Source organism: Bos grunniens, chromosome 19 (assembly GCF_055505025.1).
Source record: "Bos grunniens cultivar Pamir isolate PY7600 chromosome 19, Bosgru_T2T1.0, whole genome shotgun sequence".
In the NCBI taxonomy this organism is placed as follows: domain Eukaryota; kingdom Metazoa; phylum Chordata; class Mammalia; order Artiodactyla; family Bovidae; genus Bos; species Bos grunniens.
Window position 1 is genome coordinate 19,909,229 of NC_141183.1, and position 121,896 is coordinate 20,031,124.

Below are 121,896 nucleotides of genomic sequence, written 5' to 3' on the forward strand. Positions count from 1 at the left end.
TGGGGCCATCAGGACTTACCCAGTTCCTAGCATAGAGCAGAAGCCAAATCAACTGCAAGCCGAGCTTCAACAAGTACAGCTAGATTGGGGTCCTTTTTAAAAAACATATTTATTTATTTATTGGAGTCCTTTTACTCCTGTGAGAGAGCAAGCAAACCAGAACTGGGCCACCCATTCACCCTGGACCTAAGAAAATACCAGACTATTTCAGGGAGGAGGAGAGGAAAAATGGTTTTCTTATTGCCTCTGTCAACAGGATACTAATTAACAGTAAGTGAGGCGAGGGATATACAGTTAAGATCTCGGGGCCTCTGGGATCTCTCTGTTTACTTCCAGTAATCATATAAACCTTTTGGGGGGCTCCTGTTGGTGCCTTTGAAAACAGAGATGCTAAGACTAAACTAAGGGCTCTCAAGCTCTAGTAATTTCTCTTACCTCCCACCCTGAGGCAAGGAATGTGATGGAACGAGCAGGATGACAAAGACATCGGGAATCCTAGATCCATTGGGAACCCAGCTCTGCCATTGACTTGCTCTGGGATCTTGGGGACAGCTCTTCCCCTCTCTAGGCCTCCATTTCCCGAGGTGTCCAATCGTGGGAGTAGGTGATCTGTAAGAACATTCCCATTCTAAAAATAATTTAAATTGGAGGTGAAATTTCTTCTGACTCGGGCCTCTCTGTGGCGCATGGGCTGTGGTGTGTTTGCCAACACTGCCACCTTGTGTTAGAAGCATGCAACTCCCGGCTGAGGCCTCCACTTGGCTCCTTTGTGGTCAAAGCCTTGGAGGCCAGTAGGGTCCTCTAACCCCACCCCACCCTTCTCTTATAACACAGATGCTTTCTTATCAATGTCAGCTCCTGTTTCCAAAAATGTCTCTCTTACAGTTTGTAACACAAGACACTCGTTGTCAATATAATCCTGTCTTAGAAAAGGAAAGGAATTACAATTTCCAAGCTCATACTATGTGCCAGTTAAGATGGTAAGTACTCTGGGAAAGATTGAAGGCAGGAGGAGAAGGGGGTGACAGAGGATGAGATGGCTGGATGGCATCACCGACTCAATGGACATGAGTTTGAGCAAACTCCAGGAGTTGGTGAAGAACTGCGAAGCCTGGCATGCTGCAGTCCACGGGGTCGCAAAGAGTCAGATACGACTGAGCGACTGAACAACTCTGTTCTACAAACATCATCTTGTTTGATCCCGAAAATGACAGTGAGGAAGATGTAATTGGCCTTCATTTTACAGATGAGACTGGGCCTCAGACAGGTGAAGTGAATTGCCCAGAGATTACTCTAAAAGGCAAAGATCACCAGACTCCAAAGCTCAGGCAATGGGTAGTTCATTTTTCTCAAGTATTTGAGACTCTGTATTCATGGGCCTCTTAAGCTGGGGAGTCACTGAGTTGAAAGGGATGAGGGAGAAAGTTCTCAAAGGAACAGACCTGCCCTGCTCCTGGAATGGGAATATGTGAAACTTCACCCAAGGCTCTCGATCCACCAGGCCAAGGGAAGCTTCCAGAATGTCCCCTTAAACACCAAAGAAAACCTCCAGGTCCTAACAAAGGCATAAACCCATGACTCAGAGGAACCAGAAACTCAAACCATGTCTCTGCAGCATGTCTGTCAGTTTATTCTGCCACCGCTACTGGAAACCTTGCTATCATCTCCTGGAAACCGTGACCAACCTGAGATGGCAGGTGAAGACAAAGCCCAAGCTGGTTCTCATATTCTCGGGAAAAGTGACTGTCTTCCTGACACATTCCTGCACCCTAGGAGCAAGACAGGCCCAGCTCCAAAAGCTATATCCTCACGGAGTGCTTATCATTTACATCCTCAGACACATTAGAACATCTTTCACAATCCCCACCAAATGTAACCTCCATAATACCTGACACCTCTCAAGCAATGTGGTGAGATCAGAAAGGCTGGAAGGAAAGAGCTGCTCAGCAATGTTCCAATAAAACTTTATTCACAAAACAACCAGCCACATTTGGCCTAAAGGTTGTTGTTTGTTGACTCCTGTTTTAATTATCTTATAAAAAAAAAAATCCTCTAGGGATTTCCCTGGTTATCTAGTGGTTAAGACTCCACCTTCCACTGCAGGAGTCAAGGGTTCAATCCCTGGTCAGGGAACTAAGATCCTGCATGCTGCATGGCATTGCCAAAAAATAATAATTATTATTATTATTATAAAAAAACCTTCAGATCCTTTTTTTTATTGCAATGTGTGCTTTATCATAGTGGTCTGGAACTAAACTTGCAATGTATCTGAGGTGTGCCCATAATCTGAATGTGGCTGTGTGTGTGCTTGGTCGTGGTGGTGGTGGTTTAGTCGTTAAGTTGTGCCCAGCTCTTTTGTGATCTCACGGACTGTAGCCCTCCAGGCTCCTCTGTTCATGGGATTTCCCAGGCAAGAATACTGGAGTGGGTTGCTATTTTCTTTTCCAGGGTATCTTCCCGACCCAGGGGTCGAAACTGCATCTCCTGTGTCTCCTGCATTGGCAGGTGGATTCTTTACCACTGAGCCACCAGGGAAGCCTGGTGTGTGTACACATACACATGCCCTAACTCTGCCCACTTAGAGATCTGGGAACAGTGACACCCAACAGGCAGTCCAAACACCCAGGTCATGGCTTCTAAACACTATATTTAATACAATAGATAACCAACAAGGATCTCCTGTATAGCACAAGGAACTATACTCAGTATCCTGTAATAATCTATAACAGAAAAGAATCTGAAAAGAATATATATGTATATATATATACACATCAGTTACAATGTAATTGTTTAAAAAAAAAAACAAAACTATATTTAGGATGATCTTTAACCCTAGTCTGGAGATATTTGTCTGTAATTGTCTCATCCAGTAATCTTATCTTATTTTTGTGGGCTTCTGGCCCCTTAGGGCGTAAACAGCTACCCATGAGCCATGGAAATGTCCCAGATAAACCAAGCCATTGCCAATATCTCCCCCTAGACCCCGCTAACACTGAGATGGCATAAATACCAAAGCTGTATGATTCTACTTCTTCCAAAATAAGACTTGGCAGTCCAGTGGTTAAGACCCCATGCTTCCCCTGTAGGGGATGAGGGTTCGATCTCTGGTGGGGGAACTAAGATCCCCATGCCTCTCAATGTGGCCAAAACAAAAGACTGTAAAACTCAAAGATTAAACAATATCAATAACAATAATAATAACCTAAAAAATGATAACCTAATAACCTAAAGTTGGATACGACTGATGCGACTTAGCATGCACACATGACCGGAAAAGATGCATGTGGTGACTTGACACAGTTAACCAACAAAATCTCAGTCTAAAGGCAAATGAAAGGAAGAAGAGCACAACCAAGGTCTTACTCCCTACAGTGCTCTGCCCTCAAGCTGGCCCCCATCTAGATTACCCCAATTCCACATCAACAAGTTCCCCATTAAACTTACTCTCACTTTCACAATTCTTCACAGTAAAGTAGCACATCTAAACGTCCTTTATCTTAGACATTGTCACTGTCTGTTGAACCTGATGCAATGGTGACTTTTCTTAACAGCAGCCCTCATTCCAAAAGACCCAAGTGGCAGCTGCACACACAGACATAATCCATGCAGCTCAGGCATAATCCACCAGCTCAGGGCTGGTGGTCATGAGGGGCATGGGACAAGGCCCTGGGGTGGACTGTCTGGCCATCCCACAACCTGTACATGCCATTTTGAGAGCTACTCTCCTGTTCATGTGTTTCCCTTTCATCTTTATTCTTTTAATTTATTTTTAATTGAAGGATAATTGCTTTACAATATTTCATTGGTTTCTGCCATACATCAACATGAATCAGTCATAGGTACACATATGTCCCCTCCCTCTTGAGCCTCCCTCCCATCTCCCACCCCTTCCTACCCCTCTAGGTTGTTACAGAGCCCCTGGTTGAGTTCCCTGAGTCAAACAGCAAATTCCCATTGACTCTCTTTTATATATGGTAGTGTATATGCTCCCATGCTACTCTCTCCATTCAGCCCACCCTCTCCTTCCTCCCCCTCTCCCATGTCCGTAAGTCTGTTCTCTATGTCTGTGTTTCCACTGTTGCCCTGCCTAAATGTTCATCAGTACCATCTTTCTAGATTCCATATATATGCATTCATATATATTTTTTTTTCTCTTTCCAACTTAACCTCACTCTGTATGATAGGCTCTAGGTTCATCCACCTCATTAGAACTGATTTAAATGTGTTCCTTTTTATGACTGAGTAATATTCCATTGTATATCCCACATCTTTCTTGATTTAACAGTTTTACCATCATCATCTGCCCTACTCAATTATGGGGACTACGAAGAGTCACTGACGCCACAGTCAGGCCAGGAAAACATTTGACTTTATTGCAGAACAGATTCTCGGGGACAGCTTTTGTCTCCTTGTAAATTCCAGAGGCAAGAGGCCTTTGTTGATTGGCAGGGTGGGGGCTGCCGGCCCAGCTCAGGTTAGGCATCTGGCTCCACATAACCAGGTCAGAGCAGCTCTTACAACTGAGGATGCAGAGACCCCCAGCTCCTTTCCCTGTGAGCTAGAGAGGTGTCATCTCTAAGGAAGCCCCCCAGACAGAGCCTCAGACCAGTCCCACCTGCCAATCATCTAGGAGGGAACACTGAATGGGCAAGCAGCCCAAAGCACTCAGCACACCATGGGCTCCTCCCTACCATTTGGGGAGACGTGTTGTTCTTTAGTCACTAAGTCGTGCCTGACTCGTTTACGACCCCATGGACTGTAGCCCACCAGGCTCCTCTGTTCATGGGATTCTCCAAGCAAGAATACTCGAGTGGGTTGCCATTTCCTTCTCCAGGGGATCTTCCTGACCCAGGCATTGAACCCACGTCTCCTACATCTCCTGTGTCTCCTCCATTGGCAGGCATATTCTTACCCCTGAGCCACCAGGGAAGCGCCTGGGGAGACGTAGGACTGAGCAAAGCACAGAAGCTGCTGAGTTGGGGCAGAAGCGACTCTGGCCTCGAGAGGGTTAAAAACCCACTCTCTGTCCATGGCTCTGTTCCAAAAGGTCTCCGTTAACACCAGAGGTCTCCTGATATCTCACTCGCTTTAATAGATTTTTTCCATTGACGTCTCAGTTTATTGACTATCATTTCCTTTTCTGCAGGGGAGCTATTTTCTGGGTCACTGATCCAACCAACTTAAAAGGGGTTGCATTGATTAGGTTTTATTGGTAGTGACTTGCACGGAGACTGAGCCGACTTGCTCCTACCTGCTAAGGGCTCCTTTGTTTCCCCCACCCCCACCCCTACCCCCACCACTTCTGTTGACTTACGGGAGGAACAAAGGTGTATCGCTTAGGTGCTGGGCTTTATGGGGTGATGGGGAACTTCTGGTCACACTGCTTTAAGCTCCCGGCAGCACTGGGATGAAGGCCCTTAAACACACACACACACAGAGGAATTAACGTTAGCCAAGCCTGAGCAAAGGTATTTATAGAAGAAAATCCAGAAACTCCTTCACTTTGTTTACTGAGAGTTTACTGAGCTCCCACTGTGTGGAATCATCATAAAGAACACCATCCTAGTAGCACTGACAGGTTACGAAACTTTTTTGAATGAATGTATTATCTCATTTCACGCTCACATCTCTAAGGGATCAGGACAACCAGGTTCTAAAAGAATCTGCCCTGGGACTTCCCTGGTGGTCCAGCAGTTAAGACTGAGCTTCCACTGCAGAGGGCTCAAGTTCAATCCCTGGTCAGGGAACTAAGACCCCACGTGCCATGCAGTGTCACCAAAAAGTAAAAAATAAAGATAAAAGAATCTGCCCTACATCACACAATTAGCTTAGTGGCAAGCTCAAACATGGACACCATCCCTTGTCTGCCTCCAGAGTCTCCATTCTTCTATGCCGAAGCCCAAGAGGATACCAAGAGGGAGAAGGCAAAATTAATATTGAATGTTGGTATGGGATTATTTATGTCCGGGCAGTGCACATGCCACTAATCAACACAGAGGGAAGCCGGGCAGGAGCAGAAGCAGAAAGGCTTCTGTACTTCCACACCCTCAACTTCCAGGTGAGAAAACATGAGTCCCAAGGATATAAAATCACGTGCCCAATTCAGACAATGGATTCTTTCATCCTTTCGCTCATGTATTTTCCATGCCAAGTGCTCGTATGTGTTCTCACTAGAGCTTCCGTGGCCAGCAAGCACTTGAGTGCAGAGGAGTAGCCAATGCCTATGGGGACATTCATCCATGGAGAGATAGCATCTCTCTGGGCAGGCTTTGATCCTTCTCCCTCCTGGATCACCAATCTAACCCTTTTCCCTACAAGCCTTCCCACCCCTGTGAAGCCTGTGACTGTGTGCAGAGCGGCCTGATTCCGGACAGCCTCCCAAATCACCAAGTCCCCTCGACCTGGTCTTGGTCGAACATCAGAATGCCCCTCCTGTCCCACCTTTCACCCTCATCTTGGGCCATCTGAGATGCAAGTTGGCCTTGTCTGAAAGGACGCTGCCACCCAGAGTCCTTCTGAAAACCAAGTGCCAAGGGGTGTAAAACAAGAATTGACTGACACAATTCAACTCAGTGAATAAGGGGCCGGGAACTTGTACTTGCCGGGGTGAATATTCTTTCTTTCTTTCTTTCTTTTTATTTCTTGACCATGCTGCCCACTGTGTGGGAGCTTGGTTCCCCAACCAGGGATGGAACCCACGTCCCCTGCAGTGGAAGTGCAGAGTCCTAGCCACTGGACCACCAGGGAAGTCCCTGCCTGGAGTGAATACTCTAGCATAAGAGGGGTGGCATGGTGAGGAGCCATGTACACATCTGTGTGTTTGCATTTGAGGCCTGTGGAGTTTGTCCCACTGTCCCCCTGCTAACCCGCCAACAGCACCCCACCCCATCCCCACTTGTGTGCTCATTCAGGAAGCTTCTATTCACCCAGCATCTCCTCTGTGGCCACCATTGCCCTAAGATCCGGTGATTCAGAGATGAACAAGACACACTGTCTCTACCCAGGAGAAACTCGTGGCCAAATGTGGGAGAAAAACACATGTGCAAAGAATTATAGCTGTGTGTGGTAAGCACCAGAATCGACATATTTGCAAGGGAGGGGAGACGGAAAAACCTCTCATAAAACACCACGTCTGAACTGAGTTAAGAACAAATCAGGGTTCACCCAGTGGGCTGAGAGTGAAGGAGGATGTTCCAGGCAGTAGAGAAACATGTGGGGGCATGGCGTGCTCTTAGAACTAGAAGAGTTAAGCTCAAGGGAGGCAGAGAGATGTAAGCAGGGGCAGAGCTCAGTGGGCGGGGTCTGCTGCTAAAGGCTGGAACTAGGGGACCTCAGTCTAAGGTCTACGAAGACCAATCTTTCAGGTCCAAGTGTGTGAACCTCCTTCCAAGGGAAGTAGGTTCTCTTCCAGCTCTAGCTGGAATCACCATGTTTCAATCTTCTCCATCCCAGCCTCTGTCCTTCAGGGTCCTGCAAGGCAAAAATCTGAGTTTGCTCTCTGTGAATAAGAGAATGTAATCATCTGAATTAAATAAGTCAAATCAATTTCTTTTCCTAAGCAGGAAGCTTGGCACACTTCAGAGAGAATTCCAGCAAACCCTCCAGAAACAAATAGAGGGCCCGAGATCCACCAAAATGAGCAGTGGCTACAAAGGGTCAGCCAGTTACCAGAAGCCATTTTCTCTGCATAAATCTGCAGCATTACCATATCTGTGCATTACAAAAACACATAAAGGCTATTTATAGGAGGAATAGCAGTGGATGTGTGCCAAGTACTCGCACCAGGGATAGGAGTCCCAGAACCTCCACGTGTGGCACACACTACACATGTGTGTGCACATGCCCTTGCTAGGTCCCACATCCAAACTCAAAAGGGAGAGGGAAGTTTCTGGGGCCTGTTTTAAAGTGATGGTCATACATATACACATACGTCTCACATACAAGCACAATCACACCCATCCACACTTGCACACACACTACACACTTTATCACATATATACTCATATATTTTCTGTGCTCCAGAGAAACATGACTAGCTTATATGTTAAGGTGCATATGGGCTGGTGAACTCCTGGTCTCATCCAAAACTGGGTCCTTCGCTGCCCGGCAGAGCAATAAGTCTTGGGTGACATCAGCAATGCCGTCCTGTTCCCACAACTAGACTCATGAAAAGTTCACTCTTTTTCCCAGGATGCTTTTGGAGCTATTTTCTGTGCAGTTTATCAGCGTAGAACATCTGCCCAGAAACATGCCCAGATCATAAGTGTAGGTTCGATGCCTTTTCACAAAGACCATTCTCAGATCAAGAGGTGGAACATTTCCTGAACCTCAGATGCCCTCACATGTCTCCTGCCCCAGGAACCACTCTCCCGGCTTCTAATAGCACAAATTAGCGTTGCCTGGTTTTGAACTTTTTGTTATACATATACCCACTCTTTTTTAGATTCTATTCCCATCTAGGTCATTACAGAGTATTGAGTAGAGTTCCCTGTGCTATACAATAGGTTCTTATTAGTTATCTATTTTATATATAGTAGTGTGTATATCAGAGAAGGCAACGGCAACCCACTCCAGTACTCTTGCCTGGAAAATCCCATGGGCGGAGGAGCCTGGTAGGCTGCAGTCCATGGGGTCCTGAAGAGTCGGACACGACTGAGCAACTTCACTTTCACTTTTCACTTTCATGCATTGGAGAAGCAAATGGCAACCCACTCTGGTGTTCTTGCCTGGAGAATCCCAAGGACGGGGGACTCTGGTGGGCTGCTGTCTATGGGGTCACACAGAGTCAGACACGACTGAAGCAACTTAGCAGCAGCAGCAGCAGCAGTGTGTATATGTCAATCCCAATCTCCCAATTTATCCCTCTCCCCAACACCACTGGTTTTTAACCTTACGTAAATGGAATCAGAAGTTCACTTTGATGCCCCTAATGGCATCCACAGAATGAAAAAATTCATCACATTGATGCCATAGGACAAAAAAAAAAAAAAAAAAGATTAGGAATCAGTAGTGTAAAGCAGCATTTGTCACTCAATTTAGATAAAGGATGGACCAAGGGCTTTGAAGGGTATAAATGCACTCCATGGATGCAAGGAGTCCTCTGACTCATCAGGTGAAACTAGCCACCCAGACTGACACCAGACTTCTTGCTGCAAGAGGTGAGCCTTGGGCTTTCCTGGTGGTCCAGTGGTTCAGAATCCACCTGCCAATGAAGAGGATACAAGCTTGATCCCTGGTCTAGAGAGATTCCACGTGTCACAGGGCAATTAAACACATGCAGCACAACTACTGAGCCTGTGCACCTAGAACCCATGCTCTGCAACCGGAAAAGCCACCACAGTAAGAAGCCCAAGCACAGTGACCAGAGAGTTGCTCGTCGGAACTAGAGGAATAGTCCTCGAGTAATATCAAAGACCCAGTACAGCCAAAAATAAACAAATACTATTTTTAAGCAAAAACAGGTGGGCCCTGGAAAAGATACCAGCAGACTCTTCCTTCCTTGAACATTTTTCAAAGTGGATTTAAGACCATCCCTTTGAATGTGAACTCAGATCTGGGTCAGAGTTTCAGCTCTGCCACTAACTCCCCAATGACTCTGGGAAGCCACTTCACTTCTCCACACCTCTGCCATCTCACTGTACAGTGGGGGTGAGAGCAGTAAGAGCTGAACTTTCTTGAGCACTTGCTATGTGCCAGGCGCTGCTCCAACTCACTCCCTCCTCTAGACAAGGGCTCAGCAAACTACAGCCTGGCCAAACCCAGCACCCACCCCCACCTGTCTGTGTACAGCTCACAAGCTAAGAACTATCCTCACATTTTTAAGTGGTTTGGGGAAAAAAAGGCAAAAAAATGATATTTTGTGGCACACGAAAATCATATGATACTTAAATTTCAGTGTTGATAAGTAAAGTTTTATTGGAACACAGCCATGCACATTCATTTAGATCTATGACTGCTTCCAGAGTAGCTGTGACACAGACCTTATGGTCCACGAAGCTTTAACTATTTACTATCTGCCTTTCTACATGGGCTTCCCTGGCGGCTCAGATGGTAAAGCATCTGCCCGCAACGTGGGAGACCCGGGTTTGATCCCTGGGTTGGGAAGATCCCCTGAAGAAGGAAATGGCAACTCACTCCAGTATTCTTGCCTAAAAAATTCCATGGACCGAGGAGCCTGGTAGGCTACAGTCCATGGGATCGCAAAGAGTCGGATGCGACTTCACTTTTCTTTTCTACATAAAACCTTTGCTAAGGGACATCCCTGGTGACCCAGTGGCTAAGACTGCACAATATAGGGGGTCCCGGGTGGGTTCAATTCCTGTTTGGGGAAGTAGATCCCACATGCTGCAACTAAAAAAAAAATTTGCTGAGGGAATTCCCTGGTAGTCCAGTGGTTAAGACTCAGTACTTTTGCTTTCAAGGCCAGGGTTCAATCCCTGATTGGGGAACGAAGATCCCCATGCTCATGCTCGTGCTCAGTCACATCTGATCCTTTGTGACCCCCATGGACTATAGTCCACCAACCTCCTCTGTCCATGGGGTTTTCCAGGCAAGAATACTAGAATGGGTTGCCACTTTCTCCTCCTGGGGATATTCCCAACCCAGGGATCGAATCCACATCTCCCCTGTCTCCTGTACTGGCAGGTGGATTCTTTACTCCTGAGCCACCTGGGAAGCCCACGAGCTGCACAGCCCAGCCATATAAAAAAGTGTTATCTTTTGATCTAGGTGTTATCTTTCATTTGATCTAACAAACAAACACCTGCTCAACACCCTCACCTAAGACACTCTTTATCATCCATGTAACAGATAAACTGAAATCCAGAGAGATTAAGAAAACTGCTAGGGGAACTCAGCTGGGAGTGCGAGGTCTGAGCTAAGTGCAGGCCCCAGTAAATTCACCCCACAGATCTGCGCATCATATGTGAGGTCCTCTAAGGCAGTGGGCATGGTGGTGTCATTCGGCGGACAGTAGAGAAGGATAGAAACATGAGATAGGTGCCTCCTTGGCCCCTTGGTAGGCATTGGTAACTGATTCTACACTCACCCCTCAGATCAAAATGTCCCAACACCCCATACAGATCACATTCAGCCCTAAGATCTCCTAATTAATTAACTAATGATTTTCTACAAACTTCTACCTCAAAGGCAGAGTTAAGTTAACTATACTCTCCATTCATAGCCTGTTATTATAATTAGTCTTTGCCGGGCCCTATTCTTGGTTTCATTCATTCATACATTCATTTCCTTTTATCACCATAAGTATGTTAGTCACTTAGTCATGTCCAACTCTTTGTGACCCATGGACTGTAACCCACCACACTCCTCTGTCTGTGGAATTCTCAAGGCAAGCATACTGGAGTAAGTTGCCATTTCCTACTCCAGGGGACCTTCCCTCAGGGATCAAACCTGGATGTCCTGAGTTGCAGGCAGCTTCTTTACTGTCTGAGCCATCCCCATAGCCTATGTCCAAATGATAGTGTCTATCTTTCCATTTGCTGAGTTCTTAGAGGATGGGCAGTGTTGTTTCACATGCCTGTGGGTTTTTATTTGCATAAATGGTGTTGTGTCATATCTCCATGTTTCCTACTTTTTCCCTTGGGCAAAATTTTTTGCTTTGTACTCCCCTATTGAAGGATAACATGCATACAGCAAAGTGTGGTCTTAAATATAAAACTCAGTTTTTCATCTATGTGTACAATCTGTGTAACCACCACCTAGCTCAAAAGATAATACATTTCCAGCAGCCTAGAAAGGTTCCACTGTGACCCATCCCAGTCAATAAACTCTTCCCTTCCCCTTTCTCCTGCCAGAAGTAACTGCTATTCCAGCTTCAGTCACCACCTGCTAGTTCAGCCTGTTCTTGAACTTCATCTAAATGGAACCACACAGTGAGGGCCTCTTTCATGTCTTGCTTTTTTTCCTCAACTTTTCTGGGAGACTCCTCCATGTGGCACAGGTAGCAGTCGTGTGCTGTTTTTCATTGCTGTGTGGCACAAAGTTTTTAAGATGTAACCACGTGGTTCTATGGGCATGCCGTCTGTAGGTTCTTGCTGCTGCTGCTGCCGTTTGGCACATCCATCTCGTTCTACCTTTACACTCTCCCAGAGAGCGTCACTCTGGATGCCTCAGGATCATCCTTGTCCATGTCCCTTTTGGAGCCATGGGAACGTTTCTCTGGGGTGAATAACTAGGAGCGGAATTGCTGGCACAGGGTCTGGGCAGGCTGAAACTGACAAGGTCTACCAGAGCAGAAGGAGCCAGGAGAAGCAAGAGTTGCTCTGGGGATCCTCCTCTGACCCCAGTCTCCCCTCCCCCATCCCCCTTCAGGAAAACCTTTCAGCTCCTCCTCTACATCTTCTTGCAGGACCCAGCTAAGCATCTCACTTCCTGAGTATCGCTGCCTCCGTGGCAGCCCGCACCATCCTGCTGCATTATAACAAGACGATAATCAATGAACTGCTAACTCTATTGCAATAAAGGAGCGAGCCCAACCTTATATAATTCTTTTTAATTGTTTTCTCACATTACAAGGGGTTTTTTTTTGCTAAACTTATTCTGCCATAAGTTATGTCGTTTAATTTCTCAAAGTGCTAATAATTTAATTGCTTCCTTCCTGCGCACAAAGTGCCTATACTGCCCTCCCTCCCCGGCGCGGAGATTATAAAACGGAGTTGGCAGGAATACCTAAGAGGGGAGTCTTTTTGGCGGCAGGATTTGATGGGAAGCAGCTTTCTCAGAAGTCAGTGTGTGGGACTGGGAACCTGGCTGCGGACTTCAAAGGGGCATGGGGCTCAGCCAAGCCTGCCCGCTAGCTCCAGGGAGTTGATGATAATCACAGGGGAGGGGAAAAGGGGAAGGAGCTGAGATTAGAGGGTCGGCATGAGGTGGCCGTGTGCGTCCCTGTCCTGGAAGGCTATCAGGGAAGCTGGGGTCCACCTATGGCCCGAGGGACTGATTCACTGATTTTTTTTAAGATTATTTTTTATATGTACCTTTTTTAAAGCCTTTATTGAATTTGTTACAATATTGCTTCTGTATCTTATGTCTTTTTGGCTGTGAGGCAGGTATGATCTTAGTTCCCACGACAGGCAGATTCTTTTGCGGGCAGATTCTTTACTGTCTGAGCCACCAGGGACGCCCCCTTTAGTTCCTGACCAGGGATCAAACCCACACCCCCCTACCTTAGAAGGCAAAGTCTTAAGCACTGGACCACCAGGGAAGTCCCAGCAAGTGGGATTTAGATCAGACTCAGCAGTGGTCCTAACAGTCGGGACCCAAGATGCTGCCTGGACCCAAGGAAGGGTCCTGAGGTGACATTAGATAATAAGAACTAGCATGTGTGGAACGCTTAAGGACAATCTGACAATGCGTTCCCCTGTAGCGTCTCATTTTATTATCACACCAGCTCTCTGAGGTCAATACTCATTACTGTTGACTTACAGATGAGAAAATCGAGGGAAAGACAATCTCACTTGCTCAAGACCCTATAGATGGGTCATTTGTGGCAGAACAAAAAGAGTCAGCCTCCTGAACCTGTGGTTTCATCTGCCATGCAGTAATGCCTCTGCCATCTGTCTGACTGAATGGTATCACATCTTATGTGGCAAGACATGGGAGGTATAAGCCTCAGGACAGGATCACAGATGAGCTACGCTTTTTTTTTTTGGCTGTGCTGAGTCTTCATTGCTTTGCACAGGTTTCCTCTAGTTGTGGCAAGTGGGGGCTACTCTTAGTTGAAGTGCATGGACTTCTCATTGCAGTGACTTCTCTTGTGGCATAGGCTCTAGGCATGAGAACTTCAGTAGTTGGAGCACGTGAACAGTTATGGCTCTCAGGCTCTAGAGCCCAGGCTCAGTAGTTATGGCTCTGGGGCCCAGCTACTCCTCGGTACATATAATCTTCCCAGACCAGGGACTGAACCTGTGTCTTCTACATTGGCAGGTGGATTCTTATCCAATGGGTCACCAAGGAAGTCAAGATGAGCTACTCCTGGGGGTCCCTCCCTCCCTCTGCCTAAGGTATGATCAGTCAGAACTGCTTTAAGACCTCTTCCCTGCCACTCAGAGTCCCCTCTAAAAAACTCTAAGGTGGGGCTTCCCTGGTGGTCCAGTGGTTTAGAATCCACCTGCCAATGCAGAAGACACAGGTTCAATTGTTGGTCTGGGAAGATCCCACTTACCTCAGAGCAACTAGGCCTATGTGTCACAACTACTGAGCCTGTGCTCTAGAGCCCACGTGCCACAACTACTGAGCCTGTACCCTAGAGCCTGGGCTCCACAACAAGAGAAACCACAGCAATGAGAAGCCCTTGAACCACAGCGAAGACCCAGCACAGCCAAAAAAAAAAATAAATTTTTTTAAAATAAAAGAAACTCTAAGGTTGTGCCCAAAACAGCTGGCACATTCCTTGGGTAATGTTTTTCTGGGGTCTGGAGAACTGGATAAAATAGAGGGAACAACCCAATCTATTGGGCCCAATTTCCATCAGAAATCTTTTTCATCCTCCGCCTCCCAATCCCAACTTCAGTTTAGTCTTAGCAAGGGACTTCCCTGGTAACTCAAACAGTAAAGAATCTGCCTGCAAAGAAGGAGACCTGGATTTGATCCCTGGGAAGGGAATAGCTACTCACTCCAGTATTCTTGCCTGGGAAATCCCATGGACAGAGGACCCTGGTGGGCTATGTCCCTGGGGTTGCAAACAGTCGGACATGACTGAGCGACTTAACACTAATACCAAAATAAACAGTGCCAAAAAACATGTTCTTGGGAGTCCAGAGGCTCAGAAATGAGACAAGCCCCTGCCCCTGCACTTGTCCTGAGGAGCCCACCACCAAAGGATGGCTTATGGGGGAGGAGAGTGGGGAGTAGTATATATGCTCAATGCTTTTATGCAGAAGTCAGAAGGCTCCCTTTCACTGGAGTGAGACTGGGGTGAAGATCAGTCCTAGAGGTCTGATTTCTTCAAGTTTGTCTCTAATGCCATTTCCTCCTTGAAATCTTTCATGCCACATTTATTCTCCCAGGAAGCCCAATACTCTCCCTCAATCCTCTCAACTCAAGTTGCAGAGAACTTTTTATTAGAGCATAGTTGGTTTACAATGTTGTGTTAGTTTCAGGTGGGCAGCAAAGTGATTCAGTTGTACATACACATATAACTATTCTTTTTCAGATTCTTTTCCCATATAGGTTATTACAGAGTATTACAGAGTATGTATATACATAGTATATACAGAGTATATAGTAGACTGTACTATACAGTAGGTCCTTATTGATGATCTATTCTATATAAAGTAGTATGTATATGTTAATCCCAACCTCTTAATTTACCCCCCCCCCACCTTTCTCCATTTGTTTTCTAAGTCTGCGAGTCTGTTTCTGTTTTGTAAATAAGTTCATTTGTATCATTTTTTAGATTCCACATATAAATGATATCATATATGTCTTTGTCTGGCTTACTTTACTTGATATGACAAATCTCTAGGTCCATCCATGTGGCTGCAAATGACATTATTTCCTTCTTTTTTATGACTGAGTAATATTCTATTGGGCTTCCCTGGTGGCTCAGCGGTAAAAAAATCTGCCTGCCAATGCAGGAGATATGTGTTTGATCCCTGGGTTGGGAAGATCCCCTGGAGGAGGAAATGGCAACCCACTCCAGTATTCTTGACTGGGAAATCTCATGGACAGAGGAATCTGGCAGGCTACAGTACACAGCATCTTGAAGAGTCAGATACAACTGAGCTACTAACACACACACACACACATACCATATCTTCTTTATCCGTTCATCTGGTGGAGATGGACACTTAGGTTGCTTCCACGTCTTGGCTATTATAAATAATGCTGCATTGAACATTGGAGTTCATGTATCTTTTAAAATTATGGTTTTCTATGAATATATGCCCAGGACTGGGATTGCTGGATTATGTGGCAAATCTATTTTTAGTTTTTAAATATTTATTTTTGGCCACATTAGGTCTTAGTTGCAGCATGTGGGCTCTTCACTGTGGCATGCCCTCAGCCTCCAGAATGCACAGGCTCCGTAGCTCCAGGCAGCATGTAAGATCTTAGTTCCCTGACCAGGGGTTGAACCTTCATCCCCCGCACAGCAAGGCAGATCAACCACTGGACCACCAGGGAAGCTCCTATTTTTAGTTTCTTAAGGAAACTCCATACTGTTCTCCATAGTGGCTACACCAATTTACATTCCACAGAGACCTTTTTTATTCAATGGACAGGACAAGGTCTCACTCACAATGCCAACCTTCCTTGATTTTATATCAGAATCTTCCTTGGACTTGTCTTGGATCCACCCTCCATTGGATGAGAAGTTCCTTGAGGGCAGGCTGGGTGCCTCACTCCTTTTCTGGGCCCCTGTGATTCTCAGTCCAGCCCCTGGAACAGTTTGCTCAGACTGAATGGAAGATAGCTGCTTTGTGCATCCCTGGAACTGAGTTTGCAGCCAGAGGATGCTCTCCTGAAAGGCAGGGAAGGACCAGAGCTTTGAAAACCATGGCCCATGGGCCAAGTTGAACCCAATGCTTGTTTTTATAAGGCCCATAAGCTCCAGAGGGTTCTTATTTTTTCAATGATTAGAAAAAATCAAAAGAAAAAACAATATTTTGTATCATATGGAAAACATAGGAAATTTAAATTTTAGTGTAAGTTTGATAAATAATTTGATTGGGACGTGTGTGTGTTTAGTCGCTAAGTCTTGTCCACCTCCTACACTGGCAGGCAGACTCCTTACCACTGAGCCACCTGGAAAGGCTTATTTGTTTAGGTGTTGTCTATGGCTGTGCTGTCTATGTTGTCTATGGTTTTCTGCTGTGGTGGCAGAGCTGTGTAGTTCCAAGTGAGATGGTGTGACTCAGAAAGCTTACAATATTTACTCTCTGATCTTTTATAGTCTGCCAAGCTTTGCTCTAAAGTGTAAATACGAGATCTAATTCACCAATAGTAGGAGTACATGTGGAAGGTTGGGTTGCCAGGGAGGGAACCAAGTAGTTCTGGGCAAGTCAGGAGAAAAGGCAAACCACAACCTGTCTTCCCAGCTGGAACCCTGCCCAGGAGACTGAGGAGGACCTTTGGGCTGTATCTTTCTGGCGTCAGGAGAGCCAGGAGGTAGAGCAGAGAGTTAGGCGACAAAGAGGCAGAGGCTTTAGGGTTTCCTTCCATGTGGCATAGCCATCTGGCTCCAGTTCCCTGCTGCCTCCCAGAGCTGGATCCACACAAGGAGAAGAGGGGCTCCAAATACGTCTTGCTCTCACCGTCCTGAAGGCTGGGTAAGAAATGACAGCTTCTCCCAGGGCAAAACTTGGCCACGGCGCCACTGAGGTTGGCCCTGGTCTGCCCTCTAGCACCTATGAAGAAAGGGTTCAACCAGCATGCTCTGTGCTCCCACCTTCCTTCTCCACCCCCATGGAGGAGGCCAGGCAGCCTGAGACACTTGGGAAACTTGCCCTGAGGAATAGCCAAGAATCAGATGGGCAGAAGACCCTGTGTCTGGGTGGCATTTCCTTGAGACCAAGGGGGAAAGGGTCACTGTTGGGATCAACGCCAGGAGACCATCTTGAACAGCATCGACAGTGACTCTTTTGAAAGCTCACACCTGCAGTGCTGGTCCAGTCCCTCCTGGTGCATTCATTCATTCATTCAACACATATTCATGGGATTCCTTCTATGGGTTGAGTTTACCCGCTAGTAGAGAAGATTCTCTGCTATGGGGAGGATGTTATAAATCAAGGGAAATCACTTACTAGGTACCAGGCACTAGTCTAAGCCTGTGTGAAAACAATTAATCCTCTCAAAAACGATGTGGGAGAGGAGAGGTACTGTCATTAGCCCCCTACGAATGAATTCTGTTCTGAGAGCATGTTCATAAGTCCGATTGGTTCCTAAGTCCAGCAAAGTTAGCCTAGGTACCCAACTAGCATAACTGGCTATCCAGTACCATATTGCAATAAGTTTATACTTTTCCCACAAATAACACATAAAAAATAAACACAAAACATAAAGAAAACATTTTAAATCTTAGAGTACAGTACCTCAAAAAGTACAGTAGTACAGTACAGCAGCTGGCATACAGGTGCTGGCATCGAGTGAACAAGCAAGAAGTTACTGACTGGAAAGGAGGTGAGGGAGTTGGTAGACCAGAAGGATCGTCAGCAATAGGAGACGGAGGGCAAGTTGCAATTTCACTCACAACTTATGTGATGGGACATGCAAATGCACATTCGCATCTTTGAAAGTTCTCAACTTGAAGCTTCGTATGTAGGGCACTTACAGTACTAGAGATGGGAACACACAGGCACAGTGAGAAGAGAGAACTTATCTGGGAAGGGACAGAGCCAGCCTATGAATCAGTCTTGTCTGATTTTGAAAGCCAAAGTCCTAACCACAGCCTGAACTTGGGTGTTCCAGTGAGAGAGAGAGAGAGATGTATTCTCCCTGGGAGGATCAAAGGAGACTTCTTGGAGGAGGTGGCATTGGATCTGGCATTGGAGGAGGTAGGATTCAGGTATGGGGTTGGGAAGAGGGTATTCCAGGCTTTAGGGATATCAGGACCAATGGCAGGAGCCTGGGAAGCAAGAGGCTAAGTTAGAAGATTCCAGGATGGTGTGAAAGGGATCATGGAAAGGTTGAAAGCAGGGACACTAAACTCCTGAGATATTTGCCCTGGAATTTTTTCTTTGGAATCTTAGCTCTGCAATCCCAGGCCAGGTGTCTAAGCTGGCTGTCCCCAGAGCTAAGTGAGAAATTCTAAGCCAATGTGAGACAAAGAGAGGCTCCCATTGGCCCTGACCCTGCCCATGCCTGCACATGCCTTTGACCTTGGACATGTTTCCCAGGGCTCAGGCCGGGTCTGGGCCACAGGGATTCTTCTGAAAGGAGCCTGAGCTTGCTTCCCCACTGACATTCCAGATACTACATGTGAATTTTCCTTGGGAGACTCTCCTGGTGGTCCAGTGGTTGAGAATCCGCCTGCCAATGCAGAGGACACGGGTTCTGTCCCTGATCCGGGAAGATCCTACATGCTGTGGAGAAACTAAGCCCATGCACCAAAACTACTGAGCCTGGGTCCCTTGAGCCAGGACTACTGAAGCAACAGGAGAAGCCACCCTATTGAGAAGCCCATGCACTGCAGTTAGAGAGGAACCACTGCTCACCACAACTAGAGAAAGCCCGAGTGCACCAGCAAAGACCCAGCACAGTCAAAAACAAACAACTAAAAGTTTTCCATGGGAGCATCGCCCCTGGTACTATGGGAAGGAAGAACGCAGAAACTGGTTTTCATTGCAAGCACACCACTCGTGGAGTCTCCATACCAGGCTGGATCCACTGTCCCCTTCTGGGATGGAGTAAGGGAATTTTTTCCTTGGGGAACCTGGGAGACCAAACTGGGAGATTTAGCAGCTGACACCCTGAAAGGATGAGCCCCAGGCATTCAAGTCGGGTGCCTGGCACCTACATCAGTGCTCAGTAAGTATCTGTGAAGGAAGGAAGCAGGTGAGTGGGTGCTGGGGGAAGGAGTTTGTTGCAGAACAGGCCTCTACCTGCCAGAGGCTTCCTGTCTAGTCGGGGAGATGGGAAGGAGGTGGCCATGAAATGTTATAATAATAACATTTTTCATAACTCAAGTTTGAGGCACCAAAGGCAATCTGGGGGAAGTATACGTTAACACAAAGGTGGGGGAGCCTTTCCCAGAGGGGGCTTCCCCAGTTCCGATCTGAAGAGGCTCCGCTCAGCAGCGGTTTTCCCTGGAAGTCCTTCTAAGTGGGATCCCTCTCACCCAGTCTGGCATCTCAGTCTTTCATTTGGTCTCTGCTGCTCTCTACCGAGGATGGAGACTCCAGAACCACACTGATATATGTGTGTGTCCTCCCTGGGGTGGAGAGAGGGGGCCTGGGTGACTTTGCAACCTTCCTACCCAGGAGCTATGAAGCTTACTTTCTCTGTTCAGACAGTGGGGAAGGACTTGAGCTTCTTTTTTTTTTTTTTTTAAGACATTATTCTAATTGCTTTCAAAGTGGTTTTTAAAAAATATATTTGTTGTTCATTTGCTGAGTTGTGTGCAAATTTTTGTGACCCCATGGACTGCAGCACGCCAGGCTTTACTATCTCCTGGAGTTTGCTCAAACTCATGTCCATTGGGTTGGTGATGCCATCTGACCATCTCATCCTCTGTCACCCCTTTCTTCTCCTGCCCTCAATCTTTCCCAGCATCAGAGTCTTTTCCAATGAATCAGGTCTTTTCCCCTGGAGAAGGGAATGGTTACTCATTCCAGTGTTCTTGCCTAGAGAATCCCACAGATCAGAGGAACCTAGTGGGCTACTGTCCATAGGGTCACAGAGTTGGACAGTACTGAGCAACTAACACTTTATGTGTGTGTGTGTGTGTGTGTGTGTGTGTGTGTGTGTATGGTTGCACTGGGTCTTAGTTGTGGCACATGGGTTCTTCAGTCTTCATTGCAACATGCAAGATCTTTAGTTGCAGCATGTGGGATCTAGTTCCCTGACCAGGGATTGAACCTAAGTCCCCTCCATTGGGAGCATGGAGTCTTAGCCACTGGACCACCAGTGAAGTCTTGGGAGTTGTGCTTTGGGCTCAAACCCAGTTGCTGCAACTGCATGTGAAGGGAGAAACATGGCAGCCCTGAGCCACAGTCATGGTGCCTTTTCCCCAAGGGCCCTCGTAGGAGGGTATCCGCCCATGCCCTCCAAGTCACCTGTTTTTCTGTGGCTAGGGTAACAGTGGTGGCTCTGGTTCACCCCTCTTTCCTGGTCCTCTCAGAATTTCAAACTCTGGAAACCCTAAGCTCTGACCCTGCCATATCAGTCTTCCAAGGCAGGGAAGGAGGACCATCAGAATAATCTCTGTGCAGCTTTATACTGCTGAGTCTCACCCACCTCTACATTTTCATGCCACAACTGGGGGATTCAGAGAGGTTAAGTAACTTGCCTAAGGTCACACAGCCAGGAACAGTAGTTGGAGCCTGAATCCCTCCAATTCTCTGTCTCATGCTATTTCACTGGACAAATGTTCACACCTTGGTTTGCTGACTGCCACTTCAGGACATCCTCTGCTACCTGATATCTGGGACGGAGTCGGGGTGGGGACAGGTGTCAATTTGTGTGGAGCCCCAGAGGCCCTTCCTTCCAGAGGAAACAGCAGACTAAAGGAAATAGCAAACAGATGCTACATTTGAGGTTCCAAATTTGGAGAAATAACAGCATCTTTGGGGTTGAGGTGGGAGGGTGTGGTGGAATGCAATTGATTAATGAATGAACCCATTTTTTTCATTTATTGAGTAACTGCTACATGCCAGGAGCTATGCTAGGAGATGGGAGTACATCGTAAATGACAGCCCAAAATAACAGCAGATCTTTATTTCAGCCCTCACCATGTCCAGGCCAACCATTTAACATGTGTTACTCAGTTATTCCGTATCACACACATGTGAGGCTCAGAGGAGCTAAGTAACTTTTCCAAAGTCATAGAGCTAGAAAGTTCCAAGGGGAGAAAGCTGAGCAAACTCATGCCAGCAATGCAGGAGACCAGGTCTCCCTCCAAGAGAGGCCTACTCTGAATGTCCTCTCCGACTCGAAAGAGGGTGCTCTGCTGGGTTAAGTGTTGTTCAGTTGCTAAGTTGTGTCCGACTCTTTGCAACTCCATGAACTGCAGCTCGCCAGGCTTCCCTGTCCTTCACTATCTCCCAGTTTGCTCGAACTCATGTCCACTGAGACAGTGATGCCACCCAACCATCTCATCATCTGTTGCCCCCTTTTCCGTCTGCCCTCAATCTTTCCCAGCATCAGGGTCTTTTCCAGTGAGCCAGCTCTTTCTATCAGGTGGCCAAAGTATTAGAGCTCCATCTTCATCATCAGTAGTCCTTCCAGTGGATATTCAGGGTTGATTTCCTTCCTTTAGTATCGACTGGTTTGACCTTTTTGCAGTCCAAGGGACTCTCAAGAGTCTTCTCCAGTACCACAATTGAAAAGCATCAATCCTTCGGTGCTCAGGCTTCTTTATGGTCCAACTCTCACACGTGTACATGACTACTGAAAAAACCATAGCTTTGACTATATGGACTTTGTCAGCAAAGTGATCTCTGCTTTTTAATATGCTGTTTAGGTTTGTCATAGCTTTCCTTCCAAGGAGCAAGCATCTTTTAACTTCATGGCTGCAGTCATCATCCACAGTGATTTTGGATCCCAAGAAAATAGTCTGTCACTGTTTCCATTGTTTTTCCATCTATTTGCCATGAAGTGATGGGACTGGCAATGCCAAAGAATGCTCAAACTATCGCACAATTGCACTCATCTCACATGCTAGTAAAGTAATGCTGAAAATTCTCCAAGCCAGGCTTCAACAATACATAAACTGTGAAATTCCAGATGTTCAAGCTGGTTTTAGAAAAGGCAGAGGAACCAGAGATCAAATTGCCAACATTCATTGGATCATCGAAAAAGCAAGAGAGTTCCAGAAAAACAACTATTTCTGCTTTATTGACTATGCCAAAGCCTTTGACTGTGTGGATCACAATAAACCGTGAAAAATTCTGAAAGAGATGGGAATACCAGACCACCTGACCTGCCTCTTAAGAAACCTGTATGCAGGTCAGGAAGCAACAGTTAGAACCGGACATGGAACAACAGACTGGTTCCAAATAGGAAAAGGAGTACGTCAAGGCTGTATATTGTCACCCTGCTTATTTAACTTATATGCAGAGTACATCATGAGAAACGCTGGGCTGGATGAAGCACAAGCTGGAATCAAGACTTCAGGGAGAAATATCAATAATCTCAGATTTGCAGATGACACCACCCTTATGGCAGAAAGTGAAGAACTAAAGAGCCTCTTGATGAAAGTGAAAGAGGAGAGTGAAAAAGTTGGCTTAAAGCTCAACATACAGAAAACTAAGATCATGACATCTGATCCCAACACTTCATGGGAAATAGATGGGGAAACAGTGGAAACCGTGTCAGACTTTATTTTGGGGGGCTCCAAAATCACTGCAGATGATGACTGCAGCCATGAAATTAAAAGACACTGACTCCTTGGAAGGAAAGTTATGACCAACCTAGACAGCATATTAAAAAGCAGAGACATTACTTTGCCAACAAAGGTCTGTCTAGTCAAGGCTATGGTTTTTCCAGTAGTCATGTATGGATGTGAGAGTTGGACTATAAAGAAAGCTGAGCGCCAAAGAATTGATGCTTTTGAACTGTGGTGTTGGAGAAGACTCTTAAGAGTCCCTTGGACAGCAAGAAGATTCGACCAGTCCATCCTAAAGGAAATCAGTTCTGAATATTCATTGGAGGGACTGATATTGAAGCTGAAACTCCAGTACTTTGGCCACCTGATGCAAAGAACTGACTCATTTGAAAAGACCCTGATGCTGGGAAAGATTGAAGGCGGGAGAAGGGGACGACAGAGGATAAGGTGGTTGGATGGCATCACCGACTCAATGGACATGAGTTTGAGTAAACTCCAGAAGTTCATGATGAACAGAGAGGCCTAGCATGCTGCAGTCCATGGGGTCACAAAGAGTTGGACACGACTGAGCGACTGAACTCAACTGATGGGACCGGATGCCATGATCTTAGTTTTTTGAATGCTGAGTTTTAAGCCAGCTTTTTCTCTGTCCTCTTTCACCTTCATCAAGAGGCTCTTTAGTTCCTCTTCGCTTTCTGCCATTAGAGTAGGATTATTCGCATATCTGAGGTTGTTGATATTTCTCCCACCTGGCAATCTTAATTCCAGCTTGTGAGTCATCCAGTCCAGCATTTCACATGATGTACTCTGCATATAAGTTAAATAAGCAGAGCGACAATATGCAGTCTTGACATACTCCTTTCCCAATTTTGAACCAGTCTCTTGTTTCATTCCCTGGTCAACTGTTGCTTCTTCTCCTGCACACAGGTTTCTCAGGAGATAGGTAAGGTAGTCTGGTATTCCCATTTCTTTAAGAATTTTCCAGTTTGTTGTGATCTATAAGTCAAAGGGTTTAGCATGGTCAATGAAGGAGAAGTAGATGTTTATTTTTTAATTCCCTTGCTTTTTCTATGACCCAGCAGATGTTGGCAATTTGTTGGGAAAACGAGGAGGAAACACTTCATCTGGGCCTTGTGAGATTTCACCTGTAGATGAACAAATTTCATCTGTCAATGAACATCTATGGAAGTATAGATGAATCTGTGCTTCTTTCAGGCTGAAGAAGTAGCACTTGAAAAAGGGCAGAAACCCAAAAGGAAACATGTGTCTTAGAATGGTGATGAGTTTGGTATTAAGTAAGGGACTGGAAGCTTCCCTGGTGGCTCAGTGGTAAAGAATCTGCCTGCCAGTGCAAGAGACACGGGTTCAATCCCTGGTCAGGGAAGATCCCACATGCTGCAGAGCACTAAGCAGGCGCACCACCATTGGTGGGCTTGTGCTCTAGAGCCTGGGAGCTTCAACTGCTGAGCCCACATGCCCTAGAGCCCATGCTCCACAATAAGAGAAGGCACCACAATGAGAAGCCCATGCACTGCAGTGAAGAATAGCCCCTGCTTGTCCCAACTAGAGAAAAGCCCATGCAGCAAGAAGACCCACAACAGCCTAAGTAAATAAACGAAGATTTTTTAAACAGCATCTTCTTAAAAAAAAAAGCCTGGGGCTGGGGAGTGTGAACACTTGGGAGACCATGTTTGAGAGCTGGGATTGTATCCTGCAGACAATGGGGAGTCATAGGGTAGGGGTGGGATGGAGGGACTCCTCATTCTGAAGAAATTACTGCCTCTTTCTGATTTCTTGGAAGTGAGAAATTAAGCAATGACTTATGTACCTACACCCACATGGACCCATAATCCCCCCTCCTGCCTTTTAATTAGATCCCCACTTTTCTGTCAAATAAGGCAGAACACCTTGTCCCCAGAAGCATGGCATCTCAACAGCCACTGCAGACTAGACCCATGCCATGCCATGCTCAGTCACATCTGACTCTATAACACTGTAGCCCACCAGGCTCCTCTGTCCAAGGGAGTCTCCAGGCAAGAATACTGGAGTGGGTTGCCACACCCTCCTCCAGGGGATCTGCCTGACCCAGGGACCAAAGTCTAGACCCTGGGGACCTCAAATCCTCTCCCCCTAGACTTGAAATGAGCCTGGCCACCAATATCAAGTAAATGAGAAAGGTCACTTTGCCTGTGAGCAGGCAAATCCAAATCCATGGCCAACCAGCTATGGAGGCTTCCCCAGGACAGCAGCCTGGAGGAGATGGAGGGAAGGTGAAGGAGTAGTCAGGAGGACTGAAAAGAGCGGCAGCCCACCCTCACCTCACCTGCTTTCTCCTTTTCACCTGGCAGTGTCCCTGCCTGATTTCCCTGAGAGGAGTTTTCAGGTTACTGGGACTCAGCCTCCTCCCCTCCATGGGGAGCCTCTGACCCCATAGCTAGCCTAGCTCTGCCCAGAAAATCTGATGCCCCCGTCCAAACATCAGCCCAGACACCAGGAGCTAGAGAGGCTTAAAGTCCGGATACACCAGGGAAAGGAGGCAGCCAGAGACACCTTGCACATACATTTACAGAGAGATTGAAATGGGGCTTGTCCCTGTTAACTTGGCATTTTCTACCCATTATCTGTAGTCCTGAGCCAAAAGTGAAAGTGTTAGTCGCTCAGTTGTGTCTGACTCTTTGCAAGTCCACAGACTGTAGCCCACCAGGTTCCTCTGTCTGTGGAATTCTCCAGACAAGAATACTGGAGTGAGTAGCCATTCCCTTCTCTAGGGGATCTTCCTGACCCAGGGATCAAACTCCGGTCTCCTACATTTCAGGCGGATTCTTTACCATTTGAACCATCAGTGAAGCCCACTCAATTTGTTCTACGGCTTGTTAAATGTATGGGAGGTGGGCGAGAGGGACACAGTCATCTTAACAGTACATATAACAACCTCTAGGAGTTCTGGTCCAGCTTACTGAATTACTTGTTCTCTGGTTAGTCCTGGCTCTGTGAGGATGAAGTTCCTTTGGCTCTTGATATTAGTCATGCCCAATTTATGTGAACAAAGGAGAGGAGATTCAGTATGTGTGCAGGCTCTGCAACTGCTGTGTATAAGTGTATTGTTTGTCTCACCAAGAATGCCCAAGAAATTGAACATCTCAGCTGCTTCTAGTAACACAAAATGGGTTGCCAGGGGAGAGATGATAAAATTTTGCTACAGCCTTATACGACTTTTGAATTTTGTACCAAATGCATGTCTTACCTATTCAGATCAATAATGGTTTGGAACATTTACCAACCTTGTTTTAAGCAAAATCAACATAAAAATTCAATTCAATAGCTTCTGCTTTCAACTCTGCAGACATAATTGGGACCGAAAAAAGAAACAACAAAGGTCTGGTTACTACCTTCAAGAAGCAGAGAGAAAATTACAGAGAACCAAACACAATTTAAAATCACACCAAATAATTCTGAGAATAAAGATCCAGCCTGGGAAGCCAGGAAAGTCAGAGATCAGAACTGGGTAGAAAAGTGATCTGTACCATCTGGGAAGGCATGGGAGGAGTTCCAGAGGCCAAGCGCCACCCAGCAGGAGTTTGCAGGGGGTGGGGTGGGAGGGGACGGGGTGAGGGGGGCGGTGCAGAGAGAAAATTTTAAAGAGAGAGAAACACAGCTAGAAGAATCCTGCCCTTGAGATACACCAGTCAGTTAAGTAGGGAAAGAAGGTGGGACCGTGAAGAACCAGCCCTTCACATATCACTGGAACTTCAGGGGTCCCTTCCCCAATCAAGACTCAGTTTCTTTGTCTATAAAATGAAAGGTTTGGCCCAGAAAGATCTCCAGGTGCCTCCCAGCTCTAATATTCTCTGATTTGATGGCTGCAGCCTTCTGCAAACGTGCATAAAATAGATTAGTTTTAGCAGTAGTAAAAACAAAACTGAAAATCAGATTTATCATTTTAATTAAATATACTTTACATTCTCAATTTCTAGGGAGCAAAATGCTTCCCCCCACCATGAGTTTTCCCTTTGTGGGAGACATTCGTGTCTGATGTGCAATTTAAGAAAATACTGAACCACCCCCTAAGAAGATACACAATTTAAAAGACCCTAACAGGTAATAACAAGAAAATGGGACTTGTAGGGGGAAAAAAAAGAACATAAGAAAGAAACGACAGGGAGGGAAGGGTCAGCTGGGTCAGGATATCAGAGGACTGGGGATCAGGCTGGTAAGAACAATATGCTTTTGTCTCTACCTGGTTCTCAGATGAGGATGCTCCTAGAGCTGAGTGGAGCGTGAACAGGGAATCAGGAGGTAGGAGTCCAGTCCATTCTCCCATCTCCCCCACCTCCATCCTCAGGTGACAGAAGGCGGATTGATGTCTCAACTTTAGAGTACTCAACTATAAAATGGAACTAAAAAGACTTACTTCGAAGAATGCTGGGGAAAAAGGAATTAGATAACCTATCTGAAAAGGCTTAGGAAAACAATACAATGTAAAGCACACGAGCACACGTGAAAACTCCACATTTTGGAAACTCAAACTGGGATCCAGAACACCTGCCCCATCCAGAATACCTGGGAGAGGTGTCCTCTCAGCATGCATTCCCCTAACATCCTTCTTTTCTGCCATCCTCTCTCCACCCAGGTGTTTGATCCCCACGGAGTGAAAAAAAAGCAGCGCCTTTGCCAGAACGAAGCATCATTTCCTGGGCTCTGGGTTCCATGGCCCCAGATCGTAAATCAACCAACCATGGCTGTAAATTACCAGATAAATCTGGGCTGGGGTCGCCAGCCAGGACAGCTGAGAATCAACAGGAGAAATAAATCTATAGAAGCAGTCCCCGGAGTTGCAGAGAAGCCCTTACGATGCCTCAGGGGGAGTCAGGGGCATGGGATAACAAAAGAGTTTCTAATTTGGGGGGGAAAAATCACTCAGAAATAAAATCACGAATTCCACCCCCCACCACCACCACCACTCTTTCCTCCAAAAAGAGTCCAGGGGAAGCCAAGCATCCAGGCTTCAGCCCGCTGTGAGTTCCCTGCCACTGCCTTAGCGAGCTGGGGCATCCACTCAGTGGTCCATTATTCGAGATGACAAGAGCAAATATAGACACTCTCAGAGAACTGAGGAGAGACTAAGTGGAATAAATGGCATTTAATCTGTAAAGAGAGAAATTGCCTCCCCTTGGCAGCGCCCCGCCCAGCAGGAGCTATGGCCCCTCATAATTCAAATCCTCACTTAATTAAAAAGGGAAAAGAATCATCATGGATTCTGCCCAACTGGCACCTACTTCTCTCTCATCCTTCAGGCTGCTGACATTTGTCCGTTTGTCTATCTTTGACAGAAAGGGAAAAATCTCAAAAGGGGAAGAAAAAAAAAGATACTGTTAGATCCTGCAGTTTTCAGAGATGGCTCCTTCCTGAGCAGGGCTGCCTTGTCTAAAGACCAAGGGTTGAAACCCAAACTAATAGGCGGGGGACTTCCCTGGCAGCCCAGTGGTTAAGACTCTGTGCTTCCACTGCAGAGGGAGCCTGAGTTTGATCCCTGGGAACTAAGGTCTCGCATGCTGCATAGTGCAGCCAATAAATAAAGAAACTAATTTTATTAGGGGAAGAGACAGAGCAAGACAAGGAAGACTTCGCTTTTGCGTAGGAGAGTCCTGAGTGGCTGTAGCAGCAAAGAGGAAAAGCTGAAGTCAACAGCACCTTCTGAAAAGAAAAATGACTTTCCTCAGGGACACCCCTTGACCTCCTAGACTCTTCCCACCACTAGGCTCAAATTTCCTCCCCAGACAATATTACAGATGAAAGGAGGACAGACTTATTTAGCCTTGTTTACAAATACTGAAATGTTCCTCATAGGGTGTCTGACCAGTCCTTACATAGCTCTCCAAAAGGTGACTTCCCGGGGTAGAGGGGGGCAGTCCTAAAAATCAACCCCTCCCAGGGACTGGCTCGGCCCCATGGAGGTCACTGTGTTCGTCCCTCTGCTCCTGAGAATCACTCTGGGTGGATTGGGGTGGGGAGCAGATGGGGGAGAAGACCCTCCCATCTCAGATTCCTGACTGTGGGCTCTAGCTGATGCACAAGATCTCACGAGTGTCAGGCTGTGGTTACCACCTCCTCCTTTTTCTCCCAAGGTTCCCAAGTACATTCCATCCCTACAACACCCAAGAGAAAGAGAGGTCTGTTTCTACCCACAGTTTCATATTTAGGACTTTTCTCCTGGGACGGCTCTCCTCTACCAGGGCGCCCTCTGGGGTTGCTCAAGAGATCCGTTTTACCCCTACCTTTCCTCTAGCCAGACCACGTGCTCCCAGCCAACTGTCTGCAGGGAGAGCCTCTCCCTCTTCTGCAGTGTCGGGGGCGGGGGGCGTGTCATGTCAAGAGAGTTCTCCAGCTAAGTGGAAGGTAGAAAGGAACAAGGGAAGCAATGGCCTCACTCCCGCCCAAGCAGAGTTTCCAAAAGTGCTGCCTTTTCAACCACTTTTAAGATCACATAAATTGACAAGATGTTTGTGAAGATAAGGGCTTCCTGGTGGCTCAGAGAGTAAAGCGTCTGCCTGAAATGTGGGAGACCTGGGTTCGATCCTTGAGTCGGGAAGATCCCCTGGAGAAGGAAATGGCAACCCCCTCAAGTATTCTTGCCTGGAGAATCCCGTGGACGGAGCAGCCTGGTAGGCTAGAGTCCAAGGGGTTGCAAAGAGTCAGACACGACTGAGCGACTTTACTTTTACTTTGTGAAGCTAGCTAGGCTAAAAGACATTAGGGCAGTGGTTCTTAACCTGGGGGAGGTGGGGGATCATACACTCATCTGTGATGGCTCTGATAAAACCTCTGGACCTCTCATCAGCAAAATACACGGATGCAGACACTTAGTTTCAGGGTGTAGCATATCCATGGACCCTGGGCTCAGAATCCCTGCAGTATAGAGGAAGTAATATGAGAAAGTCAGACTGTGAAACAAGGACAGTCCAAGAGTCCAAAGTGAAGTCTAAAAGTGGCACTTTCTTTTTTCTGACCCATCAGCCCATAGTGCTCATGCTAAGTCACTTCAGTTGTAGAGAACTCTTTGCAACCCCATGGACTATATAGCCCGCCAGGCTTCTCTATCCGTGGGATTCTCCAGGCAAGAACTGGAGTGGATAGCCATTCCCTTTTCCAGGGGAACTTCCCGATCCAGGGATCGAATCCACATCTCATGTCTCTTGCACTGGAGGCAGATTCTTTACCACTAGGGCCACCTGGAAAGCCACCAGCCCATGGGAAAGACCCCATGCTCCCCCAACTCCAGGGCCAGACCCTATTCTCTGATTCATTCCCCTTGGTGACATCTCCAGTTTGGAAGACACTAAAGGGCTTCCCTGGTGGCACAGATGATAAAGAATCCGCCTTCAATGCAGGAGACCCAGGCTCAATCTCTGGATTGGGAAGATCCCCTGGAGAAGGGAATGGCTACCCTCTCCAGTATTCTTGCCTAGAAAATTCCATGGACAGAGGAGTCTGGCCAGCTACAGTTCATGGGGTCGCAAGAGCCAGACATCACTGAGCAACTAACACATACACATACATAAAGGGACATAGGTTCCCACCTGACCCTGTTTATCTTATCCATCTGGCCTTACTGTTAAGCTGGGTTACCCTCTCAGCTCCCCGCTTTAAGCCTCTGAAACTCTCAGCTCTTTCACACAGCAAGGAAGCCAGGGCTCTGGAGACATCTCTCTCCCCTAATCAGTTAGGCTGGGTAGGTCACTCAGCATCCTATACTCTGAAAGTCCATCTGGGGGACCCTGCTTCTCTGATGGCTCCTGGGCCTCCTGGTCTAACCCAAGTGTCTCTCACTCTTCATCCCAGTGCTCCAAACTTCCAGCTCTCAGGTAAGTATCAGGTTGCCTTTGTTGAATGTCTGCATATCTAAAATCCTCATTTACATTTTATATCTTAGATTCCTGGGAAACAAATCAGAGTCCAGCCCCATTATTCTAGAGAAGGAAGCATTTACCTGCACAGCCCCCACCAAAGGTATAATGGGGGGTGTAAGGAGGCATGTTGTGTGTTGTCGTTCAGTCACTCAGTTGTGTCTCACTCTTTGCAACCCCATGAACTGTAGCATACCAGACTTCCCTGTCCTTCACTGTCTCCTGGATGTTGTGTGTGTCCTCCATGAAGCTGTGTGTCTAGGAGGGGACTGTGAGCTTCCTTTATTTGGGGTATATCCATGTATACTCTGTGGCTCAGGCGTGTCCTCCACCTGTTCCATTGTGTGTTCACTCAAAATGTAGTCTTTGGACCCTGAGTCTGTTTGGAATGTCCTCAAGTCTGTTGAGCAGATCCTTGAGGGTAGATGTGCTTCTAAGGCCTCAGTTTCCCTATTTGTAAAATGAAGGTGCCCCTTCACAGGACTGCTATGAAGGTTTCAGGAGTAAATACAGGTCAAGTCTTTGCAGCAGGTCACGGCATGTGGATGTGCTCAGTAAATGTTATTGCTGTTGTTTAGTCGCTCAGTCATGTCTGAATCTTTGTGACCCAATAGACTGCAACAAGCCAGGCTTCCCTGTTCTTCACCATCTTCCAGGGTTTGCTCAGACTTATGTCCATTGAGTCAGTGACGTCATCCTACCATCTCGGCCTCTGTCATCCCCTTCTCCTCCTGCCTTCAATCTTTCCCAGCATCAGGGTCTTTTCTAATGAGTCGGCTCTTCACAATTAGCCAAAGTATTGGAGCTTAAGCATCAGTTCTTCCAATGAATATTCAGGATTGATTTTCTTTAGGATTGACTGGTTGGTCTCCTCACTGTCCAAGGGACTCTCAAAAAAGTATCCTCCAACACCATAGTTCAAAAGCATCAATTCTTCTGTGTTCAGTCTTCTTTATGGCCAACTCTCACATCCATACATAACTACTGCAAAAACCAAATACGTACAGCTTTGACTATATGGACCTTTGTCAGCAAACTGATGTCTCTACTTTTTAATACATTGTCTAGGTTTGTCATAGCTTTTCTTCCAAGGAGCAAGCATCTTTTATGGCTACAGTCACCATCTGCAGTGATTTTGGAGCCCAAGAAAATAAAGTCTGTCACTGTTTCCATTGTTTACCTATCTATTTGCCATGAAGTGATGGGACCAGATGCTATGATCTTCATTTTTTGAATGCTGAGTTTTAAGCCAGCTTTTTCACCCTCTTCTTTCACCTTAAGAAGCTCTTTAGTTCCTCTTCGCTTTCTGCCATCAGGGTGGTATCACCTGCATATCTGAGGTTATTGATATTTCTCCCAGCAATCTTGATTCCTGCCTACGGTTCATCCAGGCCAGCATTTCGCATGATGTACTCTGCATGTAAGTTAAATAAGCAGGGTGACAATAAACAGCCTTGATGTATTCCTTTCCCAATTTTGAACCAGTCCATTGTTCCATGTTCTGTTCTAAATGTTGCTTCTTGACCTGCAAACAGGTTTCTCAGGAGGCAGGTAAGGTGGTCTGGTATTCCCATCTCTTTAAGAATTTTCCACAGTGTATTGTAGAAATGTTAATAAAAATATTGTTATTATTATTATTTGGCTGAACCTCATGGCACGTGGGATCTTATTTCCCTGATCAGAGATCAAACCTATGTGCCCTACTTTGAAAGCAGGGTCTTAACCACTGGATTGCCAGGGAAGTCCTTAAATGTTGGTTATTGTGATAAGATTTCCAACAGAAACTTCCAGCCCCTTTATTCCTTCCTTTCCCCAATTGTCTCAAGCCCTGGAAGAGGCTCAAATGTTTCCCCTGGAGGTGTCACTGCTCTGAGCTTGGATGTTGAATCAGAGGCCAATGGCAACAGCAGCAGTATCCTCTTCCATTCAGCCAGCACTCTGAGCCAGAGCCAGAGTGGGAGGGCCCCTCAGCCATAACCCTGGATGAGGAATGGAGAGGAAGCACTTACTGTCCAGGGAGCCAGGGGCCCTCCAGAGAAATGGAAAAACTCAGAAACATTGGGTATCCTTAAGAGATCCCGGGACTGGAGAGCTCTGTCCAGGATCTGACAGAATCTTCTTCATTGTCATGGAAACTACATCACAGCTGCCTTCCTGGAAGAACCCTCCGTCCTCCTCCCCCACTTCTCTTGACTCAGAGGCATAAGTTCCTCCCTAAACTGGTCCCATCTAGCTTAAAGTTGGGATTTGCTTGGGCTTGTCTCTCCTTTCTTGGGCAGGGTTTCTGCTAAGCTCGATTAGTTTGGTCTTTATTGTATTAATATTACCTACTCACTGAACAAGTATTTCCTGGGACCCTTATAAGCATGAAGTAGGCTGGGGAAAGATTTAAAGAGGCAAATCAAATGAGATCTTCTCCAGGCCCTGGAGAACTCTCCAATCGATGACCATGTAGCAGAAAAAGATACCAACAATAGAGATATAGGCAAGAATGTTGTAGTGTCTTTAAGGAACTGATTAGGGCTCTCTGGAAGGCTTCCTGGAGAAGAGAGGCAGTAGGCATGAGTCTTAAACATTTCAGCTGAAAAGAGAGGGAAGTGAGGACTTCGCCAGTGGTCCAGTGGCTAAGACTCCATGCTTCCAATGCAGGGCACCTTGGTTGGATCCCTGGTCAGGGAACTAGATCTGCAACTAAAAGTCCCACATGCCTGCAACTAAGATCCGAGACGGCCAAATAAAGGAATATTTGTTAAAAAAAAAAAAAAAAGAGAGAGGAGGAAGTTTATTTTCATTTGCCCGGGACCATCTCCTGAAACCAGCCCCAAACAGGTGCTAGAGGTTTGGTGTTCTAGTTCCAGTTCTGACCCTGACAACAGATTTCATGTATCATTTCCTTCTTTGAAGTTCCACAGCCACATCTGGAAAGTGGGGGGTGTTAGATTAGATGAATTTTGAAAGCAAGCCTGAGGTTTGGTCAGTCTCTAGTGTTTATCACAAACAGGTAGGAAACAAAATCAGTATTGTCACAGAAAAAAAAAAAAGACCTGGGGGACTTCAAATTCTATGTGCCCCCGTGGCTCCAGCCTAAGCAGCCCAGCTCCCATCAAGTGTTTGTCTTGGTCACAGCTTCCTGTGTGGCACCCAGCACTGTGTCTGGCACAATAAATGTTTATCAAATGAATTACTAAATGAATGAGGTGACAAAGACTATGAGAAGCTTGTTGGCTAGAACTGAACGCAGTCCTGCTCTCAGATCATCAGCTCTCTGGGTTTTTGCTCCCTAATACCCTGTGTATGCTCTCAGGATAAGAGGAAAGATAGCAGAGAGAACTGCACTTTCAGAGGTCCAAGCCGGGCTTCTAGTTTCTGCTTCAATCAATAGAAAGTGGGTCACAGAACAGCTCTGCAAAGAACAGACCCTTGAGGAAAAGCCTGGATTCTGTGCCAGCTTACATTTATTGAGCGCCTACTGTGTATCAGTTGTTGTCATATACCTTTAATTCACTTAATTGTGGCCTCAAAGGGCTATACCGGAAAATGTAGAGGGTGGGGGCTGCAAACTCCAGACGCCCCGAGTGGCCAAGCCACCGCCCCTCTCTGAGTTTTCATTTTCAGTCTCTGTAAAATGGAAACAATAGAACCCCTTCGCCAGCTTATGGGAATGAAATGAGCACGTGGAAGCAGAGAGCTTCATAAATGCTCGTTATTATTGTTCCTCTGGGCATGCAAGTCCGCTCGCCTCCCCCCAGGGCGCACACACAGATACATTCACACTCCCACGTACACGCGGATGCACAGAGACGTGTGCAGACGCCAGCCGGAGGAGTTAGCAGAGCATCACGGTCACCACCGAGTCCCACAGAGAAGCCGTCGGGTCCTTGGCTTCCCTCGTTTTCTCTCAGCTCTTTATGAATGAACTCCGGCCGCAAGGAGTTTATTTTTTTATGAATGGGAGCCCAAGCAGTGAATGAAACCGGGAGCCAACCCCTGAGTTCTCATTGGCCCCCGCTGCTGGGAAACTCCGCCCCCCCGGCTCTGCAGGGCGAGTCTCGGGATTGGCGGGCGTGCCGGGCCCTGGGGTTTCATTCACAAAAGTCAATGAAACAAAGGGAGCGGGGTGGGGGGTAGATAGAGCCAAGGCTGAGGCGAAGGAAATGCACCAATCAGAGGCTCCCCCGGGCTCACAACTGTCGGCGGCGCCCGGAAAACAAGCCGGTGCGCTAGGGACCCGGGGCCGGGGTCGCCTAGCTCCGGCCTAGCCCCGCGGCCCTCGGTGCAACCCAGGGGGGATGCTCGGGATCCCTCGCGGCTCCAGTACAGACGCCCGGGCCTCAGGTGAGGCTACGGGAGGGAGAGGGAGGGAGAGTGTGATTCCCAGCGTCGCATCCAACACTCACCACACTCTCACCGCCGCCTCCGCAGATTCCAGGGCAGGGGGTGGGAGGCGCTGGGATTCAGGGTTGGAGGGGGCGCCTGAGTTGTGGGCGTGCGAAATGGTGCGCGCCTCGCCTGCTCCTCCGCGCGCGAGCGCACACTCGCGCGCGCGCATACAGACACACACACACACACACACACACACACACACACGTCTTATGTAACCAAGTCTGGGCAAAGCAGGGCTGCAGAAAGCAGCCGAAACGGCGACCCTGGTTCCCAGGAGCAGGTGGGACCTCCTTTGGCGGGAGGGCAGTGTGGCGGCGCTAAGCTCTGCAGGCGGAAACCTCCCCATCGCCTGAGTGAGTCGGAGAAGTTTTGCCGTCGGACCCGGAGCCTCGGGACTGCCCCTCCCTGCCGCCCTTACCCACCCCCACCTCGCTGCCTTCCCCAGACGGTGTGCGAACGCAGCCCCCCCGCCCCCAGGTCTCTGCCCCCGCGCGGGGCCCGGGCCGTGTGGCCGGAGGGAGCGGCCGGATGGAGCGGAGGATGAAAGGCGGATACTTGGACCAGCAAGTGCCCTACACCTTCTGCAGCGTGAGCGCCGCGCCGGCCTCCACGCCCGCCCCCTCCCTGCACCCGCCCCAACCCACCCCGCGGCCCTAGCGGGGTCCAGGGCTGCCCGCCCCTGAGTCACCCCGGGACCCCAGCCCCGCCCCCCAGACCAGGCGGCCTCAGGGTGACTCGGGGGCATTCTTCCCCTTCCCCGCAGAAATCGCCCGGAAATGGGAGCTTGCGCGAAGCTCTGACCGTCCCACAGGGGAAGCTCATGGACCCGGGCTCCCTGCCGCCCCCCGACTCCGAAGGTAAAGAGACAGCGAGACAAAACGCGACCCTGCCCACCTCACACATCCTGAGGGCTGAACCTGGAGCCTTCGCCCTTCCCCCCGCCAAAAAAAATTGCCCTCCAAGGGACTCTGTTCATTCTCCCCCAACCCCCAAGGGGGAGGTCACTGGGCTCCTTAGGGTTCCCCACTCTCTCCCCGCCACCTCCACCTCACCTTCTCCATTCCATTATTCACCCCCTCAGATCTCTTCCAGGATCTAAGTCACTTCCAGGAGACGTGGCTCGCTGAAGGTGAGTAGTTTTGTGACCTTTTCTATTATTGGGATGGGCGATGCTGTCTACCCCTAGTATTCCAGCCTAGCTCACTTCCTCTCTTGCTGGCCTCCAGGGCCTCTGCAAGGCCCCTTCCCCAAGTATCCTGCCTTTCCACTCTTTCCAGCGCCCTGTGTGGATACTTATATTGATATTTATTTTCTCTGCCCAGAGCCAGGCTTGTGTAACTAGGCCTGGGGATGAATCAGACCATTGTGTGGGGTATTTGCTTATTTGAATGGAACTTGGCCCCAGGCCCGTTTTCCTGGTTGAAATTTTCATTTGCAAAGTTTGTTTGGCACCAGCCCCCAGGCTGAGGTGTGTGTTAGGGTTTTGGGGCGGGGGAGTGAGTGTAAGAAAAGGGTGAAAGAGAAGGAGCAATTCATTTGTTACCTATCTTCTGGAATTGCCGAAACATTCATTTTTACCCCCTTGGTTTCTCTTCTTCCCAACCCCCAGCACCAAACGATTTACTGTCTGAGCCAAAGGACAAGTTTAAATAATTCTTTTTTTTTTTTCTTTTTTTGCATTACTTTGGCAAAGCAGCCCAGGGCTTCTCCCCCAAATTGCCTTGATTGTAATTCTAATGGCAGCCGATCCTCCCTCCTCCTTCCGTAGGCAAATTGCTCCTCCAGTTTGCTGGGGGCGGGAGTCAGGGGTGATGGTGGAGGGGGTGAGCTGCGAGCTGGCTGGAGTGGGGTCAGTAGCTGGGCCTCTGAGTAGGGAGGTGTGTTCTAGAAGGTCTCCTAGTGGGATCCCTTGGTGTATTTGGGTAGAGCCCAAGGGTGTCACTAGCAGGTCTGCAGGTAGGTGGCTTTTGGTGTTGAGACAGTCTCTGAGAGGGAAGGGTTAATACCCCCATCTGAGGGTCCCTTCACTGTAACACTGAAACCCAAGAAACCACAGCACTAGGAACCCCTTCTTAAGGGCTTTTCTCTTTTTTGAGCTCTCCCCATCCCTCCACCTGTGTCTCTTGAATGACTTCTTAAAACTCAAACCCAGCTCCTCTAGAACCATCTTTGAAAGCCTGGAGTAAAAGGGAAAGACCCCTGACTAGACAGACTAGATCTATTGTGACCGCTGTGGTATCCCCCTAAATATATACGTTAGCAAAATGACTAGCATGGAGCAAGCACTCAAGACATTTTGGAATTCAAGGCTCAACGTCCTCATGGGTGCTGGAGAGATCTAGGGGCTCTAGGGAGATTGTGGCCGTCTTTCCTGATTCTGCAAGCCCTGTGTGCCCAACTGTGAATTACAAGCAGAGTTATGCCCAGTCTGCCCATCCTGCCCATCCTCCGCTCAAGGTTCCGGAGCTGAGCTGGAGCTAAAAGAACGCAGTGGTGTCAGTTTCCAGGGTCTCTCAAAGACTTCCTTTCCTAACGCCTGATTTCTGTCTGGCTTGCCAGGCTCCTGTCTGTCCAGCTGAGGGTCCCTAGGCTCCCCTAAGTGGGCAGCTCCTGGGGCTTGTGATCTAGGGGTAGGCTCAGACGTTGGCGTTTCGGAAGCAGCAGGGTTTGGAATGGGAAGGGGAGGAAAACATTCTCATCTTCTGTCAACCTTGGAAGCCCCACCCCTTGGCTGTGGGGGTCTAGAAATTGTACTTGTGTCTATCTGCATGTGTCAGCGTGACAGCCAGTGTGTGTTTCACGCTGCTGCCCTGGAAGTCCCTGTACATTTAAATCCAGTGGGTGGGGAGGTGGGGGTGGGGATTGCAAGACGCAGGTTGGGTGGGGGGGAGGCGCTGGGATCTCCTTGGTTCCCTCTCCTTCCTTCTGAGGGAGCAGCTCAGGTTCCCAGCTGGCGATGGATGGCCAGGCCTGAGGGGGGGATGCTGTGGCCGATTGCTCCTTCTCGCTCTCTCTGCGGAGACAGATGCAGCTGCCGGGGCCCTGTCCCCCTGCACCGTCCCAGCACCACCCCAGCCTCCTCTCCTGCCTCTTCCCACCAGGTCAGTGACCCCTGCAGCCCAGAGGGAGCTTTGGGGTGGCAGGGAGGGACTAGTTCCTTTGGAAACTTGCCAGCGGTGGGGTGCGTAGGACTGGGGGCTGGAGCTTGATTTCTCCCTAAAGCCCCAATTTGGATTGAAGCCGTGGGTCCTTGAAGTGTGGGTGGGGCTGTGAAGAATTAGGGGGACACCAGGTTGGATTCTGGCGGAGGTGGTTTTGGGTTCAGTATCTGGTGTCCAGGCAACATAGAGGGTGAGGGTGAGCGGGGGTCTGTGGAGGCAGCTCAGACATCTTTGGATTGGGGGTTTTCTAGATGGAGAGAGGGGTGGGGTGATGTGAGGCTAAGAAGGTGTGTCTATTTTTGGGGTGCCTGGGAATCTGCTGAATTGCTGGAGAAAGAACCGGGCTGCTGCAGGGAAACCCCAGGCTCAGACCGGCTGAGCCCAAGCTGCGTCTGGTTATTGTCAAAGATGTGCTTCTGGTCGAGGGTTCCTTTCCGGGTTTGTGGGGAGCCCTCTGGAACCCTCAGAGGCAATGACTTTGGTTTCTTGGTGATAAGGAACATTGACTCTGGGTCATGTATGTTCTTTGTATGAGGCAGGAGTCCATACGGGGTCTATGGATTCCCACAAGCTCTGTGGAGAGGTTGTAGGGGTCCTTGAGCCCTCCGATATGTGTATAAAATCGATGAGGATGCAACATACACAAAGGAATGTGAATATTTCTAAGAGAAGGATCCATAGCTCCTATGAGATTCTAAAAGGGGTGGGTCTGCGCTCCCCCTTGCATAAGAACCATCGGTCCCAAGTCTTCCTCTGAGATCTGCAGCCCCCTCGTCCTTTGGTTTTCCCTGTTCGCATTTGTAAATCCAAAAAGAGATCCCATGTGGATGTGTTTCACCCGTGTAAAGCCGTGAAGTAAAAGGCAGTTGGGTGTGTGTGAATCCATGTGTGTGCACGCTGGGGCTCAGCCTGTCTGTGAGAAGAGATGGGGTTAATTCCCTCCTCTGGTCTTCCCTAGCTACAATGCCTCCTTCTATATCTTTCTGTCTCCTCCCCTTCCAGAAGGCTCTTGGGGACAAATGTCCCCTCCATAGATAGAGAACTGGTTCCTTCCAGGATGCTGCCAGGGTCGGGGCGGGGTAAGGGGGAGAGGCCAGTGGTGACAAAATGGAGGAGAAGCTCCGGGGGATGCCTCCCCCCATTTCCACTGGGGCTCCTTAAGAGGCCCCTCTGCCCTGTAATTGGACCTTCGGAGAGGGAGAAGGTGATGGAGTATATATTGTATAGGTGGGTGGTTTACTTGGGATGGGCTTCGCTACTTGGCTATTTGCACCTACCTGTTCTCCTGGAGCCTAGGTGGGAAGCCCCTAAGCCCCTTTTCTACTGACTCCCCTCCCATTGGAGGGATGTTCCCTAAAATTCTCTTTGTGGGCATTATGCTGGCTTGGCACCTTTCCTGTCTCCTCCTTAATCCTCTGCCATGTCCCCAGGCAGATAAACTCCACCTTGGTGCCAGGATGGAGTTGGGGGCAGACCCTGGCACACTGGCTTGGCAGCCTAAGCTCAGCCAAGTCAACAAATAAATAAAGAGTGGCTGACACTCGAGACCAAACATGGTCATTAGAAATTCTCCTGCTCTCCAGGAACACGAGGCTCTGTGTTCCTGTTTCCATCCTTGACAGTCTCTGAGCGATGGAGGGCAGCCCTGTCCTGCCCTTCTGGGAGGAGCTGGCGCTCTGGGGAGGGGCCAGGCAGGCATTAGGGTTCACACCACAGCCCATTCTTGCCTTGGCTGATCTCTCCTGGCCTGGGATGAGGACAGCACCACCTCTTTTGAGGTATTACCAGGGTGCTGGGGGTGGCCTCCTGGACTCCTTGGGGATTGGGGGTTCTGGTCAAACCTTCAGGCCTGAGCCAACAGGAAAGTCAAGATGACCCCAGGGTTCTCTACCATCATGTGACCTGGCTTGTGACGCCAGCAGGAGATGCCCCCAGCCCATTACCTCAATGGAAACTGGCAGTTAATGAAGCCCCAGAGGGGGCCCAGAGTGCGTCAGCCTCCCCCATGTGCTGACCTCTCCCACCCTGGGGACCCTTCTTGCCCAGGTAGCAGGGAGGGAAATAGTGTTCATTTTGCTCCTGTCACCCCCATTCTGCCCGTCTGGGGGGCTCTCACCTATGGTTGTGCCAAAGGGCACAGCAAAGATGGGCTTGGGTCTTACCCCCCTGGGCAGTTGAGGTTTTGCATCCTTCCTTTTATCCAGTTTTCCAAACCTGCCTGTTCTTAGGGGCTACCAGGGGCGTGTGTTAAAATACAGGTGCCTGGGACTTCCCTGGTGGCCCAGTGGTTGACTGAGCTTCTAATACAGGAGGTGAGGGTTCGATCCCTGGTTGGGAAACTAAGATTCCATATGCCTGCCACACAGTGTGGCCAAAAAAAAATATAGATAGATAGACAGATACATACCCCCACCCTGGGCCTTTGGAATGACTTTCCAAGGGTGGGGCCTGGGAATCTGTTTCTAAGAATGTCCCAGGCTTCTTGATTGGGGCCAGTTTGGGAACGGTTGCCTTTGTACCCTAGTTGCGCTCCTAAAAAGATGTACTGTGTTGGTTTTTTGTTTGTTTGTTTTTGCCAAGGGATTTCATGCCCTACTGATCTATTTGATCACTTCAGAATTGTTCTGTGCTGATTTTTCTTCCATAAGTTCTTTAGGGGCTGGGGGTCTCCTGATTCTTAAACCCTTCAGCCGTTGGGTTCCCTCTGTCAAGAAGTCACCCATCTATAAATGTGTATTTTCTTTTATTGTTTCTTATTGAAGTATAGTTGCTTTACAATATTGTGTTAGGTTTCAGGTGTACAGCAAAATGATTTGATTATACATATATACATGTGTGTCTATACCTATATTCTTTTTTTTTTCCTTATAGATTATTACAAGATATTGAATAGACTTCCCTGTGGTACACAGTAAATCCTTGCTGTTTATTTTATGAATGATAGTGTGCATCTGTTAATCTTATATTCACAATTTATCCCTCCCCTTGATAAATGTGTATTTTAAAGCACTTGACACCTCTGATGTCTTAAAGCAAGTTGATAAAGAATCCACCTGCCAAGCAATTGATCACAGCCTTAAGCATCCTTTGTGAGATGTGTTTTCCCTGGAGGACCTGCCTCTAATATTACCTGGTGGTGGAGAGGGGGCCCTCAAGGGGAAGGAAGGGCTGGTTGATTAGGATCTCCTTAATTCTTGCTCCCAGGCCCCTGTTGCTCCCACTGGCCTGAGGACAGGGGTCATTGTATGTTTATTCATATAGTCTACAAATAATGTATTGAGTGTCTATTCTGAATGGGACTCTGTTTCAGGGGTGCTTGGGAGTCAGACAAACAAGACAGATAAATCCCCTGTCCTCAGCAAGCTTAACTTCTTTGTAGAATAGATGGATGATAAATTACACATAAATTACATATGCATAAATTAAATTAATGCTTTCAAGAAGTGAAAGCATTTCTTATGTGCTTGGGAAAAAATAAAATAGGGATGTGATCAAGAGCCAGGAGGGACCAGTTCAGTTTGGGTGGTCAGAGAAGGCCTCTAAAGGGCAAAGTGAGCTAAGACTTCAGAGGCCAGAAAACAACAGGCCAGGATGTGGGGAAGAGGGGTCAAGCTGATCAGGACCCAAAAGGAGACCAGAGCTCTGGAGGGTAACAGGCAAGGAGAGGCAGGTCAGAGAAACAAGCAAGGGCCAGAACTTTCGGGGCCACAGAGGCCAAGGGCAACGAGTTTGGGGTTCATGCTTTAAGCAAGGGAGAGAAGTGATTGGATTTCTGTTATAAAAGATCCCTCTGACAGCCATGTGGAGAGTAGAAGTAGGGAGTTCTGATCTGAGGTCATGGCTGAAATCCAAGGAAGACAGTGGAGCCTTGGCCCAGGAGGGAAGCCATAGAGATTAGGGTGTGTTCTGTATAGACTGGGACGAGTGAAAGTGTTCTCCAGCCATCTCCTTGTATCCCTCACCTTTACCAGCCATTTCCAACTCTCCCGTCATTTTATCCATGAGCTTTCCCATTGCCCACTGAGAGCAGCCTACAGGGGACGAAAGACCTGTTTCTGTGGGTTCCATTGCCTTACTTTCAAGCCACTCTCTTCCCAGACTATCAGGAAGTCCTTCTTGGTGTCTACCCTTTCCCTTCCTGCTGTGATCTATTTATTTCTGAGAAAGGGGCAAAAAGTGGGCAAAGATTCTCAGGTCAGCAGAGGTACTCAGCTGTATCCCACCTGAAGGAGTTGGCGAGGCCAGAATAAGAACTAGAAATCAGAGCCCGGATATCCAGTCTGGGGGCCACGGATGAGCTGTTGTGCTATTTTAGTTTTCCTGCCTAATCCCCAAACCCAGCTCCACCCACACTGGCACCCTGGGAGTGCTCCTCAGAGTTCCAGTTTAGGAAGCCCTTCTCTCTCCTAGTTGCACATCAAAGGGATAAAGCACCATGACCGCCTGTGACCCCAGCCTCCTCCTCTCCCATTGTCATACTCTTATCACCTCCTTGAACCAGTCTTTTCCTTCTATTCCATCTCCTTTCCCAGGCTCTAGATTTCTACCTTTCACCTGGGAAGTTCTGGGCCCTGCCCAGATTAAGAATCTTCCCATGTGATTCTAAGTCCACAGACTCTCATTCCTTGTCATGCCTGCCCATCCCAGATGTGACTCTGCTTTGAGGGAACTCTGTAAACTCTGAGGGGCTGGGTTATCTTCACTTGAGAAAAATGGAGGGCAAAAAGACAAAGCACCTAAGACACAACTCTGGAATCTGCTCAGACGGGTTCTGAGAACTGCAGCCTTCCCTCCAGGGTGTTAAGGGAGCCCCGAGAGGGAGGGTGCTAGGACCTGGGTGGAGTTACTTTCAGTCCTGGGAAAGCTGTTTGCCCCTTCTGGCTGGTGCTAATCTGCAGGGTTGCAATAATGGAATCTGCCAGGGCTGCCATCGAGGGCCCCCAGCCCAGACTCACCTCTGACCTCTCTCTGCAGCTCAGGTACCGGACAGTGATGAGCAATTTGTTCCTGATTTCCATTCGGAAAACTGTGAGTAGAGGGCCCTGGGTAGAGGGGATGGGGAGTAGGGGAGGGCAGGAAATGAGTCATAGGGATAGAGGATCACAAAAGATCAACTTGTTCTGTTCTCTGAAAAAAGGGTGAAGGGCAGAGCTCCCCATTCTTGGGTTTGGACTCAAAAGGCCCAGCAGTAACTGGGAGATGAAAACTTTAGTGCATGTCGGGGCTTGCCCATTCTAGCTGTGTGACCTTGGAGCAGACGCTTCACCTCTCTGATCCTTTCCTTATTTCTGAAACGAGGGGCTTGGACCAGTGCAGTGGGGGCCAGTTCTGCCATTCTAAGTTACTTGTGCACAAGTAGGGATGACTTGGCACCTCAGGAGACCAATGTCTGTTGACATTTGGGGTTGTTAACAGCTGAGGGTGCAGTGCTGTTGGCATCTAATGGATAGAACCAGGGAGGCTGCTAACATCCTGCGATGCTCAGGACAGCCCCCATGACAAAGAATTATGTGGCCCAAATGTCACTGGTGCTACTGTTGAGAAACCCTGCTTTAATGTCTGATACTTAGCTTTCAACGGTCTTAACCAATGAAATGAAGCAGAGCACAAATAATCCACAACAGAGCAGTAGATTGTGGGTTTTGACTCACACTTGCAGTCTTGAAACCAACTCTTTAATGCTCGGCTTGGTGGCTGGAGTTGGCGGACCCAGCAGGGGCCACAGGAAAGGCCAGTGTTCTTCACGGATAATTAGGAGTGTGTGTATGATGCTAGTCAGCTGACACGCAAGTGGGCTAATATCCAACCTTAACCAGAAAAAGAAAGATGCTTTATAGCCCCAAATAAGAAAACATTCTCTCCCTTGGAATTTTCCAGGATGGTCAGGAAAACCACAGGCCTTTGGTTGGATGTGCTTGCTCCTACAAAGGTGTTTTGGGCAGGGTGGGGGTGGGTTGGGGTTGCACTAAATGTTGAACTTTAGAGTTTCTTTGGTTCATACTGGACATGAGCCAAAAGTATAAAACGAGACATAATATAAATAGCCGGACTGTTCTTAGAAGTGTCTATGATTCTTCTGACAATTGTGACCCAGAGAAGGGGGATGAGGCTATACCAGCATCCAACTGATGGTTAACGAGCAGATGTCAGAAGGCAGCAGAAGCTCTTCCTGCCTCTCCTGTGACATTCTCTGGCCTCACTCTGCCTCCCCCAACCCCCACAGTAGCTTTCCACAGCCCCACCACCAGGATCAAGAAGGAGCCCCAGAGTCCTCGCACAGACCCGGCCCTGTCCTGCAGCAGGAAGCCCCCACTCCCCTATCACCATGGCGAGCAGTGCCTTTATTCCAGGTGAGCCCTAGCCCCGCCCTGGGGAAGGAAGGGTTGGATGGAGGGTTGGGGATGGGCACCTGGTGAGCAGTGGCAGCATTTAAGATGCGTATTAGACAATAGAAAGGATTTCTGAGCTCCGGTAATAGGGTAATATAGCTCAGGATTTCCTGAGTAGTTAGGATGAAAAATCAACGGGTTCAAGGGATGTATATTAAGACCAGGGCAGGGGCTTCCCTGGTGGTCCAGTGGTTCAGGCTGCACTTCCGTGGTGCAGATTCCATCCCTGGTTGGAGAACTAAGACCCCCCACCCACATGCCTCGCGTTGTGGCCAAAATATTAAAAAGAGCAGAGTATTTCCACTGGAGAAGCCACTGTCTGACCCTGCCCAGTTGCTGTGGGCTGGGGAGGGTTGTTTTCAAAATTACACCTGGCTTTAGGATTAAGAAAGAAAAAAAAGTTGATTTGGGGCAGAGTCTGGCACCCTGGCACCCTGTCTTCTCCCATAATCCCTGTGACCTGACTTCCCAGGGAATGAAGGGTTCAAAGATGCTTGCCCAGCTTCCCTGCCCCCTCACCCCTGTCTCCCTCCCCCTCACCTCCAGTGCCTATGACCCCCCTAGACAAATCGCCATCAAGTCCCCTGCCCCTGGTGCCCCCGGACAGTCGCCCCTGCAGGCCTTTCCCCGGGCAGAACAACGGAATTTCCTGAGATCCTCCAGCACCTCCCAGCCCCACCCTGGCCACGGGTACCTCGGGGAGCACAGGTAAGGAGACAAGGAGAGCCGCATCTCACCAGTTTTGCTCTTGAGTGTTCTTCACTGGCCCTTAAGAGACCTGGCATCGGGAAAGGTGAGGGTATTGACCTCTCCCTGCCCCTTCCTTCACCCCCGCCCCCCACACTCTGTAAGCTCTGAGAGCAGCAGGCACAAGGAGGCCTTCTTTTATTTTTTAATTATTTTAATTGGAGGCTAATTACTTTACAATATGGTAGTGGTTTTTGCCATACATTGGCATGAATCAGCGATGAGTGTACATGTGTCCCCCATCTTGAACCCCCCTCCCACCTCCCTCCCCATCCTATCCCTCAAGGTTGGAGGACTACTTTTAATATTCTCTTCTCTTCTTTCTTCATCCAACCACATGCAGCTCCATCTTCCAGCAGCCCCTGGATGTCTGCCACTCCTTCACACCCTCTCAGGGAGCGGGCCGTGAACCCCTCCCTGCCCCCTACCAACACCAGCTGTCGGAGCCCTGCCCACCCTACCCTCAGCAGAGCTTCAAGCAGGAATACCTTGACCCCCTGTATGAACAGGCCGGCCAGCCAGCAGTGGGCCAGGGTGGAGTCAGTGGGCACAGGTACCCAGGGGCGGGGGTGGTGATCAAACAGGAGCAGACGGACTTCTCCTACGACTCAGGTAAGAGACGCTCCCGGGAAGGGGATAGAGGAGTTTCAAGGGGATTGTCGGGTGGGGTGGCATGTGATCGAGTGGACAGTGCCGTTAAACACATGTCTCCCCTTCCTATCCTTTTACTAGTTGATATATTCAACCCATGCACCTACAACTTCTTTTCATAGATTCAAAAAGAGCTGTCCCTTTTCAATCAGCAGATTTATATTTAGATAAGAGATAAGTGAGATGTGCAGGTCCTTGCCTTCAGATAGCTCGTGACTTGATAGGAAAGTTAAGGCATTTCTTCCCATTTCTATTTAACGGGTGTTTGGGGGCTTCCATACCTACTGGGATGGAAGTACTATGCCAGGAGCATGAGTGTGTGCAGTTGGTAGACACAGATGAATAGGACGTGTCATTGGTCCCTGCCCCACAGAAGCTTAAGAAATACAAAGGGATTTGAACGAAGAGAACATGAACTTGAACTAGCCAGGCTCACACTTCCCAATTGGAAGGCAGGGTTCAGGTGTGGTTTCCACATCCTGTTTGAGCCTCCTAGTTGAAACAACCCACCATCCTGGCCAGAGCTGGGGACTGGAAGTAGGGACTACTTTAAATTCTAGTTCCACCTGGTTGTTGATGGAAATGAGATGCACTCAGCCACGGTGTTCATAAACAACAGCTACTGCTCAAAAGCCCAAGCAGCCAGGGAAAGGCCCAAGAAATCTTGTCTCCTGTTAACATTGTCATTCGTGTGTGTTAGTCACTCAGTAGTGTCCAACTCTTTGTGATCCCATGGATTGTAGCCCACCAGGCTCCTCTGTCCATGGGATTTCCCAAGGCAAGAATACTGGAGTGGGTTGCCATGTCCTCCTTCAGGGGATCTTCGGACCCAGGTGTGGGTTTGAACCCAGGTCTCCTGCATTGCGGGCATTTTCTTTAAAATCTGAGCCACCAGGGAAGCCCCAAGTTAATTAACATTGTTAGCAGCTCCAAATTTGAGTTTATCTGCCAACTTGCATTCGAGAAAAAAAATTTCAGGGTCTAGATTAGGCTCAGAGCTGCCTAGAGTGTTTGAATTTCCCTTTTCCGGGTGTCAGTCTTTTAGAGGTAGAGGCATGAGCCCCAAATCCCCCAGGCTGCCTGAATCAGAACCTGAAGGGAGCCCCTCTCCTCCAGCCCAGAGCCCTACGCCTGAGCCCTGTCCCCGCAGTGAGGAGGAAGTAGCAGGGAGACGCTCTTGTTCGCTGACCTTCAAAGGAGGCAGACCGGAGGAGCTCCAGTTACATGCCCTTGAACTCCTGCCCCTCCCCCTTCAGCTTCCTCTGAATGGAGTCAGGAATTCCATTCACAAAATGGAGGCTCGAATGAGCCCACCCTCCCGCCTCCTCCCGGAGGTGTCAGGTTTCACCATCTCATTCATAAGTGGGAGTGAAGGGGGTAGGGCAGGAAGGGGCTGGCATTTGACAGGCTGGCTGCACCACACTGTCCTCCAGGTGGGGTGTCAATCCTGTGGAATGGAATGAAATAGAGTGGACTGTTTTACTGTCAGAGCTAGAAACAGAGGGCCCGGCCGGGTGTGCCCACTGCCTTTTCCACAAATAGATACATATGTGTTTCTTCTCCCTGCCCCCACACCCCTTTCCTCCCTCCCCCACACCCGCACTGGGCTGGAACCTGCTCTGCTGACCGGACGTCAGCCCATTCCAGGGGAATCTTAGCCTGGGACACCGAACCCTTTCCCCGGAGGTTCATCTCTACCCTCCTCCTCCCCTCTAAACTCACAGGAAACAGCTGCTCCTGGAATCCGGGGCCTTGTGGAGCAGCTTTGCCGGGCCTCAGCTGCTGCCATCCAGGCCGTCTGGCCCAGCCCTCAAGCTGAGGGCTTCGAGCCTGACAGTCCCTCTGGGTGAACTCCTCCCCCCCCCCCCCCCCCCCGGGACCTGGGGGTAGGCGGGCCTCTGGGGAAAGAACTGGAAGGCAGGCTGGCATGTTCTTGAATGTGTGGGGACTGCCGCCCCAACCCCAGCTACCTCCAACATCTCCCTTCTTTCTCCTCCCCCCAGATGTCCCTGGGTATGCCTCAATGTACCTTCACACAGAGGGTTTCTCTGGGCCCTCTCCAGGTGACAGAACCGTGGGTAAGGCAGCCCCCTCTTCCTCCCCTGCCAACACCTCCAAGTTGGAGGACAGAGTCCTGCTGTGGGGGAGGGGTTCCTGGCCAGGAGTCCCTCTGGACTCTCTGGGGTCTCGTATCAGCGAGCCCTCAGATCTGAATGACCCCCACACTTCCTCCTCAAGGCTATGGCTATGAGAAACCTCTGCGACCATTCCCAGATGATGTCTGTGTCGTCCCTGAGAAGTTTGAAGGTCAGAGAAGTGACTGCTCGAGCCCTCTGTGTCCCCCCAGGAATCACATTTCATGGGAAAGGGGCTGGAGAGACCCCTGGGGAGAGGGGACGGGGTTGCTTGGGCCACCAGAGGCACAGGCCCTCCACCTCTTTGTCTATGTTCCTCAGGAGACATCAAGCAGGAAGGGATGGGAGCCTTCCGAGAGGGACCACCCTACCAGCGCCGGGGTGCCTTGCAGCTGTGGCAGTTTCTGGTGGCCCTGCTCGATGACCCGACGAATGCCCACTTCATTGCCTGGACCGGCCGGGGGATGGAGTTCAAACTAATTGAGCCTGAGGAGGTGGGCCTCTCAGATGTCTCCACCCCTCCTCCCAACAGCGCTGGGGGCTGGAGATAAACCCTGGGAACTGGTGACATGTGCCTTCACCAGCACTGCTGCTTTATTTAACCTGAATTCCTGCCAAACTGGGGTCTGCAGGCTGGTGCTTAGCTGCAGGGCCAGCTGAGCATGTGCTCCAAGAATCTCAAGTACTCTTTCTGACCTGCCCCCCATATTTCCTCTGCTGAGCTGCCCTGGCCATCCCCCAACTATCCCCTGTCCCCAGGTTGCCAGGCTCTGGGGTATCCAGAAGAACCGGCCAGCTATGAATTACGACAAACTGAGTCGCTCACTCCGATACTACTACGAGAAAGGCATCATGCAGAAGGTCAGGGGTTAAGGGTCCAAGGACAGGGTGGGTGTGGGCTTCCCTGGTGGCCCAGTGGCTAAGACTCTGCACTTCCACTGTAGTGGGGGTGGGTTTGATCCCTGGTTGGGGAAGTTCTGTATCCTGTGAGGTGCAGCCAAAAAGAAAAAAAAAGACACAGGAGTTGGGGGCAGTGGCTGTGGGAAGGTGCTGCGGGTAGGAGAGCATCTCTCAGCAAGTTTGAAGGAGCAGATAATGAACCAGTCAGAAGTCCAGAAATTATGGACAACCCTAAGATTTTCCTCTCTCAAAAAAGTGATGAGCAGTAATGGAAAAGAACTGTGAAGGGAGGCATCTTCTTAAACAAAGCAGCAGGAGGAACCCACACATCTGCCTGGGCCTGCAGGGGGGCTGCTTTTCCACCCCTACATTGACCCAGCCCTCTCCCCCTACAGGTGGCTGGCGAGCGTTACGTGTACAAGTTTGTGTGTGAGCCCGAGGCCCTCTTCTCTCTGGCCTTCCCAGATAATCAGCGTCCAGCTCTCAAGGCTGAGTTTGACCGGCCGGTCAGTGAGGAGGACACAGTCCCTTTGTCCCACTTGGACGAGAGCCCCGCCTACCTCCCAGAGCTGGCTGGCCCTGCCCAGCCCTTTGGCCCCAAGGGTGGCTACTCTTACTAGCCCTTCGCAGCTGCTCCCCTGCCGCTGGGGCTGCTGCCTGTGTACATAGTTGAATTTGGTGTCGGGGAAACCCCCACTCCAAAACCCACAGATGTCTTTGGAGTAGATCTCCTCTGCCCATCAGTCACTCCGGCCCAGACTCTCAGCTGCTCCCCAGAACCGATGGGAAGGGAAAGGGGAGACTTCAAGCGTGAAGGTGTAGCGTCTGGGAAATTCCAATGGGGGCCTCACCTCTGGCCTTTCTAGGTAGGTCCTGCTTAGAGGCCAAGCCCAACTCCCTCTCCCCACTACAGAGAACATGTTCGTTCTCTTCTGGGGGACAGAGGAGCTTCCCCACTTCATCCCGTTGGAGGGGGGGGAGGGACATTGAACTTTCCTGCTCTCTCGTGTTAGGGAGACAGCCACCTGGATCCTGTGCTTCCCTCCAAGCTGTGGCCCTAGAGGGTCCTTCTTGGCAGTTCTTGGTGCTCTGTGTTCCCAGGGGCAGGGGCAGGCTGGAGTGAGGAACCTGGGGTAGGGGAGGGCTTGCCAGGTAGAGGTGTTGGGGGGGCTAGCCTCTGCTCTAGGGGCCTCTGCCTCTCCTCTGCCTTTTCCTAGGCCCAGGCCTGGGGTTTCACCTCCACTACATCTGCCAGACCCTAATAAAGGCCCCTGCTTCTCCTGTGAGTTCTCCTGTGTCCTCTTTGCTGCCATGGGAGAAGGATCTGGGGTTTCAGAGACACATAACCAGAGTTTGGGCCCTGGCCCTGACACTTAGCCTCCCATATGGGTTTAGGAAAAACAAATGACCTCATTTTTCTCTGGAAAACGGGCTCAGTGATAGCTGCTCAGACTTCTCCCTCCCAGGATTATCAAGAGGATTGTCTGAAATATCTCATGTATTGATGGGCAGCCATCTCCCCGTCCAGGTTAGGGGAAGGGGGACTGATGAGAGCCTTGAAGCCCTCCTGGGGCTTCCTTAGGCAGGGTTTGGTCTGTGATTTCTGTGATCACAGATAAATTCCCATGACCGTGCTACCCATGTATACAAACCCCAATTGTGTGTCCCCTCTCCTGCTGTGGCTCCAGGTCACTGTTTTGCTGAAGGTGGGGACACAGTTTGTATGGAGGGGAGCGGGAAAAGTCAGCACCCAGGCAAGAGGGTACAGGGAGGCTGGAGCAGCCCCGAGCCCTGGGTCCCGGCCAGTGAGGAAGAGCATGCCAGACTTCCGCAGGAAATGGGAAGGGAAACAGCATGGATTCTCCTTGCTCAAATCTGGGGGGAGAACAGAACCCTGGGCCACGTTTCAGGTTGGGAGGTGGGAGCCCAGGCTGAAAAAGTGGTGACATCTAGAAAGGAAGTGTGATAAGAAATATGACAGGGCCTGTGGAGGAGGGAGGGGCAGGATGGGCAGTCCCTGTGTAAACAGCATCCTAGGAGCCAGATTCAGGTGAAAACAGGTGCTCTCCATCCAATTACATCAGAACCGCAGCGAACATCTGCACTGAGGCGGGGCCAGCCTAACCACAGCTGACACTTCACCCACAGCCCCTGTCCAGTACTCAGGCCAAGACTGCAGGAAGAGATGCCTCTTGACCACTGCTGCTGCTGCTGCTAAGTCGCTTCAGTTGTGTCCAACTCTGTGCGACCCCAGAGACGGCAGCCCATCAGGCTGCCCCGTCCCTGGGATTCTCCAGGCAAGAACACAGGAACGGGTTGCCATTTCCTTCTCCAATGCGTGAAAGTGAAGTCGCTCAGTTGCGTCTGATTCCTAGCGACCCCACGGACTACAGCCCACCAGGCTCCTCCAACCCACAGATAAAAAGCAGTTATTTTTTCCCCCCCAGAAACAGAAAACAATGTGCTAACTTTACAGCAATAGACAGAAAATTTAAAAAAAACAAGTTTTAAAAAATACATAATTGTACATGAGTGTTCGTCACTCAGTCACATCCAATTCTTTGTGACTCCGTGGACTATAGCCCACCAGGCTCCTCTGTCCATGGGATATCCCAAGGCAAGAATGCTGGAATGGGTTGCCATTTCCTCCTCCAGGGGATCTTCCTGACCCAGGATGAAACCTGGGTCTCCTGCATTGCTGGCAGATTCTTTACTGTCTGAGCCACCAGGGAAGCCTGTAATTGTACATGAAACCTAGGCTGTCACGGTGAGAAGAGGTGTAAAGGTCAAGTGTAAACCCTGAGGTCCCAGTAGGTACATTATGAGGAGAGACAGGGTCCTGGGAAGGTCTCCACGGGCCGAGACATGTGACCTCTGTCCTCTGGAATGCTAACAAGCCTCTCCTCACAACTCTGTTCAAATCCTTATACATGGAGGGCACTGCTCTGAGGAGATGGCTACCAGACCACAACCACGACCACAAGAGAGAATTCTCTGGCTGAAGGAATGACAGCCAAAACCGAACCACGCTCTAGACTGGATGAAGGGAAACCCTGGACCAAGGCACCTGACCCAACAGGAGAGCTGACACGGCCCATAGGATGGTCCCCTGACACACAGACAGGCACAGACTCAGCACAAGTGCAGGGGCAGGAAACTCTGGAGCTAGCTCCCGCAGGGGTGGGATAAACAGCAAGAAGATTGCAGCTCCTTGCACGAGACCCACATCCTCTTCTGGGTTGTCACTCAATCTCGGGAAACATTGCTTCAGGGAAGAGAAACAAGGGCCCCATTGTGTAGGAGCAGCAGGCGGGTCCTCCTGCCCAATCTGGCCAGGAGCCCTGTTCCCTCGAGGAAGGCTCAGCAATGCTGCCTACACGCTGTTTCCTCATGGACAGTAAAAGGTCAGACCCCTGCCTTGTTGTCAGAGCAGAGACGGTAACCCCAGCTCTTTGGGGAGATGTTCAAGAACACCCACAGAGTTTGGGTCCTTTTTGCTCACCTTACCCAGAAAGATGACCAGCCCGCTGTCTGTCAGCCTTGGCCTGCTAAACATCCCCTTTTCAAATTCAGCTTAAAATCCAAACCTCCTTTCTTGGTGGTGATGACTTCAGAGGTGCCAATGCCGTCAGTGTTGGTCACCCTGCTGGGACAGGTGGGCTGCCAAGCCCAGAGTTTGTTCCTAAACCAGACAGACCTGGCCTGGAATTAAGACTGGGTAGCCAGCCTCTGCTTCTGCTTCAGTTTCCTCCTTCTCCCCACAAGGCCTTAAAGGATCTTTAGATCCTCTGACTTCAGCTGCTGGCCTAGGTTTCCTGAGAGGCACACTGAGACTCACCAGAGCTCACTCAGCTAAATGAAGGGGCAAGGATCTACTGTCAGCAGACTCTGCTGGGTTGTTTCTGAATTGCGTCCTTAGGCTGGTCTGCTTCCCAACAGCAGCCTATATTCCTTCACATCCTAGTAGGGTGTATAGTCTCCTTTAGTGTCTAACGTACCACTGTAGAGTAGTTCTAGTATTTACGTCATTTCAGAACTCTCAAGTGTAGAGAGAATGGAGGCAGCTCAGGCCATAACACAGGATGTGCCCAACCTGCCAGGGGTTTCTCCACCAGACCAACTTCCACAGCCTGGCCTGGCAGCATCTGCCTGATGGTCTTCCAAGTCCAGAGGCTTCTCAGGAAATGTGAGCAGGGCCCTGGGAGGTGGCCATTCCCCAACCAAACGCTAGGAGAAAACCACCAAGCACGCGGCCAGGAGCACAGGTCCTGGGCAGCACTAACAGGCTCTGAGAGGTGCGACATTGATTTTCACTTTGGGGTGGAAGGAGAGAGGCTTTGACCAGAGAAAACTCTGTTAAAAAGATCAGGGGGATAAAAATAAAACCAAAAATAAGCTGAAAGTTGTGTCATTACTTGTGTGTTTCAAGAGGAAATAGGGCGCACTGCATGCTGTGAGTTTGGCAGGCGGGAGAGGGAGCCAGGGAGAGCCTTCTGTATTCAATACGCGGCATCCGTAATCACTCAGGCTCCCAGAGCAGAATGCCTGTACAGTGGATGTGGTTAATCACGGTGCTGTCCTCGAAGCTCTGGACCAGTGCTGATGCTGAGAGATAAGACTGGAGGTCTGGGTGTGCATCACCCTTCAGCCCAAAGAGCCTCAGGCTCTGGTTTCAGGGGACTCTCCACTGAAGCCTCAGATAATAAATCTCCCCACCTTCAGCCCAGGCCAATAGCCTAAACTTTCAGCTAAAAGCAACAGCTACAGAGAACCATTTTTGTTTCTTTATGAAAATAAATATTTGCAGGAGGTTAAACAAAAGGACAGGGGCGGGACAGGAGTATGAAGGAGGGGGAGGCCAACACTTTGGGTGAGCTTCATGGCTCCCTCTTCTACAGAGTACCAGCCAGGGCCTCAGGGCCCTCACTGAGTCCACGAAGCAGACGCTTGTGGCTCCCCTTTCCCATCCGAGAGCTGCAGAAGTTTCCCCTTACTTGGGGATGATGCAGTGTGTACCCCATGTCGGGTGTGAGCCCTGATGGCCCCACCTTGGGGCGGTGGGACCTGGAGGCTCTGATCACACCAGGCGTAAATCCCTGTTTCTGTTACCACCAGGGAAGGAAGGAGAGTCAAGTTTAAGAAATGCCCAGTTGAGATATTCAGCCACCAGACAGCTGTATCCTCAGGACCAGCTTCTCATCAGTAAGAGCAAGGCTGACCCCTGGCCCAGGGCTGCAGGTCAGGCCAACAGATTCTTGCCTTTCAGCGCCGCCGGAAGGCTCGGGATATTCTCCAGGCATTGGGCTCCTCATAGCGGTTGTACAAGGGTTCCAGCCGTTGCTGCTTCTTCTGCTTGCTTAGCTTGGTCGGGTCAGACACCTTGAAGAAGGCCGGCGCAAACTCCACAAGCCACCGGGGGTCGATGGTGGTGACCTCACGCATGTACTCCTTCGTGGTCAGCACCAGCTCATGATACACCACCCTAAGCGGGGCAGAGAGAGAGCTCAAACCTCCAATATAGGACCTGCTCCATGGGCAAGTCACCCTGGTCCCTAGCGGGCCTCAGCTGAGCTTGCACTTGACCCTCTTCCCTCTCCGACCTGACCCCTGAGGAGACCGGAATCTGTTTATGACAGCCACACCCCAATACTGAGGCGTCTGCACACCTCTCACCACAAGAAAGCTGCCGGTTCCAATGAGTTAAGTGACACAGAGCCAATCACATTCCTTCTCTGGACCTGTTTCCTGCTCTGTGAAGTGTGAGGGTGGTTTTCTGGGCTGTCTCCACAGAACTCCAGGACCCTGAAGAGGACTTGCGAAGCTGCCTCATGGGAATGGGGAAAGCCAAGCAGGCCAGGCTCTATGTCTCCAGCTCTCTTCTGTGGCACAGTGGTTTTAAATCAGTTTTATGTTAAGGTGGGTAAGATTTCAATTTTTTTAAAATACTATTTGAAAAAACAAAAATTTAAGCACCTTACTAGATCTCTGAGATCCTTCCTAGCTCTCACCCCTGTGATTTTATTTCTCTCAACAGGGCCTGATATTGTGTCTAATTCAGGCTTCTGCTGCTCTAGAAACATAAGCGACGTTAGGAAGTGCTGGTTGTGAGTGGGGACACAAACACAAAGGGCCAGCTGATTCCCAAGTTCACTCTGTCCACCTACCATTCGGGCTGTCTGTTGAAGAGAGCACTGGACGGATGGATGTAGACCACTTGCTGGTCGATCAGTGTCCGGTAACCCTCCTGTGGGTCTTTTTTAGCAGCATTCCGGAAGAATCCACTGCAGATGGCCTTCTGCACTCGGACTGTGGACTTACCACAGGACACCACATCCAGCTTGTGTCTTGCAAGAGAATAAGTCAAGAGAGGACAAAGATGGGAGACCACCCTGCTTTCTGAGGGTCTACGTTCCAGAATAACAGTACCCAACACCCGCCTCGTGGAGCCCCTGGAGTCGGCACTAGGACCCTCCTTCCAGCCCTAAGTGCACTATAGGGGCAGCTCGACACAGTGGGCAAGATGGATGCCACAAGAGCCAGACGTTTTGCCTGGGTTATAATTCAACCCAACTAATAATGTCACAGATGCTGTAAACAAAGAGCATTTTCTACAACTAATATATCATCTTCCTCTTAGGAACTTCCTAAAGTGACTCTCAGCCCCATCCTCACCTGGGAAGGAGTACAACAGAGATGCAAAAGCTGGAGGAAAAGAGTTTTATGTGAGGAGCAAGAGTACAGGTGCCTGCAGCTTCACAGACACATGCAGAGACACATGCACACGGCACGGCATTCAGGAGACTCAACTTGAGCAGAAGCCACCACGTGTTACCTGTCCATTATGCCCAGCATCTGCTTGCGAATGTCCTGGGCCCGGCGCAGAGAACGAGCCTGGATAAAGTTCTCATAGCACCATGGGTTGGAGAACTTGTTGTTCTTCCAGGAGTTGTACACAGCCAGCAGGGTGAGGTGGTCCCCTTCGGTCTGGTGGAATTTGGCCTTCTTCTGATCTGCAAGGGCTTGTTTATCCTGCAAGCAGTGGGGAGAAGCTCATTTCCCACCCAAGCTACTGACTGAACACCCAGCAGTGCCGGGACACCCTCCATGGCCCACACTTGATTGTGTGCACATTAAGCACTCGGGTGGCAACAGGCTGATTTTACCCAACTTCGCCTGACCCCTACACGAACACAGGCCTGCACTCCTTACTTTGGGCCTGTAGAAGACGTTCTGCACAGACAGCATGGACACAATGGTCAGCATTTCCTCACTGCAGCCCAGATGCACAGACATGATCAGCATTTTGCACAGCATTGGCTCCAGAGGGAACTCTGCCATCTAGAGGGAGAAGAAGAAACTACAACTGTGACCCTGGGAAAGACCCAGCTGGAGTCGTAGATCAGAGTGGGTAACAGACAGCAGGAAGTTTTTACCCAAGCATGATGATGGGGGGTTGGGGGGAGGCGGGGGATGCCTCGCTCTATTGGAAGAATTTTTTTTTTTAATTTCCCAAATAAATTTCAACAAAATGTATATGACCAAGATTATAACTACTGTTGGGTAGGTGGGAATTTTATAGACATCTTTTCAAAGGCTAAACTCAATTACATATCATGAGGTAAGATTAGTTGGATAGAATTTCTTTTTCTGTAAAGAAGAAATAGTTTCAACTTAATAGTGGAAAATCCAGGTTAAACACAGGCATGCAGAATTCTAGTCAAAGCTTATCCAGGGCCTCAGAGCTTAATTTTTTATACAGAACAGAAAGAATGGAAGGCTACCCAGGGAATCTTCCCCAAAGCACCAGAGGCTTAGGGCTGTCCCCTACCCTGCGGCCCAGGCGAGTAAGCAGGCCCTCGTCGTCCAGGGCCCCCAGCGTGTACAGCTGCTCCATGGCTGTGATCAAGGTTTCCATTGGCGGGGCATCCATGAAGTCAAAGGACAGCAGGTCATTGATGCCCATGGCCTAGAATAGAAGGGAACAATGTGTAGATGGCAGGGTCAGCCTCACCAGTGCTCACATGGAGGGAGACTACTTGTCACCTTCTTATTTCTTCAACTGCAATTAGGAAGCTACCAGAGAAGCTACCAGAGCGATTAGCAGGAGGGCTGGGTCACACAAACCTCAAGACTGTTAGAAAACACATACTTTCTTGGGAAATATTAAAAAAAATACTCTCAGAATATACAACTCAAGAACCAAAAGACAAAAATTTTAAAATGGGCAAAGGAAGACATGTCTCCAAAGATATATAAAAATGGGAACAAACACAAGAAAAGATGCTCAATATAACTAGTAATTAGGGAAATGCAAATCAAAACCACCATGAAATACCACTTCATACCCACTAGGATGGCGACAGCCATAATTTAAGAAAGAAAATAAGTGTTGGCCAGATATGGAGAAACAGGAATCCTCATACATTGCTGATGGGAATAAAACGGTGTGGCTGCTTGGTGATTCACCAATAAGTTAAACACAGAGTTACCAGGTGATCTAAGAATTCCACTTCTAGGTATACACTCAAAAGAAATGAAAGAAGGGACTCAGGACAAATACTTGTACATTAATGTTCATAGAAACATTACTCACAATAGCTAAAAGGTAGAAACCACCCAAAAGTCCATCAATAGATGAATGGATAAACAAAACACTGTATATACATACAATGGAATATTACTCACCCTTAAAAACAAATGAAATTCTAATACATGCTACAGCATGATGAACCTTGAAAACAACAAGTAAAATAAGCCAGACCAAAAGGACAAATATGTGTGATTCCTTTATCTGAGGTACCTAGGCTAAGCAGATTCATAGAGACAGAAAATAATTTGGTTACCAGGGGCTGGAGAAGGCAATGGCAACCCACTCCAGTACTCTTGCCTGGAGAATCCCAGGGACGGAGGAGCCTGGTAGGCTGCCATCTATGGGGTCGCACAGAGTCGGACACGACTGAAGCGACTTAGCAGCAGCAGCAGGGGCAGGAGGGAGGGGGAAGGGGATAGTTCAGCTAAATGAGTACAGAGTTTCAATTTGGGATGATCAAAAAGTTCTGGAAACGGATAGTAGTGACAGCTGCTCAACACTGTGAATGTACTAGTGCATGTAGGTAGTGCCACTGAAATAGACGTTTTAAAAGATTACAATGATAACGTGTTATATATTTTATAATTAAAAAGAAAAGAACAGCTTGCCCTGTCTCCTGCATACATAGTATCTCTTGTGTATCTAGAAAGAGCCCTGTGTGCCATGTTAGGTGGGAGGGATATAAAGAGGACTAAGACAGGGTCTCTGCTCTCAGAGTTCACCATGGTGACACACAAAACCACATGCAATCACCAGCCTGCCACAGAGCAGGCATTTGATACATCTGTTAGCTAGTTTTATGAATAAAAGAGACAAATGATACACTATCCAAATGTGTATAAAGGCAGGACCTAAGCTTTCTGTTTCTTTCCCACAGAAGTGATGGTGACCATAAACCCAGCAGGTGTTCAATAACTGCTTACTGTATGAATAAGAACAACAAGGAATTATGTTAGCAATCAGTAAGTGTTGTGCCAAGTGCCTTTACCTGCACTATCTCATTTATCTTCACAGGAGAGACTATTAACAGCTCCCCACTTTGAGAGGAGAATACAGAGCAGAGAGCCGAGCAGGTAAATTTACCAAAGACACACAGCTCAGAGCAGAACTTTGAACCACAGATGCCTCTCTGTTCTCACTTCAGAGACTGGAGCAGGCTTTTTTTTTTTTTCTCTGAAGCTCTGTTTTAGCCTTTCGTACAGGGAATGAATAATAAATTACAACAGAACACTGTGCATTAGTAAAGTGCCAGGGCTCCAGGGCAGCACTGGAGTCGGGGGGGCGGCGCTGGGTAGGGGTGCCATCATCTGGGAAATTACTCATGCGGCTCCCCCTGCCAAGAGAGACTGAAGGTTCTCACTGGGGACTGAGAGAGGAAGAGCAGTGATTTAGAATGAAACCCAGCCCCAGGGGGCCAGTCTCAAACCTGTAATAACAGTTGTTCCCTTGCAAAGCTTTTGGATTGGGGGTTTTGCTTCCATTTTAAAAGAATAGAATTGGATGTGAAAGTTAAAGGGTTGAGGGAAGTGAGTTTGTCCACAGTTTGGCACTGGCTCGATTTTTCTAATATCCTGTTAGAAAGATAATGCTCCTAACTAAAATCTTTTATAACCAAATATCCTGCTGGTTATGATGGCAAGAAAAAAAAACATCACAGCACACACGCCAATTTAGCCCCAGACCCGCGGTGGAGAGGCTGTTATCACAGCCATTTGCCTTGTACCCAAAGGGACGGGTTCCATAAGGTTACTGAAGTATTTAACAAGATTCATAAAACCGAGATCCATTCACTAAGGCCATAGAATTGGACTGCTCCACCAGCCCATTCTAACAAGACAGTGATTTCTACCTTGAGCGAGAGCACTGTGCTTGCTAAGTTGGTTCTCTGAATTTCTGGCACGTTGGTGGTCAGCATTTCATCTCGGTAGGCACGTTCTGTGTACAGCCTATAACACTTCCCTGGGCCTGTTCTCCCAGCTCTGCCAGCTCGTTGCTTTGCCTGAGCCTAGAGGGGTGGGAATAAAAGCCACATATCTGTTAAACATTCCTTAATGGCTTCACCCAGCAAATCTGTAGAAAGGGGGGCACTTTGCAATGGGGCAAAACCTAAAATGGGGTTTATTTCACTTCCTCTAGGACTATTTCCAAGAGTTCCTACCACCGCTCTTAATCATCCCCACTCAGGGAACTTTGTTCAAGTGAGGCCAAATATTAATACAAGCAAGTGAATAGAAGAAACACTGTAAAGATCACAGAAATATACCTTCAAACTAGTGTGGCACAACATAAATAAGAAAGCATAAAACCAAATGACAAAACCCACCCTCCACCATAACCAAAAATGTAAGTGAACTGAGTAAATATAATGTAATCACACCAGTGAATGACTCTGCAGCTGTTTTAAAAATCAAGTTTTTGAGATGCTCAATGACAGATGAACAGGTTCACTCATAAAGGTGGAAAAGCAAGTTGCCAAACAATACTAATTTTATTTTTTTAATCCTAATGAAAACATACAAACTATCAGAAATAAAAAACTAGGAAAAAAATACCCTAAAATGTTAACTTTGGCTAACTCTGATGCTAGGCTTGTAGATGAGTTCTATTTTCTTTAATAAATATCCAATAATGAACATATATTACCTTAATTATCAGGAAAATTAAATATGAATCAAAACCCACATACTTACTACACTATTAAAATTGCAATCTAAAATAAACATGAAAAAGGATGGACAAGAAAAAACATCATAAAGAAGACAGTGGTTGGTGGCAATAGGACTATGGGCAATTTTCAAAATAATGTTATATTACTTCTGTACTCAGGGGAGAGGGGCGCTAATTTTTAAAATTAAAAACAATATGTAGGTTAGCCCTAGGTTGCTAGGAAACCAGTGAATAGGAATCTGGAGAGGGCCATTTTCTGACAAAACCATCTGTCTTATAAATAGTATCAGGGTTTACGAATTTCTATGCCAGCTCCAAACCAAAAGATGAGTATGAGAGGTCACTACCCACTCAGAGGGAGGCAGCAATCAGATTCCACAACATTCTACAGATGTTTCTCAAATTACGGAGGGCAGATATAATTTCTCCATCACTGCGAGTTGCATGTATCACCCCCAGAAGAACTGGTACAGAACACACATGCTGGGACCACTACTGCTGCTGCTGCTGCTGCGTCGCTTCAGTCGTGTCCGACTCTGTGCGACCCCATAGACAGCAGCCCACCAGGCTCCTCCGTCCCTGGGATTCTCCAGGCAAGGACACTGGAGTGGGTTGCCATTTGCTTCTCCAATGCATGAAAAGTGAAAAGTGAAAGGGAAGTCGCTCAGTCGTGTCTGACTCTTTGCAACCCCCTGGAATGCAGCCTACCAGGCTCCTCCATCCATGGGATTTTCCAGGCAAGAGTACTGGAGTGGGGTGCCACTGTCTTCTGCCCAAGTTTAATTTCTTTTTCTTTTCTTTTAGGGCCACATCCCACAGCAGGCATGGCTTCCCAGGTGGCTCAGTGGGTAATCTGTCTGCAATGCAGGAGACTCAGGAGACATGGGTTCAGGTTGGGAAGATCCCCTTGAGGAGGGCATGGCAACCCACTCTAGTATTCCTGCCTGGAGAATCCCTTGAACAAAGGAGCCTGGTGGGCTACAGTCCATGGGGTCACAAAGAGTCAGACACGACTGAAGTGACTGAGCACATACACATACATGCACGCACGCACTGCAGAAATATGGGATCTCAGTTTCCCAAGCAGGGATTGAACCCGTGCCCCCTGCATTAAAAATGCAGTCTTAACCACGACCACCAGGGAACTCCCTGGCCCAGGTTTAAATCCTGGCTCTACCAGCTATGTGACCTTAGGCAAGTGACTTAACCCCTCTGGCCCTCAGTCTCACTTGTGAGATAAGGATAATAACATCTACCACAAAAGATCAACTGAGAATGTAATGAGTTCATGTGCGTGAAAGCACCTGGGACGGTGCCTGGCACGCAGGAAGTACCCTGCAAGTATTAGCTATTATTACTTAAGTTTCAAAATGAAAATAGCCTGATGGAATTATAGATTATGAGAGTGATACATGCCTCTTATATAATATTAAGACAATATATAAAAGTACAGGGAAGAAAATGTGCTCTACCCATCAGCATAGAAACCACAGCAGCACCACTGAGAAAGAACCTTGCCTAACATTTGCCTATACTACGCTTTCAATTGCAGGTACGTTCACATACGCTGTGCACAGGCACATACCATCTATTTTTAAACCAAAACTGGATTATACTACTCATGCTATTTTGTAGCTCATTTTTTTCAAATAATATATCACAGTTATGTGCTTATGTCATTAAATATAGATACACACCACTATGCTAATGTCATATAACATTCTATGGCATGAATTTACCATACTTTATTAAACTACTTCCCTTTCGGAGCTAATTTAGAATTTTCCCAGGTTCCCTCTAATACAAATAATGCTTCATGAACATCCTTTTCCATTACCTTTGGATATGAGTTCAATCATTTCTAACTTTCAGACTTACTTCCAGAAGCAGAACTGTTAGGTTCAAGAAATGAACTTTTAAATTTCAGATACACTGGGGCCAAACTGCCTTCAAAAAGGATGATCAGGATATTCATTTTAAAATATAATTTAGGCAGGAAACTGTTCCATAATTACCAAACAGACACTATCATTTCTTGAATTATTACTATCTCAGATATTTGTGGGTAAGTACAATATTTTTAAAAATAATATTCTTAAGATAATCAAGGGTGCTAATATTAAATTTCTTTTTTTTTAAGTTCCAGTTTTATGGGGTTTTTTAATGTTGAAACACTATTCTGAAGATTAAAAACAAACAACACAAAATCTCCTGTATCTCAACAAAGAAGCCAGTATTTTAAAACAATAAAGTTCAAAATACAAAACCATAAAAAATGTCAGAAAAGTCCTAACCAGGATTTTCAGAAAAGCTGCCAGAAGAAGTTGCCCTACCTGAGAAATAGGAGTCACCACGAGCTGGTCAATCCCTGTCTTAGAATTGTACACCTTCTGCTTCACGAATCCAGGGTCCACCACATAGTAAATGCCATCAATAGTCAGCGATGTCTCCGCAATGTTGGTGGCAATCACGACCTGCAGCCAAGAGGGACATAGTTGGATTGAACTGCCCAGTCTCAGTCCTGAGGTATGAAATGAGACTTCTGAACTCGGACATCTTTCCAAAGAGATTGTGCAGCTCTCTCCCTCCCTCTAGATGGTTAGAGAGCACTTAATCTCTGTTTGGCCCCAAATGGGTGGAAGGAGAGGTGCCTTCATCTTAAGTGTTAGGCTGGGGAGGGAGCAGTACCTGAGAGCAGTGGAATAGGAAAAAGCAATGGCCAATCAAAGCCAATTTCATTTGTGCAAGTGGCTACATCCCTCATTTTCTAGATCCAATGCTGATTACTACAATTTTAATTTTCTAGCACCCTGGGAAAGCAGAGATTTCCTGGTATCACATGTGCCAGTGCAAAATGAGATTTTCCTTCCCCCACAGGGACATCTGTACTACAAAATGAGCTGTTTGTGTATGTGGAACAAGGGGGAGACTTTTTTTTTCTGATCATAAAATGAACCACGAGGCAGCAGAGGAATTTCACGATCTGTGTGTAAAAAGCAGCACATGTGATCTGGATTATTGGTCTCAGCCTGGTACTGCCACTCTTCTTCCACCCAGAGGTTCAGACAATAAACCACAACTGCTTGGAAAAATCATTGCCAGGAGGCACCAGAACATCTCACCTCATGCCAGCATTTTACTGGCCCTGAAAGGCTTCTACCTGCCAGAGAACTCCCCCGTGGAGAGCAGCACAATCACCAGGAACAGAGAAGGAGTCACCGTTTTCCTCTCAAATCTGCTCCTCTTCATTTACCTCCTCAGCACCATCTTCCATCTAGCAGTCCAAGCCAGAAACCTGGTAGTCATTCCTGACTTCTCCCCACTGCCCTTCCCTAAATCTCCAGGCGCCCACTATGTCTTGACCGTTCTAACTCTTCAATGTTATTCAGATCCATCTGTCTTCCAGATGGTTACTAGATTCATTCTGGTGATCATCTTATAATGTATGCAAATGTCAAATCACTTTGTAGTGCCCCTGAAACTAACATAATGTTGTACATCAACTGTATTTCAATTAAAAAAGAAAATCCATCTGTCTTCCATTCCTAGGTATGTACTCAAGAGAAAAGAAAACATATGTCCACACAAAAACTTGTAAACAAATGTTCGCAGCAGCGTTATTCATAATAGCTAAAAGGTGGAAACAATCCAAATGTCCATCAACTGATGAATGGATAAACAAAATGTGGTACATTCTGTTCTACAACAGAGTATTCTTTAACAGCAAAAAGAAATGAAGTGCTTATACATGGTACAACATGGATGAATCTTGAAAACACACTAAGTGAAAGAAGCTAGCCCCCAAGGACCACAAATTATAATGATTCCATTTATATGACATGTCCAGAACAGGTGAATCCAGAGACAGAAAGTGGTTCCCAGGGGCTGAGCAGAGGGGTGAATGGGGGATGATTTCTAAACAGTCTCTTTTGGGGATGATAAGATTGTTCTAAAAATTAAGTTGTAGTGATTAATGGTTAGTGATGAATGATTAATAACGGTAATTCACGGCTGCACAATTCTGTGAATATACTAAAAAAATTCTGTGACTATACTAACATGTACTGAATGTTACGCTTTAAAGGGGTAATTGTTCGGTATGTAAATTATATATCTCAATAAAGCTATTACTGTAAAATCCATCTGTCTCCTTTCCCACTGTCTCACACATACTCACAGTCAATTCCAGCTGCTAGAACTACACATCTCCCTGAAAACCCTCACAGCTCTTGGCTAGGAGGGCCTGTTCTGCCGACTTGGAATGCATGTTGTCCTGCCCGTCTCGTCTAGGTCAACACCCACGTGTTCTTCAGGACTAGCTTAGATCCTAACTTCCAGTAAGAACACTGGGTTGGGTGCTCCCCCTCTGGGGACCCAGCACACCAGTAGCACTGTCACCCTCTATGGTAAAAGCCTGTCTACTGGTGGATGTTACACAGCAGACAGAAGCCTGTCCTCAGATGGGAGCCCTGTGTCTACCCCAAAGTCTGGGAAATGCTCAAAAAACGACCTGTCAAATGAAAGCATAGGGAGGAAGAGCAGGGATCACATACAAGACCCCATTCCTTAACAAACTGGCTGGACTACTTCCTAAAATATAATACACAACACTCACATACACCATAAGCAATCCCCATCAGCAACAGTTGCATACACCACGTGGTTTCAGAACACAAGCGCCTGTGTTACCTTTCTGCTGCCAGGTGGAGCTGGGTCAAAGATTCGGGTCTGCATCTCACTGGGGAGAGCAGAGTACACTGGGAGGATAATCAGCTCTGGAACATCAGGTCCCAGGGATTTCATTCTTTCATACAGGATCTCGCAAGCAGTATCGATCTCTTCCTGACCAGTCAGGAAGACCAGGATATCACCTAAGAGGAGAACAGGAGCATGAATTGACTTCCTCGGTGTGTGTTCTATACAAAGGCCACACTGACATTCACAGAACTCCAAAAGGTGGAAAACACTCTCATATTCTGATCTCTAACAAATTAAGAGGTTTTCCTCTATCCATGTTTATTATGTTTGTTGTTTGCTTTTTTAAATTTTTAAAAAATTTGTGTCTATGTTTAAACAGATGCATTTATACCCTGCATACTATTATTTATATTTTCATCACCACCACTTCAAACATGCAAACCTGAGACCTATAGACCAACCACTATTTAAAAGGCATTTTTTAAAAAAATGAGCAAAAATACCCACATCAGGACTTTTGGCCTAAGAGGAAAAATGCTCTTTTCCCCCTACCTGGTGGTTCTGTTAAGTGGATCTGCATGACCGTGATCAAGCTAGCATCTAGATAATCGGTTTCAGGTTCCTTTGTGTACAATATTTCCACTGGGTATGTTCGACCTGGGATGGTAAAGATGGGAGCTTCATAGAAGTACTGAGAAAACTTCACAGCATCCAACGTGGCTGAGGTGACAATCAGTTTCATGTCCTGCCGTTTCTGAACCGTCTAAAGGGAAATGCAATGCAGCTTACTAAAAATGACTGCCCAAAAAAGGCACAGGTACTCAAATCCAATTCCCAGGCTTTCCTGGTGGTCTAATGGTTAGGAATCCTCCTGCCAATGCAGGAGAAATGGGTTCAATCCCTGGTCCGGGAAGATCCCACGTGCCGTGGAGCAACTAAGCCCATGCGCCACAACCCCTGAGCCCATGTGCACAAGGACTAGAGCCCGTGCTCCACCAAGAGGGGCCACTGCAGTGAGAAGCCCCGCACCACAACTAGAGAGCAGCCCCTGCTCTCTGCAATTTGAGAAAGCCCGCATGCAGCAACAAAGACCCTGCACAGCTAAAAATAAATGACAAAGTAAGCAAATCTTAAAAAATAACATTCCCAGAATTCAGTTCCCAACAGGCAGAAGAGTCACTGAAGAGCACCTAGTTACCTTTTTCAGCAATCCAAAGAGCACATCAGTGTGAATTGTTCTCTCGTGCGCCTCGTCCAACATGATGATTGCATACTGAGTGAGGTCGGGGTCGATCAGGCATTCTCGGAGCAACATCCCGTCTGTCATGTACTTGATGACTGTTTCGGGGCTGGTGCAGTCCTCAAATCGAATGGTGTAGCCCACCTAAAGCAGAACAGAAGTGGAAAACCTTAGACACAAACCTCTCCTTTTTGCCATCTTCACTGATGATTTCAGCCCAGACTATTACCCGTAATCTTAGTAAATAGAATTTGACCAAGATGTACAGTGATTCCCTCAAAGTAAAATCTGATCCTGAACAGATCTGATGAACATGAGAAACTCTCTCTCTCAGAAGAAACCTGTAAAAAGGTAGTATTATTCCCAGAACAGCATCATCACCCACTCACCTCTTGGCCTAAGCAACAACCGAACTCCTCTGACACTCTTTTGGCCACAGACATGGCCGCTACTCTTCTAGGCTGGGTACATCCAATCTTGCCCCTGGAAGTGTAGCCCGCCTCCGCCAGGTACTGGGTGATCTGCGTGGTCTTCCCAGACCCGGTCTCTCCAATAACAATCAGGATCTGGTTGTCATGGACAGCCTGAAAGCAACCAAATGTAAGGTCATTAAAATCTGCCACACATTACTCAGGAGTAAAATAATTAAGTTCTAACATTAAAGGAGAAAAGGGGGAAACAGTGGTGCACATATGTAAGATGACAACCAGGGTTTAAATTTTTAAGTACGCATAGAAAAAAATATTAATGGTGATTTTCTACGGGTGATGCTCTTTTTCAACTTAGTAGGTAAAAGAATCTGCCTGCAATGCAGGAGATGTGGGTCAGGAAGATCCCCTGGAGAAGGGAATGGCTACCCACTCCAGTATTCTTGCCTGGAAAATTCCATGGACAGAGGAGCCTGGTAGGCTACAGTCCATGGGGTCACAAAGTGTCGGACACGACTGAGTAACTAACACTTTCACTTTCAACACTTCCCCAGATGGCTCAGTGGTATAGAATCTGCCTGCCAATGCAGGAGATGCGGTTTGATCCCTGGGTCAGGAAGATCCCCTGCAGAAAGGAATGGCACCCACTTCAGTATTCTTGCCTGGGAAATCTGACAGACCGTGGAGCCTAGAAGGCTGCACTCCATGAGGTCACAAAAAGAGTCAGACATGACTTAGCAACCGAGCATACATGCACGCATAACAAACTAAAACTTTAAACTTTTAAATTTATTTACATTTTTGGATGCTCCAAGAAGCATGCAGGATCTCAGTTCCCCAACCAGGGATAATAAGACTTGGGCCCCCTGCAGTGAAAGCATGGAGTCCTAACCACTGAATCACCAGAGAATTTCATGAGTATTCTTTTTTTCTTTAAACTGACTCAATTATTTAAAAACGTATTGTTTTCCTTAAACTCATAAAAATACAAAGATGCTAAAAGCATAAACTATCCAGCTCACCCTGATATTTTATATACATATATGTATGTTTTTTCAAGCATTATATGCACATGATTAAAGAATTCAGTAGCAAATAAACACAGTTCCTTTCTACTGTCATTCTCAAATCTCCAGTACCTTACCCCCTAAAGTCACTTGATTTCTACACTGTTTATAATAGCAAAGGATTGCCATCAACCTACATGTCTATTAACACAGGACTAGTTAAATAAGCCACAGTACACCCACATAACAAAGCCCTAAAAAAAAGATAGGGAACAATGCTGAGCTGTGTCACTGAGGGGAAAAAGCAAAATACAGAACAGTATATATAATATGCTGCCATCTAGAAACACACATGGTTCATATAAAACGTATGACACCTGTGTGTGTATGTACATATGTATATTTGTACTTGTATGTATAAGAGATCATTGAAAGGATTTGCTGGAAACTAATAAAGTATGTTGCCTCAGGAAGGTTTCATGACCTTAAATCAGATAGCAAGAAAATAGAAATAAGTACCTGAAGTAAAGACTTGCCTCAATGGGAAGTCAAGCATCCTCATTTTTCTTACTCAACACAATACTCTGCCCACTTGTGATTGCTCCAGGGGTCCCTAGTTCAAATAGATTTATTTCCTCATAGAAAAAAATATGTAGACTAATATATATGTGTTTTTTTTAAGTAGTTGGAAATTTTTTTTTCCTATTCCCTTCAGAAAAGCCACTTCAAATGCACTGATTTCAATTAAGACATGTCATTTTTAGAAAACACCCTGATTTCTGCACCAACATGTCATCAAGAGTTTCTCACCTGGACCAGCTGCTCCTTCAGCTTGTAGATGGGGAGGCTCTCCCTTTGTTCAATGATTGACATCTGGGTCTTTTTTCCATATGAAGCTTTGTTGCCCCCAAAGGCATGCTTCTTCCACTCGGGAATGTCATTGGGCATCATCCCAATACCCCTCATGTTGGCAGCAATCTGTCTGCCTTCCGCTGCGAAGGAAAACAGGCGACTTCTTATCAACCTCACTGTCCTTTCCCAACCCTCAACAGATCACATTTCTCCAGTACATTCCTCTTCTCTGCATCCTGTCTTTAAGCCATCATCTTTCCTCTGAACTATTACAAAAGCCTCCTAATTCACCACATGTGTTTACTCTTTACCCAGCCAATCCATTCTGCAGGGTAACCTCAATAATCCTTTGGAAATTCCATTCTGATCTTGCCACTCCCCCACTTAGAACTTTGCACCATTTCCCAGTGAACACCAGGACTGAGCCCCAATTCCTAATGCCATCTACAAAATCCTGGCGGCCACATCTCACCCCTGCCCCCGTGAACTTCACCCATCACTCTGTTACAGCCACACAGGTTTTCTTTCCGACATCACAGCCTCAGCACAGGCTATTCCTCAGCCTGGAACATACTCCCCAACCCCCATGTCATCCCCATGGACAGACTAAATCCTATTTACCCTTCAGGCCTTTGTCTTCCCAGGAAAGTGACCCACAATAGCCAACCACACCTCTACTTCTTATCTAGCATTGGTTTGTGATTTAACTAATTAGTTATTTGGTAATTATCCGGTTAATATCCATCTTCCCCACCAAACTATAAACCTCGTAAGAGCAGGGACCATGTCTCTCTTCTTCACAGCTGTATCCCCACCTACTTAACATAAACAGTATTTGTTATGACTGTATCCAACAGTCAGTTAATATTTACTACACAAAGAATTATATGAAAAGAGAAGTTTCAGAGCTATATTATCTTTAGAATAAAAATTTTTAAGTTATTCAAAAGAAAACAGCCATCTAATGATTTGACCACAGTTACAAAAACATTAAAAAAAAAAAACATGCTCTAACTGAAGGGAAAAACTGAATCACCCAAGTCAAGGCTAAATCTTCAGTTACGTGATGGCAGTGTCCTCTCCCTATATATTTGAAGGTTCAGATTATTTTTTAAGTCCACATACCCACCCACCCCCAGAGTCCTACCATCAGGCAGAGGATCAACCCAATGTTTGTTGAGTCCCATGGGAATAGAATCCATCTCGGCTTCCCGCTGTGCTTGCTTAAGTTCCCGCCTTTCTTTGGCCAAGGCACTCTGCATCATTGCTGCTTGGGAGAGGGAGCCATCTGGATTCTAGTGCAACAGAGGACAATGCAACAGGAGAATGGGATCTCAGCATGCACTGAATATCCAGGAAATAAAATGTAGTTGTTAAGCCACTCAAATCTAAAAAAGAGACTCACCCAGAAGAAACTTCATATTAACATATTAGACTTCATGAAAGAAGTGGATCAACTGTACCATATTCAAAGAACATGAACAAGAACAGTGATAAATCACTGAAAGAATTGGGGATTTTTGGCTTGAAGATGAGAACCCCAAGAGAAAAGCCATATTCTTGTGTATGATCCTGAGAACTAAAATTAAGACTAATGTAGATGCCTCAATAAGACATATTTAGTTCTATCTAAAGAAGTCTACCGATCAGATCTATCTGGGGATGCAATGGGTCTCCTCAAGAGCTGGTGAGTTCCCTGTCACCAACACTGTCAAGCAGACATGAGAAGACCATGCGAGATGAACTGCAGAGGATATATGGTTGGATTATAAGCAACAGTTGGGCCTTTAAGATACCTTCTTCCAAACCCCAAATTTTATCATAACAATTCCATGAATTCTCTTCACAGCTCTACCCTATACAACATCTAGTGCTATAGCTTTCTACTAGGAACCCCAATTGGTCAAGTGATCCATTAACAATTGCCCTTGAACCGGTAAGGTGATGACTCAAGCCCTAAAGCCTGGACAAAGGCAGTGATGATAGATCCAGCACTTGTATTTATCTCTGCTTCCTCCCAAAACACATTAAAATGAGACTGTAAGAATTTAAAAGGCAAAAACAACAAAGTCAAGTCAATCTTCCTCTATATAAAAAACATTCTGGACCCCAACCAACAGTCACTACTGCCTCCTGTGGCCTGAGTTCTGCTTACTCAGATCTAGTAACCTGCTCTGAAAAACTGAACCGTTACTTTAGGAAAAGCAGTTCACTTGCCACATCCAGGTTAGAGTCCCAGTGTTTCTCACCTTAACGATTTTGATAGGGCTCATGTCCATGCTTTGTTTGGTGTGCCCTCTCAGGAATGGAGGCTCTTCCTCAACCAGCTCAATCTCAAGGTCCTCATCTGGAAATCCCCCAAAAGAAGAATTAGCCAGAAACAAAAGACATAAACGACGAATCGTTCTCACATAAACCATTAATTTCCACAGGCATCAGCAATCTTTATCAAAGATAGCTCCCAAGGTCAAAACTCTAATGTGGGTGACTGTCTACCCTGCCCACCTGCCATTTCGAAGGCATTTGTGCTCCTGCCTAAGAACGGATCAGAGCTTCTTTCAAAAGAAGTTAAGCCTGTGGAAAAGTGTTGTCTGATATTCTAAATGGTACTAAAGCATTTGCCATTCACTTCATGTGGAATAACAGCTCTTAGCCCAGAACAGATGGGGGGTTGGGGGGAGTTTAGTTGGATAACATCAAATGTTGGCAAGGATGTAGAGCAACAGAAACTCACTCACACTTATAGTAGTAGTGTAAATTAGTACAAAAACTTTAGGAAACAATGGGGACTGCCTGGTAAAGTTGAACACACACATGTCCTGCTATCTAGTAATTCTCCTCCTACATATTCAGGAAAAAGAGACAGTCTTGCACACGTGCATTAAAAGACAAGTACAGGAATTTCATAATAGAACTTTTCATAAAGGCAAACAAAAAAACCCCAGAAAACAACCCATATGCCCATCAAAAGTAAAATGGATAAATTATGACAAATTTATATACAGAAAATCTCTACAGCAGTGAAAACGAATGAAATTTAACTATAAAAATCAACATAGATATTATACTGAAAGAATAATGGTGACTCAAGAAAAAAAAAGGAAGTTCAAAAACAAACTAAACAATACAGTGTTTAGGGACAGACAAGTGGTAAGATGCTAAAAAACCAGGAAATAAGGTAAAATTCAGGATGGTGATTACCCAGAAGAGGAAGGAGAAAGGTCTAATTAGAGCGAGCATGTAAGGGCTTCAAAGGTGCTGATAAAGTTCTACTCTTATGGCAGAAAGTGAAGAACTGAAGAACCTCTTGATCAAAGTGAAAGAGGAGAGTGAAAAAGTTGGCTTAAAGCTCAACACTCAGAAAACTAAGATCATGGCATCCGGTCCCATCACTTCATGGCAAATAGATGGGGAAACAGTGGAAACAGTGTCAGACTTTATTTTTGGGGGCTCCAAAATCACTGCAAATGGTGTTTGCAGCCATGAAATTAAAACACACTTACTCCTTGGAAGGAAAGTTATGACCAACCTAGATAGCATATTGAAAAGCAGAGACATTACTTTGCCAACAAAGGTCCATCTAGGCAAGGCTATGGTTTTTCCAATAGTCACATAAGGATGTGAGAGTTGGACTATAGAGAAAGCTGAGTGCAAAAGAATTGATGCTTTTGAACTGTGGTGCTGGAGAAGACTCTTGAGAGTCCCTCGGAGTCTCAAGGAGATCCAACCAATCCATCCTAAAGGAGATCAGTCCTGGGTGTTCATTGGAAGGACTGATGCTGAAGCTGAAACTCCAATACTTTGGCCACCTGAAGCGAAGAGCTGACTCATTTGAAAAGACCGTGATGCTGGGAAAGACTGAAGGCGGGAGGAAGAAGGGGACGACAGAGGATGAGATGGTTGGATGGCATCACTGACTCAATGAACATGAGTTTCAGTAAACTCCAGGAGTTGGTGATGGACAGGGAGGCCTGGCGTGCTGCAGTTCATGGGGTCGCAAAGAGTCGGACACGACTGAGCGACTGAACTGAACTGAATTGGGTGGTGGGTACACAGGTTTTCATTTGTTATTGTTATATAAACCATATACACTTTATTAAGGAATTTATTTCACAATTTAAAAAAAACCTGCCAATGGGCTAAGCTTAAAATTTGTTTCCATGGCAACTCAGAGGTAATCTAGGTGGATCCAAGGTTTAGAGAACAATTACTAAAAATATGAGATCAAATTCACTCCCCAAAACACTAGAACTTCTTGTATCTTAAAAACTGATTGTAAGCACCTTATATCCTAAAAACAAACATTTATCAGAAAAATAAGGTTTTTTTGCCTCTATCATGAAAGGACCCTTGTTCTTTGAGAGAAGAGCTGTGAGACCCATGAAACAGATGAGTTTAACCACTGGTTTGTATAAACTACAAATAAACCCTATCCACGGCTGAACTTGCCAACTGTCCTCCCAATCCATCATCCTGGCCCATCCGAGTGCCCGGTTACCTTCTTCATCATCCACTTTAGGGAGAATGCCAGTCTCTTCATCGAAGTCTGGGAACTCTTCCTTGGAAAGGACATTGGCAGCAATCATCTAGCCAAAGGATAAAAGGAAACATTTGTCGCCTACTAGATCAACACTCTTCTTTTGACTTTATACAAAGACTTCATGTAGGAAACCAAGGTTTTTTCCTCTGCTGACCCAAGACTGCAGGGCCTCAAACACCATATATCCTACCCGTGGGGGCACAACATCATGCCCAAAAGCACAGCTCAAGAGTCGCATTCCCAGGACATGTTATCTGCTGACTCCATAGTACTCTGCACATTCCATATTATGTAGAAGGTAAACCTTCCCAGTTATTTGCTTCAATTTGTCTCCTCCACTGGACTTGGAGGTCCTGAAGGGTAGGAACCATGATACATTTATCCTCATAGCCCTAATTTTCGCACAGTGGCCTGCCACACTGGGGTTTTGATGTTTACCGACAAATAATGAAAACGGGAACGATCACTCAAACAGCACTTACCACATGCAGGCACTAATCTAAGAACGTCACTTCTACTAACTCATTTAATCCCCACAATACCAACACTGGCCCTGTTTTACAGATGGGGGCTCTGAGGCACAAAGAGGTAGTATAACTTGGCTCAGGATGATAAGCTGAGTGGTCTGAAGTCCAGGGTCCACACTCATAACCATCATGCTACCCCCTGAATGACTGTGGCCATAAAAGCAAAGGGCCCCAACCTGCTTGATCTCCCACTTCTCTGGGTCAGAGATGCGGGTAAGGCGCTTGCGCTCTAGTGAGTCATCCTCTACTTCAGGGGCACTGACGAGGGACAGGTGGGTGGGCCTGTCCGGATTCCTCATAGAGGTCTCCTCGTTGGTCTCCCCGACAAGATTCCGCCGTCGATTTGGGTTTAGATCTTCTCCAGTCTCTTGATCCACATCCTAAGGCACAAAAACAAGGGAGAGAGTTTACTTTCCGTTCTCTTATGCCTCCTTGACCATCAGATGTGGAAACCAGCTGCATATCTCACCTACCTTCATGCTCAAGCTGGTTTTGGTCCCAGTGAAGGACAGCACTTTGACCTTGACCCTCTGGCCTTTGCTCACCACGTCAGCCACATTGGCCACACGGCCTTCCCGCCGGAGCTCAGAGATGTGCACCAGGCCTTCCCACCGCTTCCTGAGGGAGTCAGACACATCAGGAACAAGAGCAAAGTTCCAAGAAACCAGCCAAACAATAAACTAGAATTACCACCTTCCCAAAGAAAAAGTTGGGGGCAAGGGTGGAGGTGGGGGGGCAACAAATTCTCATCTGTGTCAACTAGCAAAAGGGTGGATCTCCTGAAGTCAGAGGAAGGAATAAATGGCTCTATGACATTTCAAATAAAAGGTCAACTTCTAACAGCCTGACACAGTCACTTTTTAAAATATGAAAATCCCCAGTGATAAAAGAAATTCTGGCCTTTGCTGGTGTCATTACCTCAGTCCCTCCAGCTGCACAAAACATCCAAACTGCATGATGCTGGTGACCTTGCCGTTGTAAATGTCCCCGATGGCGGGCTCTTCTGGGGGAGGGCGGTCCACATGCTTATCTCGCCATCTGTCCAGATTCCGATCCCCATACTTGTCTCGGTCTTTCCGATCTCTGGGGGGACTCTGACTTCTGCTCCTGGACCGGTATCTAGACTTCCCCTTATTCCTGTCCCGGGTCCGGGAACGCGATCGAGAGCGGGACCGGTGTCTCCGCTTATGGTCTCTATCACGTTCTCGTTCTCGCTCGCGGTCACGGTCTCGCTCTCGCTCTCGGCTCCGGCTGCGCTTCTTTTTCTTGGCCTTGTCCCTAGCAACAAACACTTGTTTGAAAAACAAAACCAGCCCAATTCCATCCTCGCCTTCCCAAGCACCTAACACAGTGCCGTGCATATGGAAGGTACCCACTAAATGCTGAACTGGAGTTTCAGTAACTATGACTGACATCGCTGTAGGCCAATAACAGAGGAGACCGCAAACGTATTCAGCCCTCTTTCAACCCAGATTTCTATCTTCTGAACATCTCAGCACTTGCTGCCCAAACACTCTCACTCTCTGAAAACAGATCCAGCAGTATGGTACGTGGCCAGTCTAGATTCTGTAAACTTGCCCAGTTTTGCTTGCTGGTCCACAATTCAACTATCACTATATCCTAAACTTGCAAAGGATAGGACGTGAGGGACAAACCGGTGCTCAGTGTCTCTGTGCTTCTCCTGGCCTGCTGCACTGGGCATCAAGGCCTCCAGTTCTTTCAGGACATCCACAGCGACTTTCACGTCATCCTCGTCCAGCATGGTCTACAGAGACAGAGGCAGCCATGTCAGGAGAAAAGGGGACAAGAAAAGTCCGCTCTCAAGAATCTGTACTTCAGGGTCATCTGCAAATCTAACAGTCCCTACAGTTCTGACCACTAATGTGAGGGAAGCAGAGAAGGCAGAGATTTCCAACACAATTTGAGACAGAGGGAGAAGGAATGAGCAAAGGCTCCTGGAAGTCATTTCCACACTTGGCAAATCCCTGTTGTCCTTAATACAAACCTTATGGTGGCAATTAGGTACCATCCCTCCCATGAAAGTATGCAAGTGGTGATTATGAACAGAAAATAGACGTCAGAATTTTTACACAGCACTCTCCCTCTACACTCCCTTCTCTCTTTCACCTCTTTATTTTTCGCCACAGTTCTCATCGCTCTCAGCTATACCATCTACTTACTTGGGTATTGCCCGTCTCCTCCCCACTAGAGAAGTTTGCATGTTCATTCCCTGCCCCAGTACAGGATGTAACGTCCAAGAGGGCAGACACTCTAGTCTGTTTTGTTCACCACTGTACCCTGATAGTTATAACAGCTTGGCATATAGTAGGTACTAGTGAAATCAAAAAATCAAAACACTTTGAATCTGCCTCCCAACGCAGGAGATGCAGGTTTGATCCCTGGGTCAGGGTAGATCCCCTGGAGTAGGCAAGCTGCTCCAGTATTCTTGCCTGGAAAATTCCATGGATAGAGGAGTCTGGTGGGTTACAGTCCATGGGGTCGAAAAGAGCCAGATACGACTGAACACATACACACAATATGTAACAAAGAAAAAAACCTAATTTTGCACAACAGGCAGTTGTATCAGAACTTTATGTTATTTCATACCTATTCCATATCCCTTAATTATTGCTTCCCAAAATTCCCAATCTCATTTCCCTGGAATATCATTCTCTGAACCCTTTAACACTACTCTACACATAGTACGTGCTCAGGGAGTGGCCAGACACTTTTACTTTGAAAAATACTAATACACTACAGTGAAGGCAAACTTAAAATTAATAACTAATGAAACAGAGAAAAGGGGTGAGGTGGGGGGACATGTAGCTGCAGTAGACAAGCTCAAAATGGTATCAGTACCCGAACAGAAGGGTTGTCTGGCTGGCAAAGGACTGGGAAGAGTTCCTTCAGCTTTTCTTTTTCAGTTTTGGGCTTAACAACTGGATCTTAATTCATTAAAATCATGAAAGGGTAAAAAAAAAAAAAAAAAGACATAATTAATATTCTCAGAGATTAACAAAAGAACTTCAACATTAGATTTGCATCAAACTAAAAACATTTTTCTACATATTACTCTTATACATTACTATAAACATAATTCAACTTCCTAAAAAAAAAAATACTGATTACAAAACCCTCAACAACAATACTGGCAGTGGGATGGGGAGTGTGATTCAGTATGCATTTGACTGGTTATGTCTTATTACTTTAATCTACTTGTTCAGCAGCTGCAGCAAGGTAAACAAATGCAATTTACAGGATACTCACAACCTAAACCATACTGGAGACAAAGCTTGGCTAGAAGCCCTGCTCACCTTTGCTAGTAGAAGGCTTTGCTGGAGGCCGCATGGTTTGTATGAGACGCAGCAAGTTACTAATGAGTGAATCCTTTGAAAAGAAACAGAACAAAGACTGTCAGCTCCTGGATCAGTGCTTAAAAATACTAAGAAAAGGGCTGTCCTTTAGAAAGAGTGGTAATGCACCTGAATTTAACTAACTGGGACAAATAAAGCAGAGCGTCAACCTGATGTGGCCTGAACCTAGTAACATACCTCAGAGAAAACTGATATTTATGACTCTTTGCAGGCATGCAACTTAGTTCCCTTCAACTATTTTATTTCCCATGGTTTAGAACTACCTTTCACACCTAGACTGTTTTTGACTTCCTGATTCATAGAACAAGAATGTAAGCACCCATAAAGACTTAATAATGGAAATTCTGCCCCATTTTCCTAGAAAGATGTCACAGGCAGTTCACAGGTTATATTCACAGGTTATATCACCACTGTTTAGTGGCATGAAAACATCACGTACTTAATGGTTCACTTTATTGGCATGTACTATCAAAATTTAAATCCAACAGTGATATTAAACCAAAACAGGGATCTCTATGTACACATACCGTGAATTCTGCACCATTTTTGACCAGCGAAGCCTTGAAAGTATCAAAGGTGGTATTTTTCTCAGCAAGACTTATCACAAATTCAGCTGCAAATGAGAAAAGGGATTAAAACCAGGAAAATGGAGACTTGAGGAAGAAATCAGTTTCAAGTATGTTAAAAATAAAACCAGTTTGGTTATCCAACAGTCTTCAGTCTTCATAAAAACCGAAAAGCACCATTCAGTAAGAGTAGAGAAAGAATTTAGATTACCAAGATTATCCATGTATGGTCTAGTTAATCTTCACAAATAAAAAGAAGACATGGATCACCAGGCCTTTGAGTGCATTTGAGAGAGGAAGACCTCCTTGTCACAGATCATAGTGCTCTTCATTAAAACTGCTGCTGCTGCTAAGTCGCTTCAGTCGTGTCCGACTCTGTGCAACCCCATAGACGGAAGCCCAACAGGCTCCCCCGTCCCTGGGATTCTCCAGGCAAGAATACTGGAGTGGGTTGCCATTTCCTTCTCCAATGCATGAAAGTGAAGTTGCTCAGTCACGTCCGACTCTTAGCGACCCCATGGACTGCAGCCTACCAGGCTCCGCCATCCATGGGATTCTCCAGGCAAGAACACTGGAGTGGGGTGTCATCGCCTTCTCCAATGCGTGAAAGGGAAAAGTGAAAGTGAAGTCGCTCAGTCGTGTCTGACTCTTAGCAACCCCATGGACTGCAGCCCACCAGGCTCCTCCGTCCATAGGATTTTCCAGGCAAGAGCACTGGAGTGGGGTGCCATCGCCTTCTCCGCTTCATGAAACTACTAGGTATGTATTCCGCCATACAGATTCTAGAGGCAAGCATGTCCAAGGTCATGAGCCAATGCACTTGTGCACAGGCATGCACACATGGACACAACAGGATGCTTTCTACAGTTTCTGAAAGGACTCACACGATCTATAATATATATGAGGTCCAGGCAGCCACTGGGTGGTACAATATCCAAGTTGGTGAAAGACTCACTTGCTCCCCACTCCCAAATTTCACAAACCCGCCTAGTTCTCAAAATTTCCAATATTAGAACTATTAATTAAGAGACTTGCAGGAGAAAAGTGCATTTTATGACAGATTGAGAAAATTGCCTCAACTTCTAATGATTTCAGTTGGACTTTTTTTTTTGGTCATGCCACATGGCTTTCAAGATCTTAGTTCCCCAACCAGGGATTGAACCCAGGTCCTAGGCAAGAAAAGAATGGAGACCTAACCACTGGACCATCAGGCAATTCCCTTCATTTGGATTTTAATCCTAAAAAATAATAATGAAAACATGGAAGACTTGGATAACCAACTTATAAACTAGTACCACACACCATTTCCATGCTGAAATTTGCCTTTACCTTTTTTATGATGTTAAGTGAAAGCCAGATGCCATCAGGTTTTCTATCAAAAATGAATCAGTAATTAAAAACAACCTCATTGTTGAAACAGAGAAGGCAATGGCAACCCACTCCAGTACTCTTGCCTGGAAAATCCCATGGACGGAGGAGCCTGGTAGGCTACAGTCCATGGGGTCGCAAAGAGTCAGACACGACTGAGCGACCTCACTTTCACTTTTCACTTTCATGCACTGGAGAAGGAAATGGCAGCCCACTCCAGTGTTCTTGCCTTGAGAATCCCAGGGACGGGGGAGCCTGGTGGGCTGCCATCTATGGGGTTACACAGAGTCGGACATGATTAAAGCGACTTAGCAGCAGCAGCAGCATTGTTGAAAACAGGAAAAATAATGACATTGATTTAAATGATAATACATCAAGGTCAAAATAAAAAAATTAAGTCAACAAGTAAAATACACAAGAAATAAATATATAACTTTCTGTTATTAAAACCAACTCTGGCAGTTTAGCTTTTTTGTTACTAAAACCAACTCTGGCAATCACACTTTTCCAATATTACTATTTTTAATGTTACTGGTTCCGTAAATCTGTGTTTAACAGTGTATAAATTTATCACAGTATAAATACTGTGATTTATAAGAAGAAACACATATTTGGTTTCTATCCCTGGCGTGGAGCTGCTAAACCCTTGGAATTTCCTAAACGCAGAGAATAAGTTATTATTTACTTTTCTGAGATAACCTTAGGAAAACCCCTAGGTAACTAGGATGAGGGTTAGTTGTCAAGGAAACCAATCAAGAGATTAGAGGGCTGGAACTTTCAGCCCTACCCTGATCTCTGGAAGGGGAGAGAGGCTGGAGATTGAGTTCAGTCATCAATGGTTGGATGGGATCACTCATCCATGGACATGAGTTTGAGCAAACTCTGGGAGACAGTGAAGGATGGGGAAGCCTGGCATGCTGCAGTCCATGGGGTTGCAAAGAGTCAGACATGACTTAGCAACTGAACATCATCATCAATGGCCAATGATTTAATCAGTTGTGCCTATACAATGAGAGCTGTGCCTATATAATACATGAGTGCTCATACAATGAGGCCTCCATAAATATCCAGAGAGGGTTTGGAGAGTTTCCAGATTGGTGAATGCATGGAGGTTCAGGGAGAGTGGGGCACTCAGAGAGCATGGGAGCTCCTCTCTCCTTGTTACATACCTTCCATTTAGCTGTTACATCCTTTTATAATAAATCAGTTAGTAAAAGGTGTCTCTGAGTTCTGTGAGGCGCTCTAATAAATTAATCAAACCCAAGGAGGGGGTCATTGAAACCTCCAATCTATAGCAGGTGACAAACCGGACTTGCAAGTGGCCTATGAAGGTGGAGGTGGGGCAGTTTTGGTCTCAAGAACTTTTTGTTTCCTCTAAAAAGAGCTAAGGCATTAGTACTCTGTAGTTTAAAAGAGAGAGGGAAACAATGTAAGCCCACTGAGGGAATCTATCTTGTACTCTACTGTATTCCTAATCCCCCAACTCAATGAACATTTGCTGAATGAAGGAACATATTACCCAGAGAGATAGCAACCTGACCAGTCTATCACCTCATTATCAAAAAAAGAGTAAACTGAGAAAAAATTACACAAGATAGGCACATCCTGATGACAAGCAAGAGAAAAGTGAACTAAAATACGCAGGTGCTACATGGTAACCCTGTGAAGAACACAGTATCATCCCTATTTCACAGATAAGAAAAACAGCTGCAGAGAAATTATGTATCTTACCCTAGATCATACTTCTAACCTCCCTGACCCCCTTCCTCATGTATGTGTCTGTTTCTTCCATCTCTTCAACTGATGACTTTCTCTTCATTTAGAAAACAGAACTGTCAAATGGGAACTCTCTCCCTCATCTCCCTACCACCTATCCCTAAACCCACCTGCATTTAAAATCACATTTTGCCCTCCTTCCAGTTAAAATGAAGCATCCCTGTGCCTATCAAGTCAATTCCTCCACCCATGTCCTAGACCCTACCCATCCCTCTGCCTCCAGGAGGATTCCACCTGCCTGCAGCCTGGGCTGTGGGGCCCTAGTCTTTTCCATTTCCTCAGTTTGTATTCGCCCCACGTGCATTTTGTCCCAAGACGTCTAATGTTTGAGAGACACTATACATTGGTGCTTCAGAGACAGTATAAGCATGAATGGTTAAGAGCACAGTTAAAGTTACAGACTTGGATTCCAGACCAAGCTCACCTCACATTTTGATATGTGATCTTGAAGGGGGGGGGGGGGGGTTACTTAATTACTCAGAGCCTTGTTTTCGCAATCTATAAACAGAAAATACTATCTCACAGGATGGTATGAAGAGCAAATAAGACAAAGTAAAACACTAAGCATAATATCTGGCACGTAGTGGGAACTCAGTAAGTAGCTGCCATGAAAAACATCATCACCATCATCATCATGTGACTCTGCGTTGCTGCTGTTAACGCTGTTTAATTATCTGGGGCTGGGGGGGGAGTGCTGAGGGGGGGGGAGTGCTGAGGGGGGGGGAGTGCTGAGGGGGGGGAGTGCTGAGGGGGGGGAGTGCTGAGGGGGGGGGGAGTGCTGAGGGGGGGGGCGGCTGAGGGGGCTGGGGGGCGGGTGGGGAAAGCAGGGGGGCAGAGGGGGAGGCAAGCAGCGACGGCCGCTCCGGGTTTCACTGACAGTTCTGGGAAAAGCGTTCTAACAGCTCGGCCTGGAGAATTCTCAAGAGGAGGCCACGGCCGCAAGTGCCCTGGGCCAAGTCTCTGTGACAGACACACACACACTCGGCCCATCAATCCCCCTTCTCCTTCCGCTTTCCTCGAGCCCAAACCCAGAGGCCACACGGACCTCCGCAGACTCACCCAAATCCTTGTCGTTGATACCTAAGTGATTATCCAGCTCGGTGCAAACCTTTGACACCAAAGACAGATACTCGAGTTTGGCGAGTTCTTCTGCGGGGCCTAGCTCTGTCCCGGGTACGGCTCCCGCCATGGCCACAGCCACCGCCATGGCTACGGCTTCCCGGGGCCCCTCACCGCGGTCCTTCGGAGCTACTCCCACTTGGCCCCCTTACTGCCGGCCCTCCGGGCTACCCCCGCCCCTGCTCCAGTTTCAACTTCCGGGTCGGCGCTCCTCTTTTGTTTACGATAAATCGAAAGCTCCAGGAACTTTTCTTGACGTAACCGGATGGACCATAGAGATCAGACAGGAAGTGCTCGAGGAAGGGACAGCTGAATGGGTTACTCAGCACGCTGACGGGCGCCCTCTATAGGTCAGCGGTCTTCTTGGCCGGCTTTCAGGCACGAAAACATACACTCGCGCTTCTGCCCTGTGTCGGCAGAGGGCGACCGTGGCCTGCGCAGGGTGAGCTGAGGAGGCGGGAGCCGCAGCCTCCTCCGGTCTCCTCCCCCCTCCCCCCCCCCCCCCCCCCCGCCCCAGACACACCCGCCGCGTCTTCGCTTTCAGATCAGATCAGATCAGATCAGTCGCTCAGTCGTGTCCGACTCTTTGCGACCCCATGAATCGCAGCACGCCAGGCCTCCCTGTCCATCACCAACTCCCGGAGTTCACTCAGACTCACGTCCATCGAGTCAGTGATGCCATCCAGCCATCTCATCCTCTGTCGTCCCTTTCTCCTCCTGCCCCCAATCCCTCCCAGCATCAGAGTCTTTTCCAATGAATCAACTCTTCTCATGAGGTGGCCAAAGTACTGGAGTTTCAGCTTTAGCAAAATTCCTTCCAAAGAAATCCCAGGGCTGATCTCCTTCAGAATGGACTGGTTGGATCTCCTTGCAGTCCGAGGGACTCTCAAGAGTCTTCTCCAACACCACAGTTCAAAAGCATCAATTCTTCCGCGCTCAGCCTTCTTCACAGTCCAACTCTCACATCCATACATGACCACAGGAAAAACCATAGCCTTGACTAAACGAACCTTTGTTGGCAAAGTAATGTCTCTGCTTTTGAATATGCCATCTAGGTTGGTCATAACTTTCCTTCCAAGGAGTAAGCGTCTTTTAATTTCATGGCTGCAGTCACCATCTGTAGTGATTTTGGAGCCCAGAAAAATAAAGTCTGACACTGTTTCCACTGTTTCCCCATCTATTTCCCATGAAGTGATGGGACCGGATGCCATGATCTTCGTTTTCTGAATGTTGAGCTTTAAGCCGCGCCTGCACTTTAGAAGTCTTGAAAAAAAAACCAACCTGAATTCACCTCTGGAAAAGGCAAGATTGGCTTAACTGGAGACCCCTATATTCCTGGGGCGTTGCATCTGCTCGGATCATGACGATTCCAAGAGATTCTGTAACAAATCAGCAGGCAGTGGAACCTGGTGCTATCATTAACTCACTTTACAGATGAAGAAACTGATACTTCTCCTACCTACCTGAGTGACCTTAAGCTCTTGGGCCTTAGTTTTCTTGTCTGTAAACTTGGATAATATTGCTCTGACTGGGTTTAGGTGATGACCAAATGAGATAACCATACAAGGATCCTGATTCATAAACACAGTACAATGGCAGTTGCTATAATCCCAAAGCTGAGACAGTGGTCACCATCAAGTCTGTCAAGAACAGATCCCCAAAGTCTGAGGCACCAGAGAGCCACCTGGCTCCTCTCCTGTGAAAACCACTTCTCAACCTCCAGTTTTCCAGATGCTAATACCCTCAGTCCTCTCAGAACTTGTTCCCTCAAATATCAGCTGTGCTATGAACCCAAAGTCAGTAAGCTCAGGTCTCCCAGCTTCTGCTTCAGGTCCCCTTTTCCTTTGTGACAAACTATGGTGAGGAGAGGGGCTTCCCAAGTGGCTCAGTGGTAAAGAATCCGCCTGTCAAGTAGGAGACACGGATTCGATCCCTGGGTCTGGAAGATTCCCTGGATAAGGAAATGGCAACCCTCTCCAGTATTCTTGCCTGGGAAATCCCATGGACAGAGGAGTCTGGGGGGTGACTGTCCATGGCCTTGCAAAGAGTTGGACACAACTTAGCAACTAAACAGCAGCAGCAGCAACATGGTGAGGTGAGGATTTCCCACACCCCACCACACTGCATGATGAATGAGGAAACAGGAGGCACCCCCAAGTGCCTTTTGATGGCCTTCTCATCAAAAGGGAGGGAGTCAGACCCTTTTGCTTTTAGCTTCAGGGTACATTACACTACTGCATCTTTGAACTCTGTTCTTTCATAATCTCACTGTAGTTCTCGTCACTTCCGAGAGCTCCATGTTTTCAGGATCCTAAGGATCAGCACTGTACCCTCTGTGTTCTTCCCACTCCCCTTTGTCTTCCTCTGTTCCCACATGAATGGGATGGAAAATCTTGCATCTGATTCAACAAGCTCAACTTGCCAGCTTGGAGCAGGGCTACCTGGGGCTTATTCCACTGAATTTTTTCTTTGTGCTTCTTTGCCTTTCAAAATATATATACGTTTATGTTCTGCTTTCCTCCAATATTTAACTGGATGGGGAGAAGAAAACATGGAGTTTGTTTTGTTTTAAAAGTTCTGAGGGAAAAAAGGCTATAGAACCATAATATGTAGTAGTGGTAACAGTACTATAAGAAAACTACAAAAACTTTTTTAATTTGGCGGGGGGGGGGGGGTAATAATTGAACACACATCTCCATAGTAAATAGTAACAACAAAACATTGATTTAATTGTGTATGCCATTAAGTACAAATTTTCAGAAGTCAAAGTTTTTTGTGCAATACACATATACCCTATAATACCAAGGGATGCTTTTTGAAGCCAGAGGAGAACATTAAGTGCATAGCTACTGATAAATTGATAGCCCAAACACACATGCATGTGGAATCTTCCTCCCTCTTCCCATGAAAGACACTGAACCAAATGTAGTATAAAAGTAACTTCACAGCAGGGAGGGGAAAATTGGGAGATTGGGATTGATATATACACACTATTATATATAAAACAGATAACTAGTAAGGGCCTACTATATAGGGAAAAGACTCTAAAAACTGTGGGTATATGTATGACTGATTCACTTTGCTGTACACCTGAAACTAACACAACATAGTAAATTAAAAAAAAATTTTTTTAAGTGAGTTTATTCTTACAAGGGTATATTGTACAGCACAGGAAATATAGCCAATATTTTATAACTATAAATAGAGCATAACCCTTAAAAATTATGATTGTGAATCACTATGCTGTACATCTGAAACTTACATAATAGTGTACATCAACTATACCTCAATAAAAAATAAATAAAATAATTTTTTAAGTGAATTCATTCTGGAAATTCCCTGGCAGTCCAGTGTTAGGACTTCTCGCTTTCAATGCCAAGAACCTGCGTTCAATCCCTGGTCCAGGAACAAAGATCCCTCAAGTCACACAGTGTGGCCAAAAAACAAAAGTGAATTAATTCACGTTGAATATATTTGGATATATTCTGGATCATCCTTTGAATACATTTCCAAATATTATACCAGATAAGTACTTCCCTGGCAGTCCAATGGTTAAGACTCTGTGCTTCCACTGCAGGGGGTGTGGGTTCCATCTGGGAAACTAAGATCCCATGTGCTGCAGGGTGTGGCAAAAAAAAAACAAAAAGAAAGAAATATTATACCAGGTATAATTAATTGCTCATCAGTATTATATTACTTTCCTTGGACAGCCTCCATTTGGCCTGTTTAATACAGCTATTGATGGTTCCCAGTAAATAACCTGCCTTCACAAGACAATATTTATAATATTGAAACAAATAGCTTATGCTTAATCACTGCCACCACCCATCATGGATAAGAAATGACTTCCCACCCTGATCCAATAGTAACAAGGGCTTTGCTTATATGCCTATTCCTAGACTGATATATATATTCAACTCTCACCGCAATTCCCACATTATTTCTGTTTTGTCCCAGAGGCTGGTCCCAGCTGCTGGCATTGGGATAAGAACTTGGGGGTTGAGGGAAAGTAGGAAGCAGAGAAGGAAGTCTTGAGCTGCTGGGAAATGCTAGACTAGATGGGCGAGGGCAGAAGTGTGGAGTTGATAGATGGCAGGCATCCTTGCAGAAGTTGGTGAGAAAAACCACCGGACTTCCTGTCACCAAAACAAAATGGTGTTGCTGCAAACAAGACAGCCCTGACTTTTTCTGCTGGGACCTTAGGGGGAATACCTCTGCTCTGGAAGCCAAAATCAGAATGATTTGCTTGGGGCTGCCCTGGTGGCTCAGATGGTAAAAGCATCCTCCTGCAACGCAGGAGACCTGGGTTCCATCCCTGGGTTGGGAAGACCCCCTGGAGGAGGGTATGGCAACCCACTCCAGTATTCTTGCCTGGAGAATCCCCTTGGGCCAAGGAGCCTGGTGAGCTACAGTCCATGCGGTTGCAAAGAGTCAGACATGACTGAGCGACTAAGCACACACACATATACCTGCCACTCAACTGTCATTGTTATTAATGCAGTGAGACTTCAGGAAAAAATGGCACCTGCTTCATTGCTCTGTGACTTCCTTGGTGGCTCAGACAGTAAAGCATCTGCCTACAGTGCTGGAGACCTGGGTTTGATCCCTGGAGCGGGAAGATCCCCTGGAGAAGGAAATGGCAACCCACTCCAGTATTCTTGCCCGGAGACAAGAGGAGCCTGGTAGGCTACAGTCCATGGGGTCGCAAAGAGTTGGACACGACTGGGTGGCTTCACTTTCACTGCTCTACTGCGGCCTGACCTAATCAGAGAGCCTGGGAACCAACTGAAAGACATTAATGCCAGTGGCCAGAACCCTTTCATCTGAGGCCTTTGCTGAGGGACAGAAGCCCAGAGAGAGTGAAGTAGTGAAATACCCCTCTTTTTTTTCACTCTTTTCCCCCAAAATCTTCTCCAAATTTGAATCAATTCATCAATGATGTGCTGAACATCTACTTTGTGCCCAGGCACTGTGATAGGTTCTGGAAAGTATCATTAGGGATTGGAAAGGCAGTGGAAAGCCATCAAGGAAGAACTAGAATATTCTTAATGCCACACTCGTGGTTGGTGGCAGAGCTGTGTTTATTACTCCAGTCTCTGTGCTGCCTAAACAGGAGGGCAGGTGATTGGGAGACAAAAAACCAAAGCACGTCAGGTCAGCCAAGGGCAGCCGGGGGAAGGAAGGGGGCAGATGCGGCCAGGGCCACCTCACAGGACCGTTCCTCCTGTTGCAATCCTTTATTTGTCTGCCTTATCTTCCAATGCCCAAGCACAACCTCCATTTTGCCCTAAATGTCCCTGACCTTAAATTTCCCCTCTTTTCAGGCCATCAACCTGCCATCCACATAAATAATGGATGCTTTGAGCTCTAAATTCTCCAAAGTTTTATAGTATTAGGCAAAAAAAAAAAAAAAAAAATTCCTTCTTAACAGGCTTTTTCTTTTTTTGTCACAGTCAAGTCTCCTCCTTTCTCTCTCACTTTAAGGGCTGTCTTTAAAATGTCAAGAAAAAAAAAAAATATCAGACACCCTTAGGATGTGAACTTGTTAAGAGAATTTATTCCCCCATCTCTACCTCCTCACCCTCTGTGGGAGTGGTATGAAATTTTCACATGTTAATTTAATCATGTGAAATGTTTAAATGTTAATCATCCTTTAAGTGACCGAACTTCAGAATCTAGTGGATGTTTTGTAGACTTCATTTAGGTCGATTTTCTTTAAAAAGAAAAATTTTTAAATAATGAATATTACAAGTCTAGGAAACAAAGTGACAAGTTACACAGAGCTTTTTTTTTTTTTTTTTTTCCTCTAGTGACATTTAGCCCCCATCTCTGGGAGGAGGGTATTTCTTTACCCTCTGGTTTCTGTTTGAGGTCATTCTTTAGGAACTTAAGGCTTTCCTCAGGAGAGATACAAAAAAAAAAAAAGGCAAACCAAGAAATATGTTGATAGGAAAAGAGGAGAGAACAGAGAGGCTGGTGTTCTGTTTACAAGTCAGGGATGTAAACAGCTGTCCAGTTAGCTTGGGGCCAAAGGTCTGTGTTAATCTGTATGCTTGCCACTAACTCCAAAGAAACTGCTCCTCCGAAAACTCCATTTTTTTTCACCCAAGAAAAGAAGAGTGAATTCCCAGCGTGTCGTCCGTCCCAAGTCTGAGAGTGCCCAGCAGAAAGAGCCGTGTGGGACTCCTCCCCGGGCTCTCCAGGCCCTGAGCCTCAGAGGATCTTTGGTGGCAGCAAGAGCTGCTGCCCTGGTGCCAAAATAGATGCCTCTCCGTCCTGGGATTATAGTCATTATGGTGATTGATGCCTCCAGAGTGAAAATTAGCAATCTGGTGAGGTAACTAAAAATGAATGCATCTCTTCCTAGGGTTCACTCCACCCAGCTGAGCCACCAAATAAAACCAGCATATGGGGCAATTAGGGAGCTGGCTCTGGCTTTCAGGGCGAAGGAGAAAAGAGACAGAGTTCAGGGCCTCCAGTTCCCTGCTTGGTTCAGTAATGATCACGAATCCTAATGAGCATCCCCTTTGCCTCTCAATAGTGTTCCTAGTCTGAGACCTCCAGCCTGTGGTTTCATCTTTCCAGTAAGTTCATTTGTTCCGCACAGCAACATCTTACCCTCTTTTGTTGCAAATCGGCTGAGGGAGAGGAAAGGGAAAAGTGAGGATAAAGGTTTTTCACATGGGTTTGTGTGGGGCAAATAGTGTTTCTTCTTATTTATTTATTTTTTTTACTGTACTGCTCAGCTTGCAGGATCTTAATTCCCCGAGCAGGGGTCGAACCTGTGCTCCCTGTAGTGGAAGCTCAGAGTCCTAACCACTGAACCACCAGGGAACTACCCCCATAGATTTGCTTTTACATGACCCAGAAAGACTCTATAATATTCCATTAACTCTCAAATAGCAATGTGGGTAGAACTTGTTTGAAAGTTTTTTCAGGACACGGAGATTCCATATTGGTTGATCAACCTGTCTTACTGAGCATGTCCAGAAATCCCTGTCCTGTTTTATCCCCATGGACTTGGACTTAATGAAACGTCACTTGTGACAAGGACTGATTGGGGTCACACTATCAGCTACTTGCATATTTGGGTTTAAAGGCAATATTCAATCATGTGTACTTCTCCTGAAGTTTTAGAGTTGGCCAAGATTCAAGAGATAATGTCATCAAATCCATTCATTAAAGGCCATCATTATTTGAAATGGATTTACTCCCCTGATCTCAATACCTGAAACTCCTCTCTCTAACCCAGTGCATCCTTTCCACCACTGGACCTTCACTTAATTTTCATGGTGCCTCTAAATCTTTCATCTATCCTTGCTTCCCATCTATCAGAATTCTCTCAGTTTCACTCATATTCTCTCAAACATTTGGAAATATGCTCACAAATGTCAAGGAATCCCTCCCTTCATTGGTTTTTGCTGTCCTGATCTGCCAACCCCAAGTGGCTCCCGTCACCCTGTTTCTTCCCTCCCACACTGCTGGGTATTGCTAGAAACAGTCCCAAGGTCAAGCTTGTTCAACCCAGGAAAAATTCATAATCTTGAACTTCGCCTGGGCCGCATTAGGGCTCTTCTGGACAGTGGTTTCCCATACAACATGACTCAAGATATCTAAACTCTCCTGAAGTCCCAAACCCATACCTACCACCATCATTTTCAGAAGACTTCACCTCCTACTTATAGGGAAAAAAGAAAGCCATTCAAGACTTCCCTCCCATCCCTGCTCTCACCTCCATCTCAGAATCAGTCCACACTTTCACCTGATATTTCTTTCTGTCTCTAGGGATGTATCCTTTCTCCTCCTCAAAGCTCAAGCATCCATGATGTTCTTCATCTTGTCCCCTCCATTGACAACCTCTCTGATCTCTTGCATCCTTACCCTTTCTCTCTCCTTGTTTCTTACCTTCTTCCTACAAACATGTTCAAGTCCCCACTGTCCTAAAAATAAGAAATCTTTTCTCTATATGCTTTTGATCATCCTACTGTCTTTCTCTATCTCCTGATATAACCAGAGCTCTGAGAAATGTAAACTATATTCGGAATTCTGGTTCTCTGCCTGCCCCCTTCTCCAACTTATCCCCTCAACTCCTGGCCATTTGCTTCCACCCTCTTGAAGTTATTCATTTATGTATTCATTCATTCAACAGATGTGTATTGAGAACCCACTCTGTGTCAGTCACTGCTAAAACTCCCTGTTCACAGAATTTACCAGTTACTTCTGTCTGGGTCTCACTCTGAGATACTCTGAGTTCATTGCTCTGGGTGTGACCTGGGCATCAGGATTTTTTAAGGCTTCTTGGGTGATTCCAATGTGTAGCAAAGTTTGGGAACCACTGCCCTAATCCCCTAACACAAGATTTCTCCATCTTAACGCTATTGACCTTTTAGGCAGCAATCATTCTTTGCGGGTGGTGGGGTTTTCCTATGCACTATAGGCTGTTTAGCAGCATCCCTGATCCCCACCACTAGAAGCCAATAGCATCCTCTGCCCCTAGTCTTGACAACCAAAAATGTCCCCAGAGGTTGCCAAATGTCCCCTGAGGGGCAAAACCAACCCCAGTTGAGGCCCACTGCCCTATCTTGAGTTCTTGTCTTCCTTGACATGTGGATGGCATTGTGAAGTGAAAGTGAAAGTCGCTCAGTCGTGTCTGACTCTCTGCAACCCCATGGACTGTAGTCCATGGAATTCTCCAGGCCAGAATACTGGAGTGGCGAGCCTTTCCCTTCTTCAGGGACCTTCCCAACCCAGGGATCAAACCCAGGTTTCCCTCATTGCAGGTGGATTTTTTACCAGCTGAGCCACAAGGGAAGCCCAAGAATACTGGAGTGGGTAGTCTATCCCTTCTCCAGTGGTCTTCCCAACCCAGGAATTGAACCAGGGTCTCCTGAATTGTAGGCAGATTCTTTACCAATTGAGTTATCAGGGAAGCCCGTGTGAAGTGAGTGAGTGAGTGAAGGTCGCTCAGTTGTGTCCAACTCTTTACAACCCCATGGACTATACACTCCATGGAATTCTCCAGGCCAGAATACTGGAGTGGGTAGCCTTTCCCTTCTCCAGGGGATGTTCCCAACCTAGGGATCGAACCCAGGTCTCCTGCATTGCAGGTGGATTCTTTACCAGCTAAGCCACAAGGGAAGCCCTTGTGAAACTCCTCTTTAATTCAGCTGCCACCACAGTGCACTCTCTGATTCATTATGCAAGGATATATTGATATTTCAAACATGTTTATAGAGCAGACCTTAAAGTGGTTCATATGTCTTTTGCTCACCTCTTATTGGCTGCTTATCTACAAGAAGGACAAGCAATGTAACCTTTATTGTGAGCAGCCACACATCTAGCTAAGACTGGGATTCTGGTCCTATAGTTTATGTCTGTTTGGCCATGGCTACATAACTTGCAGGATCTTAGTTCCCAGACCAGGGATTGAACCTGGGCTGTGGCAGGGCAAATGTCAGGTCCTAACCACTAAACCACAGGTGACTCCCCTGATTCTAGTCCTATTACTTTCAGGTCCTGTCTTTTCCTCATTATCCCCCCTTCCCTGGAAGTACAGAGGTGATAATGTCGAGTCTTCTCAGACAGTGTACACAAGGTCAGGACCCTAAGGTTCCTAGAGCAAAGAGGTAGAAGCATCCTAATCTCTGACCTCTCAGAGCCACCATACCAGCCCTAGGCTCCTCTATACTGAATTATTATGTGAGGAAGAAATACACTTCTGTCTGTTTGAAATCACCATATTAGGGTGTTGCTATTATATAAGCTGAACCCATGTCCTAATCAACATGGATCCAATCAAATTCGGCTATCACTTCTGGCAACTCGCAGACCTCTATCTCCAGCCCCTGCAACTCTCAAACTCTAATCTTCTATTTCAGTTACCTATTGGAAGCTCCAGCTGGATATCCAAGTAGGATCTTAAGCTTAGCATGTTTAAAACCAAAAGCATCATTCTTTTCCCTCACGCTAACACTTCCTGCCATTTTCCCTAATGCTTCTTAAAAGACATCCAATGCTCCAGGTCATCCAGGCTCCAAATCTGGGATGCCTGCCTCACTTAGGAGCCCTCTATCCTATTAATAGCTTCCCAACAACCTTGGTTAGCGCCCCTGCGCATCTACATGTCCATATGCTTCCACCAAACCAAACCACTTGCTAATTCCCCCTCCTTAATACTCTGCTTCCAGAACTATTGCAGATTCTCTACTTACTTCTACTGAAGATCCCTACCCAGCATGCCTTTCTCATCAAAGGCATGTCTGAATCATCCCACAGAAGTCCATCCCCAAACCTTGCACGTGGTAGGCATGAAAATGTTTTTCAAGTTGAAGAGATCAAATGGTTTGCCCAAAGCCACATGGCTAGATGTTCTGCTATAAGATGGAGACAGCATTTTCAAATGATAAACTATATTTCCTGCTTTTTTTTTTTAATTGGACTGACAATGTCATGAGGACATGGACTTCTTAGAAAAAGGTAGTGATTTGAGAAATTCTAAACTGCAATTTAAGTAAGTGTTCTGCTATTCTGAGCCTTTGGCATACCATGCAGTATAATTATATCATGTGGCTGTGTCATACAAGATAAAATATAAGCATTTTATTGCAATATATAGTTTCATGGGCTAAATGTGAATCTTCATCCAAACATGCTTTAGCTTGCCTGATTCCTTAGGGGCCAAGAAGCACTTAGAATACTAAGATATTTTTCAAATTGAGCTTGCTTGAATCAAATTGAGAATCACTGTGGGATCCTCTGAAAGTTAAAAGAGAAAGTGAAGTCGTTCAGTCATGTCCAACTCTTTGTGACCCCATGGACTGTACCCTACCAGGCTCCTCCATCCATGGAATTTTCTGGGCAAGAGTACTGGAGTGGGTTGCCATTTCCTTCTCCAGGGGATCTTCCAACCCAGGGATCGAACCCGGGTCTCCTGCATTGCAGGCAGATGCTTTACCGTCTGAGCCACCAGGGAATCACTTTTAAACAAATCAGTGGATACCGTGGTCAATATTTGAGCCATGTGGCCTGCTCTCAGAATGAATGTCTATAGCCATCTTTGTTTATGTGCCCATGATTTTCCAAAGTTTTTTTTATTGAGCCATAGGAAAAAGAAAGAGATTCAGTAGGTTTTGAGTACCTACTAAATGATATAGTAGGCATATGATAGTGTGATAGGAGTATAATAATACTTTAGTCATTATCATCACAACCCCAGGAGGTAGGTAGGATCTGCAAGATACAGGGGAGTGGGGAGATGGTCAGCCAGGCCATTTGGCCAGGTCTCAAATGATAGGGCCTCCAATTTCTACTGCTTTTCAGGAGTAAATTTGAGCAGGGATGATTTAAGCCTGGAACTGTATCCTTCAACTCCGTCTAAGAGCCATATTGTCCCCAGTTGCCTTGGCTTGGTGCAGTCATTCACAGCTACCTGTAAATTTCAAGCAGGTTTGTGATCAAGACACTGACTCTCTGGCCACTTTGGAAATGATGCTCAGGTTATTAACATCCCTTCTCAAAGGAGATCTTTCTTTCTCCAGAGCACACAGAAACATGCTCTTTGGGTGTCATTCAGCTATTTCTGTAAATATAAAAGACAGACATACATTGCATATTCTTGTATATTAAAAGTTGTATATGTAGAATGATATATTATCAATGTATTTATTATAATTTGAATTCTTGATTTAAAAAACTATCCATTTAATTTTCTACATTTTACCTTTCCCTTTATTAGTTGTAAACCTGGTTTGCATAAAACAGAAAACTTTCCCATTGAATTATGTTCTTTTATGCCTACACTAGTGTTTTTTGTCTTTTTGTTAGTTATGTAATATTTATAATACTCTTCAGATCAATTTATATTTTTTAATATTCACACAGTTTCATTTACCAGTAGTGTTAGTCTCTTAGTCATGTCCAACTCTTTGCGACCCCATGGACTGTAGCCCACCAGACTCCTCTGTCCGTGGAATTTTCTATACAAGAATACTGGAGTGAGTTGCCATTCCCTTCTCCAGGTGATCTTTCCAACCCAGGGATCGAACCCTCCTGAATTGCAGGCAGATTCTTTACTATCTGAGCTGCCAGGAAAGACCTGTTTTAAAGATATTGTTTATTTATATTTTTAATTGAAGTATAGTTGATTTCCAATATCGTGTTAGTTTCAGGTGTACAGCATAATGATTCATATATATATATATGTATGTACGTATATTCTTTTTCAGGTTATTTTCCCTTATAGGTTATTATGAAATATTGAAATATTGAGTATAGTTTCCTGTGCTGTACAGTAATTCCTTGTTGGTTACCTATTTTATATTCAGTAGTGTGTATATGTTACTCCTCCTGATTCCCCCCCATATGATTTAATTAGACACTGAATTCCAGAATTTAGATCTTGCCTAGGAAACAAATTTGAGTTTAAAAGTAACTGGTTTGGGCTTCCCTGGTGACTCAGTGGGAAAGAATCCGCCTGCCATTGCAGGGGACATTGGTTCAATTCCTGGTCCAGGAAGATCCCACATACTGCAGGGCAACTAAGCCCATGTGCCACGATTACTGAGCTCATGCTCTTGAACTCAAGAGCTGCAGATATTGAGCCCATGTGCCATAACTACTGAAGCCTATGCACTCTAGAGCCTGTGTTCTTCAATAAGAGAAGCCACTGCAATGAGAAGCCCAAACACAGCAACTAGAGAGTAGCCCTCTCTCGACCCAACTAGATAAAGCCCAGGGTAAGCAGCAATGAAGAACCAGAGCAGCCAAAAATAAATTAATTAATTAATTTAATTTTTAAAGTAACTGCTTTACATACTTTTGATCAGATCAGATCAGTCGCTCAGTCGCGTCCGACTCTTTGCGACCCCATGAATCGTAACATGCCAGGCCTCCCTGTCCATCACCAACTCCCGGAGTTCACTCAGACTCACGTCCATCGAGTCAGTGATGCCATCCAGCCATCTCATCCTCTGTCGTCCCCTTCTCCTCCTGCCCCCAATCCCTCCCAGCATCAGAGTCTTTTCCAATGAGTCAACTCTTCGCATGAGGTGGCCAAAGTACTGGAGTTTCAGCTTTAGCATCATTCCTTCCAAAGAAATCCCAGGGCTGATCTCCTTCAGAATGGACTGGGTGGATACATACTTTTGATATGTGAAAGTAAATATTGCATGTCACCAAATTTTTTGTTTCAATACATTAAAGGTTTCCCAGTTTGTCTCATTATTTTTCAGCCTCCACTACTAGCTAAATCTAAGAACAAGATGAAAGTGTCAAAATGTGAGAGTTGTATACCTCACTGTGATATTGGACAGTATTATTAGTCTCACTTACATGTCAGAAAACTAAGACTCAGAGCGATGAAGTAACTGTAAAAAAAGTTAGCTGTCAGGCTCACAATCAATTTCCTAATCTCTAGGAATGGTTTTATCTCTGCCACATGACCCTTTCTGCCCCTCCCCTTGCCAAGGTTGATTGGTTTAGGACCAGACACATGACCCAAGCCAGGCCAATCAGACTGCTCCAGCATTTTTGACATGGAAATTGAAGGAAGAGACCAGGCCTTCTCTAATAGTAAAATTATGATCTGTTAGCTCATTGAAGAAGGAAATGGCAACCCACTCCGGTGTTCTTGCCTGGAGAATCCCAGGGACGGGGGAGCCTGGTGGGCTGTCGTCTCTGGGGTCGCACAGAGTCGGACACGACTGAAGTGACTTAGCAGCAGCAGTTCATATGAATAAGAGCTGCCAGAAGCCATGAGCTCCTCTCTGGGGAAAAGCTGAACTGAAAGAATAAAGGCCACGCATAGAGAGGGTTAAAATCCAGAGAGAAAAGAATGTCCTGAAAGCATTTAAGTCCCTGAGTTTGGTTATCCCCAGTTCTAGATATCCAGGATCAGATTTTATTTTCTTAGTTTCCAAAATCACTATGGATGGTGACTCCAGCCATGAAATTAAAAGACGCTTGCTCCTTGGAAGAAAAGCTATGACAAACCTAGACAGCGTATTAAAAAGCAGAGACATCACTTTGCCAACAAAGGTCCATATAGTCAAAGCTATGGTTTTTCCAGTAGTCATTTATGAATGTGAGAGTTGGACCATAAAGAAGGCTGAACATTAAGGAACTGATGCTTTTAAACTGTGGTGCTATACTCTTGAGAGTACCTCAGACAGCAAGGAAATCAAACCAGTCAATCCTAAAGGAAATCAGTCCTGAATATTCACTGGAAGGACTAATGCTGAAGCTGAAACTCCAATACTTTGGCCACCTAATGCAAAGAACTGACTCATTTGAAAAGACCCTGATGCTGGGAAAGATTGAAGGCAGGAGGAGAAGGAGACGACAGAGGATGAGATGGTTGGATGGCATCACCGACTCAATGGACATGAGTTTGAGCAAGCTCCAGGAGATAATGAAGGACCCCGAAGCCTGGCATGCTGCAGTCCATGGGGTCGCCAAGAGCAAGACATGACTTAGTGACTGAACAACAAGTATCCTTCCACTGGATTCCCTTTTTTGCCTTAGCTGGGTCAAGCCACCTAAACAATCAGCAACTGGCAGAACAGAGGCCTGGATCAGAGGGTCTGACTTCTGAGCCCATGCTCTTTTTGCTGCAGATCAAGTTCACCTGATCACTCAGATCTCGTCTCTGATGATGTGGGAACAAACAGTACAAAGCCACAGAAGTCAACCCTTCCACTTCACGTGATTCATACACATATTCAAACTCCATTTCTCACAGCGTGTGGGAAGCTGGTGTTCCCACTGATGTAGATTTCAAGATGACACGTGTGCCTAAGGGCATGGGTTTAGAAGGAAATGCTACACTCCCAGCTATGTGTCTACACTAGACTTGGGTGGCATGGTGAATAATCAGCCCCGTGAAACCACACCCAGGCAAGCTCGTACAGACTTGGAAGGATGGGAAGGGAAAACAGAGGAAGTGGAAAATCTGGGGGAAAAGAAAAGCAAAGGTAACAGGCCTCTACATGGTTATATGGTTTGCTGCTTCCAAAGTATTTTCCCACGTTATCTTGTTTTGGGTCCCACAGCAATCCTGGAGGAATAGAGAGCAGGTAAAGTATTACCTACATTTTACAGGGAAGAAAACTGGGGGAAGGTACCTACCACAGTGCCAGGGCATAGTGGGTACTCGGTAAACTCATTCGTTGATTCCATGTGCTACTGATGCTCAGTGACCGTTTGCAGAATGAACAAATGTGGCTCAGAAGCACGAAGTGACTTGTCCAGGGGCAGAAGTGTTACTCAAACTTGGGCTGTCTTGCTCTGCACTCCACTGCATGATGCTACATCTGCAACTGAGCATTTCTAACCACATCATGAATTCATGTCCTGAAGATTCAGAGACCTTAAATCCCCACTTCCTGAGAGAGGCACTTCTCAGATCTGCCAGCCCCACAGAAAGTTCTTAAGTCAGTGTTTATTGGCCCTAGAGACAATTAGATCTCACATTGAGAGGTCTTGCTAGTCAAGTAATCTGTTTCAGAAATCTATGCCTTGGACTTCCCTGGTGGTCCAGTAGTTAAGAAACCACCTGCCAATGCCAATGATTCCTGGTCCGGAAAGATCCCATATGCCTCAGATTAACTAAGCCCATGTCCCACAACTACTGAGCCCGTGCTCTAGAGTCCATGAGCTGCAACTAGAGAAAACCCACTCGCAGCAATGAAGACCCAGCACAAAAAACATAAATAAATAAAATTTTAATATGGAGAAATCTGTGCCTTGAGCGTGCACACACACACACACACAAACTGCTCAAGAAAAAAAATTACTGCAGGAGCTATGGAATTATTTATGGACCATACACACAGCACCAACCCCTTTTTGCTACTTTCAGTGCCATGTGAAGCTAATTCAAGGAGGTAGGAGGAATTCCACTGCCTAAGTCCTGTGGAGGTGAAAACCCTGCCCTTCTATTAGTAGATAATCTCAGGAGCAGAAAACATGATTTCTTCCAGGGAGCACATGAAGATGATTGAAGCCTGTCATTGCTTTATTCCCTTGTCACCAGAAGAATACAAGTTCAGAAATCACATGCAGAAATTAGATCAAAATGTAAATGGAGGCAGAGGCGTTGCTGTCAGTTGGGGAATCTCCAGCTGAAGTTGCAGGAGCTCTTCCTGCACTCCCTAGAAGGCATCTGTCACTGACTCCCCAGGCACATGACAGATGCTTTGGTTCCTTTTGGACAGGCAGAATCAGCTAGGTGCGAATCTCTAACTCAGATCTGCCTTGGACAACTGGAGGTCTGGCTGGATTCCAACCAGACCCAATCTTTAGGAAATAAATAGACTAATTGCCATGGGAAGATAAATGTTCTGTAAGGCAGACTCTTCCAGGTCAGCCGAGATCACCCTGGGATCCCCTTGGGCTTTCGGGTTAATGAGAACTCAGCCCTATTCCAGGTCTCAGAGTAGCTCTGAGCATTTGGTCATTCAAGCCAGCAATCCAGCAGAGCAACTGGGCAGTAGAGGCTAAATGCTTCAGCAGTGCAGCTGTCCTTTGGTTGATCACCTCAAACCCTAAGTGAAAAAATAGATGGTAAATTGCATTGGTCCCCTTAGATGGGTGAGCAGTCTCCAAAGAATTGATTGATATTCACCAAAGTCATCAAGAGGCTGACTTAGAGGGACTTCCCTGGAGATCCTGTGGCTAAGACTCTACACACCCAAAGCAGGGGGTGCAGGTTTAATCCCTGATCAGGGAACTAGATCCCACATGTGGCAACTAAGACCTGCAGCCAAATAAAAACAAATATGTATTATATATATATTATGTATATAAAATATTACATATAATATAATGTGTATAATATATATTTACTATATATAATATAATAAATATAATATATAATATCTATTTTATAAATGTATATATATTAAATAAAATATTATATATAATATAAATATATATAGTTTAAAAAGAGGGGCTGGAAATCAGAGAGCTAAATTGACCATTTATAATGAGGATGAAACTTTTCAGTGCAAGGAGTACCCCAACTTGACATTAGTCAGGTGCCAAGACCATAGGGCACCTTTTTCAGTTGGATGGTCCTAACTGACTTACTGGGCCAGCATCTCTTCAGCTTATAGAGTCACAAGGGCTGGCCAAGCTTCCCAAGAGGTCAGCAGTTGTTTTAAATTTTTAGCTTTTGGTAGCTGGCACTATCCATCCAGTTTTTACATCTTGTTTCTAGGAATGTATCCTGTAGCCAGGTGCACGTAAGTATATGTAAACTATATGACCAAATGCATTAACATGTTCAGTGCCACACTGCTTAGTGAAAAACTACGAACAACCCTCATGCCCATCACCAAGAAAATGACATAATGAATCATGGTATGTCCATATAGGGAACACAGGGCAGTCCTGAAGTGGCAGAGTGATATAAACAATGATATTCTATTGTTATTTTCTTTTAAAGGAGCTTCCTGGTGCTAGTGATAAAGAACCAAGCTGCCAATGCAGGAGACATAAGAGACTCGGGTTTGATCCCTGAGTTGGGAAGATCCCCTGGAGGAGGGCATTGCAACTCATTCCGGTATTCTTGCCTGGAGAATCCCATGGACAGAGTCTGGAGGCTACAGTCCATAGGGTCAGACTCGACTGAAGCAACTTAGCACGCACGCACATTCCTTTTTAAAGAATAGATGATGCAATAAGTGTATTTTTAGAGCTAGGGAAAAAAAAACCAAAAGAGTAGATAATACAGATGGATATAAACATACTTGAAAACATATGCTTCTCTACACATTTAATCCAGAAAAAAGCACAAGAAGCAGAAGAGAGAACTAAGGAGGAACAATTAATGTTCTCTTTATATCCTTTCATACAGTTTAAAATTCTTTACAATTGAGCACCTTTTATCTTTAAATATTTTGAAAACTTAAAAAAAAATTCTATTGCCTAATCTTTCTTCAGAATAATGTCAGCCCAGCATGTATTCCATCTGACTATTAACTGGACCATTAATTACCCAGTGAGTTTGCCAGTTGAATCTAAGAGGCCTCAGGGAATTATGACTCCAAGGCCCCTTCCCTGCCCACAATTGTAAAGGGGGAATGTTTACTCATTTGACCCCATTAGAGGCAGATGATCCATGTGGTTGTATAATCATTTCTTCCGAGAAACAGTGATGAGCAGAAAGCTGGGTCAGTTAAGGGAGACCAATTCATGTCTTTAATGCTTCTTCTGACCATCCTAATACAGACTATCAGAAGAAAAGTGAGGGGCAAAACATGGGGAGTTAAAGAATCAGAGTTTCAGTTTTGCAAGATGAAAAGAGTTCTCTTGATGGATGGAGGTGATAGTTATACAACAGTGCGAATGTACTTACTGCCACTGAACTGACAAATTTCATTATACACATTTTATCGTAATTAAAAAAAAAAGAATGCTTGCAGACAGCTACCCTTCCATTCAGCCTCGTTGACCAAATCAAACTGCTCATCCATTAGATAAGGATTTTTTTTAAAGCACATGGTAACAAGAAAATAAAACAAAAACAAACGCCCTATTTCTTTTTTGGGTGTTTTTTTTTAATTGAAGTATAGTTGATTTACAATGTTGTGCCAATTTCTGCTATACAGCAAAGTGACTCAGTTATACTTTCCATTATGGTTGATCATAGGATATTGAATATAGTTCCCTGTGCCAAACAGTAGGATCTTGTTGTTTATCCATCCTGCATATAATAGTTTGCTGCTGCTAAGTCGCTTCAGTCATGTCCGACTCTGTGCGACCCCATAGATGGCAGCCCACCAGGCTCCCCCGTCCCTGGGATCCAGGCAAGAACACTGGAGTGGGTACATATAATAGTTTACGTTTTGCTAATCCCAGGTCCCAGTTCTTCTCACCCCCATCCCCTCCCCCTTGGCAACTACAGATCTGTTTTCTATATCTGTGGGCCTGTTTCTCTTTTGTAGATAGGCTCATTTGTGCCATATTTCCGATTCCACATGTAAATGAAATAGTATGGTATTTTTCTTTCTCTTCTGACTTCATTTCACTTAGTATGGTAATCTCTCGGTGTATCACCCTACTCCTTTTTTTAATGCATTCTCTCTGAAAGCAGAATCAAGGGCATCCACTGGCATTTTGGCAAATTAGGGACACTCACTCCTTAGAACAAAACAAAAACTCCTTCATACATTACCCATCTCTACAGAGCTCTTTTCTCTCCATTAACAGGGCATTATTTTAAAAGGAAAGATTGGTAGGACACCAGAAAGGGGGCCATTTGTAACTTGTAACCCTCTGGTAAAGAACCAGGATAAATGAAAATTAATTGCAAGCCCTCAGGGGTGGCAGGTGAATAATACATCAAAGCCTATAAAATAAAGGAGGGCCCTTCAGGGGGGCCCAACACAGACACCCCCACAGCTTCTCCTGCAGCACTCAGATCTCCTGCAGGTAATTGTCTCCTGAGTTTTCTCATCAGTCACTCATTAACATCCAGTTGTCTAGCCAAGTCACATAAGAGATGCCTGACTTAAGCCCACTCAGAAAAACCGCAGATGTGTGGCAAGTTCTGCACGTAGAAGTTCACTGATTGCAGGGAAATATCCGGTGAGCACGAGGGACAGACTGGCACTCAGTCCTTTTCCTGTTTTCCAGTCTGAACAGCCTACAGGTCTGGAAAAAATGCTGTGTCCTTAGAGATTCTGGAAAAAAATCTTAAGTAGGAAACATACTGAAAAAATCTTTTGAGCCAAAACAGGCCTAGGTCCACTTCGTCTTTCTCACCCAGAAGTCACCTGCTTCCTTTGCTGCTTCCTTTCCTTTCCTTTAACTTCCTTGGGTCTCAATTTTGCCATCTGTAAAGTGGCAGAATACTAGTGCCTATCTCACATGGTTGTCGTGAAGGCTGAATGAGTGAGGTGTTTAGCACAGAACCTGGCACAAGGCACTCAACCAATATTAGAGAAGCACCGCCATCACCATCGCCACCTTCATTATTTTAGGCATTTCCAGTCCTATTCTGGCCTCAGTCACAGCCAGCTCTTCACCCACCCCATTCTCTTTTAATCATTATTTATCGCCGATCTGGAAATATTTTCCTTGGCTCCTGTTCGTCCTCTCCACAGATTTTCTCCATATATTATCCACTTCAACAGCAAGAGCCTGATCAAGGTCATTTTCACAACCCCTCTATCTTACTAGCAATCACTGAACTGAACAGCACACAGGCTAGAGGTAATTATGGCTCTACTTAAAAACAGATGACCTTGGAAAGCTGTATTTGAGAGGCAGAGGTAAGATGACCAGCCATCGTGGGTTGCCTGGGGCTGAAGGGGTTCTCAGGAGGTGAAACTTTCAGTACCAAATACAAAACGTCTTAGCAAATAAGGACAAGTTAGTCACCAAGGGCAGAAAATCATAATGCAGGCTCTGTAGCCTGGATTCAATTCTGATCCTTCCACCCCTTAGCTTTGTAATCTTGGGCAAGACACATAACTTCTCTGAACCTCGGTTTTCTCATCTGTAGAATGGAGAGAACCAAAGTACCTCCATAGGATTATTGTGAGGATTAAATGCGTTAATGAACATAAACAGCTCAGGATAGTACCTAGCATGTAGTATGCTATGTGTGATCGTGTGATGTATGTCATAGTATATGTCACATACTACTAGTAATTCAAAGTTGTGCAATATCAAAGCATAATCCAAATGTAAAATAAAATCTCTGTTTTGACCAGACACAATCTAACCTGGATCTTTAACTGAATTTTGTTTGTTCAGTATTTTCCTTCTAACTGAAAGGTACAAAAGCAGAACTAGCCAATCTTTTGTTCTCCCCAAACGTAAAATCCAGGTGTAGTCTTTGATGCAGAACTGGTTTTGGCCCGAAGCACCTATATACATCTGCTATACAGATCAACCATTGCTAGCCAGGAGTCCTCATTTCTACTGTTGATCGATCCTGAATTAAGAATCGTCTAGAGGAATTTCCTGGCAGTTCAGTGGTTAGAACTCGGCACTTTCACTGCTGAGGGCCCAGGTTCAATCCCTGGTCAGGGAACTAAGATCCCATAAGCCATGTGGTGGGGTCAAAAAAAGAAAAAAGAAAAATCCAAACACCTTTACTATACCATACTAGAATCATCAGGACAATGTAGCTCTCCTTTTACTAGAAAACTCCATTATTTGGAATCTTCTCTTCTCCCAAACACTCTGTACACTATCACACCATTTTAGATAAAAGACTTGAGCCTCTCAGATTTTGGTATTCTTGGAGGGTCCTGGAACCAATCATCCACCCTCCTAAATATACCAAGGAAATGACTATTCCGTACTAGGGAAGCCAGTCCCAGTGATGTATTTACAGCACAAAGGTAAAACAGTTGTTCTGAACTGTGTCCCTCCAAAAGATATTGCAGGTAGGATTCTGCACCCAATTACAATAGGTGATTATTCTCCCCACACCATCAAGCAATTCTCTGATACCAGCTGGGAGTCATACAAGTAAACTCAATTTAGATGTTATCTATCTGGAGAAAACATCAGACCCCACAGGTTAAGGGCTCAGTCCTACAAGACTGTCCCCCACCCCACTTGCCAATTGCCAATTCCAAGTCCAGGTTGTCACCTACCTGTGCACGTGTGTGTGCTAAGTCATTTCAGTCGTATCAGACTTTTGCGACCCTATGGGCTGTAGCCCACTGGACTCCTCTGCCCATGGGATTCTCCAGGCAAGAGTATGGGAGTGGGTTGCATGCCCTCCTCCAGAGGATCTTCCCGACCCAGAGATTGAACCCACATCTCCTATGTCTCCTGCACTGGGAGGTGGTTTCTTTACTGTGAGAGCCACCTGGGAAGCCCAACCAGCTTTCTGGATTGAAACTTCGATGACCACCTCCTTGGATTTGATTAATTTGCAAGAGCATAACAAACTCAGAACTCTTAGAAACTTACTTACTACAGATTTATTATAGAAGGATATAACTCAGGAAGAGCCAGATGGAAGAGATGCATAGCGCAGGGCGAGTGGGAAGGACATTCTCCCTGAGCACTCCACCCTTCCTGAATCATGTGTTCACCAACCCAGAAGCTCTGCACACCAAGTCCTGTTGGGTTTTTACAGAGGCTTCACTACATGGACATAATTGATTAAGTTATCAGCCACTGGTGATTGAACTCAAACTCTAGCCCCAGTCCCTTTTCCTGAGGTTGGACTGGGGAAGACTGAAAATTCCAACCCTCTGATCACCTGGTTGTATTTTCTGGCAACCAGCCCGCATCCTTAGAGGCCATCCAAAAGTCACTTCTTTTACATAACTCCATGCTGGCCACCACTGAGGAAGAAAAGATAAGGCATGCCCTTTCATAAAAGAGTCGGACACTACTGGGTGACTGTTTACTCATGCACTGTAAATCCAAGGTGGTATCAGGGAAGACTTCCTGGAGGAGGTGGACCTTGAATGACAAATAAGTACTTAGACCAATGGAAATGAGAAAAGGGATAACCCAGGGACAGGAACAGAGCAGGCAAATGCATGAGACAGGATGGAAAGAGCAAGAACTGTTATCACCCTCTATTTGTTGGGTCATGGTCTACCTTAAGGGAAGTGGTAGGACAGATGCTTGGGAAGGTAGATTGGGAGGTGATCCTCCAAGGCATTGAATACCAAGCACATAATAAAGATCCAATAAACCGGAATCTTCAATAAAATGGATGCTTATTTTGTTTGTTTGCTTGTTTCTGTACTTTTTTAAAAGATGCAAATTTTAAGTGATATTAATCTATTGGACAGAATTTCTCTATTGAGGCACAAGATATGTGACTGTTTCTAGTATACTGCCTGGTGCACAGTAGGTGATCAATAGATATATAAGCTAAAATTTTAAAATATTAGTCAAGGAAATCTTACAATCCATGCTTCAGTACAGGAAGTGATTCTGAAATGATGGAAGTAGTCCTACCATAACCTCAATCTATCTGTGTGTCAGAATTTTCCTCCTTTTTTCTAAAGAGGGTATTGTCTTTTGACACATCTGTCTGTGAAAACCATGATCCCCTATAGTGTCATTAAACAAATGCTTATCTAGAATCCTTTATATGTCAGGCAATGATTCAGGCACGAGTGATAGATGTTGGAAAACAAGACAGAAATGTCCCTGCCCTCCTGGGGGTTCTAATCTAGCCAGAGAGACAGACCACAAACAAGCGAATAGATAAATGAGTAAACAGAATGATGTTTGATAGCAATAGGACTATGGGAAATATAAAGCAGGGTGAATAATTGATTCAAAATTCATTTAAACAAGATATATGAGCATCTACGACAAGCTAGGCACTGGTGGGTACTGGAGATAAATCAATGAGCAAAACCTGACTGATGGGGACTTCCCTGATGGTCCAGTGGCTCCCTACGCAGGGGACCCAGGTTCAATCTCTGGTCCAGGAACCAGATCCCACATGTCACAACTCAAGATCCTGTACACTGCAATGCCACAACAAAGATCAAATATCCCACGTGCTGGAACTAAGACCGGGCACAACAAATAAATGTTAGAATAATTTTTTAAAGGGATAGCCTTTTTAGATTTTTTTTTTAAACAAAACCTGACTGACAGATCCCTGCCCACTGGATCTTCATTCCAGCTCCCAGACATGGTAGAGGGTATCCAGTAGAGGGAGGGATCCTATTTTAGAAGCAGTGATGGGGGATGCCTCTTTGAGGAAGAGACTTCTGAGCTGCAGAGGAAGTCCCTCCAAGAACCTGGCAGGCAGAAGAGCAGATGCAAAGGTCCTGAGGCAGGAAGGTGGCCAGCAGAGCTGAAGTGAAGCAGGAGGGAACAGACACTCTGTGGAAAAATCCCAAATTTCCAAATTCTATTTGGGTAAGGGAGTCCTGGGACATGGGTCTAGGAGTGGGGATGGGAGATGGGAAGTTTCACATCCTTCTTCCACTCACCCATTTTTCCGATGCCTGGGACAGAACCCTGAAAGGGACATGTTCAGCTTTCAGAGGACAGGTGAGGCAACACTGGTGTGCCCCCACCCTCCAGGGCAGCAGCCCATCAGTCCTCTCCAAATTTTAGAGGCTTCCTCTGCTACATGCATTTCCACTCCCTCTAGTAAGGGAGTGGAGGCATCCAGGGCAATGTGCTATAACAGTTATAACTAGCTTCACACCACCACCCCACCACCACCATCCCCGAATCCTAGCCAGCCACCTGTCACTTCTCTGCTTTGTTAGAGCTTAGAGTTTGTCGGTTCTCAGGTGCAAAAGAATGTGACATGAGCTGTGTTTTGATCTGCTTTGCTTGGTTCTGCTTTCTTTTGCTTGGTTTTGCTTTCTCCACCTAGGGAATTCCTCCCACCCCCAAGCAGCCTAGACAAACTCACTTTCATTCTTGTGTATTTTCCACCTCTGGGTGTGAAGCTGTCAGACCTGACAACCAGCAAAGAAAGCCATCTCTACAAGGACAGCTTCTCTGCAAAGGTGTAACATGATGCTTTTGGAGGTAATTTACACTGGAAGTAGATGTTGAAAGTTACTCTTAATTTGCAGCTCACTGGCATTTCACACCAGGACTCACTGGTCCTTGAGGTAAGGGGCCAGGTCAGTAATGCCTTTTGCACCTTTCTCTCTCTCTGTCTCTCTGTCTCTCTGTCTCTCTCTCTCTCACACACACACACACACAGAGTGATTTGCCACCTTTCATTGTACTTCAGAGGGGAAAGAGGAATTCAGAGCCACAAACCCAGAACTGGCAGCAGGTACGGGGTGAATCAAGACCTTCACTTCAAAGGTCCTGACACTCATCATGGTGTAATAACAACCAGCCTCCCTCGCCCCAGGGCTCAGTGCTTCCTCTGCTCCCCAGCCACTTCTGGGAAGGCTCTTCCACACCTACCAGAGAGCTGAGAAACTGGCTTTGTTCCTTAAATTGGAAGAGCTTCCATCCACCATGGATCAAGAGGTGCCAAGGTGAGAACTTGGAAGAAGCCCGATCCTAAATCAGGTTGGACAGTTGCCTCTTTGGAAATGGCAGTTTTCTAGAAGCTGGTGGAGTCAATGTTGTCTGCCTGATGAACAGTCTTGGAAAGAATCTTCTAGGTAGAAAAACTGGGATGCCAAGAGAGCAGAAACACGAGTTTCCAGCCCTGGGAGGAGACAGTGGGGTCACCAAGGAATGGCTTAAAGAGACTTCACCCATTCCTGTAACCAGCCAGCCCTGTTCCCCAGCTTTGATGTGGACTATTGATTGATACTGACTATTTCCAATTTTTTCTAAAGGGCAGGTCACTACTCCCACCAATTTTTATCCAGGAATCCTTTAAGCCCTCCTGGATAGAAATTTTGAAATGTTTATTTGTTTTATTTTTGACTGCATCAGGTCTTAGTTGCGGCACGTGGACTCTTTTCTTGCGGCATGGACTCCAGAGTGCGCAGGCTCGGTAGTTCCGTGACATGTGAGATCTTATTACCCTGATCAGAGATAGAACCCATTTCCCCTGCACTGGAAGACTGCTCCGTAACCAATGGATCACCAGGGAAGTCCCCTGGATAGAAATATTGAATCCACGATGATAAAATAATTAATAAAATAATAATAGTAATAAGGAGGCTGGCGGTCCAGTGATTAGGGCTCATTTCTTTTCTGACACAGCCCAGGTTCAAGCCCTGATCGAGGCATTAAGATCCTGTAAGACTCGAGGCCTGGCCAATAAAAAAGTAATATTACTCAGAAACCCCTCAAGGCCCTCTGTTGTCCACACTCCCAACCTCAAAATATTTTATATTTATAGAATCCTTCACAATTTCTCCACCCCTTCCCCCACAAGTTATTGCTTTAAATTTCATGACAAACCCTTGAGTTCATATGTAGGTGTTAGCCCTTTTCTACTGCAGAGGAAACTGATGCTGGGAGAGGTTAAGTAATTCATCCAAGGTCACCCTGCCACCATACAGGAAGTGGTGAAATAGGGACTCCGGTCCAAGCATCCAGATTCCCAGTTCAAAGGGCTTACCACTGTGTTCCTTTGCTTCCCAGAACCTCAGATCCACACAGATCTTGGTGGTTGGCAAACGGAGACCACATGTGTCTAGGCTGGCCGGGGAAGAATGTAACAGGCATTCCCACCAGAGGCAGCAGAGGCTCTGTGACAGCCTTGTTGCAGTGATTAAATCATCCTGTGCCAGTGACAGATTAGAAGATTGGGAGGCAGGTGGACTAGGAACCTGGAAGCGCCTTTGGGACAGCCCAACCCACATGAACCATCCATCACTAGGAACTGGCAGGACCCATGGGCTTCTCCGGCCCCTCCGAGGACCAGACAGCAGAGGCCCTGATGAGACAGATGTTATCCCCTGCCATTTGCATCTAAAATTCCTCATTTCTTGGCAGGAATTGATGGAGGAGGCATAAAGGAGTGGTATAATGGGGTTGGCATTTTTAATTCCTTTCTGACCCCCATTTAGGGCAGCCTCAAGGGGGAAGTTCCCCAAGGGTCAAATGACTTTAGGTGATGAGCATGAATACAATTAGACAACTCAGCCAAGAGGTGTCAGAGGCCTTTGGAGGGCCATTTGGCAGAATCACACTTTTAAATGAATGAATTTATCCTACAAATATATTCTCTCATGGGCCAAATGAAGCATTCACAAAGACATTCACTGTAGCACTTGTCCATGTAGCAAACAAATAAATATTAAACACTGCAGATATAGCAGGAAACACGCCAAAGCAGTTGCTCTGATGAGCTTTCCTTCCAGAGACGAAACACTTATTTATTCATCTAATAAATCTTTACTGAGCCCCTACTATATGCTAGGCATTGTTCTAGGATAGTGTTGCCAAATAAAATATAGGCTACCTAGCTAAATTTGAATTTCAGATAAACACAATATTTTTTTTAATTTTTTTTATTTTTGACTGTGATGGATCTTCACTGCAGCACAGGCTCAGTCGTCATGGCTTAGTTCCCCCAAGGCATATGGGATCTTAGTTCCCTGACCAGGAATTGAACCTACATTCCCTGCATTGGAAGGTAGCTTCTAAACCACTGGACCACCAGAGAAGTCCTCAAATCACAATATTTTTTTAGTGTATCTGTGTCCCTGGGGAGGGATGGACTGGGAGTTTGGGGTTAGGAGATGCAAAGTATTACATATAGGATGGATAAACAACAAGGTTCTACTGTATAGCACGGGGAACAATATTCAACATCCTGGGATAAGCTGTAAAGGAAAAGAATATAAAAAAGAATGTGTATGTGTGTATAACTGAGTCACTTTGCTGTACAGCAGAAATTGACACAACATTGTAAATCAACTATACTTCAATAAAAACTAAAACAAAACCAAAAAAACTATGTCCCAAATGTCCTGCCCTCTTGGGATGAAAGTATGGGAAATTCTTACACTAAAAAATTCACTGTTCATCTGAAATTGAAATTGAGCTGGAAAGACTGTATTTCAATATATTAATTCTGGCAACCCTATTCCAAGAACATTGTTTATAGTTCAGAAACACCTTCAGTGTCAGTCAACAGGGAACCTGTTAAGTAAATTATAGAAAATCCAAACAATGGGAAATCATTACCCAAAAAATAATAAAGTAGATCTGTATGGTGATTTAGAATGATTTCTACAATGCAGAATTAGGTAAAAAGAGGAAAGTTCAAAATAGTATACAAGTTATCTCACCATCTGGTGAAGAAAAAGAAATATGGAGACATGTACATATGTGTTCATCAAAGCACAGACTGTCTTGGGAAGATGCCCAGAGATGGATAACTGCTTGCTTCTGCGGAAGGAGAACAAGAAAACTTGGGGGAAACAACAGTACCCCTCAGTACTTTGAATTTTGAAATAAATCCATATATTACTTATTTTAAAACAACTTCTTTTGGGCTTTCCTCTTATCCCAGTGGGTAAAGAATCTGCCTGCAATGCAGGAGACCTGGGTTTGATCCCTGGGTCAGGCAGATCCCCTGGGGAAGGAAATGGCAACCTATTCTAGTATTCTTGCCTGGAGAACCCCAGAGAAGCCTGGCAGGCTACAGTCCCTGGGGTTGCAAGGGTCAGACATGACTTAGCATCTAAACTACCAAACAACTTCTTTTACCTGTGTGTGTGTTTTAAGATATTTCGACTGGCAGGGTTGTACGATTCTTGGAAAGAGTTACCATAGGCTCCCTGAGGTCTTTGACACAATTCCAGGATGGTCCAGGAGGCAGGAGAAAGGACACAAGGACCTTGGAGGGTCACTCAAGTTCAACATCAAAAACCAAGGCATACCTGTAGGACCAGGTACCTAATTTTCAGGACCTAATACAACATGGCAACCCCTTGTTCATAAATTATTAAGAATTCCAAAAATGGTAATAGCAGAGCTTTGAATCAAGTATGAGTTCCTTTTACATAAAACAGAGAAAACCCACACCACAGGTGCTGGTGGATTTCTTCGAATAAGGACACTGGGAACATAATTCCTCACACAGCCATTTTCCACACTCACCACTGCTCCAGTCATGAGATCAGAAGTGAAACCAAAGGAATAAAATAAATATAAATCAAAGCCAACCATGTTAATAAAAGGGGTCTAAGGTTCAGTGCGACAGGCGGAACATTAGAATTCAGATAGCTTTAGGCTCTTCCCGGACAAATTACACAAATTGCTGTCAGAAGTGTCCCAAGGTTCACACAAAATATGCCTTCTGGCCCATTTAACTCCCATTTCCCGGCAGTAAATTATTAACTGAACAAGGTCGAGCTGGTACAGCTGTAGCCCTAACACAGGCTGACATCCACATGGAAGACCGCTTGATAATTTGTAGTGAAAGTGACCCACACTAAATCCATCTCTCCCTGAACTGCAAGGGAAGAATCCTGGATACAGCATCCCACCTCCATTTGGAACCGGTACAGAGTCCCCATCAGGGGACTGCAAGGTGACCCTGCAGCCCCAGAGCAGCACCTCATAACCCAGCAGTCAGCGACCTTGTAGGGCCAAGGACACCAGAGGGAGGCCTCCAGTGGGTGAGAAGGGAAAAGGAGGAGGTCGGGAAAGGAAAGAGAGAGACTCTGGGAGAAGAGAGTACCAGCTAAAGAGGGAGGGATGAAACGAGCAAGAGAGAAGAAATAACAAGCTTTCAGACAAAATCTGTGGTTCTTCAGCCTCCTCACCACCACCATCTCAGCTTCTGGAAGTCCTTCCGGTTCTTGAGGCTCAGCTCAAAGGGCACTTCCTCCAAGGAGCTTTCACTGATTGCCACAAAACCATGTTACTACAAAAAGAAATAATAACATTGATGGAGAGTGTACCGCATGCCAGCTGCTTCATCTCATTTAATCCCCTAAACCCTTTGAAGTAGACACTATTGCCACCCCAGTTTTTCAAAGAAACCAAGGTACAGAGAGGTTTAGTAACCTGCCCAAGGTCACACAGGTGGCAGATGGTAAAGCTAGAACCAGAGAGTCTGACTCCAGAGCTCTCACTTTTTACCATTCAGGGCTACCATTTCCTTCTTCTGCCCCATCTGTGCCCTCCAGTGGCTCAGACTTTGCTTGTGACTCAAATTTCACCTCTCTACTCCCGTCTCTAGGACACTGTCTCACTCATACCCCTGTTTCTCCAGGAACCCAACCAATATCTAGCACATAGTAGGTACTCATGAGAAGTGAAGTTGCTCAGTCGTGTGCATCTCTTTGCTATCCCATGGACTGTAGCCTACCAGGCTCCTCCATCCATGGAATTTTCCAGTCAAGAGTACTGAAGTGGTTTGCCATTTCCTTCACCAGGGGATCTTCCCAACTTGGGGATTGAACCCAGGTCTCCTGCATTGCAAGCAGACGCTTTACCCACTGAGCCACCAGGGAAGCCCAGTAGGTACTTAGTAAATATCAATTTCATTTCTTTCTCTCATCAGACACATGTACAAAAAGTACATTTAAGCAAAGAGTAGGACATGGTTGAGCAACTGAGCACACACACACAAGCTACAGACAGGGAGAAAATATTTACAAATCACATACCCAACACAGGATTCATATCCAGAATGTATAATGAACTCTCATAACTGAACAATAAGAAGATAGGCAAATTGATTTACAAAGGAGCAAAAGGACTTCCCTGATGGTCCAGAGGTTAGGAATCCGCCTGCCAACCCAGGGGACACAAGTTCATCCCTCCTTCGAGAGGATTCCACACACCACAGGGCAATTAAGCCCATGTGCCACAACTACTGAAGCCCACATGCCCAGAACCCGTACTTGGAAACCAGAGAAGCCACTGCAATGAGGACCCGTGCACCACAGTGAAGAGTAGCCCCTACTCGCAGCCACTGGAGAAAGCCCTCGCGCAGCAACAGAGGCCCAGTGCAGCCACAAATAAATACATTTTTAAAAAATAAGCAAAAGATATGAACAATGCTTCACCAAAGAGGAAATAAGGATGGCAAATAAGTGCATGAAAAACTGTTCAATATCATTAGTCATTAGGGAAATGCAAATTTAACCTCTGATGAGCTATTACTACACAAGTATTAGAGTGACTAAAATTTAAACTGCTGACAGTACCAAAATCTGGCCATGATGTAGAACAACTAGAGCTCTCATACATTGCTGGTGAGGATGCAAAATGGAACAGCCACTCTGGAAAGTAGTTTGGCGGTTTCTTACAAAGCTGAGTATATATACATTTACCCCATGACCCAGTAGTCCCACTCCTGGGCATGTATTCTGGAGAAATGAATATTTACGTCCACACAAAAACCTGCACGTGTATTTATAACATCTCTGTTCATAATTGCCAAAAACTAGAAATAGCCCCAAATGTCTTTGAATGGATCAAGAAACCAAGTCCATCCAGACAATGATGTATAACTCGGCGATAAAAAGGAACAAACTTTTGGCACAGAAAACCTGGATGGAGCTCAAAGGGCTTTATCCTGAGTGAAAGAAACCAGTCTCTAAAAGTTCCGTGTTGTGTGATGCCATTTGTTTGACATTCTCAAATAACAAAACTATAGGGAACAGATCAGTGGTTGCCAAGGGTTAGGTATGGAGAAGTGTGGAATAAAGGGATAGCACAGGGAGTTGTTTGGAATGATGGAGCAATCCTGTATCCTGATTATGGGAATGGTGATATAAATCTATACATGTGTCAAAATTCCTGTAACTACTCACTAGAATGGCTATAATCAAAAAGACAGGACTTCCTGGGTGGTCCAGTGGTTAAGAATACGCCTGCCAATGCAGGGGACATGGGTTTGATCCCTGGCTGGGGAAGATTCCACATGCCGAGGGGCAACTAAGCTTGAGAGCCACAAAACTGAAGCCCGTGCCTCTAGGGCCCATGCAACGCAACAAGAGAAGCTTAACGCAACGAGAAGCCCTCACACCACAGCTAGAGTCGCCCCTGCCCACCACAACTAGAGAAAGCCCACACACCGCAACAAAACCCATCACAGCCAAAAATTCAGTAAGTAAGTAATTTTAAAAAGACAAATAATAAAAAGTGTTGGTGAGGAGGTGGAGAAACTGGAACCATCATACATAGCTAGTGGGAATGTAAAAGGAGGCAGCCACCCTAGAGAATAGTTCAGCAGTTCCTCAAAAAGTTAAACATCCAATTGGCTTTTAGCTATAAGCCCAAGAGAATAAAAGCATATTTCCATAGAAAAATTTGTACACAAATGTTCATAGCAACATTATTCTTTTTTTTTCCCCCTTTTTAGCCAAGCAGCTTATGGGATCTTTGTTCCCCAATCACACCCCCTGCCGTGGAATACCAGAGTCTTAATCACTGGACATCCAGAGAAGTCCCCCAGCATTATTCTTAACAGCCAAAAACTAGAAAATGCGCATCAACTGATGAATGGATAAACAGAATGTGATACATGCAGACAGTGGAATATTATTCAGTCTTTAAAAAGGAATAAAGTACTGATACATGCTACAACATGGATAAATCCTGAAAACATTATGTAAGTAAAATAGGCCTGACACAAAAGGCCATATATTGTGTGATTCCATTTATATGAAATGTCAAGAATTATACAAATAGGGATTTCCCTTGATGGTCCAGCAAAGACTCCACACTCCCAATGCAGAGAGTCCAGGTTCAATCCCTGGTCAAGGAACTAGATGTCACATGCTGCAACTGAAGATCCAGCATGCTGCAACAAAGATCAAAGATTCCGAGTGCCACAAGCAAGACCCAGCACAGCCAAATAACTGAATAAATATTAAAGGAAAAATACACAAATACACAGAGACAGAGAGTAAATCCATGTTTGGCAGGGCTTTGGGGAAGGAATAAATGAAGAATAACTACTAATTGATATGGGGTTTCTTTGGGGAATGATGAAAATATTCTGGAATTAGTGGTGATGTTGCACAGCTTTGTAGATACACTAAAAGCCACTTAATTGTGCACTTTAAAGGGTGAATTTTATGGCATGAGAATTATATTGACAAAAAATTCATAGAACTCTATACCCGCAGGAAAAAAATAAAGTTAAAAAGTCAAATTTAATACAATTAAGTATTATGCCTGGAGGGTAGGAACCAGGTTCTTACCTACTGTGTAAGGTGCCTCACACACTAACCATTTTGGACAGGAGTTCCCAAACTTGACTACACCTTGGAACTTCCTGGGGTGGGGGTGGTATTTAAAAATTGTGATGCTTGGCAACCACCCCTAGACATTCTGATTTAATTGGTTTGGGGTGAAATCTGGGTATTGAGCATTTTTAAAGCTTCCCCAGTAATTCTAATATGCAGCGAAATCTGAGAACCACTGGCTTAGGAAATAATTGATGAACAACCATTCCCGAGAGCCAAAAGCCAGCCCTCCTCCCCTCCTCCATCTCAGAGCGGTCAGATCAGATTTGTCCTTGGCAAAGAGAACAGCTACAATCATTCCTGCTGTTCACTGTGCCAGACAGAAACAAATCTGAACATTCTTTCCAGTTCCTTAAGGGCCACTGTTCTCTCTGGCATGGTTGATGAGACCTCCAGCAGTTCTGAAGGAAGGTTTGCTCTGTCATGCTCTGCTCCTCCATCTTCCCCAGACTCTCTCTCAGGCTGCCTGGGTTAGCACCTGGGGCTGGGGAAGTGAAGGAGTCCACTTAATAAAATCATGCTCAGCAGGGTGTAGCAGGCTTTCTGAGTGACCTTTCCCAGGAAATTCATGTTTTCAAAGCTGGCTCCCTGCAAAACACAGGCCTGGATCGCTAACAATGGAATTTCAGATGCTAGTAGGCATGATTTTATGGCAGAGGGTCTCTTCCCTTGACTTTTCTGGCACATGTCTAGACAGGTCAAGCAATCGCTTGACCTGCTGGTTTTCTTTTCTTATTGATTGGATTGATTCATTGAGTGATGTATTTATTTTTGACTGGACTGGGTCTTTGATGCTGTGGACAGGCTTTCTCTAGTTGCAGAGAGCAGGGGCTACTCTCAAGTGGCAGTGGGTGGGCTTCTTATTGCAGTGGCTTTTCCTGTTGTGGAGCACTGGCTTAGTTACCCCACAGCATGTGGAATCCTCCCCAGACCAGGGATTGAACACGTGTCCCCCGCACTGGGAGGCGGATTCTTAACCACTTGGGCCACCAGGGAAGTCCCCTGGCCTGCTTTCTTAGAGAGTGAGATCCTAGCTAGCAGCATTCTATTCACTTCATGACAGTAGTCTGAATTACAATTTCACTCAGCTATGATTAGGTATCATCTGTGGCATCAACAGATGTTCTAAGCCTCTTGATCTCATACTTCATTGAAAGCCCTTTTGGATTATCTGTACTTTGTGTTATTATAATGTTTCATGCAGGCGAATCTTTTCTCACAGTTTTAGTTGCAGATTACAAAAACCAACTCAGGCAAGCTCAAGCAACAGGGGAGTTTACAATAGAATTACAGGTGGGACCAGGAAAAGGTAAGCCTCAGAGAAAGCAGGAACTGGGAATCTATGGTGAAGATCAGGGAGTAGAACCTGGGGTTCCATCCTAGTGGATAGGGAAGTTAGATCTCAAAGAGTAATAATAGTCCAACATTAATTGAACATTTACCACGTGCCAGGCACTGTTCTAAATTCTACATATATTAATTCATTCAATCCTAAGAATAACACTATGAGGCCATTAGTTGTTGTTGAGCTGCTAAGTCGTGCCAGACTCTTTTGCAACCCTATGGACTGTAGCCCACCAGGCTCCTCTGACAATGGAGTTTCCCAGGCAAGAATACTGGATTGGGCTGCCACTTCCTTCTCCAGGGGATCTTCCTGACCCAGGGATTGAACCCACATCTCCTGCATTGGCAGGAGGATTCTTTACCACTGAGCCGCCAGGAAAGCCTCTGGAAGAGTACTATGCTCAGATGAGAACCACTGGGATAAACAGACACCCCTAAAATTGTCTACTTTTGTGAGCTTCCTGAAGCTAAAACCCGTGTGCTTTCTTCTTCTCCTTCTCCAGGATCTGGCCTAAAGGTACCCAGAGCCGTTACTCCAGTTCTTCCTCCCCAGGATTTAGCTGGGCATCCAATCGTACCAACATGGGATGATAGGAATGAAAATACGAGTCATAAATGGTAATTTCCCTTCCAACGAGCTTTGACGAATGTACAACAATCTTCACAGTTTCAGTTAGTTCAGTTCAGTCGCTCAGTCGTGTCCAACTCTTTGCGACCCCATGAATCCCAGCACACCAGGCCTTCCTGTCCATCACCAACTCCCAAAGTTCACTCAAACTCACGTCCATCAAGTCAGTGATGCCATCCAGCCATCTCATCCTCTGTCGTCCCCTTCTCCTCCTGCCCCAATCCCTCCCAGCATCAGGGTCTTTTCCAATGAGTCAACTCTTCGCATCAGGTGGACAAAGTATTGGAGTTTCAGCTTCAGCATCAGTCCTTCCAAAGAACACCCAGGACTGATCTGCTTTAGGATGGATTAGTTGTACTCCTTGCAGTCCAAGGGGCTCTCAAGAGTCTTCTCCAACACCACAGTTCAAAAGCATCAATTCTTCAGCACTCAGCTTTCTTCACAGTCCAACTCTCATATCCATACATGACCACTGGAAAAACCATAGCCTCGACTAGATGGCCTTTTGTTGGCAAAGTAATGTCTCTGCTTTTTAATATGCTGTCTAGGTTGGTCATAACTTTTCCTCCAAGGAGTAATCGTCTTTTAATTTCATGGCTGCAATCACCATCTGCAGTGATTCTGGAGCCCCCAAAAAATAAAGTCTGACACTGTTTCCACTGTTTCCCCATCTATTTCCCATGAAGTGATGGGATCAGATGTCATGATCTTAGTTTTCTGAATGTTGAGCTTTAAGCCAACGTTTTCACTCTCCTCTTTCACTTTCACCAAGAGGCTTTTGAGTTCCTCTTCACTCTCTGCCATAAGGGTGGTGTCATCTGCATATCTGAGGTTATTGATATTTCTCCGGGCAATCTTGATTCCAGCTTGTGCTTCTTCCAGCCCAGCGTTTCTCATGATGTACTCTGCATATAAGTTAAATAAGCAGGGTGACAATATACAGCCTTGACGTACTCCTTTTCCTATTTGGAACCAGTCTGTTGTTCCAAGTCCAGTTCTAACTGTTGCTTCCTGACCTGCATACAAATTTCTCAAGAGGCAGATCAGGTGGTCTGGTATTCCCATCTCTTGAAGAATTTTCCACAGTTTATTGTGATCCACACAGTCAAAAGCTTTGGGATAGTCAATAAAGCAGAAATAGATGTTTTTCTGGAACTCTCTTGCTTTTTCCATGATCCAGCGGATGTTGGCAATTTGATCTCTGGTTCCTCTGCCTTTTCTAAAACCGGCTGGAACATCAGGAAGTTCACGGTTCACGTATTGCTGAAGCCTGGCTTGGAAAATTTTGAGCATTACTTTACTAGCGTGTGAGATGAGTGCAATTGTGCGGTAGTTGGAGCATTCTTTGGCATTGCCCTTTCTTTGGGATTGGAATGAAAACTGACCTTTTCCAGTCCTGTGGCCACTGCTGAGTTTTCCAAATTTGCTGGCATATTGAGTGCAGCACTTTCACAGCATCATCTTTCAGGATTTGAAATAGCTCAACTGGAATTCCATCAGCTCCACTAGCTTTGCTCCTAGTGATGCTTTCTAAGGCCCACTTGACTTCACATTCCAGGATGTCTGGCTCTAGGTCAGTGATCACACCATCGTGATTATCTGGGTCGTGAAGATCTTTTTTGTACAGTTGTTCTGTGTATTCTTGCCACCTCTTCTTAATATCTTCTGCTTCTGTTAGGTCCATACCATTTCTGTCCTTTATCGAGCCCATCTTTGCATGAAATGTCCCCTTGGTATCTCTAATTTTCTTGAAGAGATCTCTGGTCTTTCCCATTCTGTTGTTTTCCTCTATTTCTTTGCATTGATCGCTGAAGAAGGCTTTCTTATCTCTTCTTGCTATTCTTTGGAACTCTGGATTCAGATGTTTATATCTTTCCTTTTCTCCTTTGCTTTTCACTTCTCTTCTTTTCACAGCTATTTGTAAGGCCTCCCCAGACAGCCATTTTGCTTTTTTGCATTTCTCTTCCATGGGGATGGTCTTGATCCCTGTCTCCTGTACAATGTCACGAACCTCATTCCGTAGTTCATCATGCACTCTATCTATCAGATCTAGGCCCTTAAATCTATTTCTCACTTCTACTGTATAATCATAAAGGATTTGATTTAGGTCATACCATTCAGGTATGGTGGTTTTCCCTACTTTCTTCAATTTTAGTCTGAATTTGGCAATAAGGAGTTCATGATCTGAGCCACAGTCAGCTCCCGGTCTTGTTTTTGCTGACTGTATAGAGCTTCTCCATCTTTGGCTGCAAAGAATATAATCAATCTGATTTTGGTGTTGACCATCTGGTGATGTCCACGTATAGAGTCTTCTTCTGTGTTGTTGGAAGAGGGTGTTTGCTATGACCAGTGCATTTTCTTGGCAAAACTCTATTAGCCTTTGCCCTGCTTCATTCCGTATTCCAAGGCCAAATTTGCCTGTTACTCCAGGTGTTTCTTGACTTCCTACTTTTGCATTCCAGTCCCCTATAATGAAAAGGACATCTTTTTTGGGGGGTGTTAGTTCTAAAAGGTCTTGTAGGTCGTCATAGAACCGTTCAACTTCAGCTTCTTCAGCGTTACTGGTTGGGACATAAAGCCCGGGACCCTGGGCACCCCGTCGTGTTGTGTGTCCGGGAAGTGACCCACCTTCACACCCCGCAGCTGATCATGGGCGGCCTAAACAAGATTGACCTGGACGACTGGAAGTCCAGCACGCGCTGAAGCACTGTGGGGCTGACAGCACCGTGGTCCGGTGGTTCTGGCAGCCGTGGGCCGGGCTGCTGCAGTTCGTGACGGGCTCCACGCGGGTCCCCCTCGAAGGCTTCAAGGCGCTGCAAGGTGACTACAGTGGCGGCCGGGCCAGGCCGGGTGGGGGCCTGGGACGTCTCCTGGCATCGGGTCTTTCACGATGGACGCCAGGCACGGCAGTGTCGCTCGTCCAGAGACCTCTTCTCTCCCCACTACCACTCCTGGGGTGAGCATTAAGAACCAGTAATTTTTATTACGAAAAAAAAAAAGGTGCCACAGTTAATATTTTTTTAAGTTTACAAGAGAAAAGTACCTATAGTCCCAACACCCTGCATAACTACTCTCAGTTTTGCATTTTACTTTCATTCCCTGTCTACACCTGCTCTTATAGTGTACACAGATACAGGCAAAGTGTGTACCATCTGGGTTCTGCTATTTTCACTTAACGCTTAGAAATGTTTTCCATGTTATTATATGGTTTTCATAATGAATAATCTTTTCAAAGTCTATGTAGTGTTCCATTGCACAGACCTACTTTAATTTTAAACACTCTCCCAAGTGTTAAATGTTTAGCTAATTTCCATGTTTATTGATTTTGGGTTTCTTGCTTTATCAGGAATGCTGCAATACATATGTTTATATACATAATTCTGCTTCTGCTTTAATTATTCAAATAATTCCCAGAAACTATTGAGTCAATGGGTGTGGATATCTTCATGGCTTTTGGCACACAGTTCCATATCACTCTCCCAGGGATAGATACCAATTTACAATGTTTCCTGGCAGTCTATACATGCCCCAACTTTACTACAACTTCACCAGCATTGAGGATTTTCATTAAAAAAAAAAAAAATCTATCATATATGTATATAAAGTGGCTTAAATTTGCAAGTCTGTGATTTCATGCATTTTCCTAGTACTAGTTATTATTTAGATTCCTCCTTACATTAATAAATAATATGTGGTGTCTAGAATGGAAATTATTATCATCATTTTGCACATCAAAATCCCATCCAGAGGACCTCCCAGTGGTTAAGCATCTGCCTGCCAGTGCAGGGCACATGGTTTTGGTCTCTGGCCCAGGGAAGATTCCACATGCCACTGGGTAACTAAGCCCACACACCACACCTACTGAAGCCACACGCACTAAACCCATGCTCTGTAGCAAGAGAAGCCACCACAATGAGAAGCCCTCACACCGCAGCTAGAGAAAGCCCAGTATGGCCAAAAATTAAGTAATTAATTAAAAAAAAATCCCACCCAGAGAAGTTAGGGAAAGTTATCTGAGTTCACAGAGTCGGTCAAATTAGAAGGAAAATTTTTTATCTACCTAGTCCAGTGCTCTTTGTGCCCCATCCCATACATAGCTCAGCCCGCCTTAGGCTCAGTGCCAAGATCAGGAGCAAAGGAGGGGCTGGTTCAAAAGACCTCTCTCTGAGGTCTGTAGTTAACTCCCCTCTGACTCCAAGGTTTCAGCCCAGGTCTTAAGCGGTACATGGAGGCAGCCCCCAGAAAGGATTCCTGCTTCTGGGTCTCCTGCCTTGCCTCTTCTGTTCCAGGTCCTATGGTATTTCTTTTTCTTCTTTACTTTTTTTAAATTTATTTTTTTTTGGCTCTGCTGGGTCTTTGTTGCTGCACAGGGGCTTTCTCTAGTTGCAGAAATGGGGGCTACTCTAGTTGCAGTATGTGGGCTTTTCATTTCAGTGGCTTCTCTTGTTGCAGAACACGGGCTCTAGGGCACTTGGGCTTCAGTACTTGCAGCATGAGGGCCCTAGAGTGTGGGCTCAATAGTTCTGGTGCACGGCTAAGTTGCCCTGCGGCATGTGGAATCTTCTTCCCTGACCAGGGATCCGGCCTGTGTTCCCTGCACACTGGAAATCTGCAGGCAGATTCTCAGCCACTGAACCACCAGGGAAGTCCCAGGTCCTGCAGTATTTCACCTGATAAATTCCTGAGGGTAGTGATTCCCAGACCTGGTTGCTTCCCAAGATCCCTGGGAAAACCCTTTTCACTTCCCACACACAGACTGCTGATCTGTGGAGTCAGAATCTTCAAGGTCTGAGGTCTGAGGATCTACAGTTTTTTAACCCCCTCTAGATAATTATGAGGCTTACCTAGGTTTAGAACCCACTGTGTCAGGGTCCGGAGAAGGCAATGGCAAGCAACTCCAGTACTCTTGCCTAGAAAATCCCATGGATAGGGGAGCCTGGTAGGCTGCAGTCCATGGGGTCGCTACGAGTCGGACGCGACTGAGCGACTTCACTTTCACTTTTCATTTTCACACAATGGAGAAGGAAATAACAACCCACTCCAGTGTTCTTGCCTGGAGAATTCCAGGGACGGCAGAGCCTGGTGGGCTGCCGTCTATGGGGTCGCACAGAGTTGGACACGACTGAAGCGACTTAGCAGCAGCAGTGTCAGGGTCCATAATCCCAGGAGTGCTTGTTAAAAACTCAGAATCCTGGCTTGCCTTGAGTCTGCTGTGGAGCCATGGAATTTGCATTCCAACAAGCATGCTGTCCACAGACCATACAAAGGGGATATTTGGGGACTGGGAAAGGGCCTCTGGA

General features: G+C 46.1%; 2 protein-coding genes and 1 long non-coding RNA gene across 27 annotated transcripts; 1 reads left to right on the forward strand and 2 right to left on the reverse strand.

Moving 5' to 3' along the window:
• The first annotated feature begins 34,945 nt into the window (after positions 1–34,945).
• Positions 34,946–50,558, forward strand: ETV4 (ETS variant transcription factor 4). Of its 23 annotated transcripts, none has more exons than XM_086355347.1 (14): positions 34,997–35,241; positions 35,767–35,877; positions 36,053–36,146; positions 36,371–36,418; positions 38,315–38,390; positions 43,425–43,478; positions 44,674–44,800; positions 45,386–45,547; positions 45,930–46,198; positions 48,241–48,315; positions 48,476–48,544; positions 48,694–48,866; positions 49,132–49,233; positions 49,668–50,558. In XM_086355347.1, the coding sequence occupies exons 5-14, from the start codon at positions 38,315–38,317 to the stop codon at positions 49,890–49,892; spliced, it is 1,332 nt and encodes a 443-aa protein (XP_086211473.1). In that variant the 5' UTR covers positions 34,997–35,241; positions 35,767–35,877; positions 36,053–36,146; positions 36,371–36,418; the 3' UTR covers positions 49,893–50,558. The 23 variants fall into 23 exon arrangements, with proteins under 23 accessions (XP_086211479.1, XP_086211469.1, XP_086211466.1 ...); XM_086355356.1 differs by having other exon boundaries at positions 35,025–35,241; positions 45,404–45,547; XM_086355348.1 differs by having other exon boundaries at positions 35,049–35,241; positions 35,735–35,877.
• A 3,484-nt stretch (positions 50,559–54,042) lies between these two features.
• Positions 54,043–82,174, reverse strand: DHX8 (DEAH-box helicase 8). The gene is made up of 23 exons (XM_086355334.1): positions 81,965–82,174; positions 77,723–77,808; positions 77,136–77,208; positions 76,681–76,766; positions 75,477–75,586; positions 74,740–75,099; positions 74,295–74,439; positions 73,998–74,201; positions 73,253–73,340; positions 71,004–71,101; positions 69,902–70,049; positions 68,713–68,894; positions 66,857–67,051; positions 66,426–66,611; positions 65,780–65,990; positions 65,219–65,400; positions 62,863–63,003; positions 59,712–59,867; positions 57,101–57,238; positions 56,482–56,610; positions 56,105–56,301; positions 55,437–55,616; positions 54,043–54,754 (listed from the first exon to the last, which is right to left on the reverse strand). The coding sequence occupies exons 1-23, from the start codon at positions 82,110–82,112 to the stop codon at positions 54,535–54,537; spliced, it is 3,663 nt and encodes a 1,220-aa protein (XP_086211460.1). The 5' UTR covers positions 82,113–82,174; the 3' UTR covers positions 54,043–54,534.
• Positions 82,175–84,725: 2,551 nt separating this feature from the next.
• On the reverse strand, positions 84,726–121,587 carry LOC147351502 (uncharacterized). Of its 3 annotated transcripts, XR_015146877.1 has the most exons (4): positions 121,441–121,571; positions 119,270–119,547; positions 111,184–111,284; positions 84,726–85,640 (listed from the first exon to the last, which is right to left on the reverse strand). It is a non-coding gene; the product is annotated as an uncharacterized LOC147351502 (long non-coding RNA). The 3 variants fall into 3 exon arrangements; XR_015146876.1 differs by lacking the exon at positions 111,184–111,284 and having other exon boundaries at positions 121,441–121,587; XR_015146875.1 differs by lacking the exon at positions 84,726–85,640 and having other exon boundaries at positions 110,565–111,284; positions 121,441–121,577.
• Between the last annotated feature and the right edge of the window lie 309 nt (positions 121,588–121,896).

What these genes read in the sequence shown, in the direction of transcription:
- ETV4 (XM_086355335.1), top strand. Translation starts at nt 35,196, where the DNA reads ATGCTCGGGATCCCTCGCGGCTCCAGTACAGACGCCCGGGCCTCAG. An exon ending in TGCCCTACACCTTCTGCAGC is followed by an intron (nt 35,878 to 36,052) that starts GTGAGCGCCGCG and finishes CCTTCCCCGCAG; the next exon opens with AAATCGCCCGGAAATGGGAG. An exon ending in GAGCAGTGCCTTTATTCCAG is followed by an intron (nt 44,801 to 45,385) that starts GTGAGCCCTAGC and finishes CCTCACCTCCAG; the next exon opens with TGCCTATGACCCCCCTAGAC.
- DHX8 (XM_086355334.1), bottom strand. Translation starts at nt 82,112, where the DNA reads ATGGCGGTGGCTGTGGCCATGGCGGGAGCCGTACCCGGGACAGAGCTA. An exon ending in AGAAGTGGGAGATCAAGCAG is followed by an intron (nt 73,341 to 73,997) that starts GTTGGGGCCCTT and finishes TCCTTTGGCTAG; the next exon opens with ATGATTGCTGCCAATGTCCT. An exon ending in ATGCTGGGCATAATGGACAG is followed by an intron (nt 55,617 to 56,104) that starts GTAACACGTGGT and finishes TTCTCTTGCAAG; the next exon opens with ACACAAGCTGGATGTGGTGT.